A 106,803-nucleotide genomic window follows, 5' to 3' on the forward strand; every position below is an offset into this window, starting at 1 on the left:
GTTTCTTTCTTTCTTTCTTTCTTTCTTTCTTTCTTTCTTTCTTTCTTTCTTTTTTGCCCATTTTTATCAAGAATGGGTGTTGGGAGCACCTGGGTGGCTCAGCCATTAAGTGTCTGCCTTCAGCTCAGGTCGTGATCCCAGGGCCCTGGGATCGAGCCCCGCATCGGGCTCCCTGCTCGGTGGAAAGCCTGCTTCTCCCTCTCCCACTCCCCCTGCTTGTGTTCCCTCTCTCCCTGGCTCTCTCTCTCTCTCTGTCAAATAAATAAATAAATAAAATCTTAGAAAAAAAAGAGTGGGTGTTGAATTTTGCCAAATGCTCCTTCATTCTCTATGGAGATAAGCCTTTTCTCCTCAGGGTGAAAAATCAGAGGTAAGAGTCACACTCATGGACACACCGAGAAAAGACCTTTGCAGTGCTTGTGCCCACCCCACTGGGGTAGGTGGGACATGTCCTTGTTTTAATGTGTTGCTAGATTCTCCTTACTAATGTTTTTTCAGGACTTCGTGTTGAGTCTCATAAACATAACTGGTCTGTGGTTTGCTTTGACGGGTTTGGGTTCGGTGCTTTGCTGGCTTCGTAAAGTCACTGTGGACATTTTCCTTCTTGCTCCTCCCTGTGGGGGCTTACCTGGCAGGACAGGTCTCTGGCCTGAATGGCAGGACACACTTCACCTGAGGAACTTTCTAGAAGGGTGTTTGAGGTAGGCTAGTGTTCCTGCAAAGTTCTTAAATTTGTTTAATGATCGTTGACTCATCTAGATCTTTGCCCCTTCTTGGATCTGTCATTTATATTTAGGGTTGCCACATTTAGCAAACAAAAATATAGGATGCCCAGTGAAGTTCGAATTTCATATAAACAATATTTTCCGTGTGTGTCTCACGTACTGCAACCCTACGTACGTTGACCTAGAAAGTAATTTATTTTATTGAACTTGCCAAATTTATTTGGATGAATGATCCTTTAACTCCCCCTCTGTCTTAGCCCATCTCCCCCATTGCCATTTCTTTGGTGTTCGCACTTTCTTCATTTGTACTGTAGGCTGTCGCATAACCTCTTTGTTTTTTCAAAGACCTGTTTTTCTGCTTTCAAATTTATCAGTCTCTGCTTCAGTTGTTACTGAGCCTTTCCTCTTGCTTTCCAGATTGTTCTGTTCCCTCACTAACTTTCACTAGATGCTTTATTCATTTTGACTCTTAGTGTTAATGCAGTTAAGACAACGCATTTTCTTCGATCGCGCATCAGCCGTATTCTGTAAGGCCCGATCTGTACTGTGCCGATGTTATTTTGAAGATCCTGCAGCCCTGGTTCCGATCTCCTCTGTGGAACTAGACGTGTAAGGAGCCCTGACTGGGCTGGGCGAGCGGGATAACTGGCACTGCTGGTGGTCCGGGTGGGATGTGGGCACAGGCTGGGCAATTCCCCGAGGGTGGGATGAGCAGAGAGGGAGAGGAGTGGCATTCCTCCAAGGGCACCAGGACCCGAGGAGAGCTCCGAGCTGCCTCGTGCCAGGATCAGGCGCGCATCTTCCAAGGCCCGTCACTGTCACGAGTGGGGGTGGATGGAGGCAGTGGCAGCAGCAAGGAGGTGGAGAGGGATAAGGAGACGGAGCCAGGGCTGAGCCACGTGGAGGGGGAAAGAGGACTGGGTGCCCCGAGTGGGAGAGGCGGACCCCAGAGAGCCTCCGGTCGCCTCAGAGCTGCCTTCCCGTTCGGCGTGTTGAGTCCAAGGTGCTTGTGGCCCCAGTTGGTGTGTGGGTATGGGGTCTGATGATCCAGAAACCTGGGACAGAGCTGGGGGTGGGGACCCATCAGCTCATGTGTGCTAACTGAGCCTCGGGGGGGACCTGCAGGGCCCATGAGAGCTGGGCCTGGGACTTTTGTTAAGCCTCAAAAGCAGTATGGAAGGGAGCTCTGTCACCCGTGCTGGCTGTGAAGTTCAGTGAGTGATGTGCGAGAGTCATCCGGACGGTAGCCAAGGCGCCTCCCCTAAGGATGGTCCTGACAGCACAGGGCCGGACTCTGGACCCCACCATGTAACCTCCCCTCCCACCACCACCACTCCTGCTTGTCTAAGCCCACTTTTTCTGCACCCCTGACTCTTGAACCAGACCTGCCCTTCCCAAACATCTTCTTCCCACTCCCTCCCAAGGTCAGACTCTGGGAAGAGCTGTGGCCTCCAGGCTGCCTGAGTGTAGCTGTGAGTGGCCCCGAGGTCCACCACGGAGCACAGTGACAATAGTAGGCCTGTCCCCTTTCTCAAAGTCGGCCACCCTTGTTCCCAGTCCTTTCACTTCTTGGAGTCTGTCAGAATACCCCCCTACACCCTCGCAGTCAAGCTCAGATCAGAGATCTTCCCCATCCAGCCCCCTCTGCCCATGTGTGGTCGATGAAAAGTCCCGTCAGGTCCCCATCCTGATCCCCAGCACTTGTGAATGTTACCTAATATGGCAGAAGTGACTCTGCGACGGAGGTAAGGGTCTTGAGACAAGAGAGTATCCTGGATGATCCGGAGGGGTCCTAGACGCCCACAAGTGTCCTTAGCCCCTTTCTGAGGGCACCTTCTCCACCCAGACCCGACCAGAGCAGAAGGAGCCTTCACGTGACCACAGAGGGAGGAACTGGGGTGATGTGGCCACAAACCAAGGGACACCAGCAGCCACCAGAAGTGGGCAGAGGCAGGAAGGATTCTCCCTAGAGCCCCCAGAGGGAACTCAGCCCTGCCTACACCCTGCTTTCAGCCCGGTGATACTGATTTCAGACTCCCAGCCTGTGAGAGCATACATCGCTGTAGTTTTAAGGCACTCTGGGGTACGTTGTCTCAGCAGGCACAGGGAAATAATAGCCACTCCCGTCCTGCTTGGCCAAATAGGACGAGCAGGGTGGGAGGCCATGGCCGTGGCTCAGCAGTGGAACCAGGCCTCAGACCTGCCAGGTGGAGGTTTGCCCCTACAGGACATTGGGGGAACACCCAATGCTCCCAGGAACCAGTGTAGGCAGGACCCCCAGTCAGTCCAGCAAGGCACCCTCAGGGAGGGCAGCCCACGCAGCAACTGGGGGCTAATGGGTCCAGAAGAGCTGTTCTCATTGATTTGGGATGATTTGGCCACTGGTGGTGGTAGTGGGTGTTCTGCATCTAGCAAATGATTTGGTAGTGGGTGTTCTGCATCTAGCAAACCGAAGCGGGGGATACTGCTCGAACACTACGATGTGGGGACAGCCCCCCAACAAAGACTCTTTCACTCGAAACGTCAACAGTGCTGAGGGTGAGGGCATGGGCTGGGGGCTAGGGTGGGGCTTAAGTCCTACTTCATCTGACCTTTTCCTGGCACAGAGGACAAGATCCAAGGATGGTCCTAAGGCCTGGCGAGAGCCAGCGGCAGGTGCCCCCAGGCCACTGCCCTGCCTTCCCGCCTACAGGCAGGCCCCAGATAGCCCTACTGTGGAGGCCCAGCAGGCTGCAGGGGTGCCGCCTCCATCCAGGGGTGGCCGGGGCGAGGCCAGCCAGTCGCTAGGTCGCGTTTCCCCAACTCCCTGCTGGTGTGCTGTAGATTGTAGGAACTCAGTGTGTGTGCTTTCTAGGGGTGCCCTCCCACAACAAGACCCCAAATCAGGCTGAAGTCCACCCTCCTCTTTAATCTTGGACTAGAGGGTATACAGATGGGGAGTGGGGCTTGGGGGAGGGTAGGCCGCAGTCCTGGGTGTAAGGTCTAGGGGAGGCTTGGGGGTCACGGCAGGGCCACAAGGGGCTCTGGGAGAGGGCTCAGTCCCCACAGTCATCCATCTTCCAGGCTGTCCCCACCTCTTGCAGCCCCAGGCTGACCCTCCACCAAAGGGTCCAGGTCCTGCATGAGTGCTTCGTTCCATGGCTAAGGCCAGCCTGGGCACACACTGATGGTGGGCTGGATCGCAGCTCTTGGGAGCAGTCTCCTCAGTAGCCTGAGGCCTCCCCACCTTTCCTCGGGTCCGCTGCGGCATACACACAGGCCCCGTCCTGGGACACAGCCTGGACCACATTCAGGAAAAAGGGACTCTTGGTTTGGTTGTGGCCCCTGGCCTGGAGCCCCTTCTGCACCTCCTGGAAGGGAGAGAAGGCCAGTGCCCAGGTGAAGACAGCTTAGCTCTACCTGTCGAGGAGACAGGGCCCAGGGCAGAGATCTGAGTCCCAGCTGAGAAGGCAGGACTGGGCATCAGCAGCGGTGAGGATGGGAGGGCACTGGGTATGGTGGCGTCTGGAGGGCCTGGAGTCTGTGGCCTCCCACAAAGAGTCCCAGTGGAGAAGCCAGGCTCCAGGGGGCATGGCAGAGAGAACATCACCCAGGCCAGAAGGAGCTTGAGATGCAAGATCATTTCCGGCCTGGATCTGAGGACACCATGGGGAGGAGCCTATATAGGAAGGGAGTGCCTCAGACTCCGAGAGTCCTTGTCTCCGGCCCCCAAGACCAAGGTTTGCAGGGACTACACCCTCCCTTGGAGTCAAGGTTCCTTGCTCTGTGGTCCTCAGTGGCCTAAGGGCCGTGGGAGGCAGTCTTGACACCAAGAGCACCTCACCACGGACAAGGCAGCTTTGGGACCTTAAACGCTAGCTGGCTGGACGGTGCCCAGGCATGACGCTCGGAGCCTTCAAAAGCTGCCAGCCTTTTAAATTAGACCTAGCAACAGGCGTCTGCCAGCCCAGAGAAGCTCTTCGGAAGGAAGGTGACTGTCTGTTGGGGCAGGAGGTGGGACGAGAGAATTTACCTCTGGGGACCTGCTTGTGTGGGGGGAACCAAGAAACGTTCATAAGGACCAGCACTAATGCACCCCCACGCCCCAGAAGGAAATCGCTATGCAGACTGCCACCAAGTAACACTCTTACAGATGAACTGCACACCGAAAAGCTGCGAGTCTCACAAGGAAACAGATCACCAAGAGGGGGAGGCCACAGCCAGGGAACTAGCGCCTGGGGAGAACAGAGCAGGGCAGAGACTGAGATGCAGACGTGCTTGGCCTGGGACGAGCATGGACGACACTCTGTTCTCTGCCTTGGAGGCCACAAGACTGGCCTGGTGCCTCCCCGACTGAGCTTCTGAACTCATGGCCCCGAGGGGGAAGTGTGCCCAGCCTACGACCCTCAGTGGCTGAGATCCGCCGGGGGCTTGGAGCAGCGTGCTCTAAGGCGTCTGTCCTAGTGGTGGCGGGGACGGCGGCCTTACCTGGCTGAAGCGGGGCTCGTACTCCACATGGCCCTTGCTGGTGACGTGCAGGATGGGGGCTGCAATGGCAGTGCTCAGGTCAAAGCCAAGCCACAGCTTGTTTATGATGGCCTGGGGGAGAGAAAGAGAACACAGGAGGGGAGGGAGGGGACACCAGCCCCTGGACAGCATCCCCTTCAGGCCCCTGGGAGAGGGGATGTTCCAGCCAGGAGCTCCCTGACTCACCTGGGCCACAGCAGAGATGATGAGCTCCCCACCAGCCCCACCAATCACCAGCTTTGACCCCTGGGCTGTGTTGACCAAGATGGAAGGAACCATGGATGATGGAGGCCGCTCGCCTGGAACTGGAGGCCGGATGGGTGTCACCTGCAGCCTCACTTCCAGCCAGCACCCTCCAGACCGCCCCTCCGTCTGTGTCTCCATTCACCGCTGTGCGAACTGGGGCTGGCCCAGGGACTGCCTCGTGGCACCAGCCTGCCCACCTTCCCTCTTCTCACCAGTGGGGTCCTCAGGCTCACCGGGTTGGGGGGTGACTTTGGAGCCCGGGGGGCGCCTCCAGCATAGGTCCAGAAGCTCGTTGTTGAGGAGGATGCCCGTGCGCGGTGAGTACAGCATTGCCCCGAAGCTGCGAGCAGAGGCGGAGCCTGGGCTGCAGGCTGCAGTCTCCCAGCCCCGCTCCCGTGTGGGAGCACCGCTCTCCAGGAGACCCTCATGCTAGTGACAGCCCGCTGGCATGCCGGAGCTGCTGCTCCCTCCCCGGCACTGTGCCCCCCATCAGGGCGTCCTTCTGGGCAAAGCTCATCCCCAAGGTCCTGGCTCAGGGCCACCCATTAGCAGCCTTCCAGCCAGAGAGGACAGAGGTGGATGGCCCCTCTAACAGCAAGGAAGAGGCGAAGGGAAAAGCAATGCACTGCCCCATGGACACAAGCAAGGGGAGACCGGGTTCCTAAAACAAGCGGGGGGAGGGGGAGGAGTGGGGCCTGGGGTCAGGCAGGCACATACGGCGTGTTGATGGTGCTGGTGGCCGCCACAGCGCTGCCATCCTCCCCCAGCACAGACACGTGCGATGTGCCCATCTTGTGGCCCCAGGCCCCGGCCAGGCTGTAGTGACTAGGCTGGTGGTCACCCCGAGCGTCGATCTGCCGGCGGATATGCTGGGCCAAAGCCTCTCCCAGCAGGTCCTGGGAGACGTTCTTGGGTGGCCGGGCAAGTGGCAAGTTCAGTGAGGGGCCAGGTGGGGCCCACAGAGAAGAGGGTCCCTTGGGAGGCTCTCTCCAGTCTGTCTTCTTCGAGCCCAGGCTACCCCCAGACCCTGCTCGTCCTCCAGGTCCTCTGAGATACGGCGCCAACACTGTCCCTCTAGTACTTGCCTTCTAGTCCACAGGCCTGCCTCACCCTCCCTGCCCTGGGCCACTGCCAGGCTGTCCTGTCCTAAAACTCTGTACGCATCCCTCCAACCTCACCCAGTCAGGCTCTTGGGGTCCAGGGACAGCCTCACCTTCCCTTCGTGCTGAGCCCTGGGGCTGGGAAGAGGGCCCTCCAGCGGCTACAGGCCACCTCACCTGGATATCCAGGTGGCTGCGGGGGTCCCACAGCCGCCACCTCTGTCCCCCGGCAAACTTGAGCGTCTCCACAAGGTGATGGTACAAGTTCACACTCCCCTCGGACCTGGCCACCGACTCCGAGGAGAAGTTGAACCCTGGGGAGGGGATGGGGGCAGGTGGGGCTCACCCTGGGTAGCGGGGGGGAATGCTGGCCCCCTCAACAAAGATTTGTCATGTCCTAATCCCCAGAACCTGTGACTACTACCTTATATGGCAAAAAAGTGAATTTTACCTTATATGGCAAAATGTGTGATTGCGTTAAGGATCTGGAGAAGAGCAGATTATCCCAGATTACCCGGGTGGGCTCTAAATGTAATCACACAATTAAAAGTAATCTCATAAAACAGACACACAGAGAAGAGGAAGAGGCTCTGTGCAGGAGGCAGCCACCAAGAGCTGGATGAGACACAGAACGGATTGTCCCCAGAGTCCCCAGAGGAAACACGGATCAGCTGACACCTGATTTTGGTGTCTGGTCTCCAGAACTAGGAGAAAATAGATTCCTGTTGCTTTAAACCGCCAGTTTGTGGTAATCTGTCACGCTAGTCACAGGGAGCTGACACAGTCAGCCGTGGGCAGCCCCAGCCCTGGGCTCGGCCGGGACCCCCTCGCCATCCCGCAGGCCAGGCCTCAGCCCCGAATGCACACTCTGGCCGGCCGCTCACCACCTGCGGAGTCCACCTGCGGGGGGAGGGCTCACTGGGCGGACGACGTGGGACCCTTCAGCGAAGCCCCCAGGGTGGACGTGCCAGAGGCCAGCTCGAAGACACAATGTCTTGACCCGTTTCCACAGCCCCAGCTTTGGTGTCCGAGGAGGGGCCAAGCCAGAAAAGGCAGGCTGCCCAAAGCTACCGCTGGCTCGGAGTTCCCAGGGGGGCAGGCCTCTGGGTGGGAGGGCGGGGAGTCTTACCTTGGAGCACGTTGAGGATGAGGCTGAGAATCGCGCCCCCTGCAGGTGGTGGCGGTGAGTACAGGGTGTAGTCCCCCAGGGGCATCTCCAGGGCCTCCACTACCTCCGCCTGAAATGATGCCAGGTCCTGCGGGGTCAGCCCGCTGCCTGAGGTGAGACACAAGAGACCCCATGTACAGACAGGAACACTGAGGCAGAGCGACAGCCCCTGATCCCAGGTCACGTGATGGGGCTCCCCACCTCAACCAGCCTCCTAGAGCCCTAGGGGTGACGGAGGGTCTGCAGGCAGTGCTGTCAGGGCTGGACCCTAGAGCCAGGCGAGGGATGGGTGGACAGAGGCCAGAGGCGGGCAGGTTTGGTGGGAAGAGGATGGGGAGGTGAGAGAGGAAGCTGGCCTCTGGCAGATTGTGAGAGGGGCCAGCTCCAGGCCCAGGAGCCCACTGTGGCCTCCTATGGCCACCACTACCTCCCTGGTTTACGGGGACTCTGCTCCTCAAGGGCCTGACTGCAGGGTCCTTGAGGCCAGCAGTGGGCAGGCCTGGAGGCATGGCCTCCCCAAGTCCTGGGGAGTTGACATTCCGGCAGGCCTTGGGGGAGGGTCTGCCCTCACCCCTAGCACCCAGAGCCCAACTCTTTCTCTGGCAGGGCTGGGACCTCAGTGCAGCTGACCTTGATCGGCAATGTCCTCCAGCAGCATCTGGCCCAGCGTCCCTGTGTAGAAAGCCTCTGCCCCCTCCGTGGCCACGGTTTCCAGGGTGGCGGCAAGTGCGGGCCAGGGGAATGGGTCCTGAGCCCTCAGGGGTTCTGTGCCGTTGAAAAAGAGCTGCCTGGGGAGTTGGGGGCAGCCTCAGGGAGGGGCCAGGCCCCAGAAGGCAGCCGCACTCCTGCAGGGGGCTCTTGTGGGTTCCTTGGGAGCCTACAGGGACGCAGTCCTGGTCCAGGGTCCTGAGGGGCTGGTGTAGACATCAGGGGAGATGGTTCCTCTAGGATTGTGTGGGGCTGAAGCCTCTCACCTCACTCATCAGCCTGGCCCGGGGGGGGCACGCTCCCTACTGGGGCCTGGGACACCCCTGGGAAGACATGGTCGGGGGCTGGCACGGGCATGGGGCGTGGGTAGAGAAGAAGGGCGGGGCCAGAGGGCAGTGGCCGAGTCCAAATATGCATCCCGGAGTCCCAGCACTTGGATATAACCCCTTCTGGCCTGAGCCCCTCCGATGAGGCTCTGCCACCGAGCTCAAAGGTCTGTCAACCGCGACAGCCAAGTACTGGCCTTCTTGGCCTTCAGGCCCCTGATGCCTGCACAGGGTCAACCCTCCAGTTCAAGGAGGGGCTGAGGTGGAACTGGGGTGGGAGCCAGGCAGACAAGCCACAGCCCTGAACCCAGGAGCTGAGCGGGAGCCCAGGGCACCCCCTGGGGAAGTGCTCACCTGAGGGACGTCTTGGACAAGGAAGGCCGTAGGAAGTCACTCTGCAGGAACTGACTGAGGATGGAGGGCACGTGGTAGTCCCCTCGGAGCAGGGAGATGGTGGGCTGGAACAGTTGTGCCCAGGGCAGGCGGCCATGGCGGCGGTGGGCCTCGGCATAGCCACGGAGTTCCCCCGGCACTCCGATCCACTGGGCCCCTGCAAGGCACCGTGGAGTCACGCCTCTGCCCTCAGCCCCATAGCCTTCCACAGGGGTTCTCCACCAGCCCCACACTTGCCCCACCCTCTTGGTCCCCCTAGCATGGCAGCCAGCATGAGTTTTCTGGAGCCCACACCTGACTATTTCCCTCCCTGTTCAACTCTCCCCTCCTCTGCCCCATGGCTCCCCACTGCCTTCCCTTGGGGCCCAGCACAAACTGGCCCCAGGACCACCTCCACCGCCCATCTCCGCTGAACCTTCCAGGCCTTCGCCAGGCTGGTCCCTCTGCTAGGATCACCACTCCCTACTCAGAAAGCCCTGTCCCAGGAAGACTCCCCCAACTACAGCAGGTCGGGTCCTCCATGGGGGCTCCCCATTCAATAGCTGCTGTCCCCTGGCACCAGGATGTCACAGCCTGTCCACAAAGCCCCTTCAGGGGAGGGTTCTGGTCAGCCGCAGTGGCCTGGTGGGATGGGAGAGGGTGGCCCCTCGTAGGGCCTCACCTGTGCCCAGTGGCTGGGCCTGCTCACACTGGTCCAGCAGACCCGGGACGTAGTTGGTGGGCACTGTCTCCCTGGCATTGATGACTTCCACCTTCCCTGGAATTGGAGCAGGGCATGTGAGTGCTCGGGGGCATTCCTGTGGCTGCCAGGCCTCACCCCACACCATACCCCCCTCCTGTGGCCCTGGCCTTGCCCTAGGCCTCAGTTTCTCTCTTTGTACCTTGAACTGGCCTCTGTGTTGTAGGGGGTCAAGAGCAGGACACCAAAAGATGGGCCACTCTGGCTTGAAGATTATTTTTGAGTTAAAAGCAATTAAAACCCAGCAGAGTCCAGAAGAGCTTTTTACCTCTCCCCCTACTACTGCCCGAGAGAATTTAGACAGAGGACCTGCTCCAGGAAGAGAGCCATCCCCATAGATAACTACAGTAGGATATGAGCTAGGTACGGGAGACAGGGAGGGACTTGGCAAGGCCTGTTTAGTCAAAGTCCTGGGGCCCCATTGTTTCCTAGTGGCCCCACACACATTTGTTTAGCAAATGGTTACTCTTCTTTACCTTCCCATGAATTGCATTCCTTCCCTTTTGAGTCCCAGACCCCTACCCCCTTCTCCTTAGCTCATTTTGTCTGTCTTTGGGATTTCCATGTCTGTGTGCATTCCTCATACATAGGAAATTAAATCTGACTTTGTCTCATGTCAATTTAATCCTTAGTCCGTCTAGAAGGACCTTGAAAGGCAAAAGAATTTCTTCTTCCCTGACAGTGCTCATACTTGAGATCATCTGCAGTGGCTTTGCACAGACAAGGTAGGGGAAGTGGGGGGCGCCAAGAGGACCCAAGGAGGGACATGGGTGCACAGGACAGCTTGGCAAACACTTATGTTTGCAAGCACCTCACTGTTAGTGCTTGTGGGCCAGCCCGTCCTCCCCACGGGTCCCCCGTACGAACTCACCCGTGGTTGCATTGTAGATGGTGAAGATAACCCCTCCGCCCAGGCCCATGCTCTGAGGGTTGACGACTCCAGTGCAGACCAGAGCCGCAATGGCAGCATCCACAGGTGAGCCATGCTGCTGGAGGATGGCTCTAGGGGACACAGCACAGAATGAGAGGCCGGGCTCCCCAGCCCCAGCCTCCCAACGTGGGCTTGCTCGCTGGCGTTTACTGGGGCAAGGTGACAGGCAGGTGACCATCCGCTGCCACCAAACTCTGGGTTAGGTCAGAGACCTCACTGGGCTGCCCCCTCAAGTCCAGCTGCTCACGGGTCCGTAGCCCTCTACAGATTGCAAATTGTAATACCATTCACACTGCCCTTTGCCTTATATAAGGTATTTCTCAGTTTGCGCAGTCCTTTGCAGCCATTATTCGCTAGCCCCTCCCAGGAGCCCTGGCTCGTTTGCCTGGGCCAGCCTCCCAGTCCCTCCCAGCAGTCCAGGAGCCCAGTCTAGGCAGCCCCCACTCTGCATCTCACTGGGGATACAACAGGTCCCAACCCTTTTAAGACTGGACTTTTTTAGGTGAGCCCAGGATCTTGCCCTGACACCAGGGGCTTGGGCTAATGGGTTCCCAGTGTCTATGGGAATATTCTCTGGTCTCAGTCTCCACTTGTCCATGGGCACCAAGGGGTGGGCCTTTTAGCTCCAAGGTACTAGTTAGACTGGTCTGTGCTGAGAAAGTGACCCTGTTCCTAGGGCACAGCCCTGCACAGTTCACTGGGGGCTGCCTCTTCCTGCACACTCAGGAATCTTCCCCAGCACTTCAAGGAAGCGAGCATATAAACCAATTACAGATGGGGAAACCAAGGCCCAAAGAATGAGTGGACCTGGTTCCCCTCCCCCATCCCATAGGACCTCTGACCCTGACACCCTCCCTGGGCTCACAGCCTCCCCTGAGCCACATGTCCTTGCTCTGGGCCCACCCGTGGGCACACATGGCTACAGCATGGACACGTGGAATGTTGGAGCGGGGAAAGCGGCAGAAGCCAGCGGCAGAAGCCAGCAGCATGACACAACGAAGATGGTCGCATCCAAGCAGAGAGAAACACAGATGCTTCATAAGATTAAAACACCACAAACAAAAACAAAAGACAAACTGGAAAACAATTTTTTAAAAAAATCCCCATCACAAAAGCCTCATCTCGCCTGACCCGTTGTTCCCTGCCTCTGGAAGTGTTTTCTGCACTCGGCTTCCAGGAGACACGCTCCCATCACCAACCACCATCATGCTCTGGTTCCCCCCACCTCCCTGACCTCATGCTGATGGGGGCTTCCGGCTCAGTCCTCCGTCCTTGTGCACCTATATCTTCTCCCAGATGAGCTGATCCAGGCTCAGAGCTAAAAATGCAACCCCCACACTGAAGACCCCCAAGTTTTATCTCCAGCTCAGACCTCTCCCTAAACCCCAGACACTTCCCCAGCCGTCCACAAGATACCTCCTCTGGATGTCTAAGAGGCATTTCTTTTTTTGTTTTTTTTTTTGTTTGTTTGTTTGTTTTTGGTTTGGTTTGGGTTTGCTTGTTTCTTTCTTAAGTTTTTATTTGAGGCATTGCACTCTTAACATGACCTAAACTGTACTTCCTTCCCACTTCTGCCCCCCAAAATGGCTCCCTTTCTACCTTCACTATCTTAGAAAAGGACACAAGCATTCACCCCTTTCTTTCACGCCCAGATCGAAGCCACCAGCATCTCTCACTGGGTTATTCCAATGGTCTCCCACTTGGTCCCCCGCATCTGCCTTCCCTTACGTTTTAACAAAATTATCTGTCAAAATGTAAATCAGACATCCCTGTAATGGGAAACGAAATCATTCAGATCAAATTTCCCACAGACCCCTTGAAGAGCCAAAGAGAATATGTCCACTTAAAGGCATCACAGGAAGGGAAGAAAGGCAGGTCGAGAGACAGAGGGGTCTGGCAGTTGGAGGTGCTTTTCCCCTCAAGATGTTTGCCAGTCCTGGAAGAAGTGACCAAGAGGCCACGTAGTGCTTTTGACGTCCTCGCGTGGCTGGGGCCTGGGCACGCTGGTGGACTGCGCTGGGGGATGGGTCCTCACTCTGGGAGTAAAACGAGAAATAGGCCAGCCCTGACAAGCCCAGTGGCCCAGCCTCAGATCATCCCTTTCAATCAAATGGGATTAAAGTCGTTCCAGAATGTTGGTATTCTGGGCCTCAGATTATTTCTAACAATTGTTTTTGACAGTTTCCAACACACTCTCCAAAGGCTAACTTTAAAATCACCAAGCAAACAAGGCAGCAATACAACATAAACAAAGCCTAAGAGAAAGCACAAACGATGAAGAAAGAGACCCGTGGGACCTCCAGATTATGAAACTGTCAGACCACAGACTCGAAATAACTACATTTAAGGATATAAAAGACAAGCTTAAGGACTTCCCCAGAGAAATGGCAATGATAAAACATGGAATTAGGAGCTCAGTGCTAACAGTGCCTTAACAACAGACTGGACATAAACTTTTACAAGAGATTTTTATTTATTTATTTGAGTGAGAGAGAGTACAAGAAAGAGAGAGAGAGCATGAGCGGGGAGGAGCGGCAGAGGCAGAGGGAGAAGCAGACTCCCCGCTGAGCAGGGAGCCCAATGGGGACTCCATCCCAGGACCCCGGGATCATGACCTGAGCCGAAGGCAGACGCTTAACTGACTGAGCCACCCAGGCGCCCCGGACACAATTTTTTTTTTTTTTAAAGATTAGTGGAATACAAAATATCGAAATTTAAGTACAGAGGGGGGAAATGTATAGAATATATAGAAACTATAGTAAGAGACATAAGGATAAAATGACAAAAAATATATGTATCATGTGAACGCTAACCAACATGTATGACTATATTAATTTCAGACAAAGTAGACTTTAAGAAGAAAAATTTATTAGAGCTAACAGGGACACATTACTATTATAAAAAGCTCAATTCAACAGGAAGATATAAAAATCTGGATGTGTGTATACGTAACAGTTTAAAAACATATACAGCAAAACCTGGCAGAATGAAAAGAAGAAATAGATCTACATGGTAGGAGACTTTAACATACTTCTCTCAGAAACTTACGGAATAAGCAGGGAAAGTATCAGCGGGGCTACAGAAGATTTGCATGCCAGCACTATAATCAGCCGACTGAACTACCGCAGACAGAATGCTGTACTCAAGTCACACAGTTGAATACACGCTCCAGAACACATAGAATGTTTATATAAACAGATCATCAAGTTTCGAAGAACTGAAATAATATAAATGACTTAGAAAGCCCCATGTAGAGGCGCCAGGGTGGGTCAGTCGGTTAAGCAGCTGCCTTCAGCTCAGGTCATGATCTCAGGGTCCTGGGATCGAGCCCCACATGGGGCTCCCTGCTCAGTGGGGAGTCTGCCTCTCCCTCTGCCATTCTGCTTGTGCTCTCTCTCTCACTATCTCTCTCTCTCAAACAAATAAATACAATCTTAAGAAAAGAAAAGAAAACCCCCATGTAGAGCCCTCTTACACCGTCGGTGGGAATGCAAGCTGGTGCAGCCATTCTGGAAAACAGTATGGAGGGTCCTCAAAAAGTTGAAAATAGAGCTACCCTATGAACCAGCAATTGCACTACTGGGTATTTACCCCAAAAATACAGAGGCAGTGATCCGAAGAGGCACCCGTACCCCAATGTTCACAGCAGCAATGTCCACGATAGCCAAACTATGGAAATAGCCCAGATGTCCATCGACAGATGAATGAATAAAGAAGATGTGGTGTGTGTGTGTGTGTGTGTGTGTGTGTGTGTGTGTACATGAGAGACTCTTAATCATAGGAAACAAACTGAGGTTTGCTGGAGGCCAAGGGGGTGAGGGGATGGGGTAACTGGGTGATGGACATTAAGAAGGGCACGTGATATAATGAACACTGGGTATTATATAAGATTGATGAATCATTGAACTCTACCTCTGAAATTAAAAATACACTATATGTGAATTAATTGAATTCAAATTAAAAAAAAAAAGAAAATCCCCATGTATTTGGAAATCAAGAAAAACACTGACAAAATAGCCCATGGGACAAAGAAGACCTTACAATGGAGATTAGAAAGTGTTTTGAGAGGCGCCTGGGTGGCACAGTCATTAAGCGTCTGCCTTCTGCTCAGGGCGTGATCCTGGCGTTCTGGGATCGAGCCCCACATCAGGCACCTCTGCTATGAGCCTGCTTCTTCCTCTCCCACTCCCCCTGCTTGTGTTCCCTCTCTCGCTGGCTGTCTCTCTCTGTCGAATAAATAAATAAAATCAGAAAGAAAGAAAGAAAGAAAGAAAGAAAGAAAGAAAGAAAGAAAGAAAGAAAGAAAGAAAGAAAGAAAGAAAGAAAAGTGTTTTGAACCAAGTGCAGTGAAAATACCAGACATCAGAGTGTGTGGGGTTATCGGCGATGGTGTGGGAGGATGGGGAAGGGAGGCGATCGGCCTGAAGAACTCCCACATTCGCACGGAGTCTCCTAGGGAAGTCTGGAGGGCCAATCTGAGAACCTTCACTCGATGAGTGTTACGGATTGGGTTTGGCAGTCTCTGGTTTATGGGTGAGTGGAAGGTGGCCAAGCGCAGGCACGGTGCCAAAGAGGTCTGGATCCTGAGAACTCTCAAAACGCGTAAACCCACGTTCTCCTCCAGGGCAGAGAGACCTGCCCTGACGAGAAGCTGCTGTAGTAGAAACAAACTGAACAGGACTGGAACCACAGAGGCAGAGGAAAGAGAAAACAATTATCAGAAAGTAGGAGACTATATATATATATATATATATATATATTTTTTTTTCCAATCATTTTGTGAAAACAGCAGAGGGAATCCAAGAGCCATGAAGCGATAAAAACTGTTTTGACCTGCCTTCCAGGCTGAAAGTACAGGACAGTTCGTCTTGCTTGAACATGAACAATAAAACATGCTGAAGTCACACCCCGTACAGAGTTGTTGTAAGGAAAAAAGATGTAAGGAGCAGAACGGTGACCCACGGAGGTGTACCAGAAAGACGAGCCCACAAAGCAGATGTAAACAGCAACTTAATATGTCAAAATGTGCCAGAGTAAATTAAAAGGATTATAGAAGCAATGAAGCAGCAGCATACTCAGAATTAGAAAAACTGCCAATGAAGAGATTGGAAAAGATGACTTAAAAAACAAAATTATACAAAAGAAAATCCCAAAATTATATGACTCAGGAAAGAATAAGACATAAAAGAAAAAAACTCTCAGAAATGAAGGCAACACAAAGATAAGCACAGAGCAAATGCCTACAGAGTCTCCTTAAAAGAAAGAGAAGAAAAGGGGGAAATTTTTTTAATCAAAAAGAGATGAAAACCTTAAAGAGAGAGATTTTTATTTTGAGGAACTGGTTCATGCTATTGCAGAGGCTGGCAAGTTCAAAATCTGTAGGGCAGGCCAGGAGAATGGAAACTCACATGGGTTTTTGTTTTTTTAAACATTTTATTTTATTTATTTCAGAGAGAGAAAGCATGAGTGGCAGGAGGGGGAGGGGGAGAAGCAGGCTCCCCGCTGAGCAGAGAGCCCACTGCCCGGCTCAATCCCTGGGATCATGACCTGAGCGGGAGGCAGACACTTAGCTGACTGAGCCACCCAGGTGCCCCTCAGATGGGATTTTTATGTTACAGATTTGAGGTAGAATTCCCTCTCTGGGAAACCTGTTTTTGCATTTCAGGCCTTCAACTGATTGGATGTGGCCCACCCACATTGGGGGATCATGTTTTATTTAAAGTCAACTGAATGAAATGTTAATCACATCTCCCAAATACCCTCAGAGCAACATCTAGACTAGTATTTGGCCAAAAGACTGGGCACCATAGCTTAGTTTAACCATCAAAGGAGCAAATAAAGAGTATCTCAAAAAAGTGGAAGAACTGAAAGTACCATATTTATATATCTAATATTGTAATTACATATAGTATATAACATACAATAAAGATATCAGCAGAAATATAATAACCATTAGAGCAAAGATATAAACCTTTCTTGATATCAAAAGCTATACCAAAAAGAGAAAATAAGTGATGTATTTGCTTGTTTTGCAAATAGAAACACAGAAATAGAAAAAAAAAAAAAAAAAAAAGAAAATGGAAAGATATGTAAATTTTAAAAGACCATAGGAAAAAAATAAATCAGAGACAAATGGAAATTATTCCCTCTAGAAGACTGAATAGGAACAGGATGAAGGTGATGTGAATAAGATCTTTGAGGGTATCTTTTTACAAAAATAAAATTAAAACAAATAAAAACAAAAATAAAATTGAATACAAACTGAAAAAAAAATCAAGCTAATGATATATTGAACTGATAGCCACACAGGAAAAATAATTTAATTTTACCATATATCCTTAGTGGGATATAACCTAAGGACAACAAAACAAAAACGACAACAATAGAAAACCTGCAAAGACATCTCGAATTTTACTTAGTAGATTTGTTGCTCATAGTGGTCTTGTTGAAGTAATTTTGAAACTATTTTGTGATTATTGGGGAAAGAGTGAGTGTGTAAATATATTAACATTGGTGGGAACTTCTTTGACCATGGCAGAAGAGACACACAGTATCAGACGGAGGTCATGGGAGGAAGCCTATGGTGGTGGATCTCAGCTGGAGGTTTCAGTACAGACTCATGATATTTGTACATTTCTTCTGGTTTTATGCACGGATACAATGTAGAAACAATGATTTCCCTGTCTCAATGAACACCCCTAGCCTTCAGATCCTGGTGTCTGAAATACCATACTCTACTGATTCCTGATTTCAGATCTGGCTGAGAGAATATCCAAGTAGATCCTGGAACATTTTGGGCTAGAAGTCAAGAAAATTTTCTAAGGCTAATGGATTTGTGTAAAAGAATACAGTTGCTGGCTTAGACGGGCTCCCATTGGTCAAATCTGTGATGATTTGGGCATCAAAAAGAATAACGGGATGGATTATAACATTGAATCAAAACAATCCTTGAGTCCATAGTGATATTCAAGAACGTCTAGGCTGAGGAGGAGGGGGTCTTTTTTACAGAAGAATGCAAACTAATGAATGTTGAAGAAATGACAGGTTTAGAAATCACAATTTTGCAAACACAAATTTATTTATTCAGACAAGGACCAAAATAGATGTAAAACATGGGGTCAGGTGTTGTTTGAAAAAAGAAAGTTCATCTGGTCTCAAAGTATCAAACCATATGTTACTAATTTATTTTTTTAAAGATTTTATTTATCTGACAGAGAGAGAGAGAACAGGTGCACACAGAGGCAGAGGGAGAGGGAGAACAGGCTCCCCGCTGAGCAAGGAGCCCAATCCGGGCCCCGATCCCAGGACCCCGGGATCATGACCCGAGCTGAAGGCAGTCGCTTAACCGACTGAACCGCACAGGTGCCCCCCATGTTATTAATAAGGAAAATGATATCCCTTTCAATAGGGAGATCTGGAAGATATCACCTTTATGAAGTGACCCCACTTAGTATCACCAGTGATGGGGGAGCCTTCGTGTTGAACCAGAATCTGATAGTGAGGAAATAATCAGACAAACCAAGATTGTGAAGCAAGGCTGTGATTCAACTGGACAGGCTTCTTTAAAAACATTAATGTCATAGGGGCCCCTGGCTGGCTCAGTTGGTTAGGCAGCCCCCTCTTGATTTCAGGTCAGGTCGTGATCTCAGGCTCCTGGGATTGAGCCCCACATCAGGCTCCATGGAAAATGAGGTGAAAATATTAACAATTGGTGAACCTAAGTGAAGTGTAAATGGGCATTCTTTCCATTTTTCTGTGGGTTTAAAACTTTTCCAAAAGAAAAAAAAAATAGGGGCACCTGGGTGGCTCAGTCAGTTAAGCATCTGACTCTTGATTTTGACTCAGGTCGTGATCTCAGGGTCGTGGGACAGAGCCCCACATCGGGCTCTGCGCTCAGTGCTGAGCCTACGTGAAATTCTCTCTCCCTCTCCCTCTGCGTCTCCAGCTCATGCTGTCTCAAATAAATAAATAAATCTTTAAAAAAAACAAAAATATAAGCATTTAGGGGGGAAATAGCCAAAACAGCAACAAAAAATTTGTGAAATGCAGCTAAGCCTGTGACTCTTGATCTCGGGGTCATGAGTTTGAGCCCCAGGCTGGGTGTACAGTTTACTTAAAAAAAAAAAAAAAAAGACCCAGGCTCTGGGAGGTTGAATCACGTGCCCCATATCCTGCAGCTGGTGAGCAGAAACTCCAGCCCATGTGGTCCTGAGCCTGGGCCATCACACATCATGCCATGTACACGGAGTACACGTCAGTGGGCATTGTGGATGCGTGAGGTGCAGACCTGCTTCTCGAATCGTCAAGTAAGAATGTGGCACCTACCGCCTGCCAGCCACTGTCCTGGGGGCATGGAGGGAACCAGATGGTCGAAGTCCTTGCCTTCGTGGTGGCTGAGATGGACAATCAACAAATCCATGCCTAATGCTGAGGGGTTGTGATTTTGGTCATTTGAATATTCTCTTTTTTAAGTTTCTGTTAAAATCTTTTGCCATTTTCCTATCAGGTTTTATATCAAATGCATTCTCTGCATTATCAAGACAATCAAATAATTTTTGTCTTTTAAAATATGTTAAACCACCCTTGCATTCCAGCTGCATGATACGGGGCACATGGTTCAACCTCCCTGAGACTGGGTCTTTTTTTTTTTTTTAAGATTTTATTTATTTATTCGACAGAGATAGAGACAGCCAGCGAGAGAGGGAACACAAGCAGGGGGAGTGGGAGAGGAAGAAGCAGGCTCATAGTGGAGGAGCCTGATGTGGGGCTCAATCCCATAACGCCGGGATCACGCCCTGAGCCGAAGGCAGACGCTTAACTGCTGTGCCACCCAGACGCCCCTGGGTCTTTTTTTTTTTTTTTTTAAAGTAAACGCTACAACCAATGTGAGGCTCAAACTCATGACCCCGAGATCAAGAGTCCCATGCTCTACCGACTGAGCCCGCCAGGCGCCCCAAACCTGGGTCTTTTCAACTGTAAGTGGGAGCAGTCCTGGCCAGCAGAGAGCGGCAGTGCAGAACCATCATGCATTTCTCACACGTCTGTCCCCAAGGAGCTGAGAGGCTGCTTTCACCATCACTGCTGTCACACGTGTACCCACCCAGGTGTGCACGCTCCCACATGCCGGCGCATAGTGTCCAGGCACACAGGTTGTTTCCACAGGCACAGCCCCAGAGGGGAGGAAATGCAGTGATTTCCTGGTGAGCTGGCCAGGAGACTGGAGAGCCACTAGGGTCACCGGGGCAGGGACGGAAGGAAGGGGTGGAGTCACACCCTAACCCCTATGAGCCTTCCCCACAGTAGGGTCCCCTGCTCTGACTCTGGGCCCTAACTCCAGGTCCTGAGATGCTGGCCCACATCCAGTGCGAGCCACTAGAACAGTTAGTGGTCAGACAGCATGCTGTCGGCAAGGAAGCACCCCCTACGGGCCAGGCAAGCTTCATGCCCCCCAGGAAGGAAGGGCTGGCATGAGTCCCATTTCATAGGTGGGGAAACTGAGGCTCGAAGGTTGCAACAACGTGCCAGGGTCCCTGCTCTCTTCTGTGCCTAGAGCATGACCCACAGACCACTGAATGGGGCTGGAGTAGCTGATAAGACCCAGCTCTCAGGAGCCCGTCCCCACCCCCGCCTCCAGCCCAGTGGCAGCCCAGACTCCAATGCTCTAAAAGGTGAGCACTCTGGGCCCCACCATCCTCTTCTTTTTTTTAAATTTTTAATTAAAAATAATTTTTTTAAAGATTTCACCCATTTATTTGTCAGTGAGAGAGAGAGAGAGAAATAGAGAGCAAGCACAAGCAGGGAGAGGGGCAGAGGGAGAAGCAGGCTCCCCACTGAGCAGGGAGACCGACCTGGAACTCAATCCCAGGACCCCAGGATCACGACCCAAGCCGAAGGTAGCCACTTAACTGACTGAGACACCCAGACGTCCCCAAAAATTTTATTTATTTATTTGAGAGAAAGAGAGAGCACAAGCAGGGGGAGCAGCAGGCAGAGGGAGAGGGAGAAGCAGGCTCCCCGCTGAGTAGGGACCCCCCCCCCACGCACACACATGGGGCTCAATCCTAGGACCCTGAGATCATGACCTGAGCTGAAGGCAGATGCTTAGCCGACTGAGCCACCCAGGCTCCCCCCCAACCTCTTCCACAACTACTCCCTTTATGAGTAAAGCTCTGGCCTTTAGAGACCTTTTAGGGGCTGGGCAGGCATTTAGGTCCAGGACAGGCGATGGAGGGCTCTGGGAAGACCCCACCCCTCCAGCCGCTCGGGGCAATTTCCATCCCTGCAGAGGCAGCAGAGAACGGTCCGAGCTGGGCCTGGAAGCTCCCTTCCGCGCAGGCCTCGTGTCCTTGTAAATCAAGGGCAGCAACGAATCCCATCGGATTCTGGGAAAAGCAATGAATCTTCCCACTGAGGATCCTGTGGGGGGCAGGTATTTCTGAGTAGCCACCGCAGACGCAGGTCACAAGCCTAAAAGGCACCACTACCCTGAAGCTCACGCGGTTCCCCTAGAAGAGAAGCACTTACTCGGAGCCTCAGAACGCCCAGTTTGCCCATAAGCCTGACGCGCGGGGATACGGGGCTGGAAGATGACAGACTAGAGGGAAGGGACCTCCCTGTCACCGTGTGTCCATTTATCCATTACTCATGGTGCTGGGTCCTCACTCATGTCAACCGTAAGAACCCTCCCCCAGGGGCCCGCGGATGGCTCAGTCAGTTAAGCGTCTGCCTTCGGCTCAGGTCATGATCCTGGGGTCCCCGATCGAGTCCCGCATCAGGTTCCCTGCTCAGGGGGGAGTCTGCTTCTCCCTCTACCCATCACCCTGCTTCTGTTCTCTCTTGCTCACTCTCTCTCAAATGAATACATAAAATCTTAAAAAAAAAAAAGAACCCTCCCCCAGGAGCTCTGGCTGCAGCAGAAGGCCCAGCCCAAAGGAGTAAACCTAGTGCTGGTTGGGTAGGAGGAAACTGGGTCTAAGAGGCCCCGCTGGAGAGAGGAGAAGGCAGTGCGGAAGCTTGGGACAGCAGGGAGGAAGGAGAGTGGGCTTCAGACCCTGCAGCAGCAGGGCCAGGAGCCCTCAAAGGGGTGGACCTTGGCCAAGAGGCCCCCAGCCCAGCCAGGGTCTCTTGTCCCATGTCCCACAGCAGCTGGGGCCAGCTCCAGGCTGCCTCCCACCAAGAACAGGAAGTGGAGAGTGTTGTTTGACAAATACACAAAACACAGGGGAGAAACCACATCCTCTCTCCTCACTAAGGAGAGTTGCAGGAGGCATCATGGGCTCCGAGCAGAGACCCAACCCCGACCCTCACACAGAGTCTCAGGGAGATGCAGCGGGCCCAGACCCCCCCCAGAGAAACGTGGCAGTGGCTCCCACTGCTGGGGGCCATGTGGTCCCCGTGGTCTCTAGGGCCTGAAGCGCCAGGCCCCGTTTGCATCTCTACAACTCTAGGTTCTGGTGGGCTAGGACCTCGGCACACTCTCCAGAGCATGGGGGAAGGGAGGCTCCCTCCCCTGCCATCACCTGGGAGGCCCCTGGGGAGACCATGCCGTCTGGTCTGGACTGCCACCCTCATCCAAGAAGGGGCCCTGAGGGAGGGGAAAGAGGACCAGGTCAGGAGAGACATGGACAGACAAAGGGAGGAAGGAAAGAAGGAGGAGAATGAATGAAACAGAAGGATGAGCACGCGGGAACGGGGAAGCCAGAACAAAGGTGGCACCGAACACCACCCGGGCCAGGACTTGGCCACACTCCCCCTTGCTCCGGGACTGTCCCCTCGGTTTACAAAGCACTTCTGATCCTGACAATGATCCATGAGGTAGTTATTCCAGGAAACAGACCCAGCCAGCAGGGAGGGGGATGACTGCTCGAGCTTCTCGCTGGCCCGGGCTGGGGGCCAATGGCCAGGAGGGGTGTCCTGCTATGCTCTGCCTCGGTGGGCAGCGGAAAACTCCCGTGGGCTGGGCTTCCTGGGAGAGTTGGAAAACACCAGCTGGGGCCCCTCTCTAACACCCACCTTGCCCCGGCCCCAAACATCCAACAGTCACTGGCTGGGCCCCGGGCCCTGACATCAGAAGGGGAGGCAGTGGGGGACATGGTGCTGGCAAGGGCAGGTTTCCCCAGTCCCAGGCCAGGGTGAGAGACTGGCCCTGGGCAGCACTGAGTGCACGATGGCAGGCCAGGACTTGCCCATGCTTCTGGGAAAAAAAAACCCAGCCTTGGAGAACTGTTGTGGCTTCTCTGAAGGGCCAGCACCAGTTACCAGGGTCAGCCTGGGCCAGACCGGTGACACTGTGGCAGTGCCCTCTCCGGGCCTCCTGAGTGCTGGAGCGAGGAATAGACTCACACCATGTCTGTCCATCTCCCCAAACCCCCTTCTGTCCCATGTGCACACCTGCCTCCTGCTCTGTGCAAGGGTCCTGGGGCTGCTTCCTTGCTGGCATCCAAACCCACGTGGCTCCCACCATGAGTGTACACACACACACACACACACACACACACACACACACACACACACCTTCTCCACACTATCACCATCAATCACAAAGTCTCCAGGAGGGGCCAGCCACCTAGAGCCACCCAGTTCCCACCCACCCCTTACTCACCGTCCAATGTCCGAGCAGACCTTGGAGTCAGCAGCAACCGCAGCGTGGGCAAAGGCCTGGGGGCCGCAGCTGGTGTGGCGGCGGGAGAGGACCACGGCAGGCACGACAATGGCCAGGGCCAGCCCCAACCCCAGCAGCACCATGCTGACCGTGGCCCTGCGGCCTTGGGCCATGGCTCTGAGGCCCGGAGTGGAGAGAGAAGGCAGGTGCACAGACAGATGGGTGGATGAATGCACAAGAAGATGGGCAGACAGACTCACAGGTGATTGGACAGATGAGCAAACAGATGGAAGCCAGAGACAGACAAACGGATTGACAGTCTAGACAGCTGGACATAGGATAGGAAGAGGGTGGTCAGAGAGCCAGTTGGACAGAGACGGGGTTGCAGACGCGTGGACAGACAGGCTTAGAGACGAACAGAGGCAGCGGGCGGACAGGTGGGTATATGGACCGGCGGCCGGCGGCAGCGGCGGCAGGGCAGTGGGGCAGCTGCCCTACTCAAGCGCTTGCTGCAGAGGCAGAGCTGGCCACACGCATGAACTTCCAGTTTTCAGCCCCTGTTCTTGGCCCTGGCAGGAGGCCAGGGAGCAGGGCGTTTATGGGGAGTTTTCCTTCCAGAGAGGAGCAAGCGACTGCCGTTAACTCCCTCATTCCCATAGCCTGCCCCCTGCAAGCCTGGATGGTACAGACACCCCTCCTGCCCAGGACTATCCCAACCCATGTGCTGGAGGCCTTGGCACCTCCTGCCCCCGAGGGAGCCAGGGACAGGCTGCCCAGAGCCCCCACGGCTCTTCTCCAGTTCCCAACAAAGCTAGGACAGCGGGCTCGAGCCTGCCCGGTCCTCTCTCCTGGATCAGGCTCAGAGGGACAAGGGGGCTGCAGTGGCGCCTCGACTCCCGCTTTCTTGGTGTGGTTCCACCCAGCAACAGCTCGTCTCGGCATCCCCAGAGCCAGAGGACACTGAGGATGTGTGGGGCACAGAGGTGGGGCTGAAGGGGGCCAGAGACAGAGGGAGGGGGGACCCAAGGCAATGTCACTCAGGACCTGGCTTCAAGTCCCAGCTCAGCCGCAGCCTAGCCAGGAAACAGGGGTGACCAGGATGGGGCTCAGCTTCCCAATCTGCGTCAGACACCCACGACTACAAGACATCTGTGTGAGGAGAGCAAACAGGGCCTGCACCTGGCCCTCGGCACCCACTGCCCACCAGACCATCCATCCCTGGGGCCTGCTGTCTAAACGCCACCACGGGCCTCCTGAGAGTGAGGCTGCCCTGCCATCTGCATCTCTGCGCTCCCCTGGCTGTGTGTCTGCTTCCCTGTGTCCGTCTGTGCTGGCTGCGCCTCCTCTCCTGGGGACAGTAGCCTGGCTCCTCCCCTGCCTAGGCCTCAGTGTACCCAACAGGGAGGCAGCTGGGGGAGGGGACCCATTGAGGCCCCTCTTGACCAGGCTCAGCAGGAGCACAGGGTGCAGGGTCCACAGGCTGGACTCCCACCCACACAGCCCCCCACCGCCCCCTGTATGCTCTGGCTTCCTTCCCAGCTGAGCATTGCCCGCCCCAGACCTCTCAACACCTCCTGGTACAGCAGAGGAACTGCCCACAGAGCCACACAGCCTGCCAGGCCCCATCCTGAGCCCCTGGTCACCCTGGGCAGACTCTCCAGTAGGCCTGTTCCCATAGCTGCCCTGTGGGGTGGGGAGGGCTGTGGGCACCTTCTTCTGCCCCCACTATCCCCCATACCACAGTGACATTCCTCAGCCCGGAAATAAAGTGCATTGCTGGGCCAGGGCCAGCCCACCCGCTGGGAAGGCAGGGGCAGTAGAGACAGCGGGTCTGAGGGTTGGCGTTCCCCATCTCCCTAGCCATCCTGGTCAGGCTGAGGCCAGGGTGCAGGGACCAGAGGAGCAAAGTCCCAAGAAGGGAAAGAACATGACGCTAGGCCTGGCTAGAGGTATGGCTGGACAGGCCGAGCTGGGAAAGACCCTGAATATCCTTGGGCAGGAGGTGAGAGCAGGAGACAGTGGGAAGGAAAGAGAGGAAACCAAGTCCCCCAGCACCTGACGGAGCTCTCTGCTGAGCCCCATGGGGCCTGGGGAACTGGGTACACTCAGCCCATATGCAGGAACCCAAGGAGCTTTACCTCCACCCGGAACAAGCCTAGCCCCTCAGGCCTCAGTCTTCTCTCCTGCAAACGGGGCCACGGTCTTTCCTCTGGGGCCAAATGAAGGCTGAGAAGACTTGCACACCCCACCAGCCCAGCCTCCATCCTGTCCCCAGGGGACCCTAGAAGTACCGCCCTCCTGGGCTCAGGGCCCAGACTCTGCAGACACAAAACCCCATTTCCTTGTGGGCACTTTAGAAACACCAAGTTGTCCTGCCTCCTGAAGGAGAGCCCAGACTTGGTTTCCCCTGGCCCCTGTGCCCCTGTCCTTATGCTCCCCGGTCAGGGGGATATCTGGCCATCAGGCTGTGACCCATCCTCCCCCGCCCACTCCCGCCAGCCTCTCACAGCTCCTCAGTCAGACATCACATCAAGTTAGCAGACCCTGAGGGAGGGCGGGAAGGGCTGGCTCACAGGGGAGGAGGCCGGCCGCTGGGTCTCACTGTTCTCCTCCAGGCCCCTCTTTCTGGGCTGCATTCTCCAGCCGCCCACAGGTCCAAGCCCTGACCCTTGGGATCTGGAGACCTCTTCCAGTTCACTGTTCCCTGAGAACTGGGCCTCTTTCTGGAGCTGATCACAGCTTGGTTTTCATTCTGGGTTTGTGCTTGGAAAACCCCCAGGCCTGGCTCTGACCAAGACGTTTTGCTCCAGCCTCTTGCCCAATCCCACTCTTCAGACCTCAGGTTCACCTCCATGTGTCCTCCCCAGTGCGAGCAGGGGGCACCCGCCAGGCTGACGTAGCAGGGTTACAAGCATCTGCTGGCCGCACACTGCCCGAGTAAACTCCAGGGTCGCAACGCCCCCTGGTGGTCAGTACTGGGAAGTGCCACTGCCCAGGCCCGAAAAGGGACGAGCTGGCCCCCTCGTCCTGGGGCTCAGGGTAAGGAAGGACAGTGCTTGGTATGAGTCTGCCCTGTCCCCACCCACCCGCCGGGCTCCCGTGAACACTCTCAGGCTAGCTCCAACACCTGAGGGGTAAAGACCTCTGAATCCCACCTCTCCACCCTTCCGCACGGGACAGCTCCATTTCACACGTAGGATACTGAGGCCTAGGGATACGGGAGTGGGGCCGGCAAGGCTGCCCAGAGCCTCACACTGCGACCCCCATTTATTGCACTGCTTTGTCACTCACAGGGGAAGCAAATCCCTCAAAGTCCCACTCTGGCCCCAGCGGGCCTCTCCTCCCTAGGTTGCCGGTTAGCCTTGCCCGCCCTGAGCACTCAGTAGCCCGCAGGCTCCCCGCCTTTCCTGGAGTCTGAGGCAGCTGCCCAGCCACCGGCCGTGTGGACAATGGCCTGCACCACAGCGATGAAGCTGGAAGCGACCTCAGTGTTGTGGTGCCGGGTCTTCAGGGCTGCGGTCACCGCCTGTGGGTGGGAAGGGATAGCGAGGCCTCAGCAGGGCCCACAATGCCATCTGAGCCACACAGGTGGTGCCATGTCCAGCCCCGTGGCCAGGAAGAACAAGTTGGGGGCCACTGGGCCTACAGGGTCTCATGGGAGCAGGTGGCCTGACCCACACTGCACAGGGGTTCAAGATGGCCCAGGCAGTGGATGTGAAGGTCACCTGCCCCAGGCAGAGGCTGTAGTCTACTCTATGAGTCAGAAGATCCAGGCCTCCATCCTAGGACACCCTGTCACCCCCGCCTTGTGACTCAGTTTCCTTGGCCCTGCCCCACCTGGTCGATGCCTCTCTCCAGCGTTGTGGTGTTGGGCAGAAGCTGGTTGTGTAGTCGGGGCTCCTCTACTGACCGTTTCACATCGTAGCCAAACCACAGGTTATGGATGATGGCCTGGGGGCGGAGGGGATGGAGTCAGTGTGGCCCAGGGGCAGGAGCTGGAGGGGACAGGTAGGTGGCACATACCAGCGCGGTGGCCGTGGTGATCTGTGTGCCCCCAGAGGCACCCACCACCATGCGGACCCGGCCATCCTGGCCCACGATGATCGCCGGACACATGGACGACAGTGGCTGCTTCCCTGTGGTCACCAGATGGGCGGGCAGGGACAGAGATGCTGGTCAGCTGCCTGCCCAGGGCACCAGCCCTCTCCCCACCTGAGCCCCCACCCCACACCTGGTTTGATGAAGTTGGCTGGTGAGGGGGGCACCCCAAACTGGTTGGTGATGTTGGGGGAGCTGAAGTCATCCATCTCATCGTTGAATAGGATCCCGCTGACCTGTGATCGTACCTTGGAACCAAAGCTGCAGACCAGCTGGATCAGACAGCTAGGCCAGACCCAGCCTTCACCCCACCCAGCCACCAAACTCCAACTTGACCCCAGGGAAGCTGGGGGCAGGTGCTCTACCAAGGTGGGGCCTCGGTTTCCCCACCACGGAAGGGGTTTATGGAGCTCCCTTCTGGGAGATGCCCACCCAGGGCCCACCTAGGGCCACCCGGCAGCCCCTACTAGAGGTTGATGGTGCTGGTGGCTGACACAGCGCTGCCATCCTCTGCAACCACGGACAGGTGGGCAGTGCCACCGTCATCAGGCGTGTAGAACTCAGGCTCATAGTAGGAGGTCGGGTGAGTGGTGGTGTCAGAGATCCGGGCCCGGAGCTGAGCGGCAAAGAACTCGGAGCTCATGTTGCGGACCACCTGCCGAGACCCCAGAGCTGGCCTGAGGAGGTGAGGGGGAGGATGGGGAGTGGGCACAGGCTTGTGCGAGCAGCTCTTGGGAAGCCCCTGACATGGCCCAGACCACAACCCTCCTGCAGCCCCAACCTCATGTGGTCTGTCTGATCCCCTTTCCAGCCTTTGCTTCTGCTGCAGTCCAGCAACTCTTAGTATTTGTCTGCCCACCCCACAAGCCCCCACTCTTGCCGCATTCAATCATTCATTCATTCCTGGAGCTTGTACTGCATGCTTGGATCAACGGGGAATAGACGCACAGGTCCCTGCCCTCCTGGCAGAGAAGACAAAGGCAGGCAGGGACATGCTGGAAAGGACAAGCCAGGTAAAGGGGATGGGGAAGGATGGGGTGGAGGGCGGAGTGGTCAGGGAGGGCTTCTCAGAGGAGGTGACATCTGAAAAGAGGCCTGGTGGTAAAATCAAAGTAACAGGCAGAGGGTGAGTAGGGTCAAAGAGAGAGGTGGTGGAAGATGTTAGCAGGGGGTTATCCCTGTAAGTCTTCAGAGGCCCTATAAGGAGTTTGGCTTTTGCTTTGAGCCACCTGGGCCTGGGACAGAGAAAGGAGCACACCGGTAGTTCACAGGATTCCTCTGGCAGCTGTGTGTGTGGGGGGGGGGTAGCGTAGAACCCAACTGGGAGGCTATGGCATCAACCAAGTGAGAGAGGGTGGCTGGCCCAGATGGCCCCAAAGTCTTCAGTCCAGAGCGGCCATTTAACTGGGGACGCAAACAATGCAGAAGGGGCGGGTGACGGGGACCGTGGCGAGCTCGAGTTTGAACAGATGCCCTCTCCTGTCTCCAGTGGGTGGTGCATCTATGTGTGTGGAGCTGACGGGCAAGATCAGGCTGACGACTAAACATGGAGCCATCAGCCTCCGGGGGCTGCTGAAAGCCGTGAGCCTGAACAGGGTCCCCGCGGCAGTGAGGACGGGCAAAGAGGAGAGGAGAGGAGATAGGAGCCAGCAAAGAAGGCCCCTGGGGACTGAGCAAAGGAAATGCCTCCAGAATTTTCCAGCAACACCCCACAGGGAAAATGTTCAGCCTGAATCTACTCCCAAGAAAACAGAAAGTCAAATCCAGGATGTGGGATGTGCAAGGTGACTGCCCCGGGCTTTAAAAATCAGCAAAACAGCCAAGAGGTCTGTTTGGAGGTTCAGAGTCTAGAGGGACTTAACAGCAACTGCAGGGGATGAGTCTCATGGGCTCTGGACCTAAACAAGCCTGGGACCCTCGGGAACACGGGGGTCTAACAGGCCGGGTCCTCTCGATGGCAGTGTGTAGGAGCCCTCGGTCTTAGGAGCTACGACCCAAAGTGTGGTATCGGGACTGACCATCTGATACCCGAAAAAACACACGCATATCGATAAAGAGGTGGCTGGAGGCAGGGAGAGAGGAAGGGAATGTGGCAAAATGTCCGCAACTTTGCAAAATGAAAAGCTGAGAAAAGGAGGTGGCGAAGTGAACTATGTGAGACGCTGCTGAGGGGGGCCCGAAGGGGACACTGAGGCTGGACTCCGGGGGTGGAGTGAGGGGTCCTGGCAGGGGACATGTGGAGCGAGGAGGGCAGAGCCTGATGGGAGAGGCCTGAGAAAGGGACGCTGTGGCCCAGAGGAACGGGCGCAGCAGCCAGAGGCTCGGAAGCGATAAGCATATGCCTCTCTCGGGAATGATTTATTGGAAAGGGCAGGATGGGACTGCCGGCGGCCGAGCAGTGCCGCAGGAGAGGCACGCTGAGTCAGCAAGTGGATGAGCAGAGAGGCCAGCCTCAGCCAGGAGGGAGGGCAGAGGGGGAGGCCATGCGGTGGCCTCAGGGGTACGAGACACCAGGTCCCTGGCTGCAGGGGAGTAGTACGCAATGGTCCTTGGGGAAGAAAAGAGATCCAGGTGAGCAGAGGGGCTGCAGGGCAGCTGAGAGGGACAGGTCAGTGTGAGCGTGTCTGCGGGTCTACCCCGGAATAGGGGATCCAAGTAGGTACAGGGGGCCATGACGGGAGTCTCCATGAAGCCCAGCGTGGAGCTGGGGCATCTGGCAGTGAGTGGGTCAGGCTGTGCAGGGCCTGGGTGGGGTGTGACCAGCAAGCCGGTGGCCGAGGCCTCTGCCACCCAGACCACCACCCCTCCCCCTCCTCCAACCTCCTCATTACCCTTGAGGGTTGTGATGCCCCCATGTATTCCTCACCTCAGCACTGAACACACCAAAACCTTCCAGGCCAGGGGTGCAGCCCCCAAGGTGGGAGTGTGGCCAAGGGTAGGGGGCACTAATCACTCATTGTTGAATCTGTCACACTGTGAGCTCCCTGTGGCAGAGGGCCGAACTCGGGGTTACCAGTCCATCCCAGCACATGGTAGGCCCACCACCAAAGCTGGTGGTAGGAATGGATTAATTAAGCACGTGTGAGGCTGGGGTGGCTCCAGGGAGCCATCCTGGCACCTCCATGGTAGGCCCCCCACCCATCACGGGCCAGCCCCTGCCTCTTACCGCCATCATATTGACAAACTTGGGATCCCCAAGCAGGGTCCTCTTGGCATAGGCGAACCGGAAGGCCTCCACGATACGGTGGTAGGTCAGACCCTTTTGCTCGGGTGTCTCCACACTCGCCTGGGAGAAGTTGTACCCTGGTTGAGCAGAGACAGGCTCACGTGGGCCCTTGGGACACTCCAGCTCGGCCAAGACAGCTGGGTGCGCCAGGGTAGGCTCACACCTCCCTGAATCGCTTTGACTGGCCCAGCTTGAGAAGGGGAACGTCTAATAAGTACCAGTGGACACTTCGAAGGAATGTAAGGATGGAATGAGGCAGGGGACCTCTGGGCCTGGGCCTCAAACGTCCAGCCGAAGGGCTACCCAGTCTTACCCAGTCCCAGAAGACTACTTCGATTCGCCAGACGCAGCCTCTGGAGCAGGCCCCCCAGCTGTGAACTTCCAGCATTAGGTAACTGGGCAAGCCAGACCGACCCTGTCACCCCTCGGCCCTTGCGGGGGCTGTTCCCAGCCCAGGACACTGCTCCGCACCTTTTACCGCCCGACCATTCTTCCTCCTCCTCCAGCCCCTGACCATCGCCCCCGCGACCCCGGCTGCTCTGCCCTGCCTCCTGCGGGCTCGTGGTCGGGCAGCTCACCCTTGAGGATATTGAGGATAAGAGCGAGCACCGGCCCGCTGAGCGGGGCGCTGGGCACGTAGAGATGGGCGTCGCCGAGGCTGACGTTCAGCGGGTTCTCGATCAGCTCGGCACGGTAGCTGTTCAGGTCCTTGACAGTCATAATGCCCCCTGCAAAGAGCAGCTCAGTGGGTGGACACGGGGACGGGGCCCCGGGTCTGAGGGGAGGACAAGACCATCACACTGAAAGCCCTGCCCACCTTGAGGGGCCCCGCCCCCCAGTCCCTCTGTGTTCCCTGAAGATGTCACCTCCCCGCTGCCAGGCTCCGGCCAGCTGCCCTCCACCTGTTTGCCCCATTGGCCTCCAGGTCTGCCTTCTCTCCTCCTGGCGGCCAGAGAGTCTTATCTGAGTGGAAAATATCACTCCCATTTCCCCCTCCTCCTAACAGGTGGGTGAAAGGAGGCTCTTAATTCTACAGGAACGGACTCCAGACAGTCCAGGTATTTATAGGCTAATTTCCTGTGTCAGTGCTGAAGGTCAACATGCTAATCACCCTCCTCTGTGTCTCTGATAAAAATAACAGTATGTAGAACTCCACAGCTGGGGAGGGAGAGGCCGCGACAGGCTGCCCGGCCGAAATTCATCAGAACCTGTCCCTGCTTGCAGCCCCTTCAAGGACGCTCTCACCAAGCCCACCCTCATCTGCTGTGACCCTCAGGGATAATTAGAGCTCACCCTCTCTGGGCCTTAGCCTATTCCATCTCCCAAGGAATGCTCTTCCTCTCTCCAACCTCATCTGTAGCCCAGGTACCACCTCCTCTAGGAAGTCCTCCCAGGCCTGCATTTCAATGCTCCCTCAGCCGGAGCGCCTACCTAGGCCTGCATTTACCCACTGAGAACCTTCTCTCCTGGACTGTACTGGTCTCTCAGTTTTGACCTAACCACAATCTGTAGATGATGTGGCCTGTCACTGACTGCAGAGGTATCCTTGACAGCACCGCCTCCCCGCCCCACCAGATGCTGCCTGAGGACCCAGTGCCCGGGCCAGGCAGGACCAGAGGACCTAAGGCCTCTGAGCTCTGGCTCAGGGTTCCTTTCCCAGGACCCCAAAGGTTGCCCACTCACCAGCAGCCTGGATGTCCTTGATAATCTGGGCGGTGAGGCTCCCATTGTAGAAGGCCTGGGCTCCCTCCAAGGCCAGCGTCTCGTACGTGTTGGCCAACCGCGGCATGATCACTCTGTCCCCCTCCTGCAGCACCTTCCCATCCCGGCAGAACACCTCACTGGGGCAGAGAGGCACCCGTGAGGCCGGCAGGCGGGGTGGATTCAGCCAGCCACTCCCACCCGACCACACAGGAGATCAAAGGACAGCGAGCACCTGTCCACAGGTGGGTGGCCCTCATCCTCTGGTGTCCAGCCCATGCCTCCTCGAGCCCCTGCCACTCAGGACACACAAGCCTGGGACCCCAGACCCTAGGCTCAGAATGTGATCCCACACACATTGGGAGGGGTTCTTGTACCCTAGACCTCACCCCTCTATCAGCACAGGCTCCTGAAGGCACCCTGCCAGTCATTCACAGCCCGCAGGGACCTTGAGCCACGTTTGGCCGGCCTGTGGCCCAGGGCAGGCCAACCCCACAGACATACCATAGCGCAGGCTGCCGCTCGATGTCAGCCCGGCTTTTCTCCAGGGCTGCTGCCAGGCCCTTGCCCACAGGGAAGCCCTGGCGGGCCAGCTGGATGCTGGGCTGGAAGAGGCGAGCCCAGGGCAGCCGCCCGTGCCGCTGGTGGGCCAGCTCATAGCCGCGGATCTCACCAGGAACTGCCACCGACAGCCCCCCTGCACATGGACAGGGACACACAGTTAGGGGCTCCAGTCTGGGGACATCAGGAGGGATGCTCTCTCGGGCCACAAGCTAGGTACAGTCCCCAGATAGGATTAGTGAGGTTTCAGAAAGAAATGGAGTTGTCATATCTGGACTCAGCAGGCAAGAGTATAGCTTGGCTAGGGACATGTGAGGGAGGCCACGGAGGTGAGGGGGCTCCTGTGCTGGGTTCTGCTGTCCCGGGGCTATATGTCTGCCTCTGCAGGGGCTACCAGGTTTGAAATCCTGTGCCGGGCCCACAGCTGCGCACCAAGACTGTGGGGAAGCCAGACCCCTGCCATCTCGCAGTCTGAGCCTCCCCGCCCATAGGCTCAAGGGGTCCACCAGAACCCACCAAGTGCAAGCCCGGGCCACCCTCGACACTGAGCCAGTGTCAAGGCAAGACCACCAGTTTCCTCCCTCCTACTGTCCCAGAACCAGGACCGGAGCCCAAACCCCTGCCCTGTACCCTCTCTGGGCCTCAGTTTCCCCATCTGACCACAAAGAGTTTGTCTCTTCCGGTTGACCTTAGAGGAGCCCACAGTTCCACTGGAAACACCTGTGGACCCTGACCCCCACCGCCCACTATGCCCTAAACTGGACACTGATGCGGAAAGGTACAGCCACGGCCCCCGCTCCCAGACACCCTCTTGCTTTCAGCCCTGGATGACCAGGGCCACTTCAGCTACTCCCAGACTAGGCAGCTTCTAGGTGCCTAACAACCTGAAGCTGGGCACAAGGGCCAGGTTGTTAGGGTCTGCATGTGTGCACATCTCAGAAGGTCTGACACCCAGGCCATAATTCCCCCCACCTTAAATAAATGCCGCCCTGACCTTGGGCCAATCAGGTCTCACACCACCCTGCTCGCCAAGGTCACCAGTGACCCCCACACTGGCAGACAAGGTCCCCTCTCAACTTCACCTTCACCCAGCCCATCACTCCTCCCGGGTCGCCTCTGCTTCCCACCTGCCAGGCTCTCCTAGAGTCTCCTCTGTCTACTGCCCAGATCAGAGCTTCAGCTCCCACTTATGTGCCGACAACTCCAAACTTACTCTCTGGCCTGGCCTGCTCCCCTGATGGTCAGATCTGCAGAGGTGACTGCCCACGCCAAAAAGGCATCTCAAACTTAACAGACTCAAAACCCAACTCCTGACTGTCACCTAAACCCACTCCCCTGCGGCCTTGCTGTTCTGTTAGGGGCACCCCGTGCTTCCAGGCGCAGAGCAAAGGCCGGTCATCCCGGACACTTGGCCTCCGCGCCACACCCAACTAGCAGCAGACACACAGGGTCCACCTTCCAAGTATGTTGAGCAGCAACCCCGCCCAACACCCTCTGACACCCGGCTGACAGGTCACCTGACAGGCCGGCGGCTCGCTCCTAGACCCTTCTGCAGCAGCCCAAGGGGTTCTGTCTGACCTAGACCAGATCCACCCCACAAACACCCCCAGGAGACACTGCTACCTCTCTCGGACGAGAGGCACGGTGGCAATGACCCCTGAGGTCTGACACCACCAGAGCCATTCTGACCCTGGGGTCACCCAGTGCAGCCTCACTGTTCCGCGTGGGCCACTTGCTCTGCCCCCAGACACCTGCACAGCTCCCCTCACCCCACTCCAGCCTCTGGGTCTTCGCTCAGACACGCCCTCCCCAAGCAGGCTGCACTTGGAGAATCCCGTGCCTTCCGGCTCTTCCCACCTCTGCTGTCCTGGTGCCACATGGCTTGACTGGGCCACGGATTTTGCCTGTTGTCTCTGTTTTGTCCCCTGGCTGGGGGAACAGCCCCTGACATTTTAAGAGGTGCCCATAAGTCCTGCTTAAATAAATGAATTCCAAGCGTCCCTAAGGTGAGAAGTCTGTTAAGATTCCAGCAATCACATGAATGATCTCATTTCTATCCATTCGGAGTTTCCCAACGGATATTAGAATTCGAAGATTCTGTATGTTGGAGAGGAATCCAAGAGGGCTGGGCTACACACAGGGCCCCTGCCAGGGCCCAGGCCCGAGGGGCAGAGGCTGCAGTTGGAGATCAGACCTGTTACGGCCGGCCAACAGCTGGACTGGCAGCCTCCAACCTCCTATTCTGCAGTCAATTTGGGTCCTTGGGAGCAGCACCCCCTGGTGGCCACTGGCTTCCCTCAGCTGCATGGGGAGATGGGGGGGGACCTCTTCCCTGCATAAGACCTTGTTAATAAAGACAAACTGCTGTCTCTCCAGAGCTATCCCCACAAATGAACAAATAAATGAATGACTTGGATGCCTTTGAAAAATGCACGGTTTCAGCAGCCCAGGTTCAATTTTGGCCTCAGCACCCATTCAGCTGTGTGACCTCAGTGGGTTTGCATGACCTCTCTGGACCTGTAAAATGAGACTCAACACAGCGCTTCCCGGGACTCCCAAGCATACGGGGAGGATTCAAGGCGCTCATCGGTGAAAAGGGCTGAGCGGAGTGCTGGCCCCCGTGACCCCTGGTATGTGCAAGCTGTTGAAATAATTATTCTCTCCGTGTACAAACTCAGGGGGCTCTGGAGGGACCCGAGCAGAAACAACGGAAGCGCCATCTCTCTTCCCTCCCTGACGATGGTCTTGACTGTTCATTCCAAGGGGGTGTTGTGCAGCCAGGAAAGGACGGGAAGGTAGGCATCCGCACAGCCAGAGCTGTCCCGAGCCCCAGATGCCCCAGCAGCTCAGCCCAGGTCACGCCCACCCTGGGCTTGCTCTCACCTTCCTGCGACTGCTCCGAGCTGTTGAACATGTTGTCCGAGGCCAGCCCCGGGGCCACCTCGCGGGCATTGATGATCTCAACTTTTCCTGGAAGCAGAAGCAGGTGGGCAGTCCGCGCCAACACCCCTCAGCCTAGGGTGTGAGCCCAGGGGTCGCCCAGCTCTGCCTGCCCCCAGCCCAAGTCCAGCCTGAGACAGCCAGCCCCTGCCGTCCACTCCCGCTCCCCGGGGCACTCACGCGTCGTGCTGTTGTAGATGGTGAGGAACAGGCCGCCCCCGATGCCCATGCTGTGGACATTCATGAGCCCCACACACAGCAGGGCCGCGATGGCAGCGTCCACCGCCGAGCCGCCTTCCCTCAGCATGTCCCTACCCGCGGCATGTGGTGGGGAGTGAGCGCCTGCAGGCTCCCCGACCCCCAACATGGGCCCCCTGCCACCCACCTCCAGCGTCCGGGCCACCCCGCCCAGAGGAGGATGGAAGAAGAGCCCACAGCTCGGGGGTCTCACATAGAACTCTAACGCCAGCCTATGTTCTTCCTTTTCAAGCAAACAGATAATACAGGACTTTTATAATAGAAAGAAAACTGGAAAATTGTTACTTTTATGAGTAACAATTTTTTTCTGTTTAAGTCTCTAAGTGGGAACTGATCTTTGTGTATCATGTGAGACAGGAGTCCAAAATAGCATAAAACAGCAGTTTATCCAAAGAGACAGAGATCCTTAGATCTGCGGAAAGGGGCCCAGCTGGGCACTGGGAAACCCGCACCCTGCTCGTGGGGTCAGTGTTCCCTTCTGGCCTGACCAGAGGCTGCTGAGAAGTTCCAAGGAGAGGACAGGCACCTCCACGTGCATCAGATACCCCTTCTCTGGGTAGCTCATGGACTGGTGGGGAAACTGAGTCTCAGAGGGATGAGGGTCTTGCCCGGATCCACTTGCAGTGGTCCTCCCAGCCCACTCACCTCCCGATCTCCGAGCAGTGCTTGGCATCTGCAGCCACGGCCGCCCTGGGGTAGACGTGGTTGTGGGGCTTGGAGGCTGAGGGCAGCCAAAGGCACAGGCCAATGATGAGGAGGACCACTAGGACCACGGCCAGCAGGGCCAGGAGCATGTAACGCCTCCTCATGGCTCTGCGGGTCCTGGGGGGAGGGGGAGTGGAGGTTAACAGGGTCAGGGGACTGCCACTGGCCTGCCTTTGGGCACATCCTGACCCTCACCTTCACAGGGCATAGCCCAAAAGCAAGCCTCAGAAACATGTCCCTGTGTCTCCTTCCAGCCCCTGGAACTTTGCTCACGCCATTTCCTCTGCCAGAACTCCTGACCCCATCTCTGCCCTCCCAAATCTCCCTGCTTATCCTCAGGGCCCCATTCCAGTAAAGACCCCATCTCCAACAGAAACCTCTTCTGGGAGCCCCCAGATTCCACATGCCCCTGCTTCTGCAGGACCTTGTCTAAGACATCTCCCTCGGTGGAAGCCACTGCCGAGCAGGGAACGCCACGAGGGACAAGCCTGGTCTGATTCCTTCTGTGACCCCCACTTCAGCCCAGAGCCAGGCACCATCCATGGGCCCCCCAGTGTGGACTGCCACAGACTGTGGGGTTCAGAGAGAGGACACCCACGGTCTCCTCGTGAAATTGTCAGATGAACAGCCACAGGGCAGGGGCCTACCTTTCTCAGTGGATGGGAGCCCCACGCCTTGCCTGCGAGGGTAGCCACAAAAGCTGGACGGCGGGCGGGGGCGGGGGGTGGCTGAAGCAGCTGGTGAGATAACTGGGGTCTCCCTCACACACTGCGCTCCAGAGAGCCACCACAACCAGCAGCCTCCTCGTCCTCCTGAAAATGGAGATAGTGTACCTGAAACAGGCCGAGTCGGCCCTCCCCAGGGAGCTCTGTGAGGTTCCTCTGCCTCCAGACGCACTCTGGAGTCGAAGAAGAGGCTGTCAGCTGCTCCCACGTTGGTGGAAGATCACCAGGCACAGCTGAGACAGGGTTTGCCCAGACCAAGGCCCGGGTTCAGTGACGTGAGTGTCATATGAAGAAGTGGTGAAGCCCACGTGTGCCGGGCCAAGGGGATGGGGCATGCAGGCCCCGGAGCCAGCTCACCCCATCGGAGTCTCGCCCCTCATCTGATGCGGGGCCTTGGGCAAGTCACTGACTTGCGAATGACAGGGCATCCTGCTGGGGGATGCTGTGGAGGTTAAGTGAATTGGAAAGGGTGGAGTGCTAGGTGAGTGCTGGCTGTACTGTCATTGGCTACCAGGGTGATGACCTGCAGACCTGGCTGGGGCAGAAGGAAGCTGGTCAGCCTCCTGCTCAGTTTCCCTGTTGACTCCTTTCCCGGCTGTACGGACAGAGACAATGGCTAGCTTTTGGGTCCCTGTGGTTTGGCAGCTGGCGAGGGGTGCGACCCCCACAAGGAAGGAGAGGTATGGTGACAGAGGCAATCGCAGTTACCTCTCGGAGGGGGGGGTGTCTGCCAACAAGCCCCAGCCTGGGACTCCTCTGGTTCACCCTGTCTTTATTCAGAGGGCCTGAGCTCCAGGGCCAGACATGGTGTCCCTGAAATGGTCTAGGAAGGGAGTCCCACCCCACGCCGGGGACATCCAGAAGCCAGCCCACGTGGAAGGGCTTTCCCCTCCCATGCTCAGTGGGCAGCCCCACAGAAGACGCTGCCCTACATCCTCAGGAGGGTTCAAGCCAGCCTCTCCTCTCCACCTTGACTGAATCCAGGCACCGGCCTTTCTGGCTAGACTCCTGCAAAGCTTCCTCCCCACACTCCCTCCCGATGTTCCTCCAAAAAGCGGCAGAAGGCTCTTTCCAAAGTCCCAGTCAGGCCCTCCCCCTGCCACTGCTCCAGGGGACAGTCTATGCCCTCTGCCCTCTGGCAGGCCTGATAGCTCTCGGAGCACACCCTGGAGGCTGGATCAGGGTTAAGCGTTCCTGGTAAAGATACCTGCGCTGGGAGGTCCAAGGGCCCTTAGGAGCTGGGCCAGGAACACAGAACTTTCCCCATCACATGTGCTGGGGGTGGATGGGGTAGGACAGAGGCCAGTGACCCTCCCCCTCCCGGCATGGGCACAGCCACACCTGCCAAGGAGGCCCTCCATTCTAGTCCAATCTACTAGGCACCTTGGGGGCATTGCCTCATTTCTCCTGGGCTTGGGGCTGTGAGCCAAGACCCCCTTCGGGGCCCTCCTCTCTCCCCTCAGGCCTCTATAGTGTCCAGCCATGACCTCCTGTGATCTGTACTCCAGTCCCGCCTGTCCGTCCTCCTCTCCGTCCATCCATCCATCCATCCATCCATCCATCCATCCATCCATCCAAAGGCTCAAGTGGGCTTCAAGAGGGACAGGGGGCACCCAGCAAGGCTCAGACTGCCAGGGAGTATGGAGAGCGGTGGACAGCACTGACCCCCATCCTCTCCTCCCTGGGCAGGGCAGCAGGGAGGCCTAGCCGAGGCCCTGCAGGCAGACGTCCCCTGCCCTGCGGAAGACACCCTGCAGGGGACTGGGCTTCCGTTTCCCACCCCCCTCCCACATTTTTCTCAAAGACTTATTAAAATAATGTCCAAGCCCAGATGCCTGGCTCTCACACAAATCAGTGTCAGGAGGGGAAACTGAGGCCAGAGACTAGTTCAGGCACAGCGCTTGGCCTCAAACCCCCCCCCCCCCCCATGACCCTGGTGGGCTTACCTGATGCCTGGGGTTGGCAGGGGCCCAAGAAAGCTCCTGTTCCTCAGACGAAGTTCTGGGCTGGGACACGGCCAGATTTGTCTGCCTGGGAAAGTCTGGGCCACAGCTCCGGCTGGGCCCCCTCCTCCTAGGAGTGGCCCAGAGCCACGCCTGCAGCCCCTGCAGAGCTCCTCAGGGGGCCTCTGAACTGGGATTGGGATCTGGGGGAGGGCACCCCCAAGGAGGGGCAGAGGCAGGAAAGGCACAGGAGAGGGCAGAGGAACTCCCTTGCTCACCTAGTCCCAGAGGGGGCAAGCAGCTGGCCAGGGGACACCCAGCCACCCTATGGGGCAGTTGAAGGTGTCTGAGTAGGGTGGAGAACAGGCTGTCCTCTAAAAGATCAAGCCTGGCAGGGAGGACAGCCCCAGAGTCTGACGTCATGGCAGCGGGGAGGTGCAGTGACTCGGTCTGTCACTAAGTGACTAAAGTTCACGCAGTCCTGGGAGGGCCCTGGGCAGGAGATGGGAGGTGACAGCAGTGACTCTTGGGGTCACCATGGCAATGGCAGGAGGTGAGGAGTGTGGCCCCAGCAGGGAAGGAGAGGTGTGGTGACAGAGGCAGAAGTTCCCCCTCTCTTGGCCTCGGCTTCCCCCCCAAAGGACAGAGTCCACTGGCAAGCGCCCTGCCAACAAGCCCTAGGCCAGGTACCCCCTGACTCACCCTGTCCCTGTTCAGAGCATCTGAACTCCAGGGCCAAACACGATGTCCCAGAACCAGGACCTGAGAGCCCTTACCACACAGCTCGGGCAGATGCCAAGGGTGCCGTCCTGGAACACAGCCTGGGGCCTCGAGTCCAGACCAGTTCCACTGCCTGTGCAGGAATGTTAGCACCTCAGGCCCAAGAAACCACCCGAGCGGCCTGGAAAGGCAGGGCCCAGAGAGGGCCAGAGCTGGTCCAAGTCATAGAGCCCAGCAGTACACACCTGGCCACCCCATACCTGCCCCCAAGCTGCTGCGCGTCCCTGACCAGCCCAACAAGGAGATCTTGAGCCAGGAACAGGTGCATGCCCAGCCCAGGGGACCTTGGACCCTGCTTCCCATTCCCATTTGGCTTCCATCTGCCAAGAATAAGGGTGAGCCACTCCCCGAGTCATGGCTCCTTCCCTGGCCCCCCACCAGCTGTGTCTAGGCTGTCTGGTAGCCCCCACAGTCTCCATCTGGAATACCTAATCTATGACCACCCTACAGGGCTGGGCTAGCTGGTAAGCAGGAAGAGAGACAGAGGCTAACCATGTGTTGCTGCCCACCCTGGGTCACATAGTCAAAACAAGTCCTGTCCTCTCACCCACTGCCCTTGAGCAGGCTTGGGGTGAAATCCACCAAAAAATGCATTCCTAGGAAATCCTCCATGACCCCAGGATGGGGTGCTATGACTAAGCTTTTTCCCTGGACATCACCTGCAGACCAGGATGACTGAGAAGGTGGACAGAGCAGGATCCAGGGACCAAGGCCCATGGCCCGTCCCTGAGGGCTAGACACCAGCCAGGATGTCAGGGGATTTGCACTGCAGGGCAGTCAGCTGGGAGTGGTCCATAGTGGAGAGACATGGGGCTCTGTCCCCAGCCTGGGCCTGCTCAGCAATTTTCTCCCTGCCTGGGAAGGCCTAAGACATGGCGGTATCTGCAGCAGCGGGAGGGTTGGAGGAAGTGTGAGTGGGCAGAGGGTGAAACAAACCCCACGGGTGACCCCAGCAGGACATCCCTGGCCTTCGGCAAGCTGGGGTGAGGGGGAGGCTGTCTGGGGGCACAGATGAAGCCTAGCAGCTGTAGGTTCCAGGAGGGGAGTCAGGAGGAAGGGGTCTCATTCAAAGCTGTATCAACAAAGGCATGATGGGGGCACCCAGGTGGCTCACTCGGTTAAGTGTCGGTTAAGGTCATAATCTCCGGGCCTGGGATAGAGCCCGCATCAGGCTCCCCTGCTCAGCGGGGAGTCTGCTTGTCCCTCTGCCCCTCCCCGCTCGTGGTTTCTCTCTCTCTTTCTCTCTCAAATGAATAAATAAAATCTTAAAAAAAAAAACAAAAAACCTAAGACATGATTTACAGAACAAAGAACCTTCCTCACATGTTGATTGCATCACATTCTATTCTGGTCAGCCCCCCAGCCCCTACACACCACACCCAGAGGGGACCTGAAGGAGGTCGGTCTGGGGAAACATGTCACCCTAGAAAAAGCTGTAGGGGCTGGCCGGAAAAGTCTCCTCTAGGCCCCATGGTTCCTGTCCTAGGCACATAAGATGGTAAGCTCCCCATCCCCAGGAATGTACAAGCCTCACCCACCAGAGATACCGACTTTGCCATCAGGACCACCCCCTCCCAACACACACACACATACACTCTCTCTCTCTCTATCTCTGAATCTAGGCTGAGCGGAGTGGGTTCCCGGGGGAAATCTCAGAGAGGGAACCCAGCTTGAGGACTGTGTCACCACAACCTCAGAGCCCCAGGGGTGAAACTGAGGCACAACCCCAAACCCATGCACAGACAGGAAACCAATGCTTAAGTTGAAGCAACTCACACAAAGTCAGCTGGCCCCGGATGGGGGAGACGTGTGGCAGAACCCACATCTCCACCAGCAGGGAGGAGTCACCCCACCCCCGACCCCAGGGCATGAGAACATAGCTTGCAGAGGCTTCTTGAGCCCTGCCCACACCCCTTGAAGGGAAGCTTACCGCTACCCCGGCCCGGGTTGGGATCTGTCTCCCTCGCTGCCCACCCTGGTGGCACAAGGTTGAGAATTAGAAAAAGCTCCCTTCCCCAGTGCTTGACAGCCACTAAGCCGGATACCTGTCGAAACAGCAATACATGCCTGCAATGACCACAAGGTCGTGGGCGCCCCCTAGAGTTGTGCAATGACCCCTTGCACAACTAAGCCTGCCCCGCACCCCATCACAGTCACAAATCAGAGCCCGGGGAGGGGCAAGCACGGCTGGAGGACACAGACCCTCAGCCCCCATCACAGCTCCCTTACTCCAGACCCTCCTCAGCCTCAGTTTCTCCGTGCTGCACTCTTCCCTCTTAATTCCAAAAGTCCACTTCCGGGGTGTTGTGGCTTCTTCAGAGGCTTTCTTAGAGAAGTCCAGCAGTTCCATGTGGCCCTCCTCCACCCACCCCATATCTGTGGCACACAGTGAGCCAGAAAGCTTGGACAGGCGTCTCAAACCCCCTTACTAGACAAAAAAAAAAACAAAGGCCCCCCCAGCCTAGCGCCGGTCAAAGACCTGTGCGACCCCTCTACAGGATCCATTCACACAAGCCCCATCCCCTTCACCCTGAAAGTCAGCTCACTCCCATTACTCAGGTGCATAAACTGAGGCTGGAGAGGAAGGGGCCAGCACATGGCAGAGCTGGAAATGGAACCCACGCTTCCAGAAGCTTCCGGGAGGGCCTAAGCCTAACCTCCCCCAACCTACAATGTCCAGTAGCTCAGAAAGGATGAGCTGTACTTTGGGGTCCCACAGCACTGAGGCACAGTCAGACACCCCTCCTGGCTCACCTGGCTCCTGGGCTGGTCCTCCTGCTGCTCTCCAGCATGGAGCACGTCCCCAAAGCCCAGCTGTTACCCAGCTCCTCCCCTCCCTCTGCCGGCTTGGGTGGAGGGAGGCTTTAAAGGCACAGGAACCTTTCCAGGTGGGAACTGGGCTGGCTCCTAGTCCTGTCCCTGGGGCTGTATGACCTAGGGCAGCTGCTGGCCTCTCTGAGTCCCGTAGGGTCCCTAACACTGAATGAGAGACCTGAGCTTTGAAGGCCTCAGTGAGGCCTGGGTTTCAGGCAGAGGCAGGTCAGGCCAAGGGTGCGCTGGGAGGAGGTGGGCTCCCTGCAACTTACAATGTCCAAACAGGGGTCACACAGTGTTGGGGTGCAACCAGATACCCACACCACCGGGGTTGGGAGTGTAAGCATCTGAGGCCCTAACAGGCCTGAGGAGCTTAAGATTCTCTCCACGACTCTGGAGTAGGGGATGCTCTTCCAAACATGCCCTCTCCCTGACCCTTGGGGCTACAGGTGGAGTGTCTAGGGCCTGTCACTCCAAGGACCCTGGTCACCTGGACTGAAGGGAGTCACATGACCCAGGGGAGCCATCCCTCTCCCCCTAAATTTCTGAGGTTGTGAGCAGGAAGGCTGATGAAGGACACATGGTAAGGGCAGGGGATGGGGTTGTCTGCTCATGCCTCTACCTGCTCTGACCCATCGAATAAGACAGGGTGGGTGCCCCCACAGGGCTGGCAGGCCCGAGACTACCGGTGTCTCTGAGATCTATTGGCTCAAACTCAACCATTCATTCCCCCATCAAAGCCTGGCCTGTCTAGATTCTTTTCTCAAAGAGCCCCCAGCAGGATTGGAGATGGGCTTAGTATGGTAGGCCAGGGAGAAGGAGGTGCCCGGGGCCCTGGAGGAGAGGCAGACACTGTGATGGGGGCCTTAGGAATCTGGGCAGAGTTGGGATTGGATTGAGTAGGACATGCTAGGTGGAGGAAACCACCTGAGCCTGGAGGCTGGCACTGGAGGCATCTCTGGGAGTAGTGAGAGCACGAGGGAACCTCTTGACCTCCCTGGGCCCTTCCTGAGCCCTGAGGTGTCAACACTAAAAGGGGAAGTGGCTGACCTCAGACCCTGAAGGCCAGGCCAGTGGATCTGGACTTTGAAAGCCCCAGGAGGCTGGTGAATGTGTCACCTGGCTGGGTAACCCATTAACCCCAGCTCACTCATTAAGACCCTGGTGGGTGACCAGAGGGTAAGGACCGTGGGAAGAAGGGAGTGTTGAGGGCTGGGGACTGCTGAGATGGGTTCTCTGTGTCCTTGTTCCTTGAAGAATTTCTACGTTCAGCCAGGGGTAGCTGCCAAGACTGCATGAGGGGTGCCACCCCACTATCCTGATGCCTTTTATCTCCTAATCACCCCTACTGTGCAGGGATCAGCAACCTAGCGTGCCCTGGGGGCCTTGGTCAGACAGAAGGGGCTGGGGGGCTGGACACCCGGCCCATCTCCTCTGAGAAATGCGGAACAATGTTGGCCTCCAAGGCCCTTCCTATTCTTGACAGGCTTGGGTTTGCCCCAGCTCTGTGTCTGGGAAAACAAGGCATTGGTGGGGCAAGAAGGGTGCTCAAGGGAAACCACAGCCTGAGAGGGGAAGAAACTTGCCCAAGGCCATTAGGTAGGACAGTGACCCATGACATGGGGAAGGCCCTACAAACCACTTCCTGAAAGTAGAACCTCACTGCAGCCTCCATCGCGCCCCACCCTGCCGTCAGGTCCGGGAGGGGCTGGGCCTGAGCCTCAGGAAGTGCCAGGTGAGCCCCAGGCCCTGAGAGGGCCACAGCTGGTAGACACCACCTCCCAAAATGCCATCAGCAGCCTCACCGTGTGTGAGACGGGAGGGAGGTCCAGGCCCTCCAGAACTGCTGACAGGATCTCAGGGCCCACTGGGGGCCAGGAAACCTGATGTTACCCCAGACTTTTAGTGTCCCCTGGTATCTGGACCAAGGAGACATTTGGTAAACTGGCTGAACAAAAGTAGCTTTGGTGCCCAACATCATAGCATCTTAATCAACTTTAGGATCACAGATTCTCAAATGTTTGGTTTCTGATATCCTGACACCCCAGAAAGGTTGGCTTGCATATCTTCCCTGATGGGGACCTCACTACCTTTAAGCCAGCAAGACTGTGATTGGTTGGCACGTTTTTCCCAATGTCAAGCCCCAATTTGCCTTGTCGGAAAGCCTTCTGCAGTTGTAAGAATTGGCATGCTGTAGGTGGGCCTGACCTCACTTCCACCCACTGAGGCCACAAGCAGAGGAACAGGGGCCAGCCCAGACCCTGTTGCCACCTGGCCACAACCTCTCAGAGCCACACAGACCACACTGACAGGATGGAAGGAGGCTGCCAGCTCAGTGAAGAAGCTCCCGTAGCCCAACAGTAGCAGGGAGCCTGGCTGACACCCCCTCGCCCCATCTGCATATTCACCATTTCAACACCTACCTTTGATGTGTGGCTGGAGGCTGAAGCACCGCCAACCGCCAACGTGTGGGCCTCCAGAGATGTCAGCTTGTTAACACCAGGGAATGTCTGGAGACAGGGCCAGTCTGGCACCTGATGGACCAAGCCCAACTCCCAAACCCAGAGGCAGGAGGGCAGCACCGCCAAGGGCATGGGCTCTCGGGTCCCTAGGTTCAAATGCAACCCTGCCCCCCATGGCCCAGGTCTCCTCTTCTTACCCTCAGTTTTCTATCTGGGGAGCAGAAATCATTAAAATAATTGGGAGCGCCTGGGTGACTCAGTCGGTTAAGTGTCTGCCTTTGGCTCAGGGTGTGATTCTGGGGTCCTGGGATCGAGCCCCACCATCAAGCCCCACCATTGGGCTCCCTGATCAGTTGGGAGTGTGCTTCTGCCCCTCCCCCCCCACCCCCGCTCATGCTCGCTCTTTGTCTCTCTCTCTCTCAAATAAATAAATAAAATTTTGAAAAAAAATAAAATAATTATTGGGCAGATTCACTGAGACGGCTGTGCGCGAGCTGCAGTAAGCGCCTACTACCTCCATGGTTCCCACACCCAGACCTACGGTCGCCTCTGTCCTTGCATGATGAACGGCTCAGGGCTCAGAGGCAAAAAGTGCCCCCCTCCTCCTAGCTGCCCTGCCCTCTCTGCCCACGGCACCCTGTGAGGGTAGCATTTATCATATCACCTCGTAATTATCTGCGGTGTCTGGGAGCTCCAGGGGTTGGAGGAGAAAGGCTGAGCCTCTCCCACCCCAGCCCCCACCCCAGGGCAGGGCCCCGTCTTGTCTCCGAGGAGCAAAGGGCGTCACTGACTCAAGCCTGTCCATCCACGCTTCTCCAGTCCCCACAAGCCACGCCGACCAGGGGTAAGTGGACCTGTGGTTCTGATGCCAAAACCACCCAACACTTTCCCTGCATGCCCTGCCGGCCCTCCCCAGGGCTCCCTGGAGCCCCCACCCCCTGCCGCCACATTCCTCGGCCTCCTGCATCACTTCAAGTTCAACTCAGTTACCCTCTGAGTCCTGCTTGCAACATTTTGTGGGCTGCTGTTTCAGATGCCTCAGGTCAACATGCCTGCCTAAACCTGAGCTAAGTAACAACCCTCCCCATACCTCCACCCAGCCAGCCTAGCCTCAGCGTCCCATCCCCAACCTCACTGGTCCTGTGCAGCGGCCTTCTGTCTACCCCCTTCCTGGCTGCTCCAGACCCCAAGCCCCCTCACCTGGCCACTCCTCCTCGGGTCGGCAGCCGCAGTTTCCTACGGTAGCCCCTGCTGACATGCAAATGTGGGCACTTCCTTTATCACTAAAAACTCTTTGAAGGCCGCCTTTGCCCTCTAGATAAATTCCTCCCTGGCTAGGGCCCCACCCCTTCCTCTGTGAGGTTCATCCGTGCTCTCTGCTGGGACTTCAAACTGCCGCTCTTCCTTCAGACCCCAGACTCAATGCAACCTCCTCCGGAAGTCCTCCCCCCCACCCCGCCTCCTGGTCAGGTGTCTTTCTCAGCTTCTGTACTGCCCCATAGTACCCCGCGGGGTCCGCCATCATGGCTCCCCATCCCCGTGGGGGTAGCTCCTAGTTTGACTTCCGGTGTCTTAGGCTCTGCAGTATCCACAGGGCCCAATGGTCAGCACTGAGTGGGCAAATGAGGGCTGTGGGGTGGCCGAGTGGACTCAGTATGAAGCCACAGAAAATCAATTTGTAAAAACACCTCTGTGTGCCGGACTCTTTCTTTGTTGTGTCTAATCCTACAATAACATGCCAGGCGGGCTCGCTACTTTCCCTGTGTTACAGATGAGGAAACCGAAGTTTGCAGAAGCTACCAGAGTGAGTTGAACAGCATCCCCCCAAATCCATATACACCCGGGAGCTCTGAATATGACCTTATCTGGGAATAGTCTTTGGAGATGTGGTTAGCGTGGGCCCTAAATCCGATAACCAGTGTTCTTATAAGGCCACGTGAGTGGGGTGCCTTGGTGGCTCAGTCGGTTAAGTCTCAAGCCCCACGGTGGGGGGGGGGAGTGTAGAGAATACTAAAAAGGTGGGGCGCCTGGGTGGCTCAGTTGGTTAAGCATCTGCCTTTGGCTCAGGTCTTAATCCTGGGGTCCTGGGATGGAGCCCTATGTCAGGCTCCCTGCTCAGCGGGGAGCCTGCTTCTCCCTCTCCCTCTGACCCTCTGTCCCGCTCCTGCTCCTGCTCGGGCTTGCCCTCTCTCTCTCTCAAATGAGTAAATAAAAAATCTTAAAGAAAAAAAAAAAGGCCATGTGAAGAGGGGGCACCTGAGTGGTGCAGGCAGTCGAGCATCTGACTCTTGGGTTTAGCTTGGGTTGTGATCTTGGGATCCTGGGATCAGGCCAGCTGGGCTCTGCGCTCAGTGGGGAGTCTGCTCGAGACTCTCCCTCTCCCTCTGCACCTCCCTCCTCTCTCTCGCAAATAAAGAAATAGATCTTAAAAAAAGGAAGGCCATGTGAGGAGAGACACACAGACACATAAGAAAGCTGGGTGACCACCGAGGCCCAGGTGGCAGTGCAGGAGATGTGATGGAGAAGGAAACCAAGGAATGCCAAGGATGCCAGCAACAGCCAGAAGCTAGGAAAAAGCAAAGGAAGATTCTTCCCTAGAGCCTTCAGAGGTAGCGCAGCCCTGCCAACACCTTGATTTCCGACATCAGTCTCCAGAACTGTGAGAGAATACATTTGCTGTTTGAAGCCACCACGTCTGTGATAATCTATTATGACAGCCACAGAAAACGAACACAGCTACCTGCTTTGCCTATGTTTGCCTATGTTCGTATGCCCTAAAAAGGACAGGTCCGGGAATTCTAATCAGTCCTGAGCCTATACCTGCGATCCCCCCGCCATGGGGATTCCTGGCCCCACAGCATGCTTAACAACACATCCCTATAGAGCCAACTCCAAGAGAAACTGTTTCCATCGAGTGTCTGTCTGCTTCTTGCCTCCTAGTGAGCCCCCAAACCATCCTGCATCCTTCTTTGGTGTGGCTGCTAGAAGGCTCATTGTCACCTGGCTACTTGCTGAGGTACCCTAAACCTTGCAGGTACCGGGGGCTTAGACTATCCCCCTGGGTGGGTAGAGAAGAGGCCCAAAGGTGGGGCAGGTCCAGTTCCAGCCATAGCCACAGCCCTTCCCCTCTTCTGCTGGGTCATTTGCACCTTGGTTCCCTGTCACTCCAGCTGGGCCACCACATGGGATGGTCAAGAGTGTGGGAAGCTGAAGATGTGACAGGCACTACTACTTGTCTCCCAGCAGGCCCCACTTGGGGCCCAGGATGCCCCCAGCAAGGCCTGGGGTCCGGCTGTGTCGATCCCATCTGACTCTCTGGCTCCCCAACTTCCCACTTCACTGGCTGCCCCGGGGACCTGATGCAAGCCGCTGAACCTCCATATCAGCACCCCCACCCCGACCCACCCACCCAATGGGGTCTCTACAAACACAGATCTACTGAGCAAGGCAACTCCAGGGAGAGAGGCCAGCCGCCTTGACTTAAATATACATGGAGACTTTAGTAAGGGGGAATGATGCCTCCCACTCCTGAGGGCACAGCTCTGTCCCTGGGGCCTCCTGCCCAATTCAAGCTAGGCCAGAAACACTCCCTAAGAGCCAGCTGAACCTAACCACCCCCACAGGAGGCAGACGGAGGCCCATCCAGGGATCCAGGCCCAGACGCCACCTCCCTCTTTTTCTGGGAAAATGTCCTCCAGGAATCTCTCAGCCAAGAACACAGAGGGTGGGGTGGGACCTGAGGGGTGGGGCTGGGGGGCAGTTCTCTGCTTTCCACAGGACTCCAACTCTAAGCACCCCCGCACGCCACTGCCTGGGTTGCCCCCTCTGTGATAACCAAGCTCAGCCCTCCGTCCCCACCCCATACCCCCACCTCAGCCTTCTCACGCTTGAGGGGACAATGTCCAGGCCTGGCTCAGCCTCTGGAAGGATATGGTCAGGATTTGGGAGACATCCCAGCTCTGGCTTCAGCCCTGAGGATGTAGAGGAGAGGGAGGGGGTTCTTACCAGGCTGCCAGCTCGGGACAGGGGTCTGCGAGGTCCCTGGGACAAGGGGCTGCTGCTTAAGTCTCTGGTCCTGTCACCACCACATCAGGTCCGCCACAGCGCCTGGGCCCTGGAGGAGGGCAGGCCAAGCGGTCATGCAGGTTTGCCAGGAAGGAAACCTGTGGTGCCAAGGTGGCCCCAGGACAATGCTGACTACAGAGGGAGGTAGTGCAGGCTGCTGGGTCCAGCTGGAGGATGGCAGGGGGGAAGGGGGCCCAGGGTAGAAAAGCCCCAGGAGCTGTCCCAATGGGGGTGTCCAAGCAGGCAACAACAGAGGTCGGGGTTCAGTGGATGGTCAAGTGACAAGGACACTAAGCTGTCTTATATCAGGGGCTCAGCCCTGGGGGACCACAGAGCCCAGCACCCTGTCCCCAGACACGCTCCTGGAGGGCAATACTTAACCCAAAAGAGGAAGCTGAGTCTGCCCTCACTGACCATGTGCCCTCAGATGGCCACCCCTCTTCCCACGCACACCCTGTCTGTGCTCACCTCTCCTGCACCTGGGCCCAGGCCCACTGTCCGCATAGGCTGGGCACACACTCTTGGCTGTGGGAGTTGGGGGTCTGGAGCCTAGTGCTACAAATGTCCCTTACCCAGGGAATGTGAGGGCCCAGAGCTGGGAGGGGTGCCCCAAGTAGGCCCCTAGAGCTGGACGGGTCCCTCGCTCAAACTTGATCCCTGGAGGAGCCAGGGCTCCCCCTCCTCACACTGCCTCCCCACCACCGTCAAGCTGAAAGAACGAAGCCTAACACAGGTGCAACTGACCTACTGCCAAGCTGCCCAGAGCTAGCCCTAAGGGGTTAACCAGCACTCTTCATCCCATAAATCTCCCAGGCGTGGGTCAGAGGGAGCCCACACCACTAGCCTGCCCAGGCTTGCCCCCAGCCGGGCAGGGAGGGGCAGTAAATATTTGTCAAGCAGGAATGTCTACACAGGCGGACAGGTCAGAAACTACAATTGCCCACTGCCGGGGAAATTCCTGAAAGCAGGTGATGGCAAGCTGGCAACGGAATCCCCACACAGCCCGCCCTGACTCCGTGTCCAGTGCTCTTTGCACCACCTAAGCGACTGCTCCACAGTCAGCACGGAGGCGGTGGCTCAGTGCCTCCCCCAATGGCTCCAGGCCCTGGCGGCAGAGCTCCAGAGCCCGGTCTAGCGCGGGCCGGGGCCTCTACTAGCAAGACCTCCCGAACCGAGTGGTGGGGAGCTCCGGGGGCCCCCAGCAGGAACCCCCCCCTCCCTTCCACCGCTGCGGCCCCGCCCGGGCGCGCACCCCCAGACCCCGCGCTCCGCACACGGTGCAGCCCGGGCCGGGCCGGGGCGGGGCCGGGGGCGGGGCCGGGGGCGGGGCGCAGACGGCCGGGACTCCCTCCAGCTCCGCGCCGGCAGCTCAGCGGCCATGGGGGCGCGGCTGGGCCGGCGGACCGGACCCGAGGCGGGCTCGGAAGCCGGGGCGGCGGCGGGGTGCGGGCCCGCGCCCTATGAGCGCCGGGTGCGCTGGCTCCGCGAGATCCAGTCCACGCTCCGCGAGCGGCGACCCGAGCGCGCCCGGCAGCTGCTGCGCCTCCTGCGCCAGGCGAGAGAAGGAGCGGGCCGGCCCGGGGCTGGAGGCCGGGGAGGGGCCGGGGGCCGCGGGCTGAGGGCCTGCAACGGGCCGGGAGGTGTTGCGGCGCTGGCCCGGGGCACGGGAGGCAGGGCTGGCCCCAGAAGGGCGCGCGGGCCGGGAGGGTTCCGAGGGTGCGACTGGTTGAAGGGTCTTGTCTAGGCGAGAGGGCAAGGGATGGAAAGCGATCGGCTAGAGTGAAGGCCAGCGAGGCTGTAGGGGTGGGGTGGGGGCTGTGAGTGTGGAGGAGGGGGCCGTGTCCGTGTCCACCTCTCTGGGGTTTGAGAGGTCAGTTGTGTGCGTCGAGGGTGCCCCAAGCCTGGAGCTAAGAACCCAGATTCAGGCCTTGGCAGGAGAAGAGTAGAGCTGGGAGGAGTGGCAAGGGAGTGGTGGAAGGGGGACGGCATCTTGTACTGAGGGCCTAGGGGAAGAGGACGGCTCCTGGCTCCTCCAGGGTGAAGGGAGGCACTGCACAGGACCCTGGAGAGAGGACCTGGGAAGTGTCAGCCCAGCTGGTCAGCCAGTGCAGACTCACCATGACACTATGGCAGCTACAACTCACATCACTCATCCTCCTAATGGGCAGATCGTGCCCATTGAGTACAGACACCTGGCCTCTGTACATCACAACACCACATCTGGACCCGGGGGGGGGGGGGCGGTGTGTACCTCTGGTCCCACACACACCAGGTACCTGAGCCAGCCTGGGGTGCCCTAGGAGACACGGGTTCTGGTCCCAGCATCACCACTGAGCAAGCCACTTCCCTTTCTGGCCATGTTCCCATCCCCCACAGCCGCTGCCACCACAACCAGCCTGGTCCTGGAATCAGAGATCAGCCATGCAGGTGTTTGGCCTGCAGGTGGATGATTAGAGAAGGGAAACTGAGGCTTGGAGAACAGTGGTGAGCCTGTGGCCACAGAGAAAACAAGGGGGCAGCCAAGGGAGAGCCCAACCTCTAGTCTCCCTGTCCCACCCCCTGCTGCACTGGGTTTCCTTTCTCTAGGCCCAGCGGGCTGGAAAGGTGGGGCTGGCCCTTTAAGAGGAGCTGTCCAGACCAGCTGTGTGTCTGGGGCCCTGTCTGGGTCAGCCCAGGCTCACCAGCTAGCCCTCTCTTCTGGATCCTCCTTAGCTGGCATTTGTAACTTGAATGGTGTTTAAAATGCAAACAGCAAAGCAGCATCGAATCAGCTAGACCATCCAGAGGTACAGATCTTCGTCTAGGATGGTATCTGGAGCCCAAAGCACCAGGAGGACATTTTTTTCAAGCTGGGAAACCAGCTATGTTGCCCCCTTGTGTCTCAGAGGTCAGGATTCCCAGCCAAGCCCCAGGGACTTTGCAGTTACGGCCCTTGGGCATTCCCACAGGGCCTGTCTTCCTGTGTACAGGGGGCTTATGCACAGACGGTGCCACTCTCTGGCTTGGGGAGGGCCCAGGGATCTGGAGGCCCCTCCTGGCTGTGCCTGCTCCATCAGCTTGTCAGTATATACTCTAAACGGACACTCTAAAAGGGCGTTCAGTGCCACACCAGGCCTATGGGAGTAACAGGAGGAGAAGCCCAAGGACTGAAGGCAGGGAGGCCAGGGCAGGCCAGGGGCCCAATGGTAAGGTCTCTGTGAGGCGTGGGAGACATGGAAGCTGGAGAAAGAGACTGGTGGGCTGGGAAGGGTGGGAGTGCCAGACCGCACGTGAGTCTCTGGTGTTACACAATGAGAGCATTTGGTCTCCACAAAAGGGGTTAAAGGTCAAGCTTAGGCATGTGTTTCCTGGAGCTGGCTCTGGCAGCCCAAGGGTGGGACTAGATGGGTGTTGGGAGGCCGACAGGTGCGGGAGGAGGCTGTTAGGGAGAGAGGCCTGAAACTCCTCGAGCAGTGGAGAGGGAGAGCTGGGCAGAGAGGTGTGAGGGGAGAGTGCAGAGTGGTTCTGGGCTCCTGCCTGAGTGTTGGGAAGATGGGGATGGGGACGCCGTTTACTGAGCTGGGGCACAGGAGGTGAGGCCAGCTTCAGGGCAGCAGGTAAAAGCACCCAGTCTAAGCTGCCTTCGGGACATCTGAGCTGAGAGAGGTCCATCCCCACAAAAGGGGCCTGGACCTGTCAGCAAACAGATAGTGGCCAGAACTCAGGAGAGCTCGGAATAGGTGGAAGAGGCAAAGGGCCCCGAAGGAATGCTGGAGGATAGCGGCATTGAGGGGTCACCAGAGGAGGCCCCAAAGAACCCTCCAGATAAGCCCAACCCCAGAGGAGGCAGGTGTCACAGTACCATGTTTCTCCTCCAGGGAACCAGTTTAGGGTTTTGGTAACTACTTATCACCTCCTGAAGCCCCCGATGCACTGACAGTCTCCTCGTCCAAAGGGTCCACTTGCCTCTGGACAGTTGGCCCATTGCCGCCTGGGAAGAGACTCCAGCAAGCATCAGGGAGGGAGACAGAGAGGGGAACAGATGTGAGGGGCTGGCTCGGATGGGGGCCTGGAGAAGGGAGGGCCCAATTCCTGGCTCACTCAGCTCTCCTCACCACTCACAGGACCTGGGCCTCGAGGGGACCCTCCTCACCGACATTCTCTACAGGAATGTGGCCTTCCTCAATCTGGTGGACCCCATCTCCCATGACCTGCTTGTGAACCTGGCCCGGGACCTGCAGTGCCCCAAGACGGTGAGGCCAGTAGACTTGGACCTCAGGCGGGGCAGTGCAGCTGACAGGGCCCCTCGGAGTGCCTAGGGCTGGGGGCTGGGAGCTTCATCCTCACCTGGCTTGCTTTGAGGCCTGAAGCAGGTCAAAGTCCCTCAGTACTAGGCTGGCAAGCCGCCGGAACACATGTGAGCTACACCTGAAAGGTCGTGTGTTGGGTAGACCTGCTTCCTATGCGCCAGGACCCAGGACCCAGGACCCAGGCAGGAAGTCATACAGGGACACTGCAGGACATAGAATGTTCTGACAAATCCGCTGATGGAACCAAACTCCCAGCCTCTGAGTTCCTGGGGTCAGAAGAGAGCCACTCTCAGCTGGAACCCCGTCCACATGTCCCTATTCCCATATGGATACACCTGGGGACAAATGCTCACTGCTTTCCATAGCAGTGTGAGCCACCAGCAAATCCCTCCTCATGTTGGATTGGCGTCTGCTGCCTGGGGCCTCCATCCCCCCCCCCCAAGCCACCACATCTGTCCAAACCCCGCTCTGGTGGCACCTGCAGACATCCTGCCATGAGCATTGAAGGTGCTGTGCTCCTGACACAGCCACCAGCCCCCATCCCTTAGTCACAATGAGTCCCTGTGTGAAACAAGGGTGCCCACAATTGGCCCGGCCAGCTCTGGACTCCTACATCTATACGCAGACATCAGCAAGGATTCTGGGGCTAGCCTAGAGCCACACCGTGATTGCCAGGGCTTGCTGCCACTGCGTGTACGCACTGCGAACAGAGCAACAGGATAAAGAATGTGCTGGGCGGTGGGGTGTGCTCAGTGCCAGCTTTGTGGAAAGCAGAGCATCCCTGTTTTTCCACCCGAGCTAGGTCTCTATGAGGGCCCGCTTAGGCCCAGCAGAGAGCCAGGTGGTGGTACTGTAACATATTAACCCTCCCAGCCCTGGTAGCCCAGACCCAGGCCCCACAGGCAGGGTCTAGCTTGGACAGTGAGAGGAAGAAGAGCGTGCTGACCTGGCTTTGTTCCTATTCCCTGGGGGTGGCGTCAGTGGAGCAGGGCTCCCTGGAGGGGCCTGGTCCTGCCTCCCCCTGTGGCGAGTCCCCGGGGAGCGCTGAGGGTGGGCAGGGAGCCGGCTGATAGCCCGAGACACTGGCCTCGAGCCTGAGGACAGGGAACAAGGGCCCATTGTATAGGCTTCCTCCCACCGGGCACTGCGGGCCTCAGACCAGCCTGTCCAGTTACCAGCGGGCAGCCTCCCCTGGCTCCGTGCCAGGCTGCAGCCAGGGTGGGGGGTGAGAGGGGGAGGCTAGTGGGCAGCTCAGTGATCCATGATGAATCATGTGCTGGGGCACACACTTGGATCCCCAAGGCCCAGAGGGGGATGGCAGGGGCTCAGCCTCACTCTGACAGCGCTGCCCCCCAACAGGACTACGAGCTCTGGAAGTCCTCGGATAAGATCTGCCGCCAGCTCATCTACCACCTCACCCCTCACTCCAAGCGGCAGCGAGGCTCCAGCCTGCCCCGGAGGAAGACCCAGAGCTGGTAAGGGGGGGCCTAGCCACAGCCCCACCTCACGGCCCCTTAGGGTCCCTTCCTAGGCTGACATGGAGAGGCAGCTCAGCAAGAGGCCGGTGCCTGAAACCCTATCCTGTGAGCCCCTCACTCTGGTCTGCATCACAGCTCTGGAATGCTCCCCAAGCCAAGCTGCACCCTCTGTGTGACCTGCCTCCTGCCGTTCACTCGCCCCTCCATCCCTGGCCTGTCGCAGGGCCTGGCCCCGACCCGCGCCAAGATGACCTCAGCAGACATCAGCTGAATCCTCACAACAGTGATTCAGGTTCTGTGAGGGAGACAGATTCTGGGTCATGATTCCAACTTTACAGGAAAGGAAAGTGAGGTTGGGAGAGGCAAAGTGGCTTGCCCAAGGCCACACCCTGCCCTGATTTTCCTACAGCTCTTTGAAAAGCCTTTGCCAGGCTGCCTGAAGCCAAGGCCTCCACAGCCAGCTGGAGAGCTTGTTCTGCCATGGGGTCCCCCTCCCAGTCACTCCATCACAGCTCCGTGGCCAGGCTCAGCCTAGGGACTGGCTGCAGATGCCCGGGTCCGGGGACCCAGAACCACAGCCCCAGGGCTCTCCCCTGCTTGCTTCCTCGTCCTTTGAGCCTGGTGGTTCACGAGGAGCCCAGAGCCCATGGGGTTGTTCCCTGCCGTGGTGGGTGAGGGCCCTGGAGGTGGTCCCGCTGCCTATCTGCATAGTAGGCCATGTTCAAATGACAGGAGAGACCTAGAGGGGGTTTCAGGGGTGTCGGGGGACCCTTCTCAGTCTCTCAACTTCCTTTCCAGCTTAGAACACAGGGGGCCCTTCACCTCTCAACAGCCCACCCCTATACCTCCCAGTACCTCCCTTCTTGCTACCCTGGGCCCATCCCCTCTCTGGCCCCCAAAGCTGGGGGGACCAGCCTGATACCCTGTCCCCCTCATAGGAACATCTGTTTTTACCCCACAAAGGGTTGACCTTAGAGGAGGTGTGGGCTCAGGAGTCAGAGCACCTCAATTTGAAGACCTGGCTTTCCTCTTAGTGGTATGTGACCATGGAAGCATCCTGTCCCCTCTCTGACTGTCATGTGCTCTTCTGCAGAACGGGGTAACCATTCTTACTCTGGATGTAACAGGTGTGGCGACGCAGGCACGCAGGTGGCTTTTATAATAATAATGGCTTGGAGAAGCTGAACACATATATATTTACTCCTCACAACAGCCAGGTCCCCTTTTCACCAAAGGAGAAACTGAGGCTCAAAGAGGTTCCAAGACTTGTCCGTGGCCACCCATGTAGAAATAGCAGTTTGATCCCAGCGCGGCCCGACCGTAGGGCCCTACCACCGTGGGCTGCCCCGGCGGGTCACCGTCTGCAGCCAGTGGGGACCTGCCTGGGCCCTGGACCCTTGCTCAGTCCATCCTTGCCTGCCACCTTCCCACAGCCTCAAGAGCAGCCTCCAGATGACTCAGCCGGTGGGGGAGACCGTGAACCTTTCGGGGATCCCGCTGTCGGCGCGGGACGTGCGGCACATCAGACGTTACCTGGGAAGCCGGGGGGCTGGGCTCACGGTGCTGGACCTGAGCTTCACGGGGCTGAGCGACGAGCTGCTGCACCTGCTGCTGCCCAGCCTCTGGGTGCTGCCCCGCCTCGCCCAGCTCCTGCTCAACGGCAACAGGCTGACGAGGGCCACGGCCCGCGCGCTCACCGAGGCCGTCAAGGACTCCGCCAAGTTCCCCGCGCTGGCCTGGGTGGACCTGGGCAACAATGTGGACGTGGCCTCCCTGCCCCAGCCCCTGCTGGTCGGCCTGCGCCGACGGCTGAACCAACGCACCTCACTCCCCACCATCTATGAGGGCCTGGACCTGGAGCCTGAGGGCGGTGCGGCTGGGGCCACGTCTGCTGCCTCCACCTGGGGCTCTGCAGCTGCCGGCCCAGGGTTTGAGCCCCAGGCCTGCTGCACTAGGTGACCTGCCACCCACCCTGGCTCCTGCCTGAGTGCCGGTGCTCCTAGGCACATGGGATGGGGATGATGGAGGCCCTCCAGGCCCCCAGAAATCCAGTGTAAATGCTCAGCCTGGGATGAAGGGGATGGAAGGAGAATGGGTTCGCCAGAGGCCAGATGGTCAGCCCAGGATGGAGTGTCGGGCCTCCCTCAGCAGGGAGCACCCGGCACCTGCTGTGCCAATCCCACAGTAAATTCTGATGCCTCCCTCTGCCTCAGCCTTTCTGCACCGTGGACCTCAGGGCCACTGAGCACCAGCCCTGCTTTTGGGGTGGGGCAAAGGGGTGGCCAAAGATTCAAGGACGCTGCCCACCTGAAAGGCAGAGACCAAACTCACACTGACTTCCCCCAAGTGCTCCCTAGGCAGACACCAAGGTGTGGGGTCGGGTCCATCTGTGGGCTGGGGAGTTAGAGGAGGCTGCCAGGGACCTGACCGTCACATCTGGGCAGGGCTTGGAGAGGAGCAGTTGGGAGGCCACAGAGGGGCAAAGCTCCGAATGGAGCCCCACAGTAATCTTGTGCCTGAGCCCAGGACCCCTTGGGCTGCAGACAAGACTGTGCTGAAAGGAGGCAAGGTTCATCTCCCACAGGGTGAGTGCTGCCCACCACCCCTAGTACCCACCCCCCAGGCTCCCTGTACTTAGTGCGTAACTCCATGCGGTTAGGAGATACCTCAGACCAGAGACAAAGAGCTTGTGTGTTCCCTCCAGGCCCTGAAGGCCCACGTGCACAGTCCTTCCCTCTGACGGACCCCAAGAAAGCATGCCGGAGGTGGAGGTGGGCACATCCAGCAGCAGGGGGTCGTGGGTGGAGCAATTCTGGGGCTGCCCCACGGGTAGCCTGTTCCCAGCAGGGGGCTACATCCCATCCTCCCAAGGACGATAAGGGCAGGCTCCAGATCAGAAGCTTAAATCCATGGTTGCCCCCCACTGCCTTGTGTAGAGAGCTGAAGTACGGCCCAGCTAGGAGTTGGGCAGGGCAAAGACAAGGAAGGAATTTAAAGATGTCCGGGGGGAACTGAGTTCCAGAGTGGGGAAGCCAGCAGCCTAAGTCTCCCATGCGGAGCCGGGTCAGGTCTGGGGCTGTGGGGATCCACACGGATAAGGAGAGACCGGGTGGCAGAGAGAAGCCCGAGGGGCCAAAGAGAAGGTGGGGCTCCCGCCCTGGGCCTACGTACCCAGGCCCACTGGCTAACCTTCCTCCACAGTTGGGTCCACAGGGGACCATGAGTCAGCACAGTTTCCAGGCTGGCCAGATATTCAACAGCCTCTTGGGCCAGAAAGGAGATGGCATGGTGCTGGGTTCCAGGACCCGGCAGGAGGTGGGGAGGAAAAGAGCTCCTTTTCTGCTGCTGCCAGCCCACCCTGAGGACAGGCCCCTGCCAGCCTGGCTGCTTTTGAAGGAACCCTTATCCAGAGGTGGTGGGAAGGGTGTGAATAACACCAGGTTCAGCCCAGCTCTGTTCCTGACTTGCTGTTGGGACCTGGCCAGAGCCTCCTCTCTCCCGGCCTTGGGTCTCTCCTTTCTCCTCTGTGTTAAATAGGGCTGGCTCTCCATAGTTCCCTCCAGTTCTCAACCCTCCATCTTGGGGTCTCGGCCCTCTCAGTCCGCTTTGTTTTAAAGACATGGGCCTGCCCTTTGTCTTGGGAGCCACAGAAGTGTCTCCGGTGCCCTCACTCCGGAACAAGGGGCTCAGGCTCCCCGGAGCAAGGCAAAGCAGGGTGGGAGATGAAAAGGGCCAGCAAAGAGGAGAAAGATGGGGGAGTCAGCCTTGCCCTGGGCAGACTGGTGAGTCCGCCACACGCAGGCAGCAGTGTTCTCCTGTGATTGCTTGCTGGAGAAGTGCCAAGCTCTCTGTTCCCCCTGTCCTCCTGCTCCCCTCGCTCCCTGCCCACCCCTGGCCCAAATCCAGCCCACAAACCTTGAACGTCGCTGCTGGGAGAGACTCCTACCAGAATGGTGTGACGACCTGAGCGGGGTGTCACCAGGCGAGCTCTGGGAGAATTCAGGCGGCAGCAGCTGGTCTCAATCTCCCCGCCTCTCAGACGGAGACGCGCGATGCAAGGGCTGAGCTTGAGTATAAAACAGCTCAAGAGAAGAGGGTTGGCCTTGTTGCCAGGCGGGTGTCCACGGCCTCTTCACGGGCCCTCACATCAGGGCCGCCTGGCCACCGGCTACTCCACAGGCAGGGACACTCCGGGAGGAGGGGGCTTGTGCCATGAAGCTTGGTGGGCAGAGAGGCCCTGCCAGGTGGGCTCTGGCCTGAGTTCCAGACCCAAGAGGCAGCAGGTGGGCCTTGGCCAGGCCTAGTCTTGGAGCCAGATAGGCTCGGCCTGGTCGCAGCCTTAGTCACCCAATGGTGGTGTCCTCTAGGGGCCTGTTCCTTCATCTTGGGGACTAGATACACCAAGCCTCCCCTTATCCTGATGGAGAGAGCATGGCAAGGTCTGGAAAGTGCCTGCTGCGTGGGGCGGGGGGGGGGGGGGCAAAGGGCAGGCACTCTTCAGCGTCAGTGGGGCCCCCACCCAGGGCTCCCTGGATGGGAATGGCAGGAGCCCAAACCTTCAGGACTAGGCAGAGCTGAAGCCCTTTATTTAGCTGGAGAGCACTCCTGTAGCCTTTCTGTGGGCCCGGTACTGTAGTGATGGTTTTACACTCCTTTAATTCTCTTTGCACTTATAGGTGAGTAGCTGAAACAGGGAGAGGTTAAGTGATCTGTCCAAGGTGAAGAGCTAGAAACTGGAGGAGCCAGGAGGCCTGGCTTGTCTGTGATTGCTTACGCCTGCCTGACGCTGTCTGTCTCACAGCCATCCTGCGGGCTGAGGATTTGCTGTAATTCTTGAGCAAGCCCCTGCCACAGACACCATGATGGCAGGTATCCTGCAGTGGGACAGACCCTCAGCTGCACTGCCCCCCAGCACAAGATCTATCAGGACCTCCCTGGGCCTGTTTCTTTGTGTGCAAAATGGGTGGGGAGGGGAGCAGTGAGGACCCAGGCTTTGCCCTCTTCCAGGATTGAAAGGGATGGATGGGGAGTGGGTTCGAAAGTGTTCGTCAGACTGAATGAAGCCCAGCCCTGTACTCAGGGGGTCTGGGATCCACACCCACTTCTGATAGTCTGCCTGGGACAACTGCAGGTACCTTCACCTCTCTGGGCATCAGCCTCCTCGAGCCTAAGCCTGCCTTGCCAGGATGTTCAGAGCACTGAAGGGAGACCTGTAGGAAAGATACCTGTGCTCAACAGGACCTCTGTGACCAACACTTGGGAACTTTTCTGTCCCAGAACAGAGAATATTTGAGCCCAGATAAGGTGCTTTCCATATGAGTTTACAGCAAATGTCAGCCTCTGCTGAATCTTCATCTTGAAAATCCAAAATCTCCGGCAGCTGATCCCAGTGGTTGATATCAACCAGCACAGAGGTTTTTCTCTAGGTTCTGGAGGGAAAGGAAAACACACTTTTTCCTCTTAGAGATAGTTGCCAATCATCAATGAAAACCAGTATTTCCTTTCCCAACTGTATACTTCAATTTTAATTTTTAAAAATTGTACTTTTATTTTTTATTTTAAAGATTTAATTATTTATTTGTCAGAGAGAGAACACAAGCAGAGGGAGCACAGGCAGAGGGAGAGGCCGGCTTCCCGCCGAGCAACAAGCCCGATGGCAGGACTCGATCCCAGGACTCTAGGATCATGACCTGAGCCAAAGGCAGCCACTTAGCTGACTGAGTCACCCAGGTGTCCCTATTTTTTAAAATTTTTTAAAAAAAGATTTATTTATTTCTAGAGAGAGAGAGAGCACGCGTGCATGTGAGTAGGAAGGAGGGGCAGAGGGAGAGAGAATGAGAATCTCAAGCAGACTTGGAGCTGAACGTGGAACCCGACACAGGGCTCAATCTCAGGACCCTGAGATCATGCAAGAGTCGGGCGCTTAACCGACTGTGTCACCCAGCCACCCCCAAAATTGTATTGTATTTTAAAATAATCCTTCATTGTAGTACAACTGAAATATAATAAAGTGGACGTAACAAGTGTTACAATGTATTTTTTAGATATATTTTATTTTAAATTTTTTAGAGAGATAACACGCACCCATGTGTGTGTGCCTGCAGGTGTGCGCACGTGGGAGGAGGGGCAGAGGGAGAGAATCTTCAAGCAGAGTCCCTGCTGAGTGCAGAGCCCAAAGGGGGCTCAATCTCAACCCCATGAGATCATGACCTGAGCAGAAACCAAGAGTGAAGACACTTAACCGACTGAGCCAGCCAGGTGCCCCAACAAGTGTTACCATTTAAAGTGTACAGTATGGTACATTTTGACTTCCATGAAACCACCACCACGATCAAGACAGTAAAGATATCTGTCATCTCCAAAAGTTTCCTTGTGCCCCTTGATAATGCATCCTTCCTACCCCTCCCTGCCCACTCCCTTCCAAGCAGGGGACTTTGACCTGCTTGCTGTCCTTACAGATTTGTTTGCATTTTCTAGAGGGTGGATTTGTTTTGCTTTGTTTTTTAGTTTATTTATTCTTTTAGTAATCTCTACACCTAATGTGGGGCTTGAACTCATGACCCCGAGATCAAGAGTCACACATTCTTCCAACTGAGCCAGCTAGGTGCCCCTATAGTTTTAGATACATGGAAGTTTACATATATGGAAGAATACGCGGTGTACTCTTCTATATTTCTTTCACTCAGCATAATTATTTTGAGACTCCCACAATGTTGTGTATATCAGTAGTTCCTCTTAATTGTTGAGCCGTATTGTATTGGACGGATGTACCACCATTCATTCACCTGTCAACGGACATTCGCGTTGTTTCCAGTTTTTAGCTGTTACAAATAAAGCTGCTACGAATATTCATGTCCAAGGTTTTGCATGAACATATATTTATTTTTCTCTTGGGTAGTAGTATCTTACTATGGTTTTCTTTCCTTGTAATAACTTTGCCTGCCTGGTTTTGCTTATCAGGATAAGGCTGGTCTCATAGAATGAATTGAGAAGTTATTCCTTTTTCTTCAATTTTTCAGGAAGAGTTTATGGAGAGTTGGTATTATTTCTTCCTTAAATAATTGGTAAAGTTCCTCAGTGAGGGCACCTGGGCATGGAGTTCTCTTTGTAGATGGTTTTCAAGTACAATTCCAGTTTCCTTAATAGATATAGGACTATTCAGGTTAGTTAGTTTTTTTTTTTTTTCAAGATTTTATTTATTTATTCGACAGAGATAGAGACAGCCAGCGAGAGAGGGAACACAAGCAGGGGGAGTGGGAGAGGGAGAAGCAGGCTCATAGCGGAGGAGCCTGACGTGGGGCTCGCAGACGCTTAACCACTGTGCCACCCAGGCGCCCCTCTTCTTTTTTTATTTTTTATCTTTTTAGCTTTTGTAAGTAATGTCTACACCCAACACGGAGCTCGAACTCACAACCCCAAGATCAAGAGGTGCATGCTCCACTGACTAAGCCAGCCACGTGCCCCTTTTTCTAGATTCTTAAATGAATTTTCTTCTCTGGTATTAATATAGCTGAGATAATTGATCTGAGACCTTTCTTTTTTTTCTGATATAGATCTTTACTGCTTTAAATGTCCTGCCCCCCATCCCACCAAGTTCTGCTTTAGTGGCATCCCACAAATTCTGATATGGTATGTTTCCATTTAAGAGTCAGTTCAGGAGTGCCTGGGCGGCTCTACTGGTTAAGCTTCAGCTCAGGTCATGATCCCGGGGTCCTGCCATCAGGTTTCCTGCTCTGCGGGGAGCCTGCTTCTCCCTCTCCCTCTGCCCCTCTCCCTGCTCATGTTTGAGCATGCGCCCATGTTCCATGCTCTCTCTCAAATAAATAAATAAAATCTTAAATGAATAAATAAATAAATTAATTAATTAAATGAAAGTCAGTTCAAAATACTAATTTCTCTTTTGGTTTCTTCTTTGATCCATGGGTTACTTAGAAGTGTGTTGTTTCCAACTATTTAGAAATTTTCCAAGGATCTTTCTGCTAATGATTTCTAATTTAATTTCCTTGTGGTCAGACAACTTGGTTAGTATGGCTTTGAAGCCTTTTGAATTTTGGTAAATGTTCTGTGTGAGCTTGAGAAAAATGTGCACTTGAGAATTGTGCTATTGTTGGGTGGTTCTATTAAGTGTTAATCAAAATCAAGTTGACTGCCATATCCTTGCTGGTTTTCTGTCTACTTGAGATCTACTTATTGAGAGGGGAACTGAAACCCCTGACTGTAATGGTATTTGCCTATTTTTGTTGCATTTTTTTTAAACGATTTATTTATTTATTTATTTGACAGAGAGAGAGAGAGCCAGCGAGAGAGGGAACACAAGCAGGGGGAGTGGGAGAGGAAGAAGCAGGCCCCCAGCAGATGAGCCTGATGTGGGGCTCGATCCCAGGACCCTGGGATCACGCCCTGAGCCGAAGGCAGACGCTCAACGACTGAGCCACCCAGGCGCCCCTCTAGTTGCATTTTTTTGCATCATGTATTTTGAGGCTTTATTATTAGGTGGACAAATGTTTAAGATTGTTATGGATCCTTGATTAACTGACTCTATCATCATTATGAAATGACCATTATCCCTGGTAATATTTCTTTTTTTTAAAGATTTTATTTATTTTGAGAGAGCGTGCGCATGCACAAACGGGGGGGGGATGGGCAGACAGAGAGGGAGAAGCAAACTCCCCGCTGAGCAGGGAACCTGATGTGGGGCTCGATCCCAGCACCCTGGGATCATGACCTGAGCTGCAGGGAGACGCTTAATCGACTGAGCCACCCAGGCGCCGCCCCTGGTAGTCTTTCTTGCTCTGAAACCTACTTGTCCAACATTAATATAGCTATAGCTACTCGGGCTTTCTTTTGATTAGTTGTGAGCAATGGTATTATCTTTTTCCATCCTTTTACTTTTAACCTATTTGTGTCTTTTTATTTAAAGTGTGTTTCTTACAGGTAGCGTATAGTTGGGTCCTGCTTTTTAATTGTTTAAAATTTTTATTTAAATTCTAGTTAGTTAATATATAGTGTAATATTGGTTTCAGGAGTAGAATTTAGTGATTCCTTGCTTGGCGGGGAGCCTGCTTCTCCCTCTCCCTCTGCCTGCAGCTCCCCCTACTTGAGCTCTCTCTGTCAAATAAATAAAATCCTAAAAAAAAATCCTCATATGAGTGAAATCATATGGTATTTGTCTTGTTCTGACTTATCTCACTTAGTATAATACACTCTAGCTCTATCCACATCATTGCAAAAGGCAAGCTTTCATTCTTTTTGATGGCTGAGTAATATTCCAGTGTGTGTGTGTGTGTGTGTGTGTGTGTGTGTGCGTGCACGCACACACACACACACACACACCCCATATCTTCTTTATCCATTGGTCAGTCGATGAACATTTGGGCTCTTTCATGACACTGAGATCTTGATGGTTGCTGAAACTAAGAGTCTGAGTCTCAACCGACTGAGCCACCCAGGTGCCCCTAATAAGTTCTTTACAGATTTTAGATACTAACCCTTTATCAGATATGTTATTTGCAGATGTCTTCTCCCATTCCGTAGGTTGCCTTTTAGTTTTGTTGATTGTTTCTTTCCTTGTGCAGAAGCTTTTATCTTGATGAATCCTAATAGTTCATTTTTGCTTTTGTTTTCCTTGCCTCTAGCAATGTGTCTAGTAAGAAGTTACAGGTCCTGCTTTTTTTCCTTTTTTGAAGATTTATTTAGGGATGCCAGGGTGGCTCAGTCGGTTAAGTGGCTGCCTTTGGCTCAGGTCATGATACTGGGGTCCTGGGATTGAGTTCCACATAGGGTTCCCTGATATGTGGGGAGTCTGCTTCTCCCTCTCCCTTGCTTGTGCACTCTCTCTCTCAAATAAATAAATAAATAAATAAATAAATAAATAAATAAATAAAATATTTTTAAAAAATAAAGATTTGGGGTGCCTGGGTGGATCAGATGGTTAAGCATCTGCTTTCAGCTCATGATCTCCAGGTCCTGGGATTGAGCCCCACATCCAGCTCCCAGCTCAGTGGGGAGTCTGCTTCTCCCTCTCCCTCTGCCCCTCCCTCTGCTTGTGCTCTATCTCTATCTCTCTCAAATGAATAGATAAAATCTTTTTTAAAAAATAATTATTTATTTATTTTAGAGAGAAAGAGAGTTGGGAGGAGGGGCCGGAGGAGAGAATCTCAAGCAGACTCCCCACTGAGTGTGGAGCGGGTTGTGGGGCTCAATCTCACAATTGTGAGATCATGACCTGAGCCAAAATCAAGAGTCGGATGAGCCACCTAGGTGCCCAGCAGGTCCTGCTTTTTTAAATCCAATTTGACAATCTCTGCTTTTAAATTGGAGTGTTTAGGGGCACCTGGGTGGCTCAGTTGGTTGAGTGTCTGCCTTTGGCTTGGGTCATGATTCTAGGGTCCTGGGATCAAGCCCTGAGTCAGACTCCTTGCTCAATGGAGAGCCTGCTTCTCCCTCTCCCTCTGCCTACCGCTCCCCCTGCTTGTGCTTTCTCTCTGTCAAATAAATAAATAAACTCCTTTAAAAAAATAAATTGGAGTGTTTATACCACTTACAATTAATGTGATTATTAAATATGACTGTTAATGTGATTATTAATTGCATTTAATGTGATTCTTGATAGGTCATTATTTTTTTCTCTTTATAAAAACGTATCAAATTTCTTTTTTTTTAAAGGTTGTATTTATTTATTTATTTGAGAGACAGTGAAAGTGAGAGAGCAGAAGCAGGGGGGAGAAGCAGTGGGAGAGGGAGAAGCAGGCTCCTCTGTGAGCAGGGAGCCTGATGTGGGGCTAGATCCCAGGCCCCAAGATCACGACCCGAGCTGAAGGCAGAAGGCAGACGCTTAACCGACTGAGCCACCCAGGCACCCCTCAAATTTATTTCAATATCTAGTTTCATTTTTAAATTAAAGCGGTTGGACAATTTTTTGTAATTTAAAATTCATTATCAAAGGTGAGGAAAATATTATGAAGCTGTTGTGTACTGACAGTGAATAAAATTATTGGACTATGCAGTTATAAAAGCCATGTTTAATAGTAAAAGTTCGTTATACTACCTAACTGAAGGACATATCCTTTAGCTCTTTATTTCTAATTTTAACATTCTCATTTTGACATAATTTACCTTTTTCACCCAATTATTAGTATGATGAACACAGTTTTCCCAAGTGTTAGACCTTTCTTTACCACTTATGAAACATGAGTTACTACTTAAGAATTCCTTACAAGAAATTTGAATTTTTAATTTTCCCCATGAACCCGTTTGATCAAAATATAGAACGTCACTACTAAATAAGTTAAAACAAAGAATGGAATAAAAAGCACAAAAGTGGCGTCTATATAATCAGCAAATTATCTGATAAGACATTTTAACTAATTCACATTTCTACTTCCCGCAAGAAAGAAGAACCTGGTTCCAAAGTACCACGAGGTTTGCATGTTTACTGCAAGCTTTAAGTCATGGTGTTATGTTACTCAACAAGACATCTCAGAAAATGGCAGTGTTCATCAGAACGAAATTTGTTACACCCCGTAGGTGGTATTCCCACATAGTCAATAGAAGAATTCTTCATCAAATTAAAGTTTAAAAAATGCAGAATGTCTGATAATTATCTCAAAGGCTAAAAAAATGAGAAAAATGCAGAACATAGATAGTCATTGGTTAATATTTGGCTTTGAGAAAGCCAGAAATGATTCAATTCCATAAAATAAGCAATAATGATAAAGGATGTAATTAATATGCTATATGCCTTTTGAGCCAAAGCACACTTTTCTCCTCAAGATAGTTCTGATTTTTACATTTTTAATGCCCTTTGTCCAGAAAAGGACTCCATTCTAAGCCATTATTTGAATAGAGTTCATAATGTATAGTCATTATTCTCCACAGGATGTTTTCATTACAGTACATAAACTGAAAAATGGCAAATGACTAAGTCAGTTATAAAGAATTTATATCACAGTAAATGCCAATTTACAATAACCATCAACAGGCTTCTACACCACAGCCAGAAGCCGCTGCGGTAGAAGTCACAGCCAACGTGATTCTTCCATGGGCCCAGACTTCGCTTACTACAAATTACTGCATAAAAAGCAGAAAAGAAACCTCAGTGGGTCCTTCCAAAGCTGCTTAATATTCCAAATTATCTTCCTCTGGGTGTAAGAAACTGTTCATTCCTTTAATCCTTTTTTAGTCATTTAGCTTTTGCAATATTTTCTTGATGTTTTTGCTTCTTCTTTTGTTCTTTTCCCTGGCCTCGATCATCTTGGCCAGTTTCCGGGACGGTGTGACATTTGCGAGAAACAATGGAGTAAGGGCCACAACTGTTGTGAGGAAGCCATACAGGTCCTTTGCAGCCCATTCCACAACATACTCAGCCCAAGCCTTACATCAAACATCTCTGTAAGTCTTACGCTTGAATAGTGATCTCCAGCTTTGTCCTGAGAATCTTAGTGAACCGATTACAATTTCAGATGACCCTTGGTTGTTTGTCTTCTTTGGCTCTACCATACACTTGTGAGACAGGGTTTAAATTCTATATCTTCCTTCCCTAAGGGGTCCACCGGACTAGTTCTCCAAACCAGATGTGCACAGCTCCTGAAGCTGCAGTTGATGGTCCCCTCCATCCTTTGTTTTCTGCCTTGCTCTCTCTTCCTTCCCTACCCTACCCAGCCACTGCTCCCAGGGGGCCGAGTTCACCCACCCCTCAGCCTCCTGCACACCTTGGCTCTGCCTGCAAATGGCTGCCTCTGCTGGGCACTGGGGCAAAACCTCCACAGCGACCACCACCAGCCTCCCCTACATCACAGCAGGGACCATGGGCTTGAACCCCTCGAGAGGCCATTATTGATGGCCTATCATCTTGCTAGTTATTTTCCATTTGTCCGGTCTGTTCTTTGTTCCACTCTTCCTCTTTTTCTGCCTTCCTTTAGAATATTTATGAGTCCCTCATAAATCTTTTGTTGGTTTTGGGGCGCCTGGGTGGCTCAGTCGTTAGGCGTCTGCCTTCAGTTCAGGGTGTGATCCCGATGGTCTGGGATCGAGTCCCCATCAGGCTCCTTCACTGGGAGCCTGCTTCTTCCTCTCCCACTCCCCCTGCTTGTGTTCCCTCTCTCGCTGGCTGTCTCTCTCTCTCTCTCAAATAAATAAAATCTTTAATAAAAAAAAATCTTTTGTTGGCTTAACTTTTTTTTATTGAGGTAAAATAGTCATCCTGCTGGGGCGCCTGGGTGGCTCAGTCAGTTAAGCGTCTGCCTTCAGCTCAGGTCACCAACACAGGGTTCTGGGATAAAGCGCCCGCCTCGGGCTCCCTGCTCAGCGGGGAGGCTGCTTCTCCCTCTCCTCCTGCCGCTCCCGCTGCTTGTGCTCTCCTGCTCTCTCTGATAAATGAATAAAATCTTAAAAAAAAAAACTGTTTAAAATCCACATAATATAAAATTCCCCATTTTAACCATTTTTTATTGGATTTTATTTTTAAGTTATTTCCACCCCCAACATAGGGTTCAAACTTACAACTCAGAGATCAAGAGTCACGTGCTCTACCCACTGAGCCAGGCAGGCATCCCACCACTTTAACCATTTTGAAGTGTACAATTCAGTGGCTCTTAGTACATTCTCCCTGTTGTGCAACCATCCTCACTAATTAAAGAATGTTTTCATTACCCCATAAAAGAAACCCCACGGCCATCACGTAGGCACTCCTTATTCTCCCTTCCCCAGTCACTGGCAACCACGAATCTGCTTTTGCCTCTATGAATTTGCCTACTCTGAACATTTCATATAAATGGAATCATACATGGCCTTTTCTGTCTGGCTTCTTTCACTTAGCATGTTTTCAAAGTTCATCCATGTTGTAGCATGGATCAGTAATGCATTTCTTTTTATGGCTAAATAATACTCCATTGTATGGCTATACCATTTTGTTTACCGATTTGATGGACATTTGAGTGTTGGCTTCTTTTGTTATTTCAGAGTTGCCTGGGGTTTATATTATATATCTTTAAACTATCACAATCTATCTTCAAGTAATATACCACTTCTTTTTTGAGACTTTGACAGAGAGAGACAGACAGACAGACAGCATGAGTGAGGGTGAGAAGCAGAGGGAGGAGCAGCAGACTCCTGCCTGAGCAGGGAGACCAATGTGGGGCTCGATCAGGAACCCTGTAATCATGACCTGAGCCAAAGGCAGCCGCTTAACAACTGAGCCACCCAGGCGCCCCAATACACCACTTCTAATGTAAGAATCTTACAATAGTATGCTTTCCTTTCTCCCCTATTGGCTTTTATGCTAATATTGTCATGCATTATGTCATAAGCCCCATAACACAACCTCCACTCCTTTGTGTAGATAACAGATTTCCACCTGGTATAATTTTCCTGTGCCCAAAGGATGTCCTTTATCATATCACATCACCAGGAGGTGATAAATTTTTTTCCCAGTCTTTGTAGGTCTGAAAACATCTTTTTGATTTTTGAAAGATGCTTCTTCCCAAGTACTGAATACTACATTAACAGGTTTTTTTCTTTTGTCAGTACTTTAAAGATGTTGTTTCACTATCTTTGTGCTTGCACGCTTTCCAATGAGTAATGTCATCCTTATCTTTGTTCCTTTGATTGTAACATATTTTTTCTCTAGCTGCTTTATAAGATGTCTTCTCTTCACTGGTTTTTCAGTTATGATATGCTTTGGTGTCGTTTTCTTCGTGTATCTTGTGCTCGAAGTTCATTTAGCTCCTTCGATCCGTGGGCTTACAGTTCTCAAGTTTGGAAAGTTTTGGGCCCTTACCTCTTCAAATAACTTTTCTGTCCCCATCATTGCCTCTCCTTCAGGGACTCCAACTCTGCTTAGATTAGGTCTTGAAGATGTCTGTTTTTTTCTTTTGCAGATTTTTTCCCCTCTACATTTCATTTTGGATAGTTTCTATAGCTGTGCCTTAAAGGTCACTAATCTTTTTTCAGCAGTGTTTAATCTGCTGTTAATCTCATCCAGCTATAGAGATTCAATCTGAAGTTTCTCCCTTTTCCTCCTTTCTCCTCCCTTCCCCATTCCCCTCCTCTGTCTTTTTAAATCGTCCATGCCTCTTTTTTTTTAATTTTATTTATTTATTTAGAGAGCAAGTACGCAAGTGGGGGAAGGGGCAGAGGGACAGGAAGAGAGAAAATCTCAAGCAGACTTCCTGCTGAGCGCAGAGCCCAACTCAGGGCTCAGATCTCACAACCCTGAAATCATGACCTGAGCCAAAATCAAGAGTCAGATGCTCAACCCTCTGAACCACCCTTAATTTTTTGAATATATGAAATAGTTAAAATAATGTTTAATGGTCTTCTCTGCTAATTCTAACAATTGGGTCAGCTTTGAATCTGCTTTGACTAGTCTCATTATGGGTTGTGCTTTCCTGCCTCTTTACATGCCTGGTCATCTTTGATTGGATGCCAGAATTTTACTTTGTAATGTGCTTGGTATTTTTATATTCCTATAACTCTTGTTGAGTTTTGCTCTGGGATACAGCTAATTGAAAACAGTTTGATCCTCTCGAGTCTCGTTTTTGCAGTTTGTTAATGTGGGACCTGAGCGGTGTTCAGTCCGGAGCTAATTATTCCTCACTTAAGAGGCAAGATTTTCCTGGATATCTTACTTTTTAAAAATTTTGTTCAAAAAATCTTTTAATGTTTTAAAATTTATTTTTACAGTGCTTTGAATCTTGGGGTCTTGCTAATCCTGGAGACTGCCCTCCCAGAGTCGGTTAATTCCTAGACAGCAAACAATTCGCCTGCAGAGTGAGCCTATCATATACAAACTTACCTATCAAACTAACTCCAACCACCTTTACCTTATTCTCACATACCACACCAGTATTTCGTCTGTCTTAAGTCACATCAGGGCCAGGTTATGGACAACTAGAGCCCACTCCTATAGCCAAGAACCCTCTGCATTTGTTTGAATTAACCAACTCTAAGCTTATTCAAACTTGCCTACCTTACTTTGTCCATTCCTTCCCCACGGAAACCACAAGTTAAAGGCTCTGGGTCATGCTCTCCCCTCACTCCTACTGCTTCCTGACCCACTCTGGGGTTTCTTCACATGACCCTGAATGGCATGGCATGCTCCCTCCTCTTGGAAACTGTAATCATCTTTTTTCAAGGCAGTTGTCTCCATGTCTGTCACTTTACTATACCTAATTAAAACAAAATCCTCGGTACATTTTCAAACAATGGCCTACGTAATATTCCGTGAATTTTTTATCTGGCTGGTGGGAACAGGAACAATTCCCAGCCTTGTGTAATACCAGGCATTGTTATAATCCTTTTTGATGGTTCTTTCTTTGGCCTTGGTTAGTTTCTTCACTCTCGTGCTGACCAGTATTCTGAGTACTCAAGAGGGCCCTTCAGCAGATCGCAGATCCCCTGGGTTCTCTGTGCAGCTTTTATTCTGGTATTCTGTCTCATGAACATGAGCTGCCTCAACCTCCCTGAACTCCTAGCTCAGATCCTTCAACGCAGGTAGATCGGTAGGGTTCATTTCAGTTTCCTCTCCCTGTATCACTGCCTAGAAACTCTCACAAGGCAGTAGTAAGTCCATCGTATTTGTTTCCGATGTCTTAGGGATTGCTCTGCTTCAATGTTTGAGTTTTGTTTAATTTTCAGGCATAAGACTAAATTCATGCACTTACCTCCATTCGACCAGAGGCAGAAAAAATTCCTGCATTTTTAACCTAGCAGGTGAGCACAGAGGCTGAGATATTATCAATGAATTAACTGAATCTAAACCCTTCCTTGCTTAGATAACAAATTGGAGGCTTGGAAAGAAGTAGTGGAGGTAATCAGAACCAGAATCCATCCATTAAAAATCTTGGTCTAGTTATCTGACATTATTCTTTGCTCTGTATCTTCTTTATCTTGCCAAGCTATTTTCCATTTTCGACTAATATATTTTCATCTTTTTACAAGATTTATTTGAGAGAGAGCAAGAGAGAGCAGAGCAGGAGGGAGGGAGGGGCAGAGAGAGAAGCGGGCTCAATCCTAGGACCCTGGAATCATGACCTGAGCAGAAGGCCCATGCTTAACTGACTGAGCCACCCAGGCGCCCCTAGACTAATATATTTTCAAAAAATACTTTTAAATTTTATTTTTTATTTAAACCCAATTAATTAACATAATATAATACCCAGTGTTCATTACATCACATGCCCTCCTTAATGTCCATCACCCAGTTACACCCTCCCCCCACCCTCCTCCCTTCCAGCAACCCTCAGTTTGTTTCCTATGATTAAGAGTCTCTTGGGGTGCCTGCGTGGCTCAGTTGTTAAGTGTCTGCCTTTGGCTCAGGGCGTGATCCCGGCATTCTGGGATCGAGCCCCACATCAGGCTCCCCCACTAGGAGCCTGCTTCTTCCTCTCCCACTCCCCCTGCTTGTGTTCCCTCTCTCGCTGGCTGTCTCTCTCTCTAATAAATAAATAAAATCTTAAAAAAGAGTCTCTAATGATTTATCTCCCTCTCTGATTTCATCTTATCAAAATAGTTTTAAAAACAGAGAATGTGCATCAATATTCAGACCTCCATGTGATCTTGAGACTGTTCCTCCCCAACTTTGGAAAAAAGTTGGAAGCTTTTTCTCTAGAGGGGGTGGGTTTCTGGAGTAGAAGGCCTTCCCACAGACCTGGAAGCCAAGTGAATCTGGGCATACCAGAATGCTGAAGCTCCCTAGCCCTCTTCCTTCACTGAGCTCCCACAAGGCCAGCAACAGTTCAAGGTAAACCCTCCAGACATGAGACTGGAAGTTTCCTCCAGGGAACCTGACCAGTCCAAGAGGAAAGTCCTAAATGTAGTATGGACATTAGGGATTTGCCAAAAAAGTTCAATCAGCTCATCTTGGAAACACATATTCTTCTTAATATCACACCTGTAAATATAAGCAGACTACCAATGATTGCCAGGCAGCTAAGGAAAGTCTATAACATGAAAGACTAAAAGCAAACCAAAAAGGGGAAAGAAAACATCACGCAGAGAGATGAAAGCTTCAACAAAGCATATTAATGTTCTCAGAGATAAGATATTACAACCATGGAACGAGGTCCTAATTAAAAAAAAAAAAAAAAAGGAACACTTAAGAGAATCAATGGGAAATCTTCCATAAAGGAGATCAAAAGGACAAGAAAATGGGAGGTGGTAGGGACAGAAAAAATAAGAAAAACAGAGATAAGTCCAGGAGATCCAATATCTGAAGAACAGGAATTCCATAAAGAAAAGCCAGAAAACTAGGGGCGCCTGGGTGGCTCAGCCATTAGGCATCTGCCTTCGGCTCAGGTCATGATCCCAGGGTCCTGGGATCAAGCTCTGCATTGGGCTCCCTGCTCGGTGGGAAGCCTGCTTCTCTCTCTCACACTCCCTTGCTTGTGTTCCCTCTCTCGCTGTCTCTGTCAAATAAATAAAATCAAGAAAGGAAGGAAGGAAGGAAGGAAGGAAGGAAGGAAGGAAGGAAGGAAGGAAAGGAAAGAAAAGCCAGAAAACTAAATGAAGAAAATCATTAACAACGAATTCAAGAAAGTTTCCCAGAAGTGAAGGATCAGAGTCCATTCTGGCACAATGCATGAAAACAGACCTCCACCAAGGCATGCCACTGTGAAATCTTAGAACACCAGTGACAGAAGGGAGAGAGTCACATACAAAGAATCGGCACTCAGAATGGCTTGACTCCTCTAACAGCAACACTAGATGGTAGGTGAAAAGTAACAATGCCTTCAAAATTGTAAAGGAAAATAAATTCCAAGCTGGAATTTCACACCCAATCAAGTATGAGAGAATGAGACATTTTGTAGACATGCGATTCGCTCAAACTACTTTCCATGCAGCTCTTTTACTGCAAGCACTCCACCAGGATGAGGTAATAGACCAAAGGGAAAAGAGGACACAGAAAACAGGAGCCTCAGCAGGGGAGAGCCCACGATGACAGCAATATAGTAAGCATAAGGGAGAGCCAATCCAGATAGGGACAGGTCAAGAAATTGATAAAATAGATGATGTGTTAATGTCGTTAGAGAATTTGGGTTGAATTAGTGACAAGTGGACAGAAAACTAAGCTAATAGCTAATAAAAATGCAAGAGGATTACTAACTCTAGGGAAAAGAAAGTTTTGTAGGAAGGTAACCTCATCTACTACATGGCTCACCTGTGATTTATTTTATTTTTTTTAAAGATTTTATTTATTTATTCGACAGAGATAGAGACAGCCAGCGAGAGAGGGAACACACGCAGGGGGAGTGGGAGAGGAAGAAGCAGGCTCATAGCAGAGGAGCCTGATGTGGGGCTCGATCCCAGAACGCCAGGATCACGCCCTGAGCCGAAGGCAGACGCTTAACCGCTGTGCCACCCAGGTGCCCCTCACCTGTGATTTAAATACCCAGTCATAATAATGTAAACACTTAATATATGATCTAGCTAGAATTATATCAGGGAGATGGGTGATGGGGAGTACATGCATGGCTGGCAGCAGGGAGAGAAGTCAAATGATGATGTCTACAATGCAAACATCAATAAACAATTATGCACATATTTAAATTGAGACCTGGTGACAAATACAAACTTACCAGCCAAGTTTAAAGGGAATACCATGAAGCAGGGAAAATGGGGAAGGACAGACAGGGTAGGAGGGTTGCTGCTTTTCATAATAAACCTCGCAGATCTATTTGCTTTTTCAATGCAAAATAACAGATTTTCTTCCTAAAATGAAGGATATAAAAGTTTTTACAAACCTATTTTGTTAATATATTGTTTTTAAAAGTTTCCAAATTTTGGGGGCACATGTGTGGGTCAGCTTAGAGTCTGCCTTTGGCTCAGGTAATGATCGCGGGATCCTGGAATTGAGCCCTACATCAGGCTCACGGCTCAACAATGAGCCGCCTTCTCCCTCTCCCTCTGACCGCCCCTTGTGCTCTCTCAAATGAATAAATAAAATCTTTTTTTTTTTAAAGATTTTATTTATTTATTAGAGAGACAGAGACAGTGAGAGCAAGAGCAGGGAGGAGAGGGAGAAGCAGGCTCCCCACCAAGCAGGAGCCTGACACAGGGCTTGATCCCAGGACCCTAGGATCATGACCTGAGCTGAAGGCAGATGCCCAACGGACTGAGCCACCCAGGCGCCCCCTAAATAAAATCTTTATAAAAAATATTTTAAAAGTTTCCAAATTTTTACTGTGCACATTTAATTAAAAACAAACCCATAAATGGGAACTCCACTTTTCAGGATCTAGGTAGGATTACAGCTAGTTTTTATTGCGTGCAGAAGCATGCAAGACTGGTATTCCTGCATGTTTCCCAAGGTAAAACCATATCCGGTCAGATTTTTAGATCTAGGATGCCATTTATGTGTTAAGTATAATGTGTTATTACAGTCCTGTTTACTATAAAAGTATAATTTAAGCAGTGACCATGCTAAAATAACATATTCTAGTCCAGGATATCAAAATGTGGCCACAGGTCTACTCAATCAGATCTACCTAGCTTGGGGGGCAAGGGCATTGCTTAAAATGCGGATCCCTGGGCCCCACCCCAGACCAATTAATCAATAATCCCTAAGGGTAGGGCCTTGGAATCTTCATTTCTAACAATATTCCTAAATTGATGTTGAAAACTACTGCTCTCACTCACTATAGTAATAATTCAATAGTGTTCATTAATAATAAGCCAATAAATCAATGTCTGTAAATCAAGGTCACAGGCAGGGAAGAGGGTAGTGGATATCACAATGTCTACCTCAAAGAATTCCACTTAAAACACTTTAGAGAAATTCCACTCCATATGTAACTCAATGCACAAGTTTCTTTTCTTCTCAGAAACAACACATTAACTCTTGGTCAAACTTCAAACAAATGAACTCTAACTCCATTCACATGAAGTTCATTTGAAACGGTCCCCAGTCCAGGAGCCCCTCCACTGGGGTAGTACAGCCTGCAGGGCCATTAGTGTTCATCCCAATGTGTCAGAGGAGCTGAGACTGCTGGAGCAAGAGGTGCAGAGGCTGCTCTGGGGGATAGGTCTCTGAAGCCTTATTTACGAGCCTGCAGTATCTGACCAACACTGATGCTATTCCTTAGTTCTTTTTTACAAGAATAATGCAAGGTCTGTTACACTGTGGTAGTGTCATGATTATAAGGCAAAACTTGTTAGAAAATTCCTACTTCATGCCTAGTTAACAGATGTGTTGGGTGTTCTTCTTCTTTTACTACTTGAAAAATGTGTCCCATGAGCAATATTCTAAGGGCAATTAATCAATCCCTATTCCTCTTAATAGTTTTTGCTGTAGCTCATCCTATACTGAACCTGTGACAAGACCTCTTTTCAGTACTTGACTTCAAGTCTGCTTTTCCAATTTCTGTGTTTTTGTCAGTTATTCACTTCGCATACCTTGCCCTATCTCTGCTACATTAAAAGCCATGACTGTGCCATTGCATGCTGAGATGCTCTGACAAATGCATAAGAATCTGCCCCCACAAATCACCACAAAACTGCTATGAAGCCAGCGTAGGAGCCACAGATGTTGGCCACTAGGATTCCCTAAATTATCTTTTAATATTAGATTACTTTTGCCAAATGCTAAACCACTAGGGTTTCCAGGCTACAAAGATCAGAATGGTGGACTTTTTCATGGGCCAAGAGCACCCATGCTGTGTTGTTTAAGCTGAGCTGATGATATCTCCACAAAGATTACCTGAACAAAGCACCATACAAATGCTTGTGTCTGAAGACCAATGAGACATCTGTGTGTTCTTGGAGTTTTTCCGAGAGTTTAACCAGCAACTGGCCTGGAACGGTAGCTTAAATTCTTATCAATAACTGTGCTATTTCAAAGTACTGGCATTCTCCCAGGGTATCTTCCTGGGTGTTAAATTTAACCTGCTGCCAAAGCAAACAGAACACCAAACTCCAAAATGAACACACAGTCCTTATTTTTTCAAAAAGAAAAACAGGGGGCACCTGGGTGGCTCAGTTGGTTAAGTGTCCGACTCTTGGTTTTGGCTCAGGTTCTGATCTCAGGGTTGTGAGACTGAGCCCTGCAACCAGCTCAGCATTCAGCATGGAGCCTGCTTGGGTTTTTCTCTCCCTCTCCCTCTGCTCTGCACCCCCAGCATGCTCCCTCTCCCTCTCAAATACATAAATCTTAAAAAAAAAAAAAAGAAAAACAACAAAAAAGACCATCATATTTATTTAGTTTCACATTTCCCCTGATCTAAAGAGAAAGATGTCAAAAGAAAAGCTAGAACATATACATAAGCACACACCCCCTTGAATCCAGATAACCTGAAGGAAAAAATAACGGCAAAGTTCTGTTCAACAGATACATTTATCTTCGCTTCTGGAAAATGTTTCCACGCCCCATTCCACGTCCTCTTCCTCTCGCAGCCACTGAAAGGTGGGAAAGAAAGGACAAGGCCAGGTCAGTGCAGTCAGCGAATGCTCACGCCATGGAGCAGCCAGAGCCCTTGGACTCTGGCACGGGAAGGGACCTGAAAGGCCACCTGGTCCAGCACCATGCCCACCCCATGGCATTTCCTCATTGCATGGGGACTTGTGGCTGGCATCAGAGCTGGAGTGCCTTCCAAAACTCCTGCCTTCCGGTTCAGCATCGCTCTCACCGTGAGGCTGGGAGTCAGGTGTTGAGAGCTAAGGTGGTTTGGGGAGCAAGCCTGAGAACCAGAGAAAAGATGAATTCCCAGCGCTGGCCTATGGTGAGCTAATAAAACACAACAGACGAACTTAATTCACGCTTAAAATTCTGAAACAAATAGTTAAATACTAAACATCTGTTAAATCTGGGTAACAGGTTTTATTATTTTTTGAGCTATTCTGTAATATAAAATGTTTCATAATAGCAAAACAAACAAATAAAACCACTCCCCATACAAAAGGCATACAAGTTGCTGTTCTCTGTGACTCCAAGAGTTCCAGGAGAGGACCAGTGGCTTTGAAGGACAGGTGAAAATGTTCTGAAGGCTATTAATTGAAGTCTGACCCGTCTTTCCTCTTACAGACCCCCTTGAAGATGGAGGAAAGTCATGCAAGAGCCCAGCCACTTGCTGGAAAGAACCAGAGCAAGGGACTGATGGGGGCGCAGATGGCTTGGGCCCGGGGAAACTCAGTGCCAAACGCACTGCCAAGTGCCTTCTAGTGCACAGCTACTGGGTTGCACCTTTTATTAGACAAGATGGTGCAGTTACACAGTGACAATGAGGGCAGCCCTTCCCCGAGAAAGCAGAGAGAACAGCAGTTCTAGTAGGAAAACCAGTATTCCTGAAAACCATTCCTTCACCACAACAAAAGGTCCAGAGCCTACGGTTCTACAAATGCCACTTACCTGCGAAGGGCAAGGAGATTCTCCGATTAGTTTTTTTGAAGGACCTCTTCAAGGATTACTCTATTGCACCTTTAAACTCAAAAACTACCTCATGTATAAAATATGCACAGCAACAAAAGATACTGACAGAGAATCCAGTGACTTCCCCGCACTGTAAATCTTAACCGATACTCAGGTATTTTCTATGAATGCACTTGCTTCCTGGATATTCAACATGGCAGAGCTTTTCACGGACCCAAAGATAAAACCTCTGACTGGGCTAATCCAAAAGAAAGGCCAGACTAAGGAAGGTCACTGGATCACTGGGGACATTCTAAAAGGAAGGATTTATTTTCAAATATAAGAATATTTGAAAACAGAAGTCCAGTCCCTTTAATGGGTAAAGATGGCTTAAACCTGCTTATTTCTTATATGAAAATGGATCCCTACCGTCAGCATTTCCCCCCACTTATGCTGGATGTCAATAAACTCCCCCAGCTCTCTGGGAACTGTTGCCCCACTGCTTCAGGGGTCAGCTAATCCACACCACAATACCCTTGCTCAGAGCAAGCCTCCCCCAGACTTCTCGGGCAGAATTTCTGGAAACAAAGGGGCCTCCTAGAAATTCAGTATAGGAGACTTATCCACTCTCTCATTTAAGATAGGAGTCCCCTTCTTCTTTCTAAGGAGGCACTTTGGATTTTGCATAGGCCCTATGAATGTGATCAGGCGAGGCAAGACAGAGAAGACATGACAAAGCCCCCAGCCGCTCACAGCGGGGGCCCCAAGACTGCAGGGTGGCGGTGTGTGGAGATGGCTGAAGTCCAAGTCCACCCCTATGCCCAGGGAATTGACAGGGCCCTTTCCTAAAAGATACAGGACCAACACATATGTTAAAACCAGTGCAAGAGGAGCACATACCTTGGGCCTTCAGAATAGCAGCTTTTCCCCGACCAGCCCCTGAGCCTTGGTTTTTATTTTTCATGCTCTTTAACATGGGCGCATTTTTCAGCATGTCAGGCAAAATTAGAAAGCGGATCTTGCTGCCACGGATGTACACCTGCTCCAGCTGTGCCACTCGACCGTCTCTGTATGTGACTGTGATGTTGGACATCTGGAAGGGAATCACCAGCTCATCAGTAAGGGCCAACAGCACCAGCAGAGAACAAGGGCACACAAAGAGGGGGAACCTCGGCTGGTGGTAGGGGAAGTCTACAAAGGCACAAACTAACATCATGAAATAAAGGAGCCAGGCATAGCACTTTACATATTTGGTCCTCACAGCACCTCGTGGATAGGTTATGGGTATTCCCATTTTTTACAGATTAAAAAACCCTAAAGCACTTGTCCAAAGTCCAACAGCCAGAATGATAGGATCCAGACTCAAATCCAGCTGGCCTGACTCCAGAGCCCTAACTCTACTATACTGCCTCCCTTGCCAGCAGGTGAAAGGTTCTCAACGGTGGAAAAACTCTAATTGAAACAGCTTTCAACTGCTTGTCCAAACCCTGTCCTGTCCTGCATCTGCCTGGCACACACACTGCAAAGGCACCATGAAGGTCGCGAGTGTGAACCAGAGGCAGCTCTTATCCTCTCACAGTGCACATTCAAAAGGTGGGACAGAGCCCCTCTAGCTTCAATGACTAGGGACTGAAAGCTATAGGTGGCAGTGCCTGTACAAAGGGCTCAGAATATTGGGAGAGGTGTGAGGCAAGAGCCTGCACCGAGGGACCGGACACTTGGGCAAGAACCTATAGGATACAAGGACTGGAGCAGAGCAAGTGGGAGAGGAGACAAAGTTATCATCTTGGGAGACTATGGGGGTCACTCATTTGCGGACAGAGGGAGAGTGGATAGGATTAAGGTAGCACTGATCTTTGGAAAGATCAATATGCCAACATGGATAAACTGTGGGATGGAGAGACAGGGAGCACAGAGGTGAGACGAGCCAGCAGACAGGCTTGGCATAGGAAGGGGACCCAAACCTGCCAGTGCCAACCTCAACAGGCACCACGTTTACCACAAAAAGTAGCTTATTTTGAGTGTTCTGGATGAAACTGTATATAATTTATTCAGAATAGGTCAAAGACCACACTGTAGAGAGAGGGGTTCTCCCCAGATTTCTGACTGGCTTGTTGTCACCTTATACTCACTCTTTTCTTCAAAGTGCTAACCGGCCACCCAGTCTCTGCTTGAGCACCCAGTTTGCAAAAAGACTAGTGCTCTAGGGCCATCCTCGCTGTATCTGTGCAGTTGGAATGGTTTGTAGAGCTTCAACCCACTGCCCCGTTCCACCCTCAGAGGTAACAGGGCTCAAGTTTCCCATAATCTTTTGTTCCAGGCTCAACATCCCCAGTTTCTTAACAATCTTCCACACAGGTCCTTGCCATCCTGTTCTTGCCTCAAATACCATAACCTCTGGGGGCACCTGAGTGGCTCAGTCAGTGTCTGACTTCAGCTCAGGTCATGATCTTGGGGTCCTGGGATCAAGCCCCGCATCGGTCTCCTCTTCCAGTAGGGAGTCTGCTTGTCCCTCTGCCCCCCCACCCCGCTTGTGCTCAGTCTCTCTCTCAAATTAAAATAAAAAACAGGGGGCGCCTGGGTGGCACAGCGGTTAAGCGTCTGCCTTCGGCTCAGGGCGTGATCCCGGCGTTACGGGATCGAGCCCCACGTCAGGCTCTTCCACTATGAGCCTGCTTCTTCCTCTCCCACTCCCCCTGCTTGTGTTCCCTCTCTCGCTGGCTGTCTCTATCTCTGTCAAATAAATAAATAAAATCTTTAAAAAAATAAAAAATAAAAAAAAAAATAAAATAAAAAACAAAAAGAGTACCATAACTTCCAGTGCCACAACTGAACGTGAAGTAAGATTAACAAAGCCGACTTTTATTGAACACTTGCTAGTATCACAGGCAATTTCACACCATAACTCCTGTAAATCAAACAATTCTACAAGATAGATATCATTGCCATCCCCACTAGAGATGAAGAGGCACAGCCACCAGAGGCAGGCCTGTCCTTCGAGGCCAGGCTCTTACCCACTCTCTATTCTCCTGCCTAAGGTCACACTGCCTGTGTGGCCTACACGGCACCTGACCCAGATGTATCTAACTGTAAACCCATACATCAGATCACCACTTACCTCCTCAAAAAGTTAAGGAGCAAATTAAATGAGACAAGTTTGTCTAAATGCTGTTCCTATTACCGAGCATATATTAGAAGCTCAGTAAACAGTGAATCTAAATGACAGTCAAGACATCTGTTTTGGAGGCTGTGCTACTGCTAAGCTACTTCTCCTCCAGCACATTCCAGTACATCTCACCCCTTCCTCTGCTACGACCTCCCCAACCCACTTTGAGAATCCCTGACAGAGGGTATTCTGTGAGATCAACAAGACAAACTGTTTTCACAAATGGATGTGTCCTGGCTGAAGCAGGAAAGGGTCCAGCATCAACTGATTCCTATGATAACCCTAATTATGACCAGATCGGCTACTGTTCTCATGCGCTCCCCTGCAGCACCAGCAGAGAAATGGCTGCACTGTGTATAAAGCCCCACAGTCCCGCCCACCTGCACAGCTTGTTAATAAGCCCAAGCTATGTCTGCATCATAAGCCAAAGGCAACAACTTGAGTGAACTAGGTTTCAGTGAAGTCAGGTAGGAACACCCACTTCATTCAACTTTTCCACTTTCCCAAACAGCCATAATGAAACATAGGTAGCATAAACCAGGTGCCCAACTGAAATGACATCTTGTTGGGGAGACAGAAGATCTTAGTACAATCAAAACTGTGGGAATTTCCTCACACAAACAGGGCCAAGAGGAGAGCACTACCTCCAGGGCTGTAAAGCAATGCTGGGGTGCTCTGGGGTCATCAATCACAACATCCCTGTTGTGGGGCACACAGCAAGTGCTCAACGAATGTGTGTGGTACCCTCCCCTATGCTCCCCTACCCTACCATTAATAGCAGAGCCTCCCTCTTTTGTTCTGATCCCTTCTACTCATCTTCTTGCCTGAAATCTGACAGTCAGAATGAGGGTCTGACACTTCCAGAAGCAACACGACCTAGAAGGTTTACTATACACCTCATCTTCAGAGACTATGGTTGAGATCAGAGATTTGGGACTCAGAGACTTGGGTTTAGATCTGCTTCTTCCATGCTTGGCCACCCTGGGCATCTGGAAGCTTGTCCTCAGAGAGGTCCTGTGATAAATGAAAGATCTATTGTACATAAAAAACACTAGCACAGTGCCTGGTACAGAATAAGCATGCAATGGATGGCAGTTTCTGGTGCAACTTTTCCCCCCCCTTTAAGTGATTTATTTTAGAGAGAGAAAGAGAGAGAGTGCACACGCTCAAAGGGTAGGGGGGAGGGGCAGAGGGAGAGAATCTTCAAGCAGAAACCCCCCCCCACCCCTGAGTGCAGAGCCTGACATGGGGCTTGATCTCATGACCCTGAGATCATGACCTGAGCTGAGCCGAAACCAAGAATGGGATACTTAACCGACTGCGCCACCTAGGCACCCCATGAATGGAAATTTCTGGTACTACTAAGCACATAGCCTTTTGGAGACAGATCTTAGCTTGACAAGTTAAACTAAGACTTTTAAAATATTAAATAATATCCAGATCTTGGTTTTTAAATTCTACTCCCAACCAAAAAGAAACCATGGCTACCTGAAGAAATGGCTGATTCCAGAGCTGGGTTAGGAAAGTTTTATAAAAGATGAGCCTGCAACAAACATCTTATTCCAGAAGGTTAAGGATGTGCTCCCCCAAAATGGCCAGGGGACACCAAAAGGACACAAAAGGAGTCAGCTTCTGGACAAATCTGGGATAAATCAATCAAAATAATAATAGTAACAAATTATAACCCATTTAATGAAACAGAAACTCATGAGCCTATACTGATAATAAATGAATGAATAAATGGGGAATAAGTGAAGGCTCTTCCATATTGTAGACCTAGTAAATACAGAAAGAATGATGGAGTTAAAAACAAAAACCATTCTGGGGCGCCTGGGTGGCACAGTGGGTTAAACAACAGACGCTTGGTTTCGGCCCAGGTCGTGATCTCAGGGTCGTGAAATTGAGCCCCACTCAGTGGAGTCTGCTTGAGATTCTCTTTCCCGCTCCCTCTGCCTCTCCCCACCCTGGCACTCGCTCACTCTCTCTCAAATAAATAAATAAATCTTAAAAAGTAAAAAAAAAAAAAAATTCTTTTGCAACCATAATGGTAAAAAGATTCAAGCAAGAACCTTCACTGGATGCTAAATGGGGGGGTGGTGGAGGGGGTGATGAGAAACAGAATACTCACAAGATATTTACTTAAAGAACGTCCTTCGCAAAATTCTTATTAGTTGCTAAAGGAAAAAGAACGTACAGTGGAGAGACCACACAATGCTTCAACCAAATTATCAAGGTTAACATCACCAACAAGGGGCAAACAAGTGTTTTGGGCCTCCTAGTGACACCCCGAGGAGAAGTCATCACGTACACAGTAACAGCCAAAACAACACAAACAAAAACAAATCCCGAATCCAATCATGAGGAAACACCAGAGAAACCCCAATTAAAAGACATTCTAAAACAAGTAACTGGTCATTATTCTTAAAAAATGACAATGCTATGAAAAGCAAAAGCAGAAGAACTGTCCCAGACTAAAGAAGCACAAAGCAAGCTGATAACTAAGTGCAATACATGATTCCCCCAATTGAATGGTACAGAGAGGAAAACACTGCATATATAGATAACATACAGATAAGTACTTTTTCATTCTAGCTAGAGACCGCAGTTTTCTGAGTCATGTGAGGGCTTCTCTCAGGTTATCATTTTTACAGAAAGAAATCATGCACAGGCCATTTTCCCATAGACCATTATTCTATAAACAAAAAAATAGGGTTTGAACAGTCCAGTCAGTGATGGGGTGGTTACGCTAAGGCCCCAAAAGCACCATTCTGGCTCCAGCAGAGTCTCTGAACTCCGCCACTCTCTCCCACCAAAATTTCCAAGGATTATGCTGCTTTAAGAAGTGAAGTTTTGGGTTTGACCATTTACCCTTTTCTTTTATCTAATTTTTGGAGTCTTTTTGTTTTATTGAGATATAACTGATATATAACATTGTGTAAGCTTAAAGTATACAGTATACTAATTTGATACATTTATATTATAATGACTGCCACTGTAGCATTAACTTCTCTATCACGTCATATAATTGTCATTTCTTCTAGTGATGAGAACAACTAAGATCCTGTATTTCAGCAAGTTTAATGCTTGTAATAGTTTTGTTGCCTCTAATTACTGCACTGTGTATCAGAACCCCAGGACTTTACCTACTAGCTGCATACCCTCTTCTTTTTAAATAATCTTTACTGTGCTTCATGATCATAAACTTAAAACATATTTTAACTTATAAAGTGGAAAAAAAAGGTTTTATTTTTTCCACAAACATTTTAATCCCCCATGGGGCACCTGGCTGGCTGAGTCGGAAGAGCATGGAACTCTTGATCTCAGGGTCATGAGTTCAAGCCCCAAGGTGGGTATAGAGATTACTAAAAAAAAAATTAAAAATTAATTTAAAAAAGACATATGTATTTATTTATTGGGGCTCTGTCACCTATAGATAATGCCACATCCTATAGCACTGGCTAGGAGATTATGCTTGCCTTGCAGCTGTGGGGTACAAAGCAGGAAGACAAGACTCCCTGCCTTCCCAGCCAAACCTCATACATACATACATACATACATACATATATGTATATGTATACACACACACATCAATAAAATCATGATATGTATCAATAAAAACTTAAAAAAATGTTTTTAATCCCATTTAATCCCATTAATTAAAAAAAGATAACTACTCACTTTGGTTTTGCTCAAAAACTTAATGCATTTTTATATAATTTGGCTTTACTTCTATAAAACTAGGAACATAGTGTGGAGTTTAGTATTTTTCCCCACTTAGGTCAACAGCATTTTCCCATGACATTAAATATTCTTCCATGATACTTGGCTGGATGAATAATATTCTTTGTAATGTACCTTAATTTGTTTAATCATAATTTATTTAACTCATTAGAAATGTTTGCTATTTTTAGGTTTTCATCGTTAAAAACAGCACTGCAGGGGCGCCTGGGTGGCTCAGTCAGTTAGGTGTCTGACTCTTGGTTTCAGCTCAGGTCAGACCTAGGCTTTGAGGGATCAAGTCCTGCGTTAGCCCTGTGTGGGGCTCCATGCTCAGCAGGGAGTCTGCTTGGGATTTTCTCTCTCTTCCTCTCCCTCTGCCTCCCCACCTTCGTGCCCTAAAATAAATAAATAAATCTTAAGAAAAAAATAAAAATAAAAACAGCACTGCACTAGAAATGATTTTTAGAAGTAGAACTACAGCACCAAAGGGCAGGAACTTTTCTATGTTGACGTATGTTAAATGTGTTTTCCAGAAAGGATTTAACAATCCTTCTACTACCGGACTAGTAAGGAACCCTTGGTAGAATTACTAATTTTATTTTGTTATCTTGTAAGTTTAGAAATTTTTACTGTTTCCCAATTTGCATGTCTAAATATTAATAAGGCCATTATTTTTGTATGTTAAATGTCCATTTTACATATTTTTCTTCTGTTAATTAGCCATTTTATGACTTGGGTCCTTTTAATTGGGAAATTAACATTTTTGACTTGCAAAAACTATTTATATGCTTAAATACAGTAAACTTTCATCATAAAAATATTATGAGATGGCCTAAATGTCTGAATACTGCTGAGCTAGGAGAACACTTGTAGTATTCACTAAGACGCTACAAGAGAACCTCCAGGAACCCTTCACACTGGATACCTAATAAAATCCACAGCCATAAAAGTTACCCCCAAAAGGTTACATAAATATACGCTAGTCTGTAAGATCAAAATAATGTGCTTATTTCTACTCATAATTCCTCACCTTAAAGCTCCTTTTTGGTTTTTAATATTTTATCAAATATCTGACTAGAAGTATTCTTTCTTAAGAAATATGTATGTTTTTTATTTTGAAGAAAACCCCCTTCATTCCCTCGTTGACATTCAATAAAAACAGGATGCTTCAAAACCATGGTAATTACACATAACCAAGAACAGAAACTACCCCATTTGGGGACCTCTAGTTTTAAATCATCCATACTCAGGTTGGGCAAGAGATGTGATACACTCCTCCATCAAGTCCCATCTCTGCTACAAACAAAAATCAGCTCAAGAAAACCACATGGAGAGCCACAGGGCCCTCAGGAGATGCTCGCAGCAGCACCTGCAGGGCTCTGTCACCTATAGATGATGCCACATCCTACAGCACTGGCTCACAGATTATGTCTGCCTTGCAGCTGTGCGGTACAGAGCGGGAGGACAAGACCCCCTGCCTTCCCAGCCAAACCTAGGATGCAAAGAAATATCTACACCCTCTGACCCTATGAGCACCATCTCAAGGACTTCATCCTAGGATTAATGCTTGCATAGATGACATCTGCATTGTCAAAAAAGGGCTGTGGTAACAGGCTACATTAAAAATATCAGAGGAACTCAAAAAGATGTATTTTGTATGGGGATGTTGGTGATGACATTATCTAATAGTATCAGACTGCATCTCTTTCATCAGGGCCCAGGGGAAAAAATGTCTCCCACATCTGAACACCAGGGAAAACCATACAACTGGTATTTTATCGTGAGCACACTATGCACCTTAGAACTGCTGATTTCCCTCTGCCAGGCCTCTAAGTAGCTTAGAACAGAATATCCTTTTATTAAACGTACAAGGGTTCAGGTTTACATTGCTGGGTACTAAGATTGCCTGCCTGGCTTCATTTTATAGTCTACCCCAAGCTACCTGCACCCTGATCTATCTGTCCATTTTTACCTTATCATATGATTTTTTATAAACCACCTCTAACTTTTCTTTTTCTTTACAGATTTTATTTATTTATTTGAGAGACAGCGAGCACGCATGTGTGTGAGAGAGAGAGAACAAGTGGGGGAGCAGAGGGAGAAACAAACTCTCCACTGAGCAGGGAGCCCGATGTGGGGCTCGATCCCAGGAACCTGAGATCATGACCTGACCCAAAGACAAACGCTTAACCAACTGAGCCATCCAGGCACTCCCCCCCCCCCCGCCCACCTCCAACTCTTTTTGAAAGCAAACAGAGTAAAAAGCAAATACCAGAAACCAAAGACACGTTCCCAGGGGGAAAAAAAAAGTCCATGCCAATTGTGGTTGCGGTGAGACACTCTTACCTGTTCTCCAAATCTTCGTAGTGTGTGACCCACCACACTTTCATAATAAAAAATAGGGGCACTGCGTGGCTCAGTCGGTTGGGCAGCCAACTCTTGATTTCAGCTCAGATCATGATCTCAGGGTCGTGACACGAACCCCGTGTCAGGCTCCACACTCAGCTGAGATTCTGCTTCAGGATTCTCTCTCGTCCTCTGCCCCTCCCCCCACTCTCTCCTGCAAGTGCACATGCTCTCTCTCTAAAATAAATAAATCTTTAGAAACAACAAAAGTTATTAAAACCCAACATCGAATGGCAAACACTAAACTCCAGCTGTCCTCTAGCAAAGGCTAGAAAGTGCTAAGGGGATGCTTTCACCCCCAAAGGACAGACTAACTGGGGCCAGGAAGGAAGGAAAGCAGTGGGAACTGCAGGAGCCATTGGCCTTACACATCCTGGGGATCTGTGAATGAACTGTGCTAGGTGTACCGCAGTATATTCATCTGTGCCATAGTCTGCTGGTTTTCATTCAGTGAGCCAGGCTCAGGTAAACCCAGCCAAGCCTCAGCATCTGGGCACAGGCAGTGTTATGGGTTGAATCCTAACTGTCTCCAATTCATCTGCTGAAGTCTTAACCCCCCAGTATCTGAAAATGTGACCATATTTAGAGACTGGATCTTTACAGAGGTAACTGACCTGAATTCAATGTGACTTGTGTCCTTATAAGAGATCAGGATACAGACCCACATAGAAAGAAAACCATGTGAAGATACAGGAAGGAGAGAGACCTGGAACAGATCCTTCCTTCATGGCCCTCAGAAGAACCAACCCTGTGACACCTTGATCTCAAATCTCTTGCCTCCAGAACGCTGAGGGAATAAATATGCTTGTTTAAGCCACCCAATGTGAAACTTTGTTATGACAGTCTTAGCAGATTAACATAAGCCAGAAGCAAGTGACTGGCTCCCCCCATATGACATGCATTCACTCATTTATTCCGCACTATAACGCTGAGGCTGAGGTGTTATTTTTATTCCTGACTTAGAAAGAAGGGAACAGAAGGTGACGGAGGTCCAAAGCTTGACCCAAGTCACACAAGGTAATGGGCTGCAACCTGATTCCAGATCTATCACCAAGCTGTGTGCTTTATATCACACTGGCTATATTTGAGAGACCATCGATGTCATCTGGTCAGACACCCTCACATTACAAATGGGCAGTCTAAGGCCCTGGAAACTCAGTAAGTTGTCCAAATAGCTGAATAAACACATTAAGATGCCTTACCCCCAGCCTTGAATTCTACTCACCAAAACAAAGTACCTCAAAATGGATGAGGATGCCTTAAACCAGAGGACTGGATCTGACAGGGGTGCCTTACAAAGACAAGGTAAACAAAGCCCCACAGGACCTTTAGAGAGCTCACACCATCTACCTGTATGGCATCAACACTGAAGAGAGAAACCTGCAGTCACTAGATATCTATCTCCCTGAGCCAGGGAACTGACCCCACCGGTCAACCTGGCAGGAAGATGATGCTCAAAGCTACAGCAAGATCACAAGTAAACAAGTGAACCCTGCAAAGCAACAGATAGGACTCCTGATCTGCAGTGTGATCTTAGGGAAGTCACTATCCTTTTCTGACCGACCTTCGGTTTTCTCACCTAGAAAACGTTAACAGAAACTACACGTGGACATGTATAATGTGCATGGTGCGGAACTAGCTGCTGCAGATACGTAACTAATCTGATCTGTAGAACGGCCCCAAGATGTGGGTGCCATCCCTATGGCGGTCTTCAGAATGCACTGCTCAGATCTCCCCTCAAGGGTCGTCTGGCTATGAAGCATGCAGGGAGCTGACAGTTTCCAGCTGCCACCTATGGGAACCATCACAGCATTCACCCTGAAGGCACTGTCTCTCCAGGCTGCCAGCCAATGACTGTGGGGATCCTAGAGCCAGGCCATTTCTGCCCCATGCAAGACTTTTCTAATGAGCAACTCCTGCTGGCCGAGACTTCCTCAGAGATATGCTGTGGTCTAAGGCTCTTCCCACTCAATCCTGTCTTTTCCCTCTCCTTTCACCAGCACCAGATCGGTACAGATTGTAAAGCTCTCTTGGCTATTCCTACTCCCTCTCCTATATCCTTCATCATCATTTCCCCCAATAAACCTCTTGCACAATTCTCCCTTGGCAACTATGTCTCAGAGGACATAAAATAACACCATTCCCATTTTAGAGACAAGGAAACTGAAGCAATTAACTTGAGCAAGGTCAGATAATTAGGATCCAAATCCACATCTCTGATTCTGAAGCCCAAGTTCTTAACTAATGATTTAAAGAACAAAGGAGAAAGTGTGCTTATACACCTTGCCAAAGCAATGCTACACAAACTCATGTAACTCTTAGCAAAATGCAAAATAGTGCCACGGGAAGGACACAGTATGAGGAAGCTGCTCCAATGTTTGTTAGCAGAAGGACATTCAGTAGATGAAGTCTTTTTTTTTTTTTAAAGATTTTATTTATTTATTTGACAGAGACAGCCAGCGAGAGAGAGAGAACACAAGCAGGGGGAGTGGGAGAGGAAGAAGCAGGCTCCTAGGAGGAGCCAGTGTTCTGGGATAACGCCCTGAGCCAAAGGCAGACGCTTAACGACTGTGCCACCCAGGCGCCCTAGTAGATGAAGTCTTTTAATCTTATTCTCCCTATTTTATGGATGACAAAACTATCACCGAACCTGCTTACCTCACAAGGTAGTTGCTATAATCAAAAGAGACTCCTCCTCCAAGAAAGACGGAAAATAAACATGGTATGTGAGTGGTATGTGAGTGGAAGATGCCACTAACTGCAAAGCAGTTACGCAAACATGTAGGGGCAAATGGAGAATGGCCGTGAACCTGACAGATTCTACCAAAGGGAGTAGTGCTACTTCTTTTAAACAAGTCCCCAAAATATGGGAGATGATCATAGGATGGAGAAAACAAAGGTAAATATTCCAAACTTCTAAATGGCTCTTATTTATGCCCACATCTACAGCAACTATTAACAGCGCCTGGCACACATTAGGCACACCATAAATAACTGTTCAAGGAAAAGAACTTCAAAAAGATCTCCAATCACTATCTTTCTGTGCTCCAAGAGAGGCCCAAGCTTCCCCCATAACCTCACATGGAAAGCAGGATACCTGGCAGTTCATGTTGTCCTCCGCCTCAATGAGCTTCCCACGATACACCTCACCAGTGTTTGTCTCACACGTCACGATGTGACCCTCAGCCTCATGTAGGACTTTAATCGGCACACCAATAGACATCTTGGCAGGAAAGGAGTTCTACAGTGAGAGAGACAAGTTAGTTCATCCTTCAGGGCCGAGGAAGTCATGTGGTACACATCATGCCTCCCTTAAGGCCTGACACTCCATAAAACTTAGAATGGCAAAGCTGCCATTTTCCACAGAAAAAACAAGAGTTTAATTCTGAGGAACCCATTTGGCAAATACATGCAAGGTGTGGGATGGTGAACAATGGAGAGGGAAAGCTAATGGGATGAGAAGAAAGTACCTTCCATCTTCCTCCCTGAAATCATACGCCTCCTTATCAAATAACCAGTAACCAATACTGTGTGTGTGTTGGGAGACAGGGGATTGAAATGTACATGCCTTACGATGTATTTGCCAACCCACAGCTGTAGGTGACACCAACTGCAGAGCCCACAGTATAGACCTGGACTGTCCAATAGAGTAGCCACAGTCCACACGTAGCTATTTAAACTAAACTTAAAGTGAAATAAAATGAATATTAAATATTCACTCCCTCAGTCACATTGGCCACATTTCAAGAGGTCAATGGCCTTGGGCTAGTGGCTAAAGTACCAGGCAATGCAGATACAGACCAAAGGATCCAGACAAATCTAGAAGACACTGCATTTAATTCGACTCATTAAGTACCCATTGATTCTCCACTTCTTCAAGGTTAAATAGAAAATAAAGTGTTCACAAAGGGACAACGTGCTATAAGCAGGAAATGTTTGGAGGAAAAACGTTATCAGGGAAATCACCTGATTTCATGTAAATAAAAGGAACAAGCAGCGGATTTCACATTCCCAGATGAGCAACGAATGAAGGTTGGAACACGTCGTGTTTAAGAGGCAAACATGAGGTTGGGAAAGACAGGCTCCCCTGGTGAAGGAGCCTTAGGAGTTTGGATTTTATGCTGAAGACAGTGGGGAACTACCGCAGAATTATAGGTAAGGAATGATCCGATAAAAAGGCAGCAGCACTTACAAATGGATCAAACACGGTTTATTTTTTTTTTCAAGCAGTTTAGAAGGAAACTTGATAAAGCTTCTGTAACAATATGGAAAGCATGAGAGGACCAGTACCTGAAAGGGGAATGGAGGCAGTGATGCAAACAACTTTGAAAAAGATTACCCAGATAGGAAGGACTTGGGGGAAAGAGGCAGCCAGAAATGATTTCAAGACCGTTGCCTGTATGTGCGGAAAAACATGGCCTGGAGTCGTACGCAAAACGAAGAGCATATACTTTGGGGAAAAGCTAATGAGAACTCACTTCCAGGCGCTAGTGAGGCAACGCTGGTGTTTGACCGCGGCTTCCCGCTCTTCTCCCTCCCCGAACCTCCCAGAGTTCCTCGGCAGCGAGTCCTTCTCCAGCCCCAGACCCCTCACGGGTGCTTCGGATCTACCCTCGCCTGCCCCCAGCCTCACCTCACCGGCTCCGGCCTACTCTTCCTTTCCGATACGGCAGCAAAACTAGCGACTGCAAAGGCGTGAGCCAAGCCAATGGCGGGTCTCGCGCTCCCAGAATACCACGCGTTCCCAAAATGCTGCGCGCAGGGCCCGGCCCCTTCCTTTTCTTAGTGGTGTGCGCGGTCTTGTCTTTGCTTCCTTCTCACTCTGCCGGCTGGAAAACGGGGACTCGACTACGATAGTTCCGGCCCCGGAAGACAGAGCGGGTGACAGGGCTCAGGTGCCGCCGGAAACACTGATCCTCAGGCCGTCAAAGGGGCGTAGGGGGCTCGCGTTTCCAAGCATCTCACACCAGGGACAGGCTGGACGGCAAGGCGGTGATCTGGGGCTTGGGCCCTCGGATCGGGGGCAGAAGACAGTGGGGCTGAGGGCCAGGACCTACCCTCACAATTTAACCTTTGGAATCCGGCACCACCAGGTAAGGGGCGCCCTCAGCAAGGCGAGGTATCTCACCGTACGGATAGAGAAACAGGTTTAGAGTAGAGCGGGGGCCGTCCCTCGGCCGTCCCTCAAGGAAGTCGAAGTAGTGTTAGGTCTCCTGGAGCCCCGGGGTGTACGGATAGGACCTGGCCTGGGGCTCGCAGAGAAGTGAGGCCAGGGAGAGACGGAGTTTGCTAAGGTGAGGAGTCTCTGGGGAACCAGTGCTGGTGGAAAGGCAGGGCTTCGGGGCCGCGCTCAGGCAAAGGGCGGAGCTTCCGGGGAACCGTGGCGTGAAAGGGCCTGCGCGTCTACGCGAGGCGTGGGGAAAGGGGCGGGGTTACCAGAAGCGGAGACTGCCAATGGCCAGGACCCGCTTAGATCTGGAGGCTGGGGGCCTCTAGGAATAGAAGTCGGGGGAAAAGAAAGGGAGGGGCTTCTTTGAGACCCGGCGAAGGGGTGGGGCTTAAGGGAGGGGCGGGGCCTCGAGCCGAAGCCTGGAAGGGGCAGGGCGGGGCTTGGGGCGGCCCTGCCGCCGCCTCCCCTTCTCCCCACCGCGCTGGCGGTGGCGGTGGCGGCGGCCGCGGTGGCAGTGGCAGTGGCGGCGGCGGAGGAACCTGACACGCACCAGCCCCTCTCCCGCCCCCTTCGAAGCCGAAGCTGCAGCCGGGCCGGGGCCATGGGCGCCCCGCGCGGCCCGAGTCATGAGGACGGAGGCGGAGGCAGCGGGGCCGCCGCTCGAGCCGGGTCAGTGTCTCCCCGAGGGCCTGGCCCTCACCCCGGGGAACGAGGGGGACCCCGCCCTAGCGCGGGCAGGGTCCAGCCGCGCGACCTTGGGTCGACCGCCGCCACGGGCCGGGCTGTAGAACTTTGAGTGATACCTGGCCAGGTGTACACTCCCGCCTTGGCCGCTCAGCCCCCAGCCCGGGTCACTTGGGAATTGATTTCCTGATACTCCTAGGGCTGGAACTCCAGTCAGCTCTGAAAGCGGTCATGGTGGAAGGGTCCTGGTTGCGGGGCAAGGGCGGCACCTTCCCCAGAAGCGAAAAGTCCTGCTGGAACCGCCTTAGAAGATCCCGCGTCCCCTCCGTGGAACTATGGGGGAACTGAGGCCTAGAGGGGCAGGGAACTGGCTGAGAGCACAGAGCAATGGATGTGCCCCTTACCCTGGCCTCCCAGACTTAGGGTTTTGTCTTGCTCTAGTTCTTGACCCTGCGGTTCCTTCTGCCCCCAGGTGGCCTGAGTTCCTTTGGGGCAGAAACCAAGACTGACATTGAGTGTGGTGGTTCTCAGTTTGCTTCTGAGTGGGGGAGGAGGAAAGCAATGATTCCTGCTCTCAGGGTTGATGAGAAAGAGAAAGTGCTAGTAACTCTAAGTGAGGCGCCAACTCATGGGAGAGGTCACGAGCATGTGGGACCCCACCCTAAGACATCAGGAACCTTGGTGTTACACCCAGGGAGGGGTCTCTTTTGTGAATGCAGCAGGGTATAGGGTCTGATGCTATCCTGGGATTTGCATCCCTACTCTTCCACTTATCTAACTCTGTGATCTTGGGCCAGACAGTTGCCTTTCCTGAGCCGCACTGAAGTAATGGCTCACATTCATAGGGAGCTTTCCAAGACTGGACACTGTGCTAAGTTATTTACATGCAGTGCCTTATTAATCCTCATAAGGATCCTTTTGTAAAGTAGGTTACCATTGTTGCTTGCACTTTTGCACATGAGCAGATAGAGTTGAAAGGACTTAAGTGTCCAGGGCCAGCCTTCTTTGGCAACAGCTGCCAACTGAAGCCAGGCCAGGGCCTTACAGGCAGACCGTACTTTTAGGTGGGACAGTCCCTTGGCTCCAGGCATCAACATCTGGCAGTAGTTCTGGGCTTGGAGGGCCTTGCCTCCCGTTATCACCCCCCACAGGAGTATCTCTGGATCCCTGTGAACTGACCTGCCCATGCCAAGACTGGGGATGGCCACGTGGGAGTGTTTAGCCTTGCAGGGCCTCGGGATCAAGGGGTTCTACCATCAGGGCAAGAAGAGGAGGGGCAGTGGAGTTCACAAGGACCCTAGGGAGCAGCTGTCCTGTGCCACATTTACAGCTGGGAATAGGGAAAGGCACAGACAGAATCCAAGCCTGGCCATTAAGATGACCCAGCTAGCTGGTGCCAGAGCCCAGACTGCAGGGGGGGGAGGGAGTCGTGAACAGAGGAGCCGGAGTCTAGAAGCTGGGGTGAGGGGAGATTGGGGGCAGGGTTGGAGTATTGTTGTGACAAGTAGGCCTGGGTATCTCAAGGGATAAGACCTTTTTGGAAAAACACCTTCCATTCATCAAGCATGTCTGAGTGCCTGCTCTGGTCCAGGGGCTGGGGCAAGGCACCTGCAACCCTGTCCCTGCCTGCCACTGAGATACTCTCAGTCTGGCCAGTGGGGAAAGCAGACGCGATCCCCTCAAATACTCATGTTGAAGGGCTCAGAGAGGGAAAGAGACCAGAGCATTTGGCTGTTCAGAGATGGGAGACAACATTTCAGACTAAGGGATCTGCAAGAGCAAAGGCTGGGGAGTGAACAGCCTGTGTAGAGAGAAACAGAAAGACAGTTTATGGCCACAGTGAAGGATTCTTGAGAAGGGAGGCATTTCATCATGAGAGACTAGCACCCCGCATAGAGCTCTCTCTCCACTCAGCCCATTGGGGGGAATTATTTTAGAATATGAATCTGGAGGGCAGGACTTGGGACTTAGTCATCTTTAGTGTCCCCAAACCATAGCACACATAGAGTGCTTAATAATTTTATTTCTTAAAAAAAAATAGGTTCACTTCTTCTAACAAATGTTCATTGAGTTACTGCTAAGCATCAGATACTAGGCATTGGGAATAACAGTGAACAAGACTAGCAAATTCGCTGTCTTCAGGAAGCTTACAGTCTGGTGGGGAGACAGAATAGCTCTATTTTATTTTTTATTTTTCTCATTAATTTTTTGTAATAGTTGTGAGTTTGCTAAGTACTGTGAAGGAAACAAACAGGATGCTGGGAAGGGGGGGCCCTCCAAAGCATAGTCAGAAAAAAAGCCTCTCAGAGGAGGAACATTTGAGCTGGGACCTGAATGACAAAAAAGAGCAGCCTCAAGAACTGCAGGGGAAAAAATTTCCAGACAGAGACGGCTGTACATGCAGAGGGGTAGAATGCAGCCTGATGGGTTTCCCTCAGTCACTGGAACTGAGTGAGTGAGGTATAAGGGCCAAGGTGAGGCTGGTGGGGCCTGGTTTGGGCAGGGCCCTGCAGGCCATGGTGTGGAGTGACAACTTTATTCTAAGAGCAATGGGAGACTGGGACTGGGATCCCTCTGGCTATGGTGTACAGATTGGAGAGGAGTTGGGGGTGGGATTGGGGACAGAGGATAAGCAGAAGTCAGGCTGGACAGAGCCCTTAGAACTGAATCCACAGCAGTGGGAAGAGGCAAATGTGAGAAGGCCTTGAATGATGGCCTGGGTTCCTTTTAGAGGCATCTGGGACCAGGGGAAGGAGGGACCAAAGCCTCAGCCCAGTTGGGCTCAGGGCGCCAGGGCCCTCTAGATGGAGGGCAGGGTTCACGTCAGCACCTGCAACGCGCTCTTGCCCTGAGTGCTCATAGCACTTCTCAGGCTGGTGTCTGTTGCATGCCCTTGGAGGTGGGGAAGCGGGGGAGAAAGGCCAATACAAGGCAGGGAAGGAGCAGTCACAGGTCCCTGCGTCCTGGGAATGTAACAGCTCAGCAGGACACAGACAAGCTCAATGCAAGGGTCCTCTCCCGTGAGCCAAAGCGTGAACTCTGGCCTCGCAGAGTGCAGATAAGGGAAAGGGTGTAGCCAGCCTGGGATCTGAGAAGGCACCGGAAGTGGTAGCATCTGAGCCAGGCCTCGAAGGCTGAGGAGGGTTTAGACATAGGAGAGTAGGAGCTTGGGACTCACTCCAGGCACGACACTACCCAGAAAAGGCCAGCAGGTTGAAAGGCCAGGACAGGCATCAGGATCCTTCTGGTTGTTGCATGCAGTGGGAGCCAGGGCTGGCATGGCAAGTCGGCTTCTGGGACAGCTCTGCACAGGCAAGTTGTGAGTTTAAGAGAGACGCCAGAGACACCCCCCCCCCACCCCGAGATGAGGAAACAGCGTGGGCTGAGTTTTCACGTGCTGAGTGAGTGTCATGAATGAGCAGTGAGTGGTGATTGCAAAAGGGAAGTCCCTCCCATTTCTTCAGACTCTGAACTTCGTCCAGTTCTGTGGGATCCCAGAGTAGGAGGTTCCAGTAGGCCACGTTCCAGCTGGCCCCCGCCTTAGCACCTCATTGCATGCTGTTCCTCTCTGTCTTTGTTCCTTGACTGTCACTCTCTAAGGCACACCGCTGTCATATCCCCAACCTAGCCCTCTGTTTTTCTCTTACCCTTGCTTGTTTTTACTGACCACCAGTACAGGAATCTGTTTGTGTCACTTACACCATATCTCCAGTTCACATGCCAGGTACTAGGCTCTTGAGAAATATTTGTTGATTGAATGACTGAATCAGACCAAAGTTCCCCACTTTAGAGATAGCCAGACTCAGTCCAGCAAGAGGAAGTCAGTTGCTAAGCCCACAGCCAGGCTGTGGCAGAGCCGGGGCTAAAATGCTGAGGCCGGGCCCTTTCTACTCCTCCACACTGTTCGGCAAGAACAGACTGAGAAGTCACCTAGGGTAGCATTGCACATACAGATTACATGACAGTCTCCCTTCCTTCTAACCGTGGACTTCACACTTTGCTGGCCATAGGGGCTTTGGAGTTGGGCAAGCCTTCAGAGGCCTCATGATTTCAACATGAATATCTGCTGAGCATCTCCCATGTGTCTTCCCCTGTGCCAGCCTCCTCGGAGGTCCCACCAAAAAGAGAGTTCTGAGAGAGAGGCCTGTAGGGCTAGGAGTAAATGTAGTGGGGGGCTAGGCATGACAGAGGCAACGTCATTGAGAAGTCACATCTAAAGGCAGGAGTTAGGTTAGGCACCTGGGAGGCTAGGAGAGTTCAGGCAGGGGGAAGAGGTGTGCAAAGGCCCTGGGGCATAAGGGATCACAGCAGGTGAAGGTTCTGCCTAGAGATTGGCCCAGTGAGGACGAGGGGAGGTGAGAAGGCAGAGGGTGCTGGGGCGGCAGCCATGAAGGCATTGTCCTATGAAATAGAGGAACCAACCCACTGGAGGATTTTGTGTAAGGCTGACCTACTCTGACTGGTGTTTGGGGGAGATTACTGCTACTGTAAGGAAAATAGGTTTGGGGCACCCTAGAAGCTGTTTGCTGGCCCCTGAACAGCCCCTACAGGATCTGAGTAGGAGCCAATGACGGTGGCCTCAGTGGGGGTGGCAGTGACAGGCACAATGCCAAGGGTCTGTGACTTCCTTGTGTTGCCACACAGGAGACTTTGTGCAGCTGCCCGTGCCCATCATCCAGCAGCTCTACCACTGGGACTGCGGCCTGGCCTGCTCCAAGATGGTTCTGCGGTGAGTGGGCAGGCCTAAGCCCTCCCTGTCTACCATCTGCTCTGGCTGGAAGCAGAAACGGATTCATCACCATATGGCTTTTCTTGGTTGGGGCTTACAGGAGGCCCAGCTTCTATCCAGTCTTGGTCCCATCTGCAAAAGCAAGCAAAGGGTGGATGAGGCCTTCCAGTAGTGGCTCTGAGGATAGCCAGGGAAGTCCCAGGTGCCCGGGCCTGGTCCACAGAGTGACCCTATCATTGGGACACAGGACCTTCCAACCTCAGGCTCCCGGAAGACTGTGTCACTAGGCAGCCAACTGTTGAACTAAGGCTGTGTGAATATCACAGGAACCTGGACCATCAGAGCATAGAGCGCCATAGTCATGTCCTTGTAGATTTTTCAGGCAGCTGCCAGAAACCGCAGAGCAACCTGTCACTTACCTGTTTTCGTTCCTGGAATTCCAGGCAAGATAGTATTCAACCGAAGGGTTCTGTGTCTAAAACTTAGAAGACCACTGATGTGGTCCAAGCATCTCAGAGAGGAAGCTAGTGAGGCCAGAGAGGTTGGCAACTTACCCAAAGTTGCACCACCTTCAGGAGATTCAAGAAGCAGAATCCTTGACTCTGGGGCCAACATGGTAGCCCAGGCAGCCTCAGGTCGTGCCCAAGAAGTAGGCAAGATACAGGATTTCATGACAAAGGGTGGAAACTGTCGGGGAGTGGGAGCGCAGATATGGCTGGTGGGCCCCTGGGAGGAGGGTGAGCCCGGCCAGCTTCCCCGCGTAAGCAAGCCAACCTCAGCAGCCCATCTGCCCGCAGGTACCTGGGCCATCTGGACGACGGTGAGTTCGAGAGTGCCCTGCGGGAGCTGCGGCTCACCAGGAGCATCTGGACCATCGACCTGGCCTACCTGATGCGTCACTTCGGCGTGAGGCACCGCTTCTGCACTCAGACCCTGGGCGTCGACAAGGGCTACAAGAACCAGGTGCGCACAGCCACCAGGCCTTCCCCCAGGTCCATTGGTTGAAAGGGGGCACGGTCAAGGCCTGGACACCGAGTGGACACTCAGGTGTGCAGAGACCAGGGAGCAGCAGCAGATACCCTACGGGCAGGACTTGCGATCTAGTCGGTGACCTTGGGGCCCAGCCCGCTCAGAGCATCCGAGCAGTGAGCCTCCTGCTGCCTGCACTTGCTGACGCGGAGGAGCGTCTCAGGCTGCCTTTCTGTACCCTTCCCTCCTGTCGCTCAGGGTCCGGGGCCTCAGAGCATGTCACTGTGACCTGACCTGCCACCACTTGCCCATTTTCTTCCTTGTCACAGGGACACATGGCTCCAAGCTGGGTAATTGGTATTCTGGGAAAAAAAATACTGAAATACCATCTTTTCTATTTTTTTTTTTTTCTTTTTGAAAAAGGAAAAGATAGCCTCACGATTATACCAGCGCACACCCTGCTCCTCCGACCCATGTATTTAGAGCCAGTCTTGCCTGCTGCAGAGGCACATGTTGGCCCAGGCTCCAAAACTTGGCAGAGTAGAGTCTCTGCTGGCCTCTTTGGTAAGAGGGTTGTTACATGGTGGCCAGGGCCGGTCAACCTAACTTTCCTTTGAACCTTCCGGGCCAGGGGAAGAAGGCTAATGGATGTGGCTTGATCATTGTAGCTGTGAGGCAGAGAGAAGAGCCCGAGAACAGGGTCTCGCCTGCCTCCCCCGCCAGGGCTCTAGCCCCCTTTCAGTCCCCTATAGCCGACAGAGTATGTTCCCTGCATCTCACCTTGCTAAGCCAAACAGTGGAGGAACATCTGGGTGGGCTCAGCCCGCACCTTTGCTCACTTAGCACAGACTCCTGCTCATGCCCACAGGGTCCGCAAGCCCAGGGATGACTAGCCTTGCCGGGGAGCTGACCTGCGCTCGGCTGCCTACCCGTCTTCTGGGCATCATCCTCATACCTTTGTGTGTCCCATATGCTGCAGCCAGCCACCCTGCCGGTTCACGACACATGCAGCATTCTGCCCAGGCATGCTGCGTGTGCCATCTCCCCCAGCAGACTGGGCTCCTCTCCTCTTTCACTGTCGTTCACTCCATCACGTGCCCTGTACTTCATCCAGATGGGGTGAGGGCAGCCAGGGCGGGCAGCCCCTCCAACCTGCCCTTCTCTCTTCAGTCCTTCTACAGGAAGCACTTTGACACAGAAGAGACCCGGGTGAACCAGCTGTTCGCACAAGCCAAGACCTGCAAGGTGCTTGTGGAAAAATGGTGAGCCTCCCCTCATTCTTCCTTGTGTGCCTGCTCACCCACATATTTGCTGTTGGGGAGGCCTCAGGACGACGTACAGGAAAGGCTAGGAACTTCGGCAGTCAGGAACTGGGGTGTCCTACCCAGGTGGCCAAGGGCATGGACTTGCCCTCCTGAGCCTTACTGTTTCCATCCATAAAGTGGAGATAGGTGAGACTCTATGACCTACTGTACACAAAACTGTGGCCTAGGATGGACCGCAAGCAGGGCCTGGAGGGACAGGTGAGCAAGACAGACTCCAGCCGGCCCTCAAGCTGCTCACAGAATGGTAGCTTGAGACAGAACACAGGAACCCTTAATGAAGGGGTGACAGCCTAAGGGACATGCTGGCAAAGTGATAGAGGGTGACAGAGGACAGCCCTGGGTGTAGGCTCTCCAGGGAGGCCTGGCCCTCAGATCTCCCCACAGGCTACTGTGACCTTATGGGGGTCTCCCCCCTTCTCATCTATGTATGAGGGCAGGATTCAGGCAGATCCCGGAAGTAACTTGCCCAGATGCTAATGACTTTCTTCTCCAGGCTCAGGCACGTTAGCTTAGATCCCCACCAGGCTACCCTACACCACTCTTCTCAGGTCTCCCTGTTCTTGAATGACTTCTGTTTTCATTGTTAACATAATGTTACCACACGATAGATAGTTTGGAAAATGGGGAAAGGCTCCACGCGTCCGTCCACCACACAAGCACATGTTAGGAGGAAAGGCACCAGAGGTTCATTTAGTGGCACGTGCCACATGCTGTCTTGTTGAGTGGGAAGCCGGTGCTGTCCCCGTTCCTCAGGTGAAGAAACTGAGGCTGGGAAAAATAGCGTGAGCTGCCCACAGTCACCGCCGGCAGCTTGGCTGTGCTGTGGTCCGTACCCAGTTACTCCATGGAGCACGGTGCTTTTCCTTCTGGCACAGCCCCCACTTTTTCCCTGTAGTTGAAATCCCGCGCTGGTACATACCATTGGGAACTCGGCCAGCTATTACATTTCAAAGACCAAATGGAGAAATGGCATGTTTCCCTGGGCTGGGGCAACCAAACCAAACTGCCACGTGACTTGGCCATGGGCTGGAGTTGGGCCAGGCCACGTAGTGCTAATGCCGCCACTCCTGAGGAGACTGCGGAAGAAGGAGGCCCCTAGCTTAGGGGACTACTACCCCACAGCCCCTGGCCCATTCTTGATTCATAGTTTGAAGAGTTCTTAGTTTGCTGCCTTCTGTGGGACACTGAATGGGGCAGTGCCTAAGAGTCGGCCTCAGGGAGCAGCTGGCTCTGCTGAACTAGGGATCCCCTGGAAGCGCTGCTGACCCACCCCTTCCCGGATGACCCCTTCTGCCTCAGCAGTCTTCAAGGAAAAAAAAAAGAAAAAGAGAAAAAGAAAGAAAGGAAGAAAGGAAGGAAGGAAAGAAAAGAAAAGAAAAGAAAGAAAAAAAAACTAGTCTTTTCAGAGAAGCATGTGGTTTGGAAACTGACAAAGCCATGCTTGGCTCAGATTTGGGGGATTAAATTGGACCGACAGCTTCCAGTGTAAATCACACATGATTTAGGGTAAATGACCAAGGAAGGTGCTCAGCAAAAAAAAAAAAAAAATTCACCAGCCAGGCCGGGAGGTGGGCTTGCATGTGCTGCTTCAGTGGCCCCTGACAGGGGCCCCTCTGGAGCTGACTTCCTGCCATCCCTGAGAGGACCTGACAGGGCCAGCTTGTCCTTGGACACACTCAGAACCTTCCTACCCACCGGCGCTGGTCCCATGCTTAATCCTGGGCTGAGCCCAGGCCACAGTGACAAAGCCGGATGTTCCCCCCCTGCAAGGAGCTCAGAAGGGAGGGAAGATGAGCCATGTCCCCAAGGTTTGTGATCCAAGCAGGGGTGCACTGGAGAGATGGGGAATGGGGCCCAGTGACGCCAGCTGACCGTCTTCCCGCCCACAGCACAGTGAGCGTGCAGGACATCCAGGAGCACCTGGCACAGGGCCACGTGGCCATTGTGCTGGTGAACTCTGGGGTACTGCACTGCGACCTCTGCTCCAGTCCTGTCAAGTACTGCTGCTTCGCCCCCAGCGGCCACCGCTGCTTCTGCCGTACCCCTGACTACCAGGGCCACTTCGTCGTGCTGCGTGGCTACAACCGGGCCACTGGCTGCATCTTCTACAATAACCCAGCCTACGCTGACCGTGAGTGCTGGGCGGGCTGGGGACAGTGGGTGGGGCAGGCCGCGTTCACCGTTTGGTCCCCGTGATTCCTTCTCATTCGACCTGGTGACCAAAAGTTCCCTCACTGCCTTCTCCCCAAAGCCTCTGCTCCTCCTGGGCTCCTGTCTTCTGTGCGGCTCCTCTGGCCGTGCACAGACCAACCACAAACCCGAGGCTATACCTGCCTCCACACTCCAGTCGTTGCCACAGCAGGTCAGGCCATCTGTCTCCCCCACACCACCAGCTCCACACCACTGCCCAGGGCCCCACCTCACTCTGATTCTGTGGTTTCCTCCCCTTATCTCCCTCAGTCCAGCCCTCCCAGGACAGCTAGCAAGCATACTCATCAGAAAGGAAAGTCTGCCCAGGCCCAGCTCCTGCTCCAGATGCAGCAAGGGCTCCCCACGGCCCTGGGGACTGGGAAGGACTGCCCTGACTCAGGCAGACTTACCCCATGTGTCCTCAAGCACGTTTCTTCCCTCTGGGCCTCACCTTCTCCATCTGCTAAACTGGGGAAGGGTCAGAGAAGGAGTTCATGAGGCTCAAATAGGCAAGGAAGGCTTCCTGTGGGTGGAAGGTGAGTGGCAAAGGGTGGCCAGGCAGGTGAGACATGGTCAGACCTCCCCCAGCTTCCCCGGGTGCCAGCGAGGCAGGTGTACTCCCCCCAAAGTCTGACCCCACCCTGCCCTTCCTGCCCCCAGCAGGCATGTGCAGCACCAGCATCAGTAACTTCGAGGAAGCCAGAACCAGTTACGGCACGGATGAGGACATCCTCTTTGTCTACTTGGACAGCTGACAGCGGGAGCCTGGTGTGCCCAGGCCCTCACACCCTGCCCCACCCTAGCTGGGCCAACTCAGGAGGCCTTGGCCCAGGCCCCGAGCTGCTGGGGCTTGGATGCGGAACTGCAGCCTTGGCCCATGTGACAAAGCCCCAGGGAATTCTTGGAGCCTGAGGCATGCGTGCTTTGTCCGCCAGCGTTGCACATGCCGTCCTGTCACTTATCCTATGCACCTGCTGGTTGCTGGAGGTGTCCCCAGAGCATCTGAGTAGAGCCCCCCCTAGGACCCCAGGCCTGACTTGAACTGTGCCCAGGGGACTTCCAGCCCTGTGGGTGCCCTTGTTGCCTGCGAACCAGACCCAAGACAGGGGAGAAGCCTGAGCTCATCTCCCCACAGACTTGGGGGGCTGAGCCCTAGTGATGCCACTTGTCAGGATGGTGTCCGTGTGTTTGGAGACCATGTAGCTAAGCCGGGCCCCCAGGGCTGTGGACTGCTCCAGGCCTTGCTGGGAGCTGCCCTCCCCCCTCTCCCCCAGAAGTGCTACAGACTTCCCTGTGCCCTTTGGTGGATGCCGCCACTCCTTCCTGCCTCCCAGTGGACCCAAGTTCCTGTGGCTGGTTGCAAGGCCTCCAGGCCCTGGGGAGGGCTGGGCCTCAGGCTGAAAGGACCCTGAGCCACCCCCCTCAGCCTCCAGGTACTATAGTGCTGTAGATTGGAGGGGCCTCAGGGGAGTAGACAGGGCCCTGGCTCTTGCTGGCTGGCAGTGCTGAATGTACCCCGAGAATGCCTGACCCAGAGGGCCAGGTGCATCCGCCTGGGTCCCAAAGGTCCCCCCATCCCGTGACGGCTTGTGACACTAGTATGACCCCCGATAGTGGGGCCCATTCTCTTTATGTGGGGAGCCCCAAGCCTCACAGACCTGGGTGCTGGGGTGCTGGGGCCTGCATTCCAGAGGCGATGGTGGGGCCTATGGCCCCACCCTAATATTCACGCCAGGACCTTATGCACAGAATGTGGGGTCTCTTCTCTCCTGACAGAGGATGGTACCTGCCCAGGGTCACACAGCACTGCACGGAGCATGGACTAGAGCTATTTCCTTCTTTTTTTTTCTTTCTTGGGGTGGGGTAGAGGGTTGTTTGGTTTTTTGAGAGTTAAGTTTTTCACTTGTGGGGAGTGAGTCACGCTGAAGTAATACAATAATAGTGAGATTGCAGGTACTTTGGAGCCACTGACCCCTCTCTCCACAGAACAGATAAGCCAGCCCAAGTTCTCTTCCCCAGAGAAAGGGACTCACGGCTGGCTGGTGGGCTGAGTGCCAGGGCCCCTCACCTTACAGACAAAATGTAGCCATCGGTCTGGGGCGAGTTTGTACGGGACATGGTGGGGTTGGGTCTTGAATCCAGGTCTGCACCTAAAAACTAAGGGAACTGGATCATTCCCAAAGGGGCCAAGGACACCCACCCCTCACGAGCTGTCTCTGGCGAAGAAGCAGGGCTGCCCCAGCAGCCACACTGCCCCTGTACCCCTGTGCTTGGTCTTCTGTTGCCCAGGGCATGATGTGGTGGCAGCTGCTACCCCTCGGGACTGCAAACCATGGTCAGCATCTTCCCACCAGCCGACTGACACCTCCCCACCATGGCTGCTCTGAGGGGCAGAGGTGGGCTCTGCTTATGAGGGCTGCCAGACCACCCAGCCGTATTGCTCCGCAACACCGGATGCAGCCTTTGGCCCAGGGGGAGGCACCGTTAGTTGGTTGGTTAACAGGTTAGCCACCCTGGTTTCAGAGACTGGCAGTGTCTTCAGACTGGTCTTCTCTCTTTTGCCTTAATGTTGGGTGGCCCAAGATCCCAGCGAGTTCCGGTTTCACGCCCAGGAATACCACGTGTGGCAGCTGTGGGGTTTGGGCATCCTCAAGACGGATCTGGCTAAAATTGTGTGAGAACAGACGCATCAAGGAAGGCAATGAGGAAGTGAAGCTTTGGATGACGGGTGGGGCTGTCACAGAAAGCAGCCTCCACGGAGAGTGGTCACGGCACCTCAGTCCATCACACGGCATGTAGCAACAGTCCCTGGGCAAGCTACAAGTTAGAGGTCACCCATCTGGAAAACGAACAAGAAAGCTACCTGTGCCTGAGACGGTGCCATCTTCCTGGGAGGGTCGTGAGGGTGGACGCAAAGGCGTTCTTGCACACATGAAAACAAGGCTGGAGAAAGCCCAGACTTAAGGACCTTCTGCCCATAGCACGTGGCACCCATGACCCCTGTCCACATGCTAGGGGCCCAGCAAAGCCACACCGGACAAGTTGGTTTGGTTCACTCCAGCCACACAGGGACAAAAGGGATCTTTTGCATTGCAGAGATTTTCTACATATATGTATATATATATATACATATACATATATATATGTATATATATATATATATTTTGTTTGTAATGAGCCATTCTCAATAAACATTATTCTGACTGCAAAATCATGGCAGCCCCTGGCCCGCCTTTGTGAACTCTTGTTTCCCTCCCAAATTCGCAGCTTGAGCACATGCAAAGCCAGGTCCTTGACCTGCTAGACCAAGTTTTAGCTGGGACTAGAATCCTGCTTCCTGCTTATGTAGAGCTTAGGTAGGCAGTGCTGGAGATGGGAGGGCCTCAGAGCTGGGCTTGATGGCGGTTCTTGAAGAGAGCATGGAAGGCACACAGCCTGGGGCAGGAGGAGGGTCTGGGAGGAGGTGGAATCGAATGAGGGGGACGGTGGGGCCCACAGGAGGCACTTTCCGCCCCCAACGAGCAGCTCCCCTTATTTGCTAGCTATTGGGTTCTTCTAATGTTACATTCGATAAGAATTCTATTTCTGAAAAAGGAAGTGTTTGGAAATCCTGCCTTA

The 106,803-nt window shown here is 52.7% G+C and overlaps 5 protein-coding genes and 1 pseudogene across 8 annotated transcripts; 2 read left to right on the forward strand and 4 right to left on the reverse strand.

Annotated features, from left to right (window-relative positions):
• Positions 1-3,613: 3,613 nt before the first annotated feature.
• GGT5 (gamma-glutamyltransferase 5) lies at positions 3,614-26,564 on the reverse strand. Its single transcript, XM_087857552.1, has 13 exons — positions 25,582-26,564; positions 23,444-23,620; positions 10,783-10,913; positions 9,834-9,929; positions 9,134-9,329; positions 8,376-8,533; positions 7,707-7,853; positions 6,755-6,891; positions 6,195-6,385; positions 5,711-5,817; positions 5,418-5,536; positions 5,193-5,303; positions 3,614-4,075 (listed from the first exon to the last, which is right to left on the reverse strand). Exons 2-13 carry the CDS (start codon positions 23,614-23,616, stop codon positions 3,929-3,931), a joined length of 1,713 nt encoding a protein of 570 aa, XP_087713678.1. The 5' UTR covers positions 23,617-23,620; positions 25,582-26,564; the 3' UTR covers positions 3,614-3,928.
• A 94-nt stretch (positions 26,565-26,658) lies between these two features.
• Positions 26,659-43,183, reverse strand: GGT1 (gamma-glutamyltransferase 1). Its single transcript, XM_045802483.2, has 17 exons — positions 43,135-43,183; positions 42,311-42,425; positions 40,303-40,453; positions 39,604-40,092; positions 37,580-37,744; positions 36,873-37,049; positions 36,150-36,280; positions 35,913-35,999; positions 32,973-33,165; positions 32,451-32,608; positions 31,346-31,495; positions 30,708-30,844; positions 28,009-28,196; positions 27,675-27,802; positions 27,467-27,579; positions 27,281-27,394; positions 26,659-26,969 (listed from the first exon to the last, which is right to left on the reverse strand). Exons 6-17 carry the CDS (start codon positions 37,034-37,036, stop codon positions 26,823-26,825), a joined length of 1,710 nt encoding a protein of 569 aa, XP_045658439.1. The 5' UTR covers positions 37,037-37,049; positions 37,580-37,744; positions 39,604-40,092; positions 40,303-40,453; positions 42,311-42,425; positions 43,135-43,183; the 3' UTR covers positions 26,659-26,822.
• A 7,916-nt stretch (positions 43,184-51,099) lies between these two features.
• On the forward strand, positions 51,100-57,689 carry LRRC75B (leucine rich repeat containing 75B). Its single transcript, XM_045802437.2, has 4 exons — positions 51,100-51,276; positions 53,825-53,953; positions 55,370-55,485; positions 56,922-57,689. The coding sequence occupies exons 1-4, from the start codon at positions 51,100-51,102 to the stop codon at positions 57,445-57,447; spliced, it is 948 nt and encodes a 315-aa protein (XP_045658393.2). The 3' UTR covers positions 57,448-57,689.
• A 7,632-nt stretch (positions 57,690-65,321) lies between these two features.
• LOC148107480 (small integral membrane protein 15-like) lies at positions 65,322-72,687 on the reverse strand (annotated as a pseudogene).
• A 4,972-nt stretch (positions 72,688-77,659) lies between these two features.
• On the reverse strand, positions 77,660-92,898 carry SNRPD3 (small nuclear ribonucleoprotein D3 polypeptide). The gene is made up of 4 exons (XM_045802480.2): positions 92,752-92,898; positions 91,216-91,359; positions 79,727-79,919; positions 77,660-77,877 (listed from the first exon to the last, which is right to left on the reverse strand). The coding sequence occupies exons 2-4, from the start codon at positions 91,339-91,341 to the stop codon at positions 77,816-77,818; spliced, it is 381 nt and encodes a 126-aa protein (XP_045658436.1). The 5' UTR covers positions 91,342-91,359; positions 92,752-92,898; the 3' UTR covers positions 77,660-77,815.
• Positions 92,899-93,042: 144 nt separating this feature from the next.
• Positions 93,043-106,399, forward strand: GUCD1 (guanylyl cyclase domain containing 1). 4 transcript variants are annotated; one of them, XM_087857553.1, is made up of 8 exons: positions 95,451-96,673; positions 98,617-98,709; positions 99,499-99,664; positions 100,841-100,932; positions 101,981-102,086; positions 102,639-102,649; positions 102,885-103,126; positions 103,846-106,399. In XM_087857553.1, exons 1-8 carry the CDS (start codon positions 96,489-96,491, stop codon positions 103,938-103,940), a joined length of 990 nt encoding a protein of 329 aa, XP_087713679.1. In that variant the 5' UTR covers positions 95,451-96,488; the 3' UTR covers positions 103,941-106,399. The 4 variants fall into 4 exon arrangements, with proteins under 4 accessions (XP_045658435.1, XP_045658433.1, XP_045658434.1 ...); XM_045802479.2 differs by lacking the exons at positions 95,451-96,673; positions 101,981-102,086; positions 102,639-102,649 and adding an exon at positions 93,043-93,211 and having other exon boundaries at positions 98,617-98,701; XM_045802477.2 differs by lacking the exons at positions 95,451-96,673; positions 101,981-102,086; positions 102,639-102,649 and adding an exon at positions 93,779-93,957 and having other exon boundaries at positions 98,617-98,701.
• Positions 106,400-106,803: the final 404 nt, after the last annotated feature.

Source organism: Ursus americanus, chromosome 30, assembly GCF_024610735.1.
Source record: "Ursus americanus isolate L20-20 chromosome 30, mUrsAme1.1.p, whole genome shotgun sequence".
Classification (NCBI taxonomy): domain Eukaryota; kingdom Metazoa; phylum Chordata; class Mammalia; order Carnivora; family Ursidae; genus Ursus; species Ursus americanus.

Bases quoted from the DNA above. Each gene is read 5' to 3' on its own strand.
- SNRPD3 (XM_045802480.2), bottom strand. From the start codon at position 91,341: ATGTCTATTGGTGTGCCGATTAAAGTCCTACATGAGGCTGAGGGTCAC. The intron at 79,920-91,215 runs GTATCCTGCTTT...ATTCCCTTCCAG, and splicing joins AGGACAACATGAACTGCCAG to ATGTCCAACATCACAGTCAC. The intron at 77,878-79,726 runs GTATGTGCTCCT...CCCACCTTTCAG, and splicing joins TGCTATTCTGAAGGCCCAAG to TGGCTGCGAGAGGAAGAGGA.
- LRRC75B (XM_045802437.2), top strand. From the start codon at position 51,100: ATGGGGGCGCGGCTGGGCCGGCGGACCGGACCCGAGGCGGGCTCGGAA. The intron at 51,277-53,824 runs GCGAGAGAAGGA...CACCACTCACAG, and splicing joins TGCTGCGCCTCCTGCGCCAG to GACCTGGGCCTCGAGGGGAC. The intron at 55,486-56,921 runs GTAAGGGGGGGC...ACCTTCCCACAG, and splicing joins CGGAGGAAGACCCAGAGCTG to CCTCAAGAGCAGCCTCCAGA.
- GGT1 (XM_045802483.2), bottom strand. From the start codon at position 37,036: ATGAGGAGGCGTTACATGCTCCTGGCCCTGCTGGCCGTGGTCCTAGTG. The intron at 27,803-28,008 runs GTAGGGGCTGCC...GCTGGTCTGCAG, and splicing joins ACCAGCACCATCAACCTCTA to CTTTGGTTCCAAGGTACGAT. The intron at 27,580-27,674 runs GTGTGGGGTGGG...TGGTGACCACAG, and splicing joins AGCCAACTTCATCAAACCAG to GGAAGCAGCCACTGTCGTCC.
- GUCD1 (XM_087857553.1), top strand. From the start codon at position 96,489: ATGGTGTGGAGTGACAACTTTATTCTAAGAGCAATGGGAGACTGGGAC. The intron at 98,710-99,498 runs GCAGGCCTAAGC...ATCTGCCCGCAG, and splicing joins GATGGTTCTGCGGTGAGTGG to GTACCTGGGCCATCTGGACG. The intron at 99,665-100,840 runs GTGCGCACAGCC...TTCTCTCTTCAG, and splicing joins ACAAGGGCTACAAGAACCAG to TCCTTCTACAGGAAGCACTT.
- GGT5 (XM_087857552.1), bottom strand. From the start codon at position 23,616: ATGGCCCAAGGCCGCAGGGCCACGGTCAGCATGGTGCTGCTGGGGTTG. The intron at 8,534-9,133 runs GTGAGCACTTCC...CCAACTCCCCAG, and splicing joins TTGTCCAAGACGTCCCTCAG to GCAGCTCTTTTTCAACGGCA. The intron at 6,892-7,706 runs GTAAGACTCCCC...TCCCCTCCCCAG, and splicing joins CATCCTCAACGTGCTCCAAG to GGTTCAACTTCTCCTCGGAG.